General features: G+C 39.1%; 1 protein-coding gene across 1 annotated transcript; it reads left to right on the top strand.

Moving 5' to 3' along the window:
* Positions 1-48,360: 48,360 nt before the first annotated feature.
* Positions 48,361-124,874, top strand: BARD1 (BRCA1 associated RING domain 1; the record flags this gene model as incomplete). The annotated part of the gene is made up of 11 exons (XM_080669390.1): positions 48,361-48,503; positions 58,377-58,433; positions 61,132-61,280; positions 67,176-68,116; positions 85,803-85,883; positions 87,842-88,014; positions 104,192-104,300; positions 108,919-109,051; positions 109,558-109,650; positions 123,151-123,248; positions 124,542-124,874. The coding sequence occupies 11 exons, from the start codon at positions 48,361-48,363 to the stop codon at positions 124,872-124,874; spliced, it is 2,310 nt and encodes a 769-aa protein (XP_080525516.1).
* Positions 124,875-144,179: the final 19,305 nt, after the last annotated feature.

The following is a 144,179-nucleotide window of genomic DNA, read 5'->3' as shown; positions in this document are numbered from 1 at the left end:
AGTCCAGCCAGAAGAATTTAGTAGGGTAGAGGGAAATTTATTTTTCCTCCCCACAGTTACCTCTGTGACTTGTTCTCAAACATTTCTGATTGCTTACCTTTATATACTTAGTTATTACTGCAATCAGAAAAGGAAGTTTTAAATTGTCAAATTCATAGTCTCTAAACCAGCCGTGGGCAAACTATGGCCCGCGGGCTGGATCCGGCTGTTCTATCCGGTTCTCTTGCTCTCCCCTCCGCTCCTTTACTTTGAATTTATATTAGTTCACGCAAACACTCCATCCATGCTTTTGTTCCGGCCCTCTGGTCCAGTTTAAGAACCCATTGTGGCCCTCGAGTCAAAAAGTTTGCCCACCCCTGCTAGATGAAAGGTTAGTGGCATTCAAAAACTGGCATCAATTAGGTATCCAACACTGAGCCTTCACTCTGTAGTGAGATAGAGGTGATGTAAGGGAGAAAAAGACTACATATAAGATTTCATCCTGAATTAATATCCAGGAATAGCACAAACTACTTACACCAAGGGTTTTTCCAGCATGTGTATTACCACGATAAATTGTACCCTCCCTCCAGGCAAATGATAGCTTGGTAAATCAACCTGTCTTAGCACAATGGAGCTGAAATTAAATCAATGTCCTGAAAACATAAGTGACAATATGATATTCCAAGTTTCTGTAATATTCCTAAATGATGAAAAGAGGGGATTATAATAAATTGAAGAAACATTAAATACAATTAGGACTGAACCAGGATAAAACTGTGAACTATGGAAGTCTAGACCATCTTGGCAACTAATGTTTTGTTTTCTCTCATGGTAACATCTCATATTCCCAACACATCCTAGCTGTATGTGCTCTCTACTGCCACTCAATGGAAATGTTTCATTTCTTCTCTAAGGTACAATCGTCTGACAATCTACTAAAGCATTATTCACTTTATGGATACTTATATTGCAGTAGGAGTCAAAGCAGTAATCAAAGAAGGGTCATCAATATATATGTGACTACTTTTTCTCTTTGACCATGGCAGACACAAAAGATCACATTCTCTTCTCTCCCTCTGAGACCACTAAAGGTCACAGAATCATTCTCAGCATTGGTGTTCAGGGTAGCCACAAACAACTCAACAAAGTAAACAAGCACATAAAAACGTATTTATAATTCAGAGTCCATGTTACAAAATTCTAATGGTTATATTTTAAGTATCAGTCAAGATGTATGACTATGGAGAATGTTTGAACTCTATGGAAGGATAAAAGGATTGGGGCTGGGGGATGATAGTCCCCATTATTATAAATATAGTCCTATTAGATATAATATTGAAGGACAGTGTTAGAGAAATCAATAGTTAATGACAGAACTCATGGTAAGAGTATCATAAACCCAAATATCCAAAAATTACTAAATGCAAAGAGGTTATACTCAGGGTCATAGGTATAGGTTGTTGAGCAAAGATTGAAACACTGTTTGAAACCTTTTATTTAAATTATTTTTGTAGTTGTTAGGGAATGGATGGCTATTATTCTCTGCACACTGCTATATAATGTCTCTAGTCTTCAAACAACAAAGCAGAAATTGCAGATCTAAATTGTTATATCTCATTTCAAAGTAGCTACCCTGACAGATGTACATTTATTCCAGCCATACTACCATTGCTTAAGCAGTTTTAGAACTCCTTTTGAAATTGCTTTCAGAGCCTGAAGCTTTTTTTTTTTACTATCCTCAATAGTGGCAAATCTTCATATTTTGACAGGAGATTTGATTTTTCAGAGATTGCCAAAAGTCATGACTAGTCAATAAAGTAGTTGGTTAAATTGCATTATACTGTTTGGGGTTTCAAAAATAAGGTGAGCTAAAGTTATGAGCCTAGTAGTCTCATGTAGCTCATAAAACACTTTAAAGGGCAAATGCAAAGGGGAATTTTTAGAAGAAGATTTTTAGTTCTCTCTTTTTATAAAATGAGTGGATTCCACTAGCTGATGATTCTGTGATTTAGTTATTCATTTATTTAAACATCTGGAAAGATTCAGTGCTATTTTAAAGAAATATAAAACAAATCTAAATGTGATTGAAAATTTTTTATCCTAAAAAATATGTTAAAATAACATGTTTTATGTTTTTAATTACACTGCGATTTATTTTCCTTTGCTGTAAAATGAAGGAGTGTCTTGGGTAGATGGCCCTCCAACTGCATAATGATATACAATTGTATTAGTTATATGTTGTTTTATAACAAACTAGAGGCCCGGTGCACGAATTCATGCATGGGTGGGGTCCCTCAGCCTGGCCGGAGATTGGGACCAATCAGGATTGGCCAGGGAGAGGGGCCATGGGATGTTGGCTGGCCAGCGGGAGGGGTCACAGGAGGTTCCAATTGGGGCCATCAGGGCTGGCCAGCTGTGGGGAGGGGCCACAGGAGGTTGGCTGGCTGTGGGAGGTTGGCTGTGGGAATGCACTGACCACCAGGGGGCAGCTCCTGCTTTGAGCGTCTGCCCCCTGGTGGTCAATGAGTGTCATAGCAAACAGTTGACATTTGGTCACTTTGGTTTTTATATATATAGACTAGAGGCCTGGTGCACAAAATTCGCGCATGGGGGGGGGTGGTTTGTCCCTCAGCCCAGCCTACACCCTCTCCAATCTGGGACCCCTTGAGGGATGTCCGACTGCCCGTTTAGGCCCAATCCCTAAACGGGCAGTCAGACATCCCTCTCACAATCTAGAACTGCTGACTTCCAACCGCTCGCCTGCCTGCCTGCCTGCCTGATTGCCCCTAACCACTATCCTGCCAGCCTGATCGATGCCTAACTGCTCCCCTGCCAGCCCAATTGCCCCTAACTGTCCTCCCCTGCAGGCATGGTCACCCCTATCTGCCCTCCCCTACAGGCCTGATCACCCCCAACTGCCCTCCCTTGCAGGCCTGGTCCCTCCCAACTGCCCTCTCCTGCTGGCCTGATTGCCCACAACTGCCCTCCCCTGCTGGCCATCTTGTGGTGACTATCTTGTGTCCACATGGTGGTGGCCATCTTTGACCACCTGGGGATGGCCATCTTGTGTGTTGGAGTGATGGTCAATTTGCATATTACCTCTTTATTATATAAGATTATTCCAAAATTTAGTGGCTTAAAACAACATCTATTATCTCACAGTGCCTGAGTGCATGGTTTATCTGTGTCCTCTGCTTCAGAATTTCTCGCAGGCTACAATCAAGTTGTCATCATCTGGATTGCAGTCATCCACAGGGCCAACTCGGGAAAGGTTTGCTTCCAAGCTCACTCATGTAATTATTGGCACTGTTCAACTCTTCATGGGCCTCAGTCTCTTTTGGCCGTTGGTTAAAGGCTAACCTCAGTGTCTTTCCACATGAGCGTCTTTATAAAGCATCTCATAGCATGACAAGTTGCTTTATCAAAATAAGCAAGCAATAAGAATCACACAAAGAGAGTGTATGAACAAGATAGATGTCATAGCCTTTATAACCTAATCTCAGAAGTGAAAGCCATCACTTTTGCTATATTCTTTTCTATAGAAGTGATTATTTAAGTCCAGTCAAGTGATTAATTAATTAAGGAGTATGGATTACATTATGGAGAGAATACCAGAAGGTGGGGATAACAGGGAACCATATTACAAGCAGCCTTTTACTCTGTTTCCCCTGGAACCCAATCATCCTATCCATTCCACTTGAAAAAATATGCTCAGTATCTCTCAGGTCCCTGTAAAACTCAACCCATTACAGCATCATGTCAAAGTCTAGTATCACCTCATCTAAATCATGTTCAAGTCTGGCTGAGTCTCCTTGAGTGTGATTCCTTAAGTATACAGCTCCAAGAGTACAGTTCTTTTATAGCTGTGAACTTGTGAAACCAGGAAGATGAATTAACTGCCCCTCCATGTATCCAATGAACCACAGTGAGACATAGGATAACAGATAAAGATATTCCTGTTCACAAAGGGAAAAAATCAGGGACATGTACATTGTGTACTGTTCTGTCCATTTCAGGCCATGCTGGCAATGTTTTGGCTGATATAGTTTTCTCAAAAACTTTCTGGGTTTTTGGTGTTTTTCTTTTGAGACAAAATTCACACCCATAAATCTCTTTGAGAAAAGCTCTTTTCTTGGACTTCTACTGAGATGGCTGAAGAGCGAAGCCCTTGAACTTCCTGGAGTCCCTATGGTGTAATTAAAAAGATCTATAAGGCACACTCAATCTCTTTAAAGAGTACATTGTGCAACTGAATAAAACTCTGACCCTCTGGTCTTTCTAAGTGTTTTAAAAATGTTTTACAGTCACATCACTATACATCTATTTTAAGTGTCCCATGGCCAGGCATTCCATACCTACCAGTGCCAGTAGCACACCAAAAGACATTTTTTTAAAATATGTATAATTCTCCAATTTTAAAAATATGTATAAATAATTTAAAAAGATGTATAATTTGGCCTGCCCATACTCTAGAACCATAGGAGCTCTGGAATTGTGATTCTCCTATTGTCATTAATTTCACAACTAACTTACCACAGATACTTCTGTGCCACAGAGTCTGCTGCATCTGGACCTACTGTACAGATGTTACCTGCTCCAGGTTCCACTCAAAGCTGTCACAGCAATGTTCCAAGTGTGCAATAAAGCAACTTAAGAACCTCCCAAAGCTACCAGGCACTGTGGATGGAAAATGTGAAGACACAGAATTTATTCTTTTTGAAGGGAATGTTCTAGGATGCCTCAGACCAAGGAATCTCTAAAAATTTAACTAATGAGACAGGTCCTGCCCTAGCTGGTTTGGCTCAGTGGATAGAGCATCTTCCCATGGACTGAAAGGTCCCGATTTGATTCTGGTCAAGGGCACATACTTTGGTTGCAGGTTCTCAGGCCCTGGTCAGGGTGTGTGCAGGAGGCAACCGATTGATGTGTCTCTCTCACATCGATGTTTCTCTCTGTCTCTCCCTCTCCTTTCCACTCTTTCTAAAAATCAATAGAAAAAAACATCCTCATGTGAGGATTAACCAAAAATTAAAGCTGTCAGGCATGATTTTAAAAAAATGAGGCAGGTCCTTAAACCTTTATAGTTTCTATCTCTTAGTCTCTGAAACATGTGTTTTACGCATCTAATCCAATTACTATGATGTCATCAATAAAATGAATCAATGTGATATTATGTAGATGTTTGAACTGCCCAAGCCCTCCAGGCAATATCATGACATTGGGTTTGAGAGTTAACCTCATAATGGGGCAAGATCATAAATGTTTATCCTACATGAATCCTGATTGTTTCGGATTCTCTTTTCTGATAGAGATAAGGAAATATATATATTAATAACTGCATACCATGTACCTTAAGCTGTATTGATCTGCTGTAACAAAGATACTTCTAGAATAGCAACTGCAATTAGTGCTACTACTTGGTTGAGTCTGCAGTAACCAACTTTCATCTTTCAGGAATCATCTTGGTTGTTCAGGGGCCAAAATAATGAATTAAATGGAGACATAATGGGCCCATGACCTGTGATCTTTTATTCCCCCTGGAATGATGTATATATAATATAGACAGGGTGGGGCAAAACTAGGATTACAGTTGTTCATATGGAAAATAATACAATGATTAATAAATAATAATACAAGATTAAACTCTGTGTTTCACATACAACTGTAGACCTACTTTTTTGTGTTTAAGAATTATTTTTTATTTTTATTATTATTTTTTAATTCTTTATTGATTATGGTGTTACATATGTATCCTTATTCCCTCATTACCCCCCCCTACCCCCCCCATGCCCTCACCCCCTGTTGTCTGTGTCCATTGGTTAGGCTCATATGCATGCATACAAGTCCTTTGGTTGATCTCTCCCCCTTACCCCTACCCTCCCCTATCTTCCCTCTGAGGTTTAATGGTCTGATCGATGTTGCTCTGTCTCTGGATCTATTTTTTTGTTCATCAGTTTATGTTGTTCATTATATTCCACAAATGAGTGAGATCATGTGATATTTATCTTTCTCTGCCTGTCTTATTTCACTTAGCATAATGCTCTCCAGTTCCATCCATGCTGTTGCAAATGATAAGAACTCCTTTTTTTACCGCAGCGTAGTATTCCATTGTGTAGATGTACCACTGTTTTTTAATCCACTCATCTGCTGATGGGCACTTAGACTGTTTCCAAATCTTAGCTATTGTAAATTGTGCTGCTATGAACATAGGGGTGCATATGTCCTTTATGATTGGTGTTTCTAGTTTCTTGGGATATATTCCTAGAAGTGGGATCACTGGGTCAAATGGGAGTTCCATTTTTAGTTTTTTGAGGAAACTCCATACTGTTCTCCACAGTGGCTGCACCAGTCTGCATTCCCACCAGCAGTACACAAGGGTTCCCTTTTCTCCGCATCCTCTCCAGCACTTGTTGTTTGTTGATTTGATGATGATAGCCATTCTGACAGGTGTGAGATGGTACCTCATTGTCATTTTGATTTGCATCTCTCAGATGATTAGTGAGTTTGAGCATGTTTTCATATGCCTCTTGGCCTTCTTTCTGTCTTCTTTCCAAAAGTATCTATTTGCCCATTTTTTGATTGGGTTGTTTATCTTCCTTTTGTTAAGTTGTATGAGTTCCCTGTAGATGTTGGCGATTAAGCCCTTACCGGTGATAACATTGGCAAATATTTTCTCCCATACAGTGGGCTTTCTTGTTGTTTTGTTGATGGTTTCCTTTGCTGTGCAAAAGATTTTATTTTGATGTAGTCCCATTTGTTTATTTTCTCTTTAGTTTCCATTGCCCGAGGAGTAGTATCAGTGAAAAAATTGCTTCGGCATATGTCTGAGATTTTGCTGCCTATGGATTCCTCTAGTATTTTTATGGTTTCCCGTCTTATGTTTAAGTCCTTGATCCATTTTGAGTTTATTTTTGTGTATGGTGTAAGTTGGTGGTCTAGTTTCATTTTTTTGCATGTATCTGTCCAATTTTCCCAACACTATTTATTGAAGAGACTGTCTTGCCTCCATTGTATGTTCATGCCTCCTTTGTCAAATATTAATTGGGCATAGTGGTTTGGGTCGATTTCTGGGTTCCCTATTCTATTCCATTGACCTATATGTCTGTTCTTGTGCCAGTTTTGAGAACAGTGGCTTTGTAATACAGCTTGATACCTGGTATTGAGATCCCACCTACTTTGTTACCTACTTTTGCCCCATTCTGTATTATATATTTTACTTACTATGTTTTACAGGTGTGTGTGGGAGAGAGTAGGGTTAGAAGGGAGTTTTAGAAATTTCTACATGACCTTCCCACTGAATTAATTCTTATCCTGCAGTCTAATGAACCATTAATTACCAAGTATCTCCATTCCAATTATATCCTAGGACCAAAGAAATAGTCATTTTGTGCGTCAGTGAACCAACTACCATTAGCTGGACCTATGCCAGAATTCTGTTAATTATCTGGCCTTCATATGCCTTCACTTTAACAAAAGGACAGTGATGAGACTTTATGTCTGGTTATCAATGTTAACTCATAACTGACATCTAACAATTCTCAAAATGTTTGTATATTTCCTTTTCCCCACAATTTGGTTATGCAAGTAAATGACTGTCATTCCTGTTTGGGAATGACTTGCCATTGTGTTACAGGGTCCCTTCTTCTTCCACTGACAAGTGTAGGGTCAGAAACTGCCTCCAGTACACAAAGTAGATGTGAGTTTGTAATGTTTTACTAAGTTGTCTGTCTTCAGTTTCTTGATAATCTATCCTTGATTTATACCCAAAGAAGTGATGTTATTGCCTCTGTCCTTAAACCTATGCCTTATACTTTTTAAAAAATGTTGTTTTTCTTTATGCATGTACATACTTTAATTTTATATCTCTCCAAGGCAGTGGTTTAGCATAATATTAGTCATGTTATTTGTCATTCTTTGATCAGATTAATATAGATCCAGTGGATTACTTTCTATTTAAAGGTATAGGCACCAAATTCTCAGGCTCAGGACAATAAAAAGTAGCACAGTCTCTTTCGGACTCTACCCCGCAACTACCACTTTGAATCTGTTATGTAAGTAATATTTGGATACCCATATTCAATCCATATTACAGGCTCCAACCTTTGTAGGAAATAGAATATAAAAAGTATATTTTTCAGTCCATAAGATAATATAAGCTTATTCATAGTTTTGGTTTCAACGAAGACTGCATGCAGTCACTTTGGGTTCTGTAAATGAGCCTGTTGGTAGGCAGGAAATACCATCACATACCATGTGTGTTTTGATTCTTTTTTTCTGACAGATGATAGCATGTTTTTGAAAGCTTTGGTATAAAAATTAAGTTATCTGTGACCTTTCCTGGCTCTACTTAGGGCAATTATGTCTCAACTTCCACAAGAAAATTGATATAAAACAGAGTTCCTAATCTCATCAAGATCCCCTAATGTGCCTTAAAGCAATAATATATGACTTATATTCTTACTTTGGAAGCTTAAATGTAAATGACATATCATTACCCAAAAGATTATATTTTGAGTCTGACAGATATTACCTTTCTAAAATCTTACATGGCTTATATAAAGTTTTAATAAAAAATAGTAAAATTTCCCATGTAGAAGCTAATTCAGAGTTATTAGTTTGATCCATTTGAAATTGCCAGCTTTTGACTGTTTTTGACCTACAAAAATGGCAATTCCATATGATTCAGGCTAATAACTTTATACGTATCATGTTGTTGCATTTTTATTCATATACATAATGAAAATGTACAAGAAAAAATTGGTCATGTCTCCCTCAAACTCTACTTCTATGTTCCTTATCTAGATGAAGGCACTCACTATTGATTATCAGTTGTCCAAGCAAACCTGGAGGTTATAATTAAATCTTCCATCTTCCCTTCTTTTTATACCCTGTTGGTAATGAACTCTATATTTTCTTAAAATAGTCTACAATTTCTATGCAAGCTCCATTGCTACTTTTACTGCTTTGGCTCAATTTATAATCTGTCACAGATGGGGTTCCCCAGGAAGCAGAATGAGATAGAGATTCTATGCAAGACATTATTAGGGAGTGTTCTTGAGATTGCAACATGTCAGAGAGAAGAGCTGGTAGTGATTGTTAAGTGGGCTCTTCTGTTCCTAACTCAAGGGTCCCAGACCAACGTATTTCAATTACAGGAACATAGTACCCTCTAAAGTTCATCAATTTAAAGCAAGAGTTCTCAACCTTGGTATTATTGACAAATTGTACTTGGTAATTCCTTGTTGTGGGGGATGTCCTGTGTAATGCAAAATGTTTAGCAGTATTTCTGGTTTCCACCCACTAGATGCCAGAAGGAACCCTCCTATTTCCCTCCCAGTTGTAACAACCAAAAATATCTCTAGATTTTGCCATATGTCCTCCAGGGGGCAAAATTGCCCCTGATTGAGAAACATTGATTAAAGTATATCCTGGAGGATGGTACTCCATCATTGCAGGGTATTGCCCCGGGCCTGGTATTTCACCTGTGTCACCAGCTTTCTGGGTGGTTGTAGAACATGGCATGGCCAGTGGATGGATCAGATGGGTCCCTTAGTCTAGCACAATGTACGTAGGATGCCACATGAGTAGAGCAAACAATTATGCAAACCCTCAAATAGTGGGCTGGCTGAAGCCCTGTGAGCAAAAAAAAAAAAAAAAAAAGAATCAATAGTTGGAATATCTATCTCTTCCTGTCAAACAAACAAACAAAAAATATCTTCTTCTTATAAAGGGAGTGTAGTGTAATCAATTTACTACCAAATAGCTGATTGTTCTCTTTGAGGGATGATGCCATATTAAGGGCTAGTTTAGTATAGTTTCTTCTGCTGAAAGATTGGGCATTTGTTAGCAACAGTAGCTACATCAGTCTTTTTAAGTGAGAGTCCATGCAGTCGGGTTCATGCATAGCCTCTAACCTTGTCATCATGACCCTTTCTGTAAAAATATATGAGCACACACTCTTCCCGTAAATGTGTTTTCAGTTTATAAATACATATGTGAAGTGTTGTACTGAATGTTATGTAAGGACACCAAAATGTCAGATGGTATTTTATTACTGATCAAGCTTAATTTCTTCTGTATTTTTAAGATGTAAAATAAATATAAACATCCAATTTTTTGTTGTTATTATTCACCTCACTCTACAGACCAGTATTCTTGACACCAGATTTGGAAACAACCTAAAAATCCATTTGGGAAAACAGACCTGCCTGCTAGAAAGGCCCAGGCATAGCACAACATGCCCAGTCTTCTCCAAGGAGGTGTTTTGACCCCCCCCCCCCCACCTCCCCCCTTGTCAGGTATTAAGATGGGAAGGCTGCCTGAACACAAGATTGCTTGGGGATTTCTTTGTATGGTGATTGTTTACCCTGGTGACTGTGGATGGAATGCAAATAATTTTAAACCAGCAGAAGAGTTGCTGAGTCACCTTGATGGTATACACTTGCAAACCTATAGCAGTAACGAGGAGGGGCAAAAAGTTAAAGACTCTTAAAATTTCTAATTATAAAAATGCAAAATTGAATTTTAAATACTTAATTATAATGAATTATAAGTGAAAATGATTACTTGCTATTCTTGTGACTTATAATAATTAACAGGCAAAATTTATTAATACATGTTTATAGTACTAATATTTTCCAAAAGAGGACCCCCTCTATTTTTTTTAAACAGAAGATAAAGGCCTTTTTCATTTTAGTTTTATGGTGTTATCATTTGGGTTTCTCATTTCAGTAGCATAAAATAAACATGCAACCTTTACTTGAAGCATATTTAAATGATGTCAAAATCTAATAAAATTAATGGCCCAATTCTTTCCAATGTACTTCTTTTTCTTAAACCAAAATTCTGAGTAAAAATGTCATTCCTTTTAAAATGGTTTTACATAACAAAAATATGAAGTCTAGATTAAATTGATCTTTTTAGTATTGTTCATTGTGCTATATTCCCTTTACTAAATTGATGTTTCTTTTTCAGTTGTTTAATTTCAACTGAAATTGGAAGACCAAAGGAACTTAGGCTATATAATAATAAAATTACCTTACACTGGTACAGTCTCATAGATTTCATAGCACTTTCCCATTAGTGAATTTTGTCTCATGACAAATCTAGTTATTATTATTTCTCTTTTGATATCTGAGGAAAATAAGGCATCAGAAGATTAAGTGACTTGTTTTCAGTTACATCATTTAATGAGCAATAGAGCTGAGGCTGGCAATGAGTTTCTCTATGTCTATTCTAGAGTTCTTGTATTCTCTGATTATTCCACAAATCTTGATATTTTCATGGAACTGAGCCAGTAACGTACCCTCACCAGCAAGACTCTAAGTTCTTCAATGCAAAGTCCAAGAAGACTGTCAGTGCTTGGAACATTCTTCCAAATTCTTCAAAAGATTGTGGAAATGGTAATGATATCGTCAATCAAGTCTTTGGGGGAATGATGAAGGTTCAAGATTATACTTTTCCAACTGAGAATCAGATAAATGGAGCATCAAGTGAATGGGTCAAAGTTAAGTCCAAGGAACCACCTCACGAAATGATAGCCTAGAGAGTGATGGTAACTCGGTCTCCATGATGTTTTTAGAAAGAGGAGGTGGTCCTGGAGGAAGATCAGAGGTCTGAGGCAAAGTGAAACTGGCAAATTCAGAGCCTTGTCTAACCTTCAGCAGCTGGAATAAGACTCTGCAACAGCTACCAAATAAATGAAAGCTACATGTTACTAGAAAATATGAGCTTTTGAAGACACCCAGTGCTGGGGACTGAAGGAGAGGATTTGGGGATTAAAATAAGATTGTCAATGTCTGACATTCAGAATTATTCAAGGTTTCAAGGTCTCAAATGCCTCCAGCACTTCAAACAGGTACCTGGGAATATGGAGGGATTTGTCAGAGCAGGTGTATAGGTTCAGACCATAGAGTTACAGGGAGATGAGGCCTCAGCCGCCCATGTACTAGGACCAGAGAGACGGTGCCAAGTTGGACTCACAAAATGATCTGAGACAAAAAAAGAAATTATCCGTTGACTCTGGGTAGTTACAGGAACAATTCACAATAAGGTTTTTCTGAAGAAGTTCAGATAGCTTAAGAGACAGGGTCAAGGTGGGAAACAAATCTGCCAAAATGTCACTATTGATGCAAATAATTTAGAAGGAGAAAGAAAGGCTGCTTTCAGGTTATAAGAAAACCCAGAAGGGAGTTTGCAAAGGAAAGCACCAGTTGAAATTTGGGGGAATGAGAGTTACTTGTTATAATTCGGTTCTCCAGCTCCAATCTAATTCCCTACAGGAAGAATTCCCAGAGAGAGGAAAAACCAGACCCCACGGAAGGATGCAGAGAAACACGCCAGGCCCTGGTTTGACTTTACTCACTGACATACAGGTAGTGCAGGATGCCTGTTCACTGGGTAAGTGTGACCATCTGTGCACCAATCCCCTGGTATTCTGAGAAAAAAAGGGGGTGTTAGGGACTCTGTTGAGAGAAACAATCAGCTTTCCTTTCTATTATAGGGGGAATAGACATTTCGAAGCTGAGTACATTTGTGAGGAAACTCTACCCTGGTCTTCCAGAAATGGAGACAAGAAGGTATTCTAGCTTGTTAGGTATTCTAGCATGCTAGGCTCACCTATCTTCCCAACCCCTTTTCTTCTTACTGGAAACAGGGAACCCGAGGGAGGGCTGACATAGACCCAGTGCAGTCATGTGCCGCATACTAATGTTTCCATCATTGTATATTATAATGGAGCTGAAAAATTTCTATTGCCCAGTGATATCATAGCCATCATAATGCCATAAAGCAATACATTATTCGTATTTGTAGTGATGCTGGTATAAAAAAACCTACCACACCAGCAGTTATATAAAAGTATAGCACGTATAATTATGTACAGAACAAAATGCTTGATAATGGTGATAAATGACTATGTTATTGGCTTATGCATTTGCCTTTTATCATTATTTCAGAGTGTACTCTTTCAACTTAAAAAATGTTTGCTATAAAACAGAATGCCATGTTATGCCAGTGGCAGCCTCGTGTCTCATGTGTACTGTGGCAAATGCTCTGGATGTTCTGGTAAGTCATATGCAAACTGGAAATTAGATAAACCCTAGAAAAATTCATGATGCATCAGTGATATTTTTATGGTCCAAAGTCTTGAGGGATGCCAGGGCATTCCTTTAATGCAAAAGACACATAATTATACTTTCTATAACAAGGAAAGAGGCACAGTGCTTTAGCCCTCCTTGGGTTTGGAAGATATTCTATCAGTTGTGTTAATGATCGTATGCTCCTTGTTCCTTGCAGGCAAATTTCAGAGACATGTTCAACTTGGTCTCTCAAAGGATCCCCAGGTCTTAGCCCCAGTTGTCCGCAGTGGTGACCTACTCATTATTGGCTTTTCTCCTTACCCTGTTCTCTGTACCATGCCTGGCAATGCTCCCCAAGATTACCTCTTAAATAAAGTCCACCCAAATCATTGCTCCCCAAGATTACCTCTTAAATAAAGTCCACCCAAATCGTTGCTCAGGATCTGCTATTGAGAGCTAAACCAAGACAGTCCATAAGGGTAGAAACAGGGAAAGTTGTTATTATTGCAGTAATCCAAGAGATAATCACGGTGGGTGGTAATTGGATGTGACCAGGGTGGTTGAATTCTAGATGTATTTTGAAGTTAGATGTGTGAGTTGGGTGTAGGACACAAGGTAAGGAAAGACTCCAGAATGTCTCCAAAGGTTTTGCTTAGATTCACAGGAGTGATAGAGTTTTTTACAATGGAAATGGAAATGACTTCCGGAAAAGCAGATTTTCTGAGGAAAATATAGCATTCGATTTTGGTCATCTTAACTTTCAGATACCTGTTAAATATTTAAGAAGTTATCCGTTGACTCTGCCTCAAGTAGGCAGTTGGACACAGAGTTCAGAAGGAAGTTCAATAGGGGAGATATTATGGGAGTTGTTGATATGTAGATAATATTTCAAGCAATGAGATCACCAAGAGAATGAATATAGAGTGAAAGGGAACCAAGGCCAGAGGACTGGATCCCTCCAATATTAAAAGGCTAGAGAGGAGAGAAGGTAAAGGCAAAGGAGAAAAGAAGCTATCTTTAGCATAAGAAAACTCCAGGAAATGGGATGCCAGGGAGGCCCACAGGGCAAAAAATAAAAAATAAAAAAATAGTATATCAAGAAGGAGGGAGTGATCTGCTTATAAGTCAAGTCAAATAAAGACTGAGTATTTATTAGTGGATTTAGCAATGGAAAATCAGTTCAAGCCCAATGACAAATTTTGAGTATCCAAAATACTTCATGAGTCCAGAGTTTCAATGAATATCTGAGCATTCCTGGGGCTAAAAATAATCCAGGCTTTCTCCAGAAGATAGGGAGGGTACCCATGAAAAGAAGAAAGGATTCTTAAAATGAACTTTGGCTACCTTGGAATTTTGCCTTGGGTCAACCATGTCATTGACTATTAAACATTTGGGAATAATATAAATGCTAGGTGAACAAACTCCCTTGGTGCCCTGGGGGAAAAATACAATAACACCAGAATCTCTGGACAGTTAAGCCAGATTAATTTACTGACTGCTTTTGTGATAGATTTCACTATAAAATGAAATGGATAGTAGATTCTATTGAACAATAATAGTACCTATATTTTCAATTGCAGTGTTTGGCTTATTATAATCAATGGGAGGCCCCTACCAGCCATGAAAATAATGGATGATGCAGCCACCTTATAATAATGCTGGAATTCATCTGGCAGTAAGCCTTAATTGTTCAATAAGAACCCAAGTGAGATAATGCCAAAAAGCCTTACATACACAAACTAACTGACTCCCAGAAAGCAGGGGGCAAAATAAGCTCATGTAATCATTTTATCTATTCTCTATGTAGCAAAAAAGTTATTCTGTGCCTAGTTTTAACTTTGGTACAAATAATGATTTTTTTCCCCCTCTTATGATATCATTTGAATTTGGTCCAGGAATTACAGTACCTTTAGCTTACTTCATCAGTGCTCAATGTCATCTTCTCTCCTGCTGGAAAATGCGACCTATTTGGTGTTTATATTTCTTCACCCACCATCTTTCTCTTGGCAATAGTTGTACTTGGGATAAAAATAGTATCTACCTAATGGTTATTAAGAGGATGGTGTGATTTAATCTAGCTAAATCACTTAGAACAGTGCTTGGGAAAGAATTTGTGCTGTTTGTCTGAGTGTTACCTCTTATTTTTACCTTTATGTGGTAAAGGTCCCACCTTTGCATGGCTTCCATATAGATGGGTTTCTGTTCCTTGTGACCATGAGCATTGTAAGATATTGACTTATCAAATAATTGTGAGAATGAGTACTTCTAGTTTTAAATGTATGGAAATGTAGGGAATGGTGATCCTGAGACGTTCAGAAACCCTACAGTTTCTAGAGATAAAGGTAAGCATGAGTCGCTCATGCTCCAAAGGCCTGATAAGTCTTAAGATCTCTGAGTCTAAGATACTCAATTGACATACCCTAAATGAGTATTTATAGTAATTGCACACTTCCAGGAAAACTGAGACACATATTCCTCTGCCTCTCCACCCACCTTAGATTCAGCAGGTCTTATCTTTGGACCATATAGTTCACCGTTTATTGTTCAAGCCTGAATTTTCTTTGAAGGGAGGCTTTATTGGTATCATGAACACTGAGATCCTTGCAGAGACTGGGAGCTTTGGTGATGGGGTCCAGCCATTCTTCTTGGAGCTAACCCCTTCCTGGGATGCAGTGAGGAGGTGGAATGTAGGTTTGTTACTTCCACATCCCCTCATCACCAATCCTTTGGGGAGTCTCTTAGTGTTTGTCATGTCCAGTTCCTGATCTTAAAGTTTCAGAGCCCATCCCTTTTTTTCAGACTTACTTTTTATGAAACAAAATTTTCTTAATCTGCAATGCAAGCCCCACGTCTCAACCCAAAAGCCTTGCTGTGACTGAGAAGAGCATTGAGAGAGAGAAAAATAGTTTTTGTGTCTCTGATCCATCTACAGCTGTGCAAATAAGACACAAACTAGTTATCTCAAAGGATTATTCTGGCACATAGCATATAAATAAGCCACATCATCTCCTGCCTTTGACCTTCACACATGCTGCTTCCTTGGTTTGCAATGTGCTGCTTTCCCTTCACACTCTTCACACACTCTTCACATCTAGTTTAAAGATCACTTAGCGAATTTATACCATTTCTTTTTTAAAAATATATTTTTATTGATTTCAGAGAGGAAGGGAGAGAGAGATAGAAACATCAATGGTGAGAGAGTATCATTGATGGGCTGCCTCTTGCATGCCCCCTACTGGGGATCAAGCCCACAACCTAGGCATGTGCTCTTGACAGGAATCAAACCTGGGACCCTTCAGGCTGCAGGCTGATGCTCTATCCACTGTGCCAAACTGGCTATGACTATGCTATTCCTTTATTCATTATTTCAAACGATCAACACAGACTAAAAATTTCCAGAACATAACTATACTTTCATACCTGATATTCACTAGCATACCTTAAGGTGAGGATTGGGTGGCCTCAGAGGACCTGTGAATAGGCCAGCTTTCCCTTTAAAGACTCCTACTTCCTTCCTGCAATCTACTCCACCAAGGAAATACACCTTTTTAAAAGCTGTTGCACTCTGACCTTTTTCTTCCCAAAGTCTTCCCACAGAAAAGGATCTGTAATCTCTCATTGCATCTCAGTGGAAATGTAAATTCAGGTGTTAAGTCTCCGGGATCATTTGCAAGATAAACCTAGGTCCTTTCTGGAATAAAAGGGTTTGTGCCCAAGTGACATGAAGCTACAGGGAGGATTTTACTTATTTCAGTGCATAACTAAGTGACTCTGGGCCTGCCCTGACTCTCCCTGTCAGTAAAATCACACAATGTACTTCCATGTTCCTAAGGGATACTCTGAAAACCAAGTGAGATGCTCTATTAGAAAGTGTCCATAAACTATAAATTATTACAAATGTTGGTGCTATTATTGGTAAGTTTTACAAACTTCACATTCATTGGCATTCAAGGCAAATCCGGAGATTCCTTATTCATAATTCCCAGATCTCTCTCAAAGTTGCTGTATCCTGTTCTGCATTCAGTAGAGGTTGGAATTCCATATAGATTTCTGGGACAGGTTCTAAATATTTTTACAAAGCAAGAAGCATTTTTCTGTAAGAATAGAATGATATATGTGTCTTGCAATGATTTTTTAAAATCTTTTTGAATTTTCTCTTTTGCCTCAGTGGAAATCTTCCGAGTCTTTCTTACTTTTGCCCCAGAAGAGCATTTTATTTCTCTATATGATTTTGTTGTTGTGCCAGAGGACCAGGATGGATAGCTGTGTGAGTAAGGAATTTCAGGGACACCTACGAAGAAGGGTTTTAAGTAACAGTGGCAAGATTTATTAGAGTGAAAAGAGATAGTACAACCTCAGAGAGGCAGAGAGCAGAGAGCAGCCAGGCTATAGTAGCAGCTACACACTCTTCACATCTAGTTTAAAGATCACTTGGCGAATTTATACTATTTCTATTTAAAAAATATATTTTTATTGATTTTAGAGCAGAAGGGAGAGGAAGAGAGAGAGATAGAAACATCAATGATGAGAGAGAAACGTTGATCAGCTGCCTCCTGCGTGCCCCCTACTGGGAATCGAGCCCACAACCTGGGCATGTGCCCTGACCAGGAATTGGGTCACAGAGAAGGGCTTTTGTTCAGCTTCTATATATTTCCTTGGGTTTGGGGAAAGAGTAGGCTTTCTTTCAAACTACCCAATCTCTTTCCTGGCTTTTCCCAAAACTGTGCTGGTGCCATCCTACTATCCAATCCCTTTCCTGGATGTTCTGGGGTTTCATGCCCTTATCCTATCTGATCTTTTCCACGGATTTTCCCAGGCTAATCCTCACCCACTTGATGGTCACCGTTTTGGCTTGTGCTGCACCTGCCTCCTAGTTCTGCTTTGTCATTTGCCTTATGCTGTGCATGTGCATATCCCCCCCATCATTTTAGCTTCTACTGCACATGCACTCAGTGAAAGGAATTTCCCTTCCCATTTTCTCCCTCCTTGGTTAACACAGGGGATGGTTTGGGTGATCCCTCAGTGACTGAAAAGCCTCTTTCCTGCTTACTCAATGCCTGGAGTGATTGTGAAACTGCCCTTAGTTAATCGGTTTAATCACATGTGTGGCTCCCTTCTTTTGCATTAATATCTAACTGCCTACTGTAACAACTTGAAATATTAAATCTGAGCCAAGAGCTAAACTTTGATATTTATTAAAAAACTAATTTTGTCACTCTTAAAATGTTTGTATTGATTTCAGAGAGAGGAAGGGAGTGGGAGAGATAGAAACATCAATGATAAGAGAGAATCATTAATCAGCTATCTCCTGCACAGCCTGCATGTGCCCTGACTGGGAATCGAACCTTGGCTTCCTGGTTCATAGGTCGACCCTCAACCACAGAGCCACATTAGCTGGGCCATGATCTTGTTTTAAATGTTTGCTTATTGTCTACTTCTACCTGCTGAATCATAATCTCCATGAGAGCAGGGAATCATGTCACTCTTTATTTATCTGAACGCCTGCATCAGGCACTTGTTCACTAAATGGGTGCCTGGCACAATGGTGGACAAAAATATTTGTTGAATGAATGAGTGAATGAATAAATGAATAAAAAAATTGTAAAATATGATCAACACTCTTGGAGTCTAAATGTGCTGCCTCTAAATGTGTGATATGCTGACTTTCTGACACCCATAATGTAGGTAGTTGAATTTGAAGATGGACGGAAGGATATGTTTGTTTGTTTCTTTGTTTGTTGATTGCATTGGAGTGACTACATTAGTGTAAGAAAGGCTCAGTGGCTCATTTGGTTTTGGCTGAAAGGGCATTGCATCTGACTTAGCCACATAAGCAGTATATATCACTTTAACAGAATAGAAACTAACAGGTTTTTTAAATTTTGTTTTCCCAGGATAATTCACTGCCTGCTTTCTAAAACTATTATTTTAGTTGCCGTAAAAAAACAGATGCACAAAGACCACTAACAGGAACACTTAAATTGCTTGGAAATCTTTAAACAAACTTTAAAATGGGTAGACAATGATCATTTTTAATCATGCAAATTCATAACACTTCATCAAAGGAAAAATTATAGTCCCTTAGTGATATGCAGAAAATATGAAATACATGCCAATGTTTGGATTGCACATATTGGATATGACAGAAAAAAAAGTAGTTATTTTAAAAGGTAAGGCTCTGTGTAAGTAACTTGTAATAAATAAAATATATTTTTCTCAACCAGAAAGTAATGCAAGATCTAATTAATTTTTATTAAAAGTGAAGAAATGAGCCCAGCCAGTGTGGCTCAGTGATTGAGCATTGACCTATGAACCAGGAGGTCGTGTTTCAATTCCTGATCAGGACATATGCCTGGGTTTCAGGCTCGATCCCCAGTAAGGGGTGTGTAGGAGGCAGCCAATCAATGATTCTCTCTCATCATTGATGTTTCTCTCTCTTCCTTCTTCTCTGAAATCAATAAAAATATATTTAAAAAAATAAAACATAAAACAAGATTATGGAGCTGGGTAACGAGAGAGACTGATTGGCATAGTAAGGGAGGGTGACTCATTTCGCTTGGATGTCTAGGAAGTCCTCTCCAAAGACATGGAATTTATTATACATCTAAAAATAAGAGGGAGCCAAGTATACAACGAACTAAGGAAAGAATGTTCCTGGCTCAGGAAACAGAAATGCAAAGGTCCTAAAGCAGAGACAGGCTTGGCCTTGTCAGTATTTTTCTTTTGCAAGAAGCCAGAGTGGCTGCAGTTTAGTGAGCAGAGAGGAATGTGATGGGACATGAAGTTAGAGATGGAAGTAGGGGCCACATCACGAAGCTCATGAAGACCAAAGTCAGGGGTTTAAGTTTTATTTTGAGTGGAAGAAAAAGCCATAGGAGAGTTTTAAGCAGTGGAGTAGCAGAGTCTGATTACATTTAGAACACCACTCTGGCTGCAGTGTGGAGAATGAATTGTGGAATTGCAAGAGTAGAATTAGGAAAACTAACAGCTAAGCTATTTGTAGTGGACTACGTGAGAGATGGTGTGGACCAGGGTAAGAGCAGAGGAGATGGAGATAAAGTAATGGCTTTGTGATACATGTAAAGGTAAAGCCAAGAGTTAACAAAATACTAGATTAGATATTGAGGAGATTGAGTGAAAGGGAAATCAAGGGGATCTCTTAAATTTGTGAACTGAGGCACTGTGTCAATAGCTGTGCCATTTTCTCATATAGGAAAGCAAAGGAAGGTTAAGTTTCTAATGGAAAATAAAGAGTTCTAGGAAGAGTATGAAACCCAGGTAGGAAAAAGTAGCATACCAGAATAATATGTCTACCAAGCTGGAGAAAAAGATATATCAATCAGTATTGGCTGCACTGCAATTAGGGAGGAGAGAAACATGGTTCTTCTAAGGTTATCTTTCTTATGCATAGAAGACCAACAAATAGGCACAATGGTTCAGTAGGCAGTAGCTGGGGGAAGGCAGTGGTTGTGTGTAGGTGTGGACAACATGGATTCACAGCAGTTTTTATGAACATTATAAAACATCAATATATTAATTTCATCATATAAGTTAGGAAATAACTTACTACCAGGAATATGCATAAATTATAGTACTAGAAAAGTTCCTACTATATAGTACATATTCAAGAAATATTTGCCAAATCGATGCAAATATGTATAAAGTGCAAAATAATTATGAGTACATGTGCTCATGAAAAATGCAAGTGACTACTAGTAAAGCATCATAAACTAAACTATGTATAGATATGTTTATTGACATTTGCTTGTTAGACTAATGGTAGCAAAAACAAAGATGAATGCATACCAGCTGGGTTCCTGCAGGCATATAGTTTGAGAACCACTAGGATAGTAAACCCCATTCTTAATACTAGCCAGTTATCAGCTTCTGCACAAATTATTTAATTCGGGACTCTCAAATACAAACACCTACAGCAGCAAAAAAGGTAATAAGTGGAAAAAGGATCCAGAATTGTTGGAAGTGGTGAGTAAGGAATAAGCTAGAGAGGATACTTGCTTGGGTCCAAGGGGCAGCCATTTCTGAGCTTTAGTAGATAGTTACTATCATGCTGCAGTGCGAGTTCCATATTGCCAGACTTTTCAATTTTTTAATACCTTTAAACATTGGCAATTTCATTTTTTTAGAAAATGTTGTGTAAGACAAAATATAGCAGGCCAAATTTGGTTCTTGGACTCTTAAACTTGACCTTGAATTTAATGACATAATTTCTTCAATGGTTCTTAACATTTTAGGCCACAAACTCTTTTAAAAATCTGATTAAATTATGGATACTTTCCCCCAAAAAATCTCCATAAAATGATGTTTTGCATAAATTTTCAGGATGTGTGTGGGTCCCCTGTAGACTATTAAAGGTTCTATAGACCCTGTTTAAGAATTGTTCCTGAAAAGATGGTGGCTGGCAGGAGAGAGGCGAGGGAGAGGAAGTGAGTGAGTGAGGGTATGAAAGGAGAGTGTGTGGTGTGTGTGTGAGTGAGTAAGGGACGGTTAAATCTCACTGGAACAGCAGGGGCTGGCAGACCAGGCTCTCTTGGACAAGGAGAGACTATCACCACTGTGGGCACTCCCTGAACTGCAGGACTCGGGCACAGAGCCCACGCCATCTTGAAGGGGAGAACGACCTTTTTTAGGAACTCATCAGCACCACCACCCAGACAGGACTTTGATACTGCCCTCGACCCAGCAGCCACTCCAGCCCAAATCCTGCTACCCCAGCTGCAGACCAGCAGACCCTGGGACCTCCACCACCAAAGGTGCACCTTTCCTGCAACAGTAAGTGCATCTTTCCCCTCCCCAGCACCAGAGCTCTGGACACCGCTTTCTTTCATGCGTTTCCAGCCGCGCAGGCATCCAGGGCACACCACTCCGTAGGCAGCACCTGGGAGCCACTGGGAGCCCCCACTGGTGTGATTCTGTACAGACAAGGGTGCGCTGCCCCACAGTAGAAATTCTGAATTTCCTCTGCCTGAATAACTGCCCGCAGACACCCCAGCTGTGTAACTTCAGCACCAGGGCCCCTCAAAGTGCATCAGAGCTCTGCACAGGCAAACGCACCACCAGTCTGCATGCATTTCCAATGGGCAGGCACCCTGAACCCATCTACCCACAGGGTGCTTGTGGCAGCTGCTGTGAGTCCTTGCTGGGTGTGATCTTGGACAAACAGGGACGCACTCCCCCTGGCAGTAGAAATTCTGAATTCACTCATCCTAGATACCTGCACACAGATGCCTCAATTACTCAGCTTCAGTGCCAGGGCCCATCAGAGTACTTCAGTGCCCCTCGCTGGCAAACACACCGTGGGTGCCCCTGTGATCCTCCACTGGGAGCGTGCGCATATCCACCACAGGTGCAGCAGCAAAAGCTGAGTCTGCGCATCCCACAACTACAGAACTTTGGATACCACAGTCACGCATCTCCAGAATGCAGGCCTCCTGAGACTCATCACCCCAACAGATGATTCCTGGGTGCCACTGTGAGTCCCCACTGGGCACATGCGATTTCAATTAAGGGTGCAAGACAGCAAAAATTGGGACACCCCCCTCCATGGCTGCTGACTTCTAGACACCGCAGTTGTACCTTTCCAGCTCACAGGCCTACATCAAGAGAACCCAAATAGCTCAAGTAGGGAGCTACACTAGATCACCAAGCCCAGGAGACCTGAGAGATCACACCAGTAGCACCATCCCCAAAAGAACCTGAGTATCAAACTAATGGACCTACAATTAAAACGTTACAGCAAAACATGGGAAGACAAAAAAGCAATCCCCAAAGGAAGGAAAAAGAGGAATCACCAGAAAAGGAGTTAAATGAAATTGAGGCTAGCAGCATATCAGAGAAAGAATTCAGAGTAATGGTTATAAGGATGTTTAAACTGATGGATGACAAATACACACAACTCAATGACAAATACACACAACTCAATGAGAACTATAAGGAGCTGAATGAGAATGTCACCAACATGAAAAGGAACCAAGAGGAGATGAAGAATGACATAGCTGCAATAAAGAACACAATGGAAGGCTTAAACAGTAGACTAGAAGAGGCTGAGAACCACATCACTGAATTAGAAGACAAGGTAGGAAAAAGCACACAAATACAGCAGCAGCTGGAAAGAAGACTTAAAAAGCAAGAGGAGAGACTAAGGGAGCTTTGGGACAACACAAAACGAAAAATCATTTGCATAATAAGGGTACCAGAAGGAGAGGAAGAGAAACAAGGAATAGAAAACCTGTTTGAAGAAATGACAGAAAACTTCCTTGATATTGGCAAGAAAAAAACTATGCAAGTCCATAAAGTACATAGAGTCCCGAACAACTTGAACCCCAAAAGACCAACACCAAGACACATCATAATTAAATTGGTGAACACCAATGACAAAGTAAGAATCTTAAAGGCTGCCAGAGAGAGACAGAAAGTTACCTACAAGGGATCTCCTATTAGAATATGAGCTGATTTCTCAACAGAAACACACCAGGACAGAAGGGGATGAACTGAAATATACAAAGTGATGCAAAGCAAGGGACTGAACCCAAGAATACTATACCCAGCAAGGCTATCATTCAAAATTGAAGTGGAATCAGGAGCTTCACAGACAAAAAAGGACTAAGGGAGTTTATTACCACCAAGCCAGCAATGCAAGAAATGCTGAAGGGTCTGCTATAAAAAGAAGAAACAGGAAGTGAAGAAAGAACACAGGGGTAAAGAATAAAAATGGTGACAAACAAGGACCTATCAATAATAACTTTAAAAGTAAATGGATTAAATGCCCCAATAAAAGATATAAGGTAACTGAGTGGATAAGAAAACATGACCCATATATCTGCTGTATGCAGGAAACCCACCTCAGAAAAAAAGACGTACACAGACTGATGGTGAAGGGATGCAAAAAAGGTTTTTCAGGCGAATGGAAATGAAAAAAAAGCTGGGGTAGCAATACTTATATCTGACAAATTAGATCTCAAAGTGAAGGACATAAAAAGAGATAAGAAAGGCCACTTCATAATACTAAAGGGAGCAATCCAACAAGAAGAAATAACTCTGGTAAACATATACGTACCCAATACAGGAGCACCCAAATACATAAAAAAAACTCCTGGAGGAAATCAAGGGAGAGATTGACAGCAATACAATCATAGTAGGAGACTTTAATATCTCACTATCACCATCGGACAAATCCTCTAAACAAAAAATCAGCAAAGAAACATCCATCATAAATGACTGACTAGACCAGATGGAATTAATTGACATCTTCAGAACATTTCACCCCAAAGCCACAGAATATACATTCTTCTCAAGTGCACATGGGTCATTTTCAAAGATAGACCATATATTGGGTCACAGGCAAAGTCTCTTCAAATTTAAGAAGATAGAAATCATATAAAGCATCTTCTCAGTTCACAATGGCATAAAACTGAAAATCAACTACAATAAAAACAATCCAAGAAAATCAAACACATGGAGACTAAATAGCATTCTATTAAACAATGACTGGGTTACCAGAGAGATCAAAGAAGAAATAAAAAAACATCATGGCAACAAATGACAATGAAAACACAACAATAAAAAATCTATGGGACACAGCAAAGGCAGTCTTGAGAGGGAAGTTTATAGCTCTACAAGCCTACTGCAAAAAAAACCAAGAAACAATGGTAATAAATTAACTAACCCTACAACTCAAAGAGTTAGAAAGAGAGCAACAAGAGAAGCCCAGTGTAAGCAGAAGGAAGGAAATAATAAAGATCAGAGCGAAGATAAACGACATAGAGACCAAGAAAACAATCCAAAGATCAACAAAACCAAGAGCTGGTTCTTTGAAAGGATAAACGAGATTGATGAACCTCTAGCCAGGCTCACCAAGAAGCAAAGAGAGAGGACCCAAATAAACAAAATCAGAAATGAAAGAGAAGAAATAACAACAGACCCCACAGAAATACAAAGGATTGTTAAAAAATACTATGAACAACTCTATTCTAACAAACTACACAACCTGGAGGAAATGGACATATTCCTAGAAAAATACAACCTTCCAAAACTCAATCAGGAAGATTCTAAACATCTTAATAGGCCAATAACTATGGAAGAAATTGAAGCAGTCATCAAAAAGCTTCCAGCAAACAAAAGCCTGGGACCAGATAGCTTCACAGGGGAGTTTTACCAAACATTCAAGGAAGAACTTAAACCTATCCTCCTCAGACTGTTCCAAAAATTTCAAAAGGAAGGAACACTTCCAAGCTCCTTCTACCAAGCCAGCATCACCTTAATACCAAAACCAGATAAAGACAACACAATGAAAGAGAATTATAGGCCAATATCCCTCATTAACATAGATGCCAAAATCCTCAACAAAATTCTAGCAAATCGGATTCAGCAGTACATCAGAAAGATCATACACCATGACCAAGTGGGATTTATCCCAGGAATGCAAGGATGGTACAATATCCACAAGTCAATAAACATGATACATCACATAAACAAATTGAAAGATAAAAACCACAAAGTCATATCAATTGATGCAGAAAAAGAATTTTACAAAATCCAACACCCTTTCTTGATAAAAACTCTCAGCAAGGTGGGAATAGAAGGATCATACCTCAACATCATAAAAGCCATATATGATAAAACCCACAGCCAACATCATACTCAATGGGCAAAAACTAAAACCATTTCCCCTAAGAACAGGAACAAGACAGGGATGCCCACTCTCGCCACTCCTGTTTGACATAGTACTGGAAGTTTTAGCCATTGCAATTAGACAAGAAGAAGAAATAAATGGCATCCAAATTGGAAAATAAGAAGTAAAGCTGTCCTTATTTGCAGATGACATGATATTGTACATAAAAAAACCCGAAAGACTCCATCAAAAACTATTAGACTTAAGAAATGAATTCGGCAATGTAGCACGATACAAAATTAATACCAAGAAATCTATGGCATTTCTATACACCAATAGTGAACTTACAGAAAGAGAGACTAAAAAAGCAATCCCATTTACCATCGCACCGAAAAAATTAAGATACCTAGGAATAAACTTAACTAAGGAGGTAAAAGATCTATATGTGGAAAACTACAGGACACTGAAAAAAGAGATAGAAGAAGACGTAAACAGATGTAAGAACATACGATGTTTATGGATTGGGAGAATCAACATCATTAAAATGTCCATACTACCCAAAGCAATCTATAGATTCAATGCACTCCCCATTAAAATACCAACAGCATATTTCACAGACCTAGAAAGAACTCTCCAAAAATTCATCTGGAATAAAAAAAGACCCCGAATAGTCACAACAATCCTGAGAAAGAAGAACAAAGTAGGTGGGATCTCAATACCAGATTTCAAGCTATATTACAAGGCCACTGTTCTCAAAACAGCATGGTACTGGCACAAGAACAGACATATAGACCAATGGAATAGAATAGAGAATCCAAATATCGACCCAAACCACTATGCTCAATTAATATTCGACAAAGGAGGCATGTACATACAATAGAGTCAAGACAGTCTCTTCAATAAATAGTGTTGGGAAAATTGGACAGATACATGCAAAAAAATGAAACTAGACCACCAACTTACACCATACACAAAAATAAACTCAAAATGGATCAAGGACTTAAATATAAGACGAGAAACCATAAAAATACTAGAGGAATCTATAGGCAGCAAAATCTCAGACATATGCTAAAAGCAATTTCTTCACCTATACTGCTCCTAGGGCAATGGAAGCTAAAGAGAAAATAAACAAATGGGATTACATCAAGATAAAAAGCTTTTGCACAGCCAAAGAAACCATCAACAAAACAACAAGAAAGCCCACTGTATGGGAGAACATATTTGCAAATGTTATCACCGATAAGGGCTTAATCTCCAACATCTACAGGGAACTATAGAACTTAATAAAAGGAAGATAAATGATCCAATAAAAAAAATGGGCAATGGACCTAAATAGAATCTTTTCAAAAGAAGATAGAAGGAAGGCCAAGAGGCATATGAAAACATGCTCAAACTCACTAATTATCTGAGAGATGCAAGTCAAAACGACAATGAGGTACCATCTCACACCTGTCAGAAAGGCAATCATCAACAAATCAACAAACAAGTGCTGGTGAGGATGCAGAGAAAAAGGAACCCTTATGCACTGCTGGTGGGAATGCAGACTAGTGCAGCCACTGTGGAGAACAGTATGGAGTTTCCTCAAAAAACTAAAAATGGAACTCCCATTTGACCCAGTGATCCCACTTTTAGGAATATATCCCAAGAAACTAGAAACACCAATCAGAAAGGATATATGCACCCCTATGTTCATAGCAGCACAATTCACCATAACTAAGATTTGGAAACAGCCTAAATGCCCATCAGCAGATGAGTGGATTAGAAAACTATGGTACATCTACACAATGGAATACTACGCTGCTATAAAAAAAAAGGAATTGTTACCATTTGCAGCAGCATGGATGGACCTGGAGAGCATTATGTTACGTGAAATAAGCCACGCAGTGAAAGAAAATACCACATGATCTCACTCATTTAAGGAAAATAAAGAACATTATAACCTGATGAACAAAAAGATAGACACAGTAAAGCACTGAACAGACTGTCAAATTACAGCGGGAAGGCAGGGGAGTGTTGGGGAGGAGGGGAAAGAGATCATCCAAAGGACTTGTATGCATCCATATAAGCACAGCCAATGGACACAAAACACTGGGCGGTTGGGATGAGGGCATGTGACAGAGGTTAGGGGAGGCTGGGGGAGGGTCTATGGGGGGAAAAAAAGGAGATATATGTACTACTATACGTAATACTTTAAACAATAAAATAAAATTTAAAAAAAGAATTGTTCCTTACACAAATCCAAAAGATAAAATATTATAATGATATCTCTTTCTTCTTTAACCATGAGAAAGCTCAGACCCAGATCTGTGGCTCAAATATAATAATTGTGTAAATTCTTCTCATGTCTGCTTTTCTGTTTGATTTTTCTCCTTGATCCTGACCTTCTAAATTTTCTTCTATTTTTAAAAAATTTGGATTCTTTATGTTTTAATTTTAGTTTTCTATTTTATTGCCAGCATTTTTTTGCAATCTAACATTCTTTGGGAAATGATTTAATACCAACAGCAAATTATAATCTGAGTAATACTAATTTGCACATGGACTTCTGTATCAAGTAAAAAAGTAAGTCACCATGAGCTGGAGATGTGCTCAGACCTCTCTTTTTTTAAAATATATTTTTATTGATTTCAGAGTGGGAGAGAGAGAGAGAAACATCTATGATAGGAGCGAATCATCGATTGGCTGCCTCCTGCACACCCCCTACTGGGGACAAGTGCACACCCCTGGGCATGTGCACTTAACCAGAATTGAACTGGGGACCCTTCATTCTGCAGCCCAATGCTCTATCCACTGAGCCAAATCAACTAGGACTGACCTTTATTTTCTCCTCTTAATTTCTCCTTGTTGGTTATTCCTCTCTCTCTCTGTCCTGCCAACTGTGTTTATGCCACCCAGCTTGCTCAGAGTTCTCACAGCTGACCCTAACCAATATCTGTTGTCCATGGTAGAAATCTATGTCCTCAACCTGCTTTGGGTGGGCTCTCAGACCTGTTGATGTCTTTTTCTTTCAGCAGAACTTCAAAAGCACTTCCTAACTATATATCTCAACTTGGCAATCATACATGATTTTATAATGTTATTAAATATTTCATATGACTGTACTATATAGAGTTGCATAAAGTTTGGTGTTTTGTCCTTATTTTATAAGTCCCGCAGCATTTATCAAGATGGTGAGCATAGATAGAGCCTTACTAGAAACAGATGAAGTTTTGATTGTACTGCTGCTGAATTCAAAGGCCCCATTTTTCCACTTTTTTCAAATAGGACAAATCACTCAAGGAACATGTCATTTTAAAAATAAGCTTTCACTTGGTGATGAAATGAAACCTGGATCCACAGGGAAATGTGAGGATTTGGGCAGATGAAGGATATTCCTGTCTGGAAGCTGTAAGAACTAACACTGTAATTGATTTGCCTGTATTCTAGGGATGATTAAGTGCCCAAAGATCACTGAGAAATAGAAGATTAACTAGAGAACATGTTCTTTGCTATAAAGTAGTAAGCTTGGAGTTTATGGTTTTTGATAATGTCTTAATCCATTTTGCATTTTTATTAAACCCGTGTTATTAGAGTACAAGTTACCAGACTTTAGATATAGCCTGTTATTCATTGCAAAACATAGCCTTCAAGTAAATGCTAATATGGCTTCTAAAGGTTAATGTTGCCAGTGTCAGATTTTCCTAGGCAACAGTTTAAAAGGCTTGACATTTGCTGAGTAGCCCTTGAGAAAGATCCTCTTATTAAACTGCTCTTCCTCCAGGAACATAGCATTTGTAGGAGCTAGATTCATTCAACAAACATTGATTGAGTGCCCTCTATATACTAGGCATGCTGGTATGGTAGAAAAGGAGTCTCTGCTGATGAGACAGTAGAGATACAGAGGTTAAATAAAAACAAACACCTACCCCTGGCTTCACCCCACTGTTTAGTGGGGAACACAGCACAGCCAGGACAGGTACCCTGAGTATACAAAGGACCAGCACCATGCCCACTAGTGACTCCTGGTGCGGGAAGGGGTATAAAACTTTCCTGGAGGAAATAAAAGAGAAACTGAGTTTTCAGAGGTGGGTAAGATTAAGAAGTTTACATTTCTGACATTTATCACAACCATCTATTAACTGTCCATTATTTCTTACTTACTAACTTAATATTGTGTAAACTGTCATCTAAGGACCAATATCTTCCTAACTGAAATTTTGCATATTCAAACTTCAAGAGTTCTTACCAGAGTGGGTATGTTGTAAGTATTCTGAAAACTATGCTTAACTCGGTTGGTGAAGTCATTGTAAAGAGTTTAATTGCATCATTTCTTTAGAAAAAAAATGGAGAATGAATTCCATGATTTTATGAGCCTCTGGAATAATAAGGGCCTCTAAATAACTACAATTGAGGAGATATGATAAATTCAAGGGAGAATATCCAAATGCATAATTTTTTTTCATTATCAGTTACTGCTGTATACAGACTAAAAGGGTTGCTAAGCGCATGAGGTGAAGAGGAAAAGGGGTTGAACTTGAGAAAACTATCCATGAGTTGTTAATAAATCTTTATTAATTTTCTTGCATGAAGAAAGGTACTGTACAAAAAAGGAAGGAAAAAAATACTTTGGGTCTAGAAACGAATGTAAAAGCAAGTAAAAGTGAGAGATACACCCAGCAAAGAGCAATTTGTCTGACTAAAGAAGGCAAATTAAATTGAAGCAAAGCAGATGAAGAGATGCGACAGAAACTTAAATGAATGAGTATGTTGACTGCTCCAGTGAATGGAAACCTAGTTAAAATCCCCAGCATCCAGACTTATCATTCAGGATTCTTCTACCATAATTTAGTGTCTGTGATTTCTATTGTCCTGAATTTGGAAGCATCAGAGAGGTAGAGTAAAATAACAGATGGTATTTGCAGTTTCCATAGGAATTGTTTGAAAGACAACAGTCTCAGTGGTCCAACATCTTCATAATTCTTTTGTGTGCATCTCTCATAGTAATATATAATTTTTAAACCTCCTTGGGAAATTTTAAATCTTTAGGTAATTTTTATGTGCTACTAAATTCTAGGGATGTGTTATATTTTGATATGCATAAATTAAAATTGCTGTGTAATTCAGTTTATTGAGCAATTTAATTCAAAGCAAGACTAACAATAATTGAGAATCATCTTAAGACAACATTATTGCTTATGTTATTTCCATAATCTATCCATATACAATGACACTTCTTTGTCTCTATATATAGTTGAAAAGTGAGAGGAATAGAGTTTGTGAGACATAGAGTACTTTGACCTTGCCATAAACCAAGACCTGAGAAAAAATCTTAGAGCCATTGTTCTAAGGAATGTGGTTAGCCCCTTCTAATAATTGCTAGAGCATGTTTGTAGCTGAATAAGGGGAAAATGAAATCAACAAGCTCCTTCTCAGAAGTCATCCCCACTGTTCAAAGCAATAAGGTCCACAGAATTATAAATAAGGAAATGACTAAAAATGAATATTGGTTTCAAAAGGCCATGATGGACCAAATGACTAAAATAGAAAAGCACTAAAGATGGCAGAAGGGAAGCATATCTGTTCACTTACTGATTAGCGGTTGATCTAATGCAACCAAATGCAAAGCAATTTGGGCAATAAAGATGCTTCTTCCAAAAGCAAATATATTTTTGTAAAACCAAAGAAATGAATTTTATGATACATTATAATGATTTTTTTCTACACCTATAGTAAATATAGAATGTGAAGATTTAAAATTATAAATGGGCTTCTTTTAGATTGCCTATTCTTTTTTAAAAAGTATATCTTTATTGATTTCAGAGAGGAAGGGGAGAGAGAGAGAGAGAGAGAGAGAGAGAGAATCATCAATGATGAGAGAGAATCATTAAGTGACTGCCTCCTGCATGCCCCCTAGTGGGGACTGAGCCCGAAACCCAGGCATGTGTCCTGACTAGGAATTGAACCAGTGACCTCTTGGTTCATAGGTCCACACTCAACCACTGAGCGACTCTTAATTATTTTCTGAAAAGCATTGGATAGACTGACGTTTGATTTACCATTTTTATCAACTTAATTTATTATAGCAACATGATTTGAAAATTCAAATTAATCCAGGGAAACTTTCAAAATGAATCAAGACGTTCCTTTAGTAGGAAATTGCCAGAAATACTAATTAGTAGAGATAGCTTTATTTCATAGCAAGTTTCATACCAATGCTATGTTTTTCTGACTATGAATATGCATTGTATCATAAGATTATCTTGCATTTCAAATTTTCATAATTTATAGTTATCATTCCTACATATAGAAACAATAAAGATAAGTCAAATTGACTAAATAATTTTTACCAATTTGAACTATATGGAGAAAAGCAATTAAAATTGAGAATATTTTCTTTGTTTGTTGACAGCTCATCAGCCATACTTACACAATGAAAAAGCAATTGTTATTTTTCTGCTTTACTTTTTGTAGTTAAATTTTGAAATGAACAACTAACTTGCTAAAGACTAGGCTAGTGGTCGGCAAACTCATTAGTCAACAGAGCGGCAAATCGTGGCTCGCGAGCCGCATGTGGCTCGCGAGCCGCAGTTTGCCGACCACTGGACTAGGCCTATAGTCCCAAAATATATTATTATGACAGAAGAATAGCAAGACAAAATTTCTGAGGGTAAAATAAGAGCATTCTTCTTTTATATTTCCTTTTCATAAAATTTTAGTCACTTCTAGGATATTTAGAAAGATAAGCCATTCTTGATTATTCAAAGTTCAGAGAGGTCTTTCTTATGAGTTTTCATAATCAAATTATAGATTTATAGAAGATTGTACAGGAAAGCAAAATACAAAACATTTACAAATACATAGTACTAAACTCGCCATTCATAAAATTAGTCACCACTCAAATATTGCAGAATTCTCTATGCCTAACGCTAGCCTCTATACTCCCCATTCTTAAAGTATTTGGACAATAATGATATAAAGTACAATGCAAATCAAATTTCAAGTGAAAATGCAAATATTTCACAAGATGCAAACTTTCTTAAAGTTACTGTATGTGATCAAGGAGAACTGCTGGGATGACAGGCAAATGAGAATTAAACCTTTCAACCATGGGAGAAAAGAAAAGCAACAGGCATGATGACAAGATTGAAGCTTCAAGAGAGAATTATTTGAATATCAAAGAATTAAGAGAGGCCCTCAGGAAGATGTGGATCAGGGATATCAAGTCTTACTGTCAAAAGCATTTCTTTCCCATGTTATATTGCCAACCAATATATTTTTGGCTCATTTTGAAACTGAGGGTCCTTATGACTTTGAACAAAATTTAACTTTGAATCCTACCTCTAGATAGTATCTCTCTCTCACTCTCTACACCTTTTTCCCTGAATAATTAGCAAACCCTGAAGCAGCAGAGGGTAATAGCCTGGATCTGACTAACACCAAATGGTCTGGACATCTGGAAGGCTAAGGATAACTTCTTGATCAAAGTTACGTTTCAGCTCCTGAGCCCAAAAGTAGAACAACCCCCTGACTCCTTTTCCATGAAACAAGACCGAGGGATGCTAGAGCATACTTCAGAACTGTCCCAAAGATCTGATGAAATGATGTACTACCCTTACTTCACCTCCGACCAACCAGCTCCCAACATAAACCTGAACCCATAACCAATGATGTCTTGTGACTTTGCCCTGTATAATCTATAGCCTACACGCCACTGGGGAGTGGGGTCTTTAGAACATGAGCTTGCCCACAATCCAGATTGGCCAATTCAGAATTGTCCTATTCCAGTAAACTTCCCTTCCAGACTGCAAGCCAGAGTTCGTGCATTTCTTTTGACCAGTGTGCACAGGAAGACAGACTCAAATATTGGGGTTCATTAACAATCTTTTGTTCATTCTAAAAATGAACACATAATTATAACCTAAATGTTAAGTATAATCATTTATTTTCACAATTTAATTTCAATTTTCAAGTTAAATACCCATCGAATATCTTCCACCATTTTCTTCTTCCTTCGACTCCTCTTCTCTTTTATTTTCATTCTCTTTCTTCAGTGAATATTATGACACTTGGGCCCCAGGGTTAAGAGGATCCACTTTAAGTAGACTGTCCCCAGGACCAAATAGTGTCAGAGCATGAGAACCTTGTGGGGAACAGCTAAAAAAGGAATGAGCTTGAGCCATTTCAGTCTCAATATTCTGCAAAAGATGAAAGAACAGCCACCTTTGGGACAGAGGTAATAATGCCTGTTCTGGAATGTCATCCTCTTTGGGGGATTATGTATTCAAACTAGCAGCCCATCATGCGATATTGTGCACAGTAGGCTGCCCACCGCTTCCGCAGGAGCCTGCGGGAACCGCAGCGTGCCACCGGGAGCCGTGCTGCTTCTACGGGAGCCGCGCTGCATCCGTGGAAGGTGGGCCCGCTGTCTCCTCTCTGGGTCTGCGCTAGGCTGGGGGCCGGCCCCCCTGTCCCTCAGAGGCCCTCCACAGCCGGCGTCTCAGTGGCAACGAAGCAAGCATTCCACCAAGCCGCTCACACTGTCCGCTCTCAGCGGCAGCCCCCCCAGAATTGGGGGACTCCAGTGAAGCTGAGGGGACTGGGCACCACCATCTTGTGGCTATGGGCGCTGCCATCTTTGTGATGGAGTGATAGTTAATTTGAATATTACCCTTTTATTCGGCAGGATTCTATGGCTTTCCCCCAGTTCTTGACCCTTGACCAAGATCTCCTGGCACAGGAGGAGTCTTAAAAAGAAGAGTGTGATCAGTGATATTTTTCCATCTCTTCCCTCCTGAACCACCTTATTCATTTAGAATACCAAACTCTTCTTCAAAATAAGGTTTTTCAAGTTTAAGTAATATTCCTGCTATGCCTTTTTTCCTCCCTGTTAAGCATCTTGCTTCTCCTGCCTCCTAAATGTTCCCATTCTTTAGATTCTTTTCCCTCTTCCTCAATACTTTCTCTTTGAAGGCCTTGGAAATCAGGGATCATGTTTTTGAATTGCTTTATTTATCACCTGGTAAATGGGTACATTTTAAAGACCTTTCTAAGTACTTTTCTGACCTCCACAGAATTTTTTTTAAACATGAAAATCAAGTTTTAACAAATTAACAGGTGCAAAATGCAAAATCTCAAAAGGAGGACATTCTTGTATTACTATTTTGCAGTGTGTGGAAACATCCCTTTCATAATCTTCCCTTTTATTCTGGATTCTTCACTTCCATTCTCTCCCTGTTCAATGTATATTTTGTTTGTTTGTTAATTCCAGGTATCAGAGAATATCACCATGAAATAAAATTCTAATCTCTTCCCAGCTTGAGTAGTTTTGAAAAAGAGATATGACTGAACTGCCTTGTTCATTATGATTCAGCCATGACCATGTGTGAAAGTGAGAATTAAAAAATGATCAGCCTTGCCAGCATGGCTTAGTGGTTGAGGGTTGACCAATGAACCAGGAGGTCACAGTTCAATTCCTGGTCAGGGCACATGCCTGGGTTTTGGGCTCAGTCCCCCAGTGTGGGGCATGCAGGAGGCAGCCATCAATGATTCTCTCTCATCATTGATGTTTCTATCTCTCTCTCCCTCTCCCTTCCTCTCTGAAATTAATAAAAAAATATGTTTAAGAAAAAGAAATACTGATACTTACCCTCCCAGTACATCCTAATTAACTATAGGCAATTTGAACTTGATCTTTTGATCAACCCTAATTCTAGTATAGATGTATAATAGAAGTGAGTATTAGGCATAAATTTTAGGTTGAGTTTGATTAGGGGCTATATGTATTTGCAAATTATCTTTTGCAGATACACTACAATTTACCTTAATAGATTATTCTAAAGACATTTTAACCAGTGATGTAGCTACAAATATAATATGTAAAATGATGCCCTGTCAGGGTGACTCAGTTGGTTGGAGCATTGTCCTGTACACCTAAAGGTTGTGGATTTGATTCTGGATCAAGGCACATACCTGGGTTGAGGGTTCAATCCCCCGTGAGGGCTTATACGTAGGCAACCGATCTATGTTTCTCTATTCCTTCCTCTCTCCCTAAAACCAATAAAAACATATCCTTAGGTAAGGATTTAAAAATGTGAAATGATTATTTCCTACAAAAACATGCTTTATACAGAGTTTTATTATACTTCATTTAAATAGTTATTAAGTAAAATGTACTTCATGGATGGGATTATAGACTCATAACTTGTTTCATGATATCCTTGTTTATGCAGAATATTAGTAATATATTGTCAAAAGGAGCTGTTATCCCCTCTAAAATCATGTTGGAAAGCAACCAAAAAGGTTTATTGTTTTAAAAACAAATTCATAATTTTAAACTTGTTCTTCCTGTACTTCATTTAGGGAGTTAAAATATTGATTTTCACAAACATGAATATTTTTAACTTTTACTATACTAAAAACCATACCAAACCTTGTAAAATAGAGTCCTATATTTTTATTCAAAATTTCTTCTAAGCATTTTAATAAATAGACCTTTTGTACTGAGTAGTACATGAAGAAGAGGATGACATGGGAGGCTAGCATAAGACAGAGAGGCTGCAGTATGATCTCCAGGGGACAGAATTGTACCTCTCTTTGAAAAAGCATGGTGCCATTTTTCACTAAAGTTTTTCTTTTAAGAAGTGCATTGTCTGAAATTCATATTATTCTCTTAGCAAAGTTGGAGTCTTTGTTGCCTTGACAGGATATGGAGGTCTTGATTCATGTTTGCTTAGAGCTAAACTATCACAGTATATCATACCACTGCTAAAACCATTTTACTGGCTTTCTGTCACATTACAAATTGATTTTAAAATACATTTGCCTTATAAAGGCAACAATGGCATTGCCTGTGCTTAACCACTGCAGAGACCAAATTTAGTGATCTGTTCATTCTTCACGCTTGCATGAACCAAGTTGTTTGCACCTCAGAATGTCCAATTGTCTGTAGTAATTTACTGGAGAAAAACTCTGTCTTATATTTCCAGAATCTGTAACTCTTTAACCTTGTGAGTTTAAGAATAAGTCAGTTTACTCCTATATCCTAATACAATAATATATTTTATGTGTATACTATTACACTCATATACATTTTATCTTAATTGTAATATGTAGTAGTTCATCTATGCTCACTTGGGTGTAGATTTAAGTAAAGCACAATAGAGAAATCCACACTCATACTGATTTATGGATAAAGACTGCACACATATTTCAGTTTGTAGAAAAGAAGATGCTGTATTTTTCTATTTTATTGCCTTATGAGGTCTATATTGGTACCCATTGTTTTCAAAGGTTAATGGCAATTTTATTAGAAGACCAATGGATAAAAAACTGTTGAAAATTGGTATTACTACTGTTTAAAAAAAATAATAAACTTGTCAACAAGTAATACTTGCCATACAAGAAGTACTCACTTCAATTAATACTTAACAATTTTTGAATAATTATAAAATATTTAGCAGAGCTGAATTTGTCAAGATGGCTTGAACTGTAAACATGTTGGTTCTGTAATTTTATTTAAAGAGGTACAGTGTACAAATGAGAATAAGAGGAAATAGAGGGCTATGATTCTATTTGATTTGATATTAAATTTATTCTCCGAGTGAGCAGATTAGTTATTTGAATTCAATATTTTTAAAAATTATATTTAGGAATGGATTTTTTTATTGTGTTGTATAATAAAAAATATCTTAAGTCTGAGGATATCTCTACTTAAATTACAGAGTTGTGTGTCTTTTTTGTCTGTGGTTCAGGTACTTGAAGAGAATGAATTAGATTTTGTGATTCTTGCCCAATGCATCAAACCTTTATTCTGACACCCTATAATTTAAGGAGGGAAATTTAATTCCTACTTGGAAATGAAATGCAGAGGAGAAATTTCAAAACAAACCACATTGTCTATTGATCATAATGCGAGGTGCACAAAACCTTTATAGGTTATTTTAAAGGAGATATTTTCTTCTATAGAGGCAATTGTGCAATGGCAGTTCAAGTTAATAATTTTGTTTTAATTTTAACAAATGTGAGGTTGGCTGAGTTCCTCTTATTTTGAGTTTCGGCAAAGAGAAGTATAATAATACTCTCACATACATGGTTTACAAATTACTTTCACTTAAGATGTTTTTACTTGATCCTCACAGAAATACTATGGAAGGCAATTATTATTTTCCTCATTTTAAAGTTAATAAAAGATAAGCACAGATTGTAAACTCTCTGAGGAAAGGGTCAGTTGGCCTTATTCACCCCTGTATTTCCAGCACCTAAGATAGTGACTGGTATATAATAAGCTCTCAAAAACCATTTGAACCATGAGAATAACAAGAAGGCTGCATTAAATGGCTTAACTAGGGAAAAAAAACAAACAAAACTAGCAAATGGGAGGTCCAAGGTTTGAACATATATCTTATAGCTCCAAGAACACTGCCCTCTTTTCTTTTGGTTTGTTTGTTGTTTTTGCTTATTAATTATTAGTAGTTAGTCCATCCCCCTATTCCCCCACTCCATGATCCCTTCAAAAAGATAGATGCTAAAGAATTCTTTTTAAAATATGTATACATAGAAAGTATATTTCTCATAAATGGTGATGAAAAGAAACTTGACTTGGGTGGTGAACACACAATACAATATACAGATGATGTATTATAGAATTGTACCTCTGAAACCTATATAATTTAAATCAATGCCACGCCAATAAATTCAATACAAAAGAAATAAAGTATATTTCTCCTTTTAGGTTTAAATACTCTTACCCCTTAAAAATAGCTGGAAAACAAAAGCTATTTTTCTTTTCCCTGTCCTTTCTCAGTTTTAGTAATTACTGCTATGCCAGCATCCATGTTCACCTAAAGCAATAAGCCAGAAAGATGTGAAAATCTTTCACATCAAGTCACTGAGTGTGAAAATAGAACTCTATTGAGAAGATAATCTGATCAGTAAAAATTTCAGGTGATATATTTCACCCACAAGGACTGTCATTTCTTGCCTCTGGGAGGATAAGCCTATGTTTCACGGGCTATTTGTACAGTTTGAGGGTGAGACAATAGAAACCTGCCATACCTCTTTGCCCATCTTGTCTGGTAGCAAAAATATGTCTCCTTGGCACCAGAAAATACTTGTTATTAAAACAAAACCAAACCAGAAGCTTTTCTTACCCGGCCCTACTGAGGTCAGACAAAAGATTAGATTTCAAGCCAGACTTTCACCAATCTGAGCCCTTACCCTCTTTGCTAACAATTTCATATGTCCCTAATCATTTAAGGTCCTGGACTGGCAGCCCCACCTTACCTTTTTTTGACCACACACCACATAATGATGTACTCTGGCCCTGATCAATAAACAATAATGTGTGCAGCTGCTTCACTTGCACAGAAGAGACCTAACTGTTCAGACGTGAAAGAGCATCACCTTTACACTCAATTACATAGCTTTGGGGAATGGTGTGAGGAGGGGAATCTAAGCAGTACCCACCCAGGAAAAGAATTTAGTCATAGAAGACTTGTAAGGTGTAAATGATTTACAAATGTCCAGGAAAGTAACTTATTCTAAGTAAGGAGAATGTAGAGCAAGTTAGTCTAGAAATAATGTTCCCAGCATCAAAGGGCCAACATGATTCTGACTATATAGTATAATGCCTGTCACTTTGTCTTCATCCATTCACTCATTCATTTGAATGTCTACCACACCCCTGGTGCTATTCTAGGTGCTGGGGACATAGCAAAGAACAGACAAAAATCTTTGCTCTCTTGAAGCATGCATTCTATAAATATATCTAATAAATCTGATGAAAAATTAAATATATAATGTGTCAGCTAGTGATATCTGGTAGAAAAACATAAAGAAGGTAAAGTAGGATACACAGAGTTTCTCTAAACCAGTCCCTCATGGACTTGTGATGTGAATGTAAAAATCACAACAAAACCAGAAGTGTCAATTTCATACAACATTTCTGCAAGGTACTGAAGGCACTCAATTACTAGTTGATTAGATACAAATTTGGGGGAAAGGAGTTCTCCCTGTTTGAGTAGAGCAGTATTGATATGGAGTACCTTCTAACGGCAGCAGCTATACGCATCTTTGAATGGGAGAGGTTGTGGGGCCCAGAAGCAGTGCAGACTTCGAGTTTGGGGTATGCTGGCTTCTGAGCCTAGCCTGTAGGAAACACCGTGGGGCTCAGAATCAGAGCCTGAGAAGAGGGAAAATTTGGATGCCATGTTGCACTGAGTTTGTGAGTAAATGTGAAATACAGCCTGAAGATTTCCACCAGAGGGCAGGCAGTGGAGACACCTGATCTGACACAAGGAGTAGATGCAGTGATGGGCTGATAAATGTTGAGCAACTGGCTTTCTGACTGTAATTCCAATATATGTTGACTGATATTCACCTTAATGAGTAAGACAAAAGTGAAACTTGTCTATCAATGACATGAATGAATTGTCTGCTGAATTAGTTTTGAATACTGGAAGAATAAATCATCAACCTTTTTGTACTTATTCACAATACAAGAGCTACAGACATGGCATATTTATCTATGTTATTAATATCTAAGTCTGGAAAAAAAACAACCACAATAAAACAATCTATCAAGCCCTTACTTGTAGCTTTGGCCAATATCCATTGTGTAAACTCTTACTGGCTAATTTCAAGTTATCTAGGTGATGTTACTGAACATGGTTTGGAAAGATGTTCAAGAGTACATCATTGTAAACTATAGAAATTAAAAAAAAAGAATAAGTAAATCACATGAAGAGGATAGATGAGAAAATGTAGTAAAATATTTAGGAAGTGATGAGTTTTGAATATTAATTACCTTTGCTTTAATAAATAATTTATCTAATTCTAAAGTTTAAATAATATGGTTTCTAATAATGGCTACATTTAATAAACAGCTAATAAAATTCTTACAAATTTAATATTGGCTCTTGCAGTAGATGGCTTGTCCAGTGCCATGTGCCACACATCACTGGAAAATGCCAGAGCTAAATAAATATGTTGTTACTATTAATAATGTGACTTAGTTTTTATGCTCAGGCTCAAATTGCCCTGAAAAGAGCAAGTTAAAAAAAATATTTCAGTTCTTTAATTTTACTCAGTTTGATTCCTCTGGGGCTTTTCTTTGAATATTTAAGCAACTTATTTCCAAATCTCCTTTAGGGTGCGTAAATGAGCAGGTAATCATTTCAGCCATTATTTGTTGATTTCTGCTAGCTTCCCTGTCAGAAAGTGACTTTTCACTGATTCCTCCCCAAATTCTAGGAGTTTCTTAATGCATTCAGCTTTGTGCTATCTTAATCACTACTATCTAATATGTATCAGGTTGAGTCAGATGAGGTTGCTGTTATCCAGACACTTTCGACCTACAAAAGCAGTGATTTCAATCTAATATCTAATACCTTCAGTTCAGTGTCTTTGATCTAGTCAAAATGAATGTTGCCCATCTGAAGTAGTCTTCCTACCCCCTTCAAACCTCTTTATCTTCCAAGACTTTAACTTCCACTTTCACCTCTCCCACAGAGATATCCTTGATCACTCTATTTTTCATACACATTTTTAAGCATTCTCTCCCCTGGCTTTTGTGATAGTTATATATGCATCACACAATTGAATACTTGATTATAATTTGCCTTATATTATTTGTATTGTTTCTTGCATTAGTCTTATCTGTCACCAGACAGATAAATTCTCTGAGGGGAGAGACCTTAACTTAAATTTTTTTCTGTAATCTTACAATTCATAATTGTGCTGAAAAATGGTGTACTCTCTGGTATTGCAACTGATTTGGCCTTAAAGGATGTCCTTCGAAGTTACACTTACTTAAAACTGGTTTATGAAGGTGCTTAAAACTTGCATTTTGAAGTCAGACAGAACTGGATCTATTTCTTTGTTCTGCTCTTATAAGCTGTGTGTCCTTGGGATGGTTATTGAACAACATAGCGCCCATTTTCCTCTTCTGTCAAATGGAGAGACAAATGATTCTATATCATTTTTTATTAAAATTGTTTGACAAATCTGGATTTATAGACTGTTTTCTGGAAATTTAAAACCAATGGAATACATTTTTCTCATTGATTCCCCTATTGATACATATGGTATGTAAGGCATACTTAAATTCAGTCATGAACTGCTTCACAACGGGAACACGTTCTGAGAAGTGCATCGTTAGGCAGTTTTGTCCTAGTGTTAACATAGAGTGCCCTTACACAAACCTAGATGGTACTATACACTGAGGCTGTATAGGATAGCCTATTGCTCCTAGGCTACAAATCTACACAGTATGTTAATCTACTCGATACTGTGGGCAGTTGTAATATAATGGCAAATATTTGTATATCTAAACATGTGTACTACTAAGTACAGAAAAGGTACAGTAAAAATATGGTGTAAAAGATAAGAAATGATACACATGTAGAGGGCAATTACCATGAATGGAGCTTGCAGGACTGGAAATTTCTCTGGGTAACTCTGTGAGTGAGTGGTGAGTAAATGTGAAGGCCTACGACATTCCTGTGCACTCCTGCAGCCTTTATAGACACTGCACACTTAGGCTACACTACATTTATAAAACAATGTGAAGTTAAATCACGCATAAGAGATGCAATCAAGAGACACAGTAAACACAAGATGTATGAGGCTGTTGCCAGTGGAACACAGCATACTGTTTTACAGCACAATTTTTTTTATCTGTAGGAAAGTACACTCTAAAATAATGATAAAAAATATAGTAGAGTAAATACATAAAACAGTAACATGGTTGTTTATTGTCATTATTGAGTCTGATGTACTCCACATAATCGTATGAGACACACTTTTATATGACTGGCAGAGCCATAGGTTTAGCACCACCATCACCACCAATGAACTAGTAATGCATTGCACTATGATTTTACAACAGCTCCATCATCACTGGGCGATAGGAATGTTTCAGCTCCATTATAATCTTACTAAAGGCCCAGTGCATGATATTTGTGCACTTGTGGAGGGCGAGGGGGGCAGGGGGAGGGGGCCCTCAGCCTGGCCTGAGCCCTTTTCCCAGTTTGGGAGCCCTCAGGGGGTGTCCGACTGACAGGAGTGTAGGAGTGCACTGACCATCAGGGGACAGCTCCTGCATTGAGCGTCTGCCTCCTGGTGGTCAGTGCACATCATAGCGACCGGTTGTTCTGCCTTTCGGTCAATTTACATATTACCCTTTTATTATATAGGATGGGACCACCTTCATATACTAGTATATGGTCCATGCTTGACTGAATTGTCACTGTGGAGCACATGACTGTAGACTGGTTACCTTTCACTTATTCTTTGAAAGAAATTTAAATTATTGTATGGATTTTGATTAAAATGATTACAGAATTTTGAAACACAATGGAACTCAAACTAGGGCCAATGCTCATTTCCTAAATGAACATTTTATGTGCAAACAAACAGCTGCTGGAATTCAACAGAATTTAAAACAAGCTGTTTGTGGATTTTACTGACAGCTGTTTTTGGTGATTTTTGTCAACAGAATTTTCCTGCTTTGCATTGCAGCATTCTTTTATTGCAGCGTCCCCTCAAAGAATAACTCGCTTGCTTTAATCACGTTTACAGAGATTTATGACTTGATGCTTATTCAGTGGTAGAGCTTCTCAACATAAAATGTCAGCGAGCCTGTTATAAATTGCTTCTGGCATTCCTACTCTATCTTTTATTTGGCTGGGAGTATTTCCACCTGAAAGTGATAAATTCCTGCTATAACCACTTTATGTGCTTCAGTAATTACACTGTACAGAAAAGGGGGATTTCTACTGAGGTGCCTCCTTAAAAATAGCAAGCAATAAAAGGCAGCAGAATGGGCTGAACTCTGGATTCTACTGAACAAAAACAATGACCAGTGAAATCTCTGTGTCATACTGAATTTGATGAATGATCAGGAAATACAGAAGATACCAAAACCTTTAAAATCACTGTTGTAGGGACATAGTAATGCAACTATATTCTTAGACTGGCTACTTTTGGTCCTGTGACAGATATTTGGCAGGTACCCACAAGAATGGAGATAACCTTCTCAAAATACCTAGATGCTTCTAGAACCTAGGTAATTTTTCAGTAAATGCCTAGGTCTACATGGCATTGAGAGTATGCCTATATGTGCAAGTCAAAGGGATTGCAGTCTGTCAAAACATTCCAGCACAGTCCATTGCAGCCAATAACTTGATCAATACATATTTGCACAACTGTGCCCATCAAGGAGGGATCCATATTAATCATGGCATCCATGGGTACTGGGTACTAATTAGTTTTGGTTCTACTGTTTTGTTTGCTTCATATAAACTGTCTCTGGCAGACAGAACAAAATTACTGTTTTTAATTGCTGAGGTTATTTATTTATCTACTCTTAAAGGAGGAACAAAATGTAAATAAAAACTCCCCAAGTTAATTAAATAAGAACTATAAAGACTTCCATTATCAGGTCTTAATATTGTGCCAGAAATGGTATTAGAAACCCAGTGGATACTTTATTTCAGATGATACTAAAACAGATTACGGTCATTAAACAGAATTCAAGCTTCCCTTCAGTTACTGTGTCATATTTGCAAAGGAATCTATGCAGCAGGTATCTCTGCCTCCAATAGTCACAGAACAAGTGGCTCCTTCTTGCTCAGAGTATGTGCTCTTTCATACAAGAATTTTAAAGCAAATATAACTGGCTTGCTTAGTGCCCCTCAGTGCTAAAACCAATACTAAAGATGGAAAGGGCATTGAGTATTTATTGTGAATTAAGCTTTAATACATGGATTCAAGTTCACTACCGTCCACTGTGACGGGCTCCCCATTGGTTGTGCTGCATGACTTGGTTTAGGACAGTTTCATAATTTGCAATTGCTTTCACAGCAACCCTACAAGTATGAGGTCGGTTTACATTAACCCTAAATTTACAAAAGAAGAAACTAAGTTCCAAGACAGGTTAAACAATGGACCTATGACACCGTCCTAGGAAATCGCAAGGCTTGGTTTGTAACCCAGTTCTGCCTGACCCCAGAGCTCTATGCAAGTAATCATGACTCCACTCTGGACTCCAGGAAAAATAGCACAGTACTTATGACTTTAACTTTGGTTAATGGCCTTTTCACATAGGATGGCTAGCTCGGTCAACGTGGAGAGCAGACACCACACTCCTAGATACTGTGAGGTTTGTTCCACTCAATCAGTTATCACATTTGATTGCTCTTTGTCACTTATTCTCAAGCTGAATTTTTAAATTTTTTGTTTGGCATGGGTGGAGGGGGAAACTTTAGATTTCTTTCTATTTAAAATATATTCTTATTGATTTCAGAGAGGAAGAATAAGGGAGAGAGTCAAAAAGAGAGAGAGAAACATCAATGATGAGAATCATTGATTGGCTGCCTCCTGCACGTCCCCTACTAGGGATGGAGTCCACAACCTGGGCATGTGCCCTGACTGGGAATTGAACTGTGACCTCCTGGTTCATAGGTTGACACTCATCCACTGAGTCATGGTGGCCAAGCAAAACTCCAGGGTTCTTGAAAAAGATCCTTGCAAACAAAATTTATATCTGACAAAGAGAATGTGCTCAGGAGTCAAAGTGGTCAATCCTACTGTATCACACCATAATAAAATGCCAGAGAAGAATCAGTGTACATGTTGAATTTGTGAGAGAGCTTCACATTCCATGGAAGGAAAGAAAGTCTGAGTATTCTGTGTCCCGTTTTGCTTGTTTTATATGTTTATCCAAGTAAATATGAGGAAGATTTACTACTTTATGCAACACTTCACAACAGAAGACAAAAAAATTAGCATTTAGACTGTTTTCAACAAACCATTACATTGAGCCTGAAGATCAGGAAAGAGATCCAGGCCAGAGATGTCTTTGGAGTATTGTAATCAAAGCATGAGGTAGAGGGCATGGAGAGAGAAGGCTGTGTAAACAGGCTAATGCAAGCCAATTTGTCTGCTTCAAAATCCCCATGGGACTGGAGTGTTACACTGGGGTGGAATGAATAATGTTGAAAGAGTCTAAAGTACAGGGGAATACACTTAATTGGAGGAAGGAGGAGAATAGACTAGGAGTGAAATGGAGCAACAAAGTTAAACTTTGATGAACTCAGGAGGTCCTTACAGGGAAAGGAAAAGGCAAATAAGATACCATTACACTCCTTTTATTTTATTTTTATATATATTTTTACTGATTTCAGAGAGGAAGGGAGAGGTACAAGGAGATAGAAACATCAATGATGAGAGAGAATCATTGATAGGCTACCACCTGCCTACCCCCTACTAGGGATGGAGCCCACAACCCGGGCATGTGCCCTTGACCAGAATCCAACCCGGGACCCTTCTGTCTGTAGGCTGATGCTCTATCCACTGAGCCAAACCAGCTAGGGAAAGCCCTCTTTAAAGTGAAGAGAGGATATTGTTAATGCCCTAGGCCAAGGGTGGGCAAACTTTTTGACTTGAGGGCCACAATGGGTTCTTAAACTGGACCGGAGGGCCGGAACAAAAGCATGGATGGAGTGTTTGTGTGAACTAATATAAATTCAAAGTAAACATCATTACATAAAAGGGTACGGTCTTTTTTTTTTATTTCAATAGTTTTATTCATTTCAAACATTTTAACAAGAAGAATGTAAACACTAATTATTATAATTTGAAATTTCAAAAAATGGAGGAATCATAGCACAATAACATACCTTATATTGAAGAAGGCAAAGGCAAAATAAAATTGCCTAACAAAGGAAAGGTACAAAAGCCTTTCAAATTAAACTTAAATATAATAAAATAATTTAAAACTAAAACAAATAGAAAAGAACAAAATGTGTAAACAGTAAATTAAACATTTTCTTTAGTGCAACTTCCAAATTATGCCCGGGACGTAGATGTAGATGGCAATGTAGACTGGGTTGAAAGGTTTTTGGTCTTTAAAACATCAACTTCAGTGGGAACAGTGTTGTTGGTCTCCTTTTTAGCTAATGCTCTGATACTGTGCTCTCCAGGGGCGTGTCTCCCTACATCACCACGATAACGTGTCTACGCATTCCCAGGGTGATGTCGGGGGACGCGACTGCGGGCATTACAAGGAGCCTCTGGAAGATTGAGAGGTTGTTCCTTCTACTGAATGGGCAGATATAAATCCGCCCACTCAGAAGAAGGAGCTGCGGCCCTGTTTCCCGAAGTTGCCATGTTAACACTGCTGCTGGTGAAGGAGCGGAGGGGAGAGCAAGAGAACCCTCCGCTCTTTCGGCTCCGCGGGCCGGATAGAACAGCCGAACAGGCCGGATCCGGCCCGCAGGCCGTAGTTTGCCCACAGTTGCCCTAGGCCAAGGCTTTACCAAGACCCCATAGCTGGACTGGATTTCCCTGGGGAAGTTTTTCTCTGGGACCAGAGTTCTAGGACTTTACACATAATTGGTATGCCTCATCTTGGATAGGTTGCCCATCTTTTACCTGCACACATGTAGGGATATAGGAGAATGACATGGCTTTTCAAATTCAGGATTCAGGGCTGAGAGGAGAAGGTAATTCAAAAACACATATACCATCTCCATTAAAACCAAGCATCAATCCTTAAATCACACAATTATTTAGTGGAGGAAATGGGATTAGGAGTGGGACTCTCTGGCTCCTGAAGTCGCCAGTTTACTCCATTACACTCCATAGCCTCTCTCCAAGTTTATTTAACATTTTAAATTTTCTAGAGTTTGATATCTCTGAGGCTCTGCAAAACAATGGCTTAACAGGGTTTATAATAAAAGATTAACTTCTTGGCTACATCTGAGTTAAAAAAAAAAAGGTTAGTTTACAGTGCTATCATAGGTCAGTCAAAATACCCTATAAAATTTAATTTAGTTTGATTCATTCTTCTTGTATGAACCAAGTGCTTACTTGGAAATGTTTTAGATGGCTACAGTGTAGCCTGAAGCTTGAAGGAAATTTGGGTGGACACAGGGATACTAGCTAGAAGGCTATGTGAACAATCCAGGTGGGCATAATACAATTGGGCCTGTTGTAGAGTGAAGATGGAGAGAAGTGGGTAGATTTGAGAGTAAGTTAAGGGGAAATAATGCAAGGATTTTTGGTAGTGAATTGGATGCAGAAGCATAAGAAGAGCTCAACAGATTTATTTATAAATTATGGCGATCAATGAAAAATCCTCATGAGGATAGACACATTCTTTAACAGACAAGAAAAAAGTTATTTCTTCGGAGTAAAGGGAGTGGCACTTTCATTGTCACCAGCAAAGCTTTTCCAAGCTCAACAGTAATCGAAACATCACTCCTTATATGTAGGTAACACTCAACTAAACGCTTCTCGGTGTGTGATTTTTCATGGGTTAAGTTCAGAGGAGGGTGCCATCACTGTTCCAGGAAAGCAAGGACTTGCTTCATTCTGCATGTTGTTGTTTTTTTTTAACCTTAAATACCCCCGCCCCCCAAAGGGGCGGAGCGTTCCAGATCCCCGCCCCCTTCCGCACATAGACCCCGCCCACAGAACCTTCGGCGCGCATTCGCGGCCCCGCCCCCTGGTCCCGCGCGCGGGGATTTTGGCGGGTTTCACTGCCTGCCCCGCCCCCCCAGGCGTCCTGCCGCCCCAGACCCGGGAATCGCTGGGGCAGGGGTCGGCTCGCAGGCCAGCGGCGTCCGAATCGGTGTCCGGGTCCTCCCCGCCCCTCGGTCTCCGAGGAGCCTTTTACTGGAAGGCGGGGCGATGCCAGGGAACCGGGACCTGAGGGTCCGCTCCGGGAACCAGCCGCGTCCCGCGCCCGCCATGGAGCCGGCGGCTGGCGGCGCCTGGGCCCACAGCCGCGCTGCGCTCAACCGGCTGGAGACGCTGCTGCGCTGCTCGCGCTGGTAAAGATGATCGCTCGCGGGGCCGGGGGGGTGCCGCGGGGCCACGGCGGGGGCGAGGGTCGCCCAGTCTCGGGGGCGGGGGATCTTTTCCAACCTCCGGTGTCCTCCTTCCACGCCGATCCCGCAGCTGGCGGAGTTAGTACCTGCCCAGAGATCTGGTGTGAGTCATCCCCTCCCTGGCCCCATTCACATTTCTGGGTGGCTTTCTAGCTTTTTTTTCTCCCCCCCCCCCCCCCCCCGCAGCAAATCCAACTCAGGTGGTAGCTCTGGAACTTTAGCGGGCAGGAGAGTCGCCTGAAGGTGTGGTTAAAATGAATGCGGATCCTGGCCCCGCTTCCAGAGTTTGAATCTGTGGGGCACTTTTTGTGGGGCCCTTAAGGCAGGGGCACTTTTTGTGGGGCCCTTAAGGCAGGGACACTTTTTGTGGGGCCCTGGATCCTTGTGACAAGCTAATTCCAGAATCCTACCCAAGTTTGAAGCAGCTGTCACTCTTTGCTGAGCTGGTCTCTGACCTTTTCTCCATAGCAACTTTTTTGGGGGGAAGGAGAGCGTGTGGGAGGTTTCTTGGGTTTGGTCAAGGAAACGGGATTGGGGTTTCCTCTTTAGAGATGCTACTTTGTGTTTGTGTGTGTGTTTCTTTTTTATTTTAAGTATATTTTTATTGATTTCAGAGAGGAAGGGGGAGGGAGAGAGAGATAGAAACATCAATGATGAGAGAAAATCATTGATCTGCTGCCACCTGCACGCCCCCTCCTGGGGATGGAGCCCGCAACCCCCCCGCATGTGACCTGACCTAGATTGCTTATTTTCCTTCATGTTGTTACACCTTGTGAGTCCGCTGAGTCTAAAGTTTTCATCCCATCTAAAGACGTCATTTTTATGACTTGTACTCCTTGCTTCTTTTCTATTAGCTCTTCCTAGTATAGAAACCAAGATGGCTTATACAACCCAAGAAAGGCTTGTCTCACTTTTCCTTTCTTCTCAAGCATTTATTGAGCTCCTGTTCTGTGCACGGTTTAGGATTTCTGCATCACTCTCACTCTGTCAGGTTTTCTCTTTTTGTTGTTGTCCCGGCCATATTTCCTTTTTGGACTGTTTTAATTTTTTTCGCCTCTGATTTCCAACTTGCAGAACTTAGTTACACATAAAGTATAAAGGACTTCCACATAAAGGAAGCAGCTCTTCCTTTAAAAATGAAAAGGACTTGTCACAAGTTTTGCACTTAAATGTTGTTCACAAAAAATTTAAAACTTAAAAAGTGGCACTTTTGCTAGAATGAATGCCTGAAGACATTCTGAGTGCGTTCTGTGTGCTTTCTCATAGCACAGAGGCCATCCGAGAATCAGATTTAGAACTAGCTCTGCTAGTTGCTATGATAGGAGCAGTTGTAGACATGCCCGAATAGTCAGTTCAAGGAAAGTTAGATGTTCAGAAGGGACGTTTCTGTGTGGAAGGCACTGGGGCAGCCACATAGGGCTTCACTCGGACTGCACAGTCATGCTGCCTGATTTCAGGTTCCAGCTTTGACACTATTGAATTGCCCAAGTCATTCAACCTTCCTGTGCCTCAGTTTCTCCATCTAAGTGATGATAGTGCTCATTAATAATAATTTAAAAAATTACTGAGCACCTACAAAGTGTCAGACACTGTTCTAGGCATTTGGGATTCATTAATGAACAAAGTGAGGAAAAGAACTCCAACCCTTGTGAACGTAAAATTCTATGGGAGTGAAGAGCCTAAATGAAATTACACATGTAAAGAAAGTGCCAAGTGTGGTAGTTCTCATAGAGTATGTGATAATAGGTGTCTTATAAAAATATAAAAAAGCATAGTCTGCTTGCTGAATGGTTTGGGAGAAAGAAACAAAATAGGTGATTTATATGAATAATCTCTAGGTTGTCCCGAAATTTAATAAAGCCAGTTTCATTTTTTTCAAAAATATATTTTTATTGATTTTTTAGAGAGAGGAAGGGAGAGGTATAGAGAGTTAGAAACATTGATTAGCTGCTTCCTGCACACCGCCTACTGGGGATGTGCCTGCATCCAAGGTACATGCCCTTGACTGGAATCGAACCTGGGACCCTTCAGTCCGCAGGGCGATGCTCTACGCACTGAGCCAAACCGGTTAGGGCGCCAGTTTCATTTTTTTATCCCTTAGCAAATACTTTTCCAGTTTCTAACTGAGCACACAATTAAGAGCCGCATCACGGAGACATCAAGTAGCGAGGTCTGGACTTTTAGTACAAACTCCTCCTTGACTGGAGAATGATGTTGAACTCCAGTGATTAAAAAAAAAAAAAGTAACGTGAACCACTGATAGATTGTTAACTAAATCTCAACTGTTTCTTTGTGTGTTTTAACATAGGGCTCTGCAAACTTTTTCTGTAAAGGTCAAACAGTAAATACGCTAGGCCAGTGGTGGGCAAACTCATTAGTCAACAGAGCCAAATATCAACAGTACAACGGTTGAAATTTCTTTTGAGAGCCAAATTTTTTAAACTTCTTCTAACGCCACTTCTTCAAAATAGACTCGCCCAGGCCGTGGTATTTTGTGGAAGAGCCACACTCAAGGGGCCAAAGAGCCACATGTGGCTCGCGAGCCGCAGTTTGCCGACCACAGTGGTAGGCTTTGTTGGCCACAGTCTCATTATTTTTGTGCTTTTACAACTCTGAACCTAAAAAGCAACATTTGTAGCTCAAGAGCTATACAAAAACAGCCTTCTGACTTGATTTGGCACGTAGGCAATGGTTTGCCAAGCTCGGTTTAACAAGTAAAATGTCTTAAGTTTAAAAATCCCTTTTTGGTGTAAAATTTTATATCACACGGGTTTAGTATTAAGAAATGATTTTGCATTCCTCTCCTGGTGTCTGCATGTTTGGCACTGCCTGTCGTGAAGATGGCCAGGTGCTCCTCACCCATAGTGGGGCAAAACCTTCTTTTCACCTCTGCCTTTGCCTGGTAGCTGCCTGGCATCATTGCTTGAAAGGAGCAACTCAGGATGGTCTGCTTCTTGTTTTTGCTACCTACCATTCAAAGCGATGTCATGTTATTGGAAATTGCGTGTCGGTACGTATGTCCTTTTACAGAGTGTCAAAGCTCTACCCAGAGGGCTAGTGATTGCCCCATTACCCTCACATTCAGCGTGCAGCTGAATCTATTTTGCAGCAAGCATTACTTTCGGGTGGGGACAGATTGGCTACATTATAGGACATCCTTTTCTTGACCTTTAGCAAAAGTATGGCTGCAAGGTGAACTGATGAAATTGTTCAAGTGGCCAGATGTGACGTTTGTGTTAGGTCCAAGCCTCACAAACAGATAGAAGCTATTTAAAGATTTGGAAATATGACATAGGAAGACCATATCATTTGAGAGGCTGGCAGAAAGCATAGTAATAATGTGTTCCTAAAGAAAGCAGGAAATGATCATAGGTGCCGCAATGTGAAGCCCAGGTATCAGATGATACCATTTTGTGAGTTAAAACAATTAGATACCTCGACATTTTATTGGTGGGGGGGGAGCGTTGGTGTCCAAGAAAATTGTAACTTGAGTTCTAGCACCTTTTAAATCAACTTTTAGGAAACAAGTCAAAAAGTAATTTTGCAGTTTTCAGAATAGGCGATTTTATTTTTCTGAATTATCTCTTGTCATCTAACAGGCAATCAGGTGTTTTTTTTAAAAAATATATTTTATTGATTTTTTACAGAGAGGAAGGGATAGGGATAGAGAGTTAGAAACATTGATCAGCTGCCTCCTGCACACCTCCTACTGGGGTTGTGCCCACAACCAAGGTACATGCCCTTGACCGGAATCAAATCTGAGACCTTTTAGTCCACAGGCCGACGCTCTATCCACTGAGCCAAACCGGTTATGGCCAGGCGATCAGGTTATGAGACAGTATGCTCAGTGGTTAAGAGCATGGATTTTGGACCCTGGCTTCAAATCCTTACTCAGTGATTTTGGGCCAATTCATCTTTGTGTGCTTCATTTTTTTCATTGTAAAATGAATTAGTAGTAGTTTGTACTGTATAAGGTTGTGGGAATTAAATGAGTTAATATTTATGAGCTACTTAGAACAGTGCCAGTTAGGTTCTAAGTGCTACATGAGTGTTTGTAAAGTACAGGATAGATTTCCTGACTCCAGCAGTCAGCTCTTGCCTTTCTGGGGGAGTTTCCAATATTCAGAGGCATTCACAAAGGCCAGTGACTCTTAATTGAGATGAGTGCTCCTTTTGGTTGGCTCTGGCGTTGGTTATTCATTAGGGCAACAAGCAACCCCTGAGGCACTGTGTTGGTGGTGATATGGTGAGACATTTTCTACCCTTAAGGAGCATATGCTTAATTCTAAAGGATGAAATGTGTACACATGCAGGGTAAATTATGATAATTATGATGAAGGCCAAGGGGATGCTGAGAAGAGTACTTGGATGGAGCCAGTAGAGGAAAGCCCATGAAGCTTTTGAACGAGGCCTTGGGTAGATTTTATAAATGGAGCCAGGTGGGGGATCATTAGCAAATAATATGCTACAAATTATTGTAGAATAAAGGTAGAGTGAGTCAGGTTGGCAGAGAATTAAGGCAGGGTCAAATCATAGAGTGATTAGTAGCCTAACAGACTATTCAGTTGGTTCAGATGGAGGCATACCTGGCTTTATTGTGCTTCACAGATTTTTTTTTTTTTACAAATTAAAGGGAAGAACCCCCCCACCAGCAAAAGCTTAGGACTTGATTTATTGCGACACTCGGTTTATTGCAGTGGTCTGGAACTAAACCTACAATATCTCTGAGATATGCTTACAGTTACCTACTTCCAAGAAGAGCAATTCGTGTAGCTTTCCTGAGACTAGTGTCCTCATCGATAAAATGAGGAAAGTGGACCAATTGGTATTTCAGGCTCCCTCCAGTTTGCAGATTCCATAATTATTAGTGTCCATTGAATGCTATTTTAAACTTTTTATTGAAGTTTAACATACATACAGAAACGGGCACATATCATGGGTGTTCAGTATGTATCATACAGCCCTCCATATTGTGGATTTTATTTACTTATGTTGTATTTTAATTCTTTGATTGATGTCTGTCTTCAGTTATACTACACATTTCATAAGGACAGGTTCAGATTTGCAGCCACAGTGCTAGACACATAGTTTCTTAGTGTTTGTTAAATTAATGCATGAAAGCTTTGAGATTGGAAATACTAGAAGGACCTGGTTAATTCACTTGACTCATCATGAATGCTCCCCTAAATTCCTGGGGTTAATTACTCTTAGTAAACACGAATAAGGGCAGGGCAGGTATAGAAGGTACAGGTCTTTCCCCCTGGGATTGCGAGCTAGAACCACAACATGAACAGTCCTGTTACAGTCCTACACATACCTGGTGTTATATAGGGCTGTGACGACCAGACACTCCGAGCACCCTTTAATACGGTCCCCCATAGCATAGACTCTCTATTCCAATAATGACAGGCTGTTGTTGTTCCTTGTGATGAAGCCCCGCGGATTGTCTTACAAATGAAGTTATTGGTCAGCAGATCTGAAGCTCAGAGGAGAGCTTTTAGGCTGGAAGTACAGATCTGCATAGAGATGGCAATTGAAGGCATTCTTTTGGAAGTGAGCAGGGAAGAGAGTATAAAGATGATTGCCTAGGGCTGAGCCTCGAAACTCAACATTTGAACATCAGGTGGTAGGGGTGAAGACCAGCAGTTACTTAGCTACTGCTTTGCTTTGGAGAAAAGGGAATTGAAGAGAGAATAACCAAAATTATTTGAATTGGGTACATATAATCTCTGTGGCTTGTCTGTCTCATCTCACATGGTAGGTTCTATTATAATTAGTCATTAATAATAGAATTCTATTGTCCATTTGACTTTTGGGATATTTGACTCTGATTTATTCAGTAGTTATTGACACTAAACAATTAGATATGATTTCTTATTTTTCCCATGCGATTTGCTTGAATGTGGCATATAAAATAATGATGACAAAATATGATGCTTCCATGCCATTATCTATATTTCTTACTTGTTAACAGATTTGTTTATTCTTGTAAAGATGAATACTGCAAATTGTTTAATTGGCTTGGAGGCCTATGCATTTTGGTGTTAAATATGTTGTTCCACATTTAGAAATACCTTGCAGATTTTCTAAAATGTAAGAGTACTGTGGTAGCTATCTTGTCTAATATTAAATAGCAGTTGATATATTATGGAAGCTTTGGGAGCCATTCAGTTAAGAAATAGGTCTGCCTGATAATCTCAACTGAATTTACTACCTTTTTTTTTCTTTGCAAAGAAAATTTTATATCAATAGGACCTTTTTTTTAAAAAAAAATAGTTGGTTCTTACTAGTTAGTTCTCCTCTGAGTTATGATCCCCTGACGGCACCGATCTTCTAGATTTTTTCTTTCTAATATATATATGTATATTAAACAGAAAATAGGGGAAGGACCAAATAGATTTGTTACTATGCATTCATTTTTGTGTAGAGTCTTCCATTTGGTTCTTTCACTAAGGATTTATTGAAATCCTGTTCATATAGCACCATGTTGGTAGGTAATAGTGTGCTGGGGAAGCTCAGAAAAAAATTAAAGTCAAGATCTCTTGTCTGTAGGGCTACAATCTGTTTTGAAACAAACAAGAAAAATGAACAAACAAAAATCAGAATCAGGCAGATAAAACACAAAATATTTTGTTTTCAACTAGATACCATCTCTCTGGAACGTCGGAACTTTTTGTAATTCTCATAAGTCATATATATAGTAACTTGGCTTATAAAACTACCCAGCTTGATTCTAAGTGCCTTAGGAAAGAGTGTAACACATTCAACTTTGTGCCCACAAGGAGAAAATCCTGAGATGTCTTAAGTTAAATTACAACAGGTCCGAGAGTAGAAGGGAGAGACAAAAAGGGGTTCATCAGTTATCTGCAGTGCAAAACCGACAAAAGGCTGCTCACACTCCTTGGTGTATGTTGGAATCATCTAATTAATTTCCAGGTGGCTATATCCAAGATTATCCAAAAAGAGACTAGCTAGGACTCTGCTGGCCTATCCCAGAACTAGCCCTACTTCACCTTCTCACGTCTTCAGCTAAAGTAAATTCTTTCTCTTGCCTACTTAATGTATAAAAATACTTGTAATACTCTAGCCGGTGGACATATCTGTCTGCATGCCCTAAGACCTGTCTTTCTGCTTTTTTGCTAGCAATGGCCTAATAAACCCTTTCTTTTAAAAAGCCTTTTCAGCTGTGGAAGTTAAGATTTTTGTTTACGTGTGCTTTACATTTCTGGTGCCGGGTACAGATTTAGCATAAGTGATGGCATGGAAACTAATACTCAGGAATTCTTGGGCCGCTTTGTTTAGTGACATTTTTATCATCCTGGGCAGTATTTGGGTAACACAGAGGGCCTGAATAGTTTTGGGGGCGGAGGATGGGTATTCTAGGTAGGGGAGAACAGTCTGAGCAGTTATGGGCTTGGAGTTGGACACAGGTTATTTGAGAAATGTTACAGAGACTGGCCTCAGGAGAGCACAGAGTTTTTGGTGAGCAGAGATAGAAAAGGTTGTGCTGGGGACCAGAGTTTTGCCACCCTTAAATCTGTCCTTTGGGATATTGATTCAAGACTGGTTATTAAGAAACAAAGGACTCAGGAATTGCATACTTCCCCTTGGAGGTCCTAGACCCCTATCCCTTTCTTCTTTGTCCAAAATGGCACATAAACCTCAGCTGCTCAATGTCTTTTTTCCCGGATCTTATGTCAGTGGCACCGCTGCATGTACATCTGTAATAAACTTGGGACATCTTCTCCTGTAAATCTGTCTCATGTTAGTTTGATTATTAGCTAGAAGAGCTTAGAAGGGGGAGAAATATTATTTCTTGTGCCAGGATTAAGGCCACTGCCCAGAGGTTTTGTTCTGTGTTAAAGTGTAGACCAGTCCAGCATCTGGCTAGTTTAGCTTGTGTTCCCAGCCGCAGTCCTTTGCGTACAGGGTCCACATGTCCCTGGGTCATGTGGCTGTTTAAGGCCACATGGCCAGCAAGTGCAGGTCAAGCAAGGAGCAAGTGAGGGTAAGGGAGAAGCAGAAAGCAAGGGAGAGGAAACTCTTTGGGGATTTTTAACCTTCCAAGATTTTGCTCTCTTGCAGTGTGGCTTCACCCATCTAGACAATGGTCTTTTTCCCAAGCTGGATTGACACACAAGCACCTCTCCTTTGTCACACCGACTTCTCGGTGCATGTATGGGTCTCCCTCTTGGTGTAATTCCTTCCCCCAGTGATCTGCAGGGAATGGACTGGGGATTCCCTGGGGAGCATGGAGTTGTGGCTTCCTGGTGAAGCTGCCCAGATGACCCTGCTTACAGTGTCTGGCCTCCCCTTTGTTCTCTTTCTATTATTAATATTAATAAACTAGCTAATTATGACAATAATATATAGGTAAAGGGTTCACAGTCATCTTAGAAAGGAAATTTAAGGTTAGAAACAGAAGAATGAAGGCATCAAGTCAAATATTGTCAGAGAAAGCTATGGACTGTGGACTGCATCCTGGGGGTAGGCTTACATTCATAGATAGGAGAAGCAGCAGGTTGAGAAGTGCTGAAATAGGCAGGTAAATAAAAAAAATAAAGCTCAATGGAAGGAAAGCTTTCAGGAAAGAGGGTGATGTAAATGTTATTTCACAGAGAGGTCACAGAGAATGAGGACCAAAAATGCTTTGGAGAGCAGTTTCAGCAGTGGGAAGTTTGAGCTAGCAAGGTAAGGAGATGGATTAAGCTGGATAGAGCCCTTTAAAGCACTTGGGAAGGGGAGAGCTGGTCAAAAAGTAGAGTGGGAGGCACGATCTAAAGAAAGCATTTTTTTTTTCTTTTTTTTAGGTTGAAGGAGAGATGATCTGTGCATGTTTGTATGCAATGGGAGAAGGTGATGATGATGATGAGAATAGAATACTTTAGGAGCCAGAGAAAATGCGGGATCTAGGGACTAATATGGTAGCACATGTTAAGAAGGAAAATGACTGAAGGAGATATTTTCATCGGTGTGTGGAAGGGGAGGGTATGCTTATGGGTGAAGAGGTAGGAATGAGTAGGTGGTGAAAAGCTCACAGCATTTGGCTGCAGTAAGGTTAATGGGATTGAGGAGCATGGGTATTATTTGTTTACTCACATCTAATACATCATTTTGATAGCGGCACAAAGATAAAGAAGCTACCACATACATTTATAGAGATATATTTGTATGTCATTCTGTCTTTTTATGATGGTTACTCATAGCCTGAGAGTTGGCGAGGAAGCAGTGGATTGTGGGGCCTATCTGGCATTATAAATTTGTATGCCTGAGTGTCTAAGAGTGTTTAGAGATGCCTGAACAAAGTTACTCCTTTCTTTGACTTCCCAGTATATGTTATAAAAAAAGTTATAATTTGTACTGAATTTGGTAGTTGTTATTTGAATTCAGCAGGTATCCTATACAATAAAACCCTAATATGCAAATCGACCAAATGGGAGAACAACCGGTCGCTATGAGGTGCACTGACCACCAGGGGGCAGATGCTGAACACAGGAGCTGCCCCTGAGGCATTGCTAAGGAGCAGCAAGCCGGGGAGCGGGCCTAAGCCAGCAGTTGGACATCCCCCAAGGAGTCCCAGAATGTGAGAGGGTGCAGGCCAGGCTGAGGGGACCCCCTGTCCCCCAAAGTGCACAAATGTCATGCACCGGGCCTCTGATTAAAAATATTTAATCAGGATGACCACATCCTTAACATCTTCTGATTTGAGAAAAGAAAGAAATATAATAGTGTTGGGCCTTGGATTTATGAAATGTTGGGTATAAATTGTTTATTTATAAGTGACTAAGTCTTGATTGTTTTCCTTTCTTCAAACAGCACTAATATTCTGAGGGATCCTGTGTGTTTAGGAAGATGTGAGCACATATTCTGTAGGTAAGTAGTTATGGCTTGATATATTATATATTGTATATATCAGATATATAATTAATGCATACCTATGTAGCAACTATACTTTTTACAAGTAATAGTCATGTATTCATATTGATAATAATATTTTTTATCCCACCTTATACTGCAAGGTAAATTCTATATTATCTCATTTTGACCCTTACAAATATCTTAATTTACAAGAAAGAAATCAAAGCTCTAAGAGGATTACTTGATCAAAGTTAATAAAGTTTAATAAGCAGCTTTGCTAAATTTTGGGGAAAATTAATATCTATTATATAATTCAACTATGTCTTCTTTTTTTCTTCCAGTTAGTTTTGAATCTAGACTTTCCAAACTATTAAAGTCTAGTTCTTATAGTAATTGTGTTAGTTTCCTAGCGCTGCCATAACAAAGCACCAAAACTGGGTGGCTTAGAACAATAGAAATGTATTGTCTCTCCCTTCTGGAGGCCAGAAGTCCAAGAGCGAGGTGTCAGTAGGGTTGGTTCTTCGGAGGGCTGTGAGGGAGACTCTGTCACACCCTTCTTTCCTGTATTCTGGTGGAGAAACTTCAGCATCTGGCAGTCCTTGGCATTCCTTGGCTTGTGGATACATCACTGTGGTCTTAGCTTTCATGTTTACATGGTGGGCATGTTTGTCTCTTGTGTCCAAATCTCTCCTTTTTGTAAGTATACCTGTCATTGTATTAGGGCTCACCCTAGTGATCTCATCTTAACATGATTATCTGCAAAGACCCTATTTTCAAATAAGATCACATTCACATATACTGGAGGTAAAACTTTTTGGGGGACACAATTCAAGCTGTAATAGTTACTGTGAAATTATATCCATGTTATAATATGAAAGCCCTGGCTTATACAATACTGGATTTTCATCTCATCCTGTTTCTTATTCAGAAGAAATCACTTTAAGGACTAAATGTCTTTGTTTATATAGCCTCCTTTGAATCAATCTTTTAATTATTTCAAGTTATGACTATGGAACTATCTGGTCTAAGAAAACTGCAATGTGAAGTTTAAGCACATAGGAAAATAATTTGCTTTGTGACTTCAGTGGGCTGGGGATGTGTGGGAAGCAGCTGTGCCGGGGGTCCCGATTTTGTTGCTAGAAACATGGATCTGTTATGTGGGGTGTTTCTGGCAGGAGATGGGGTAGGAAGTAGTACCTATCACCTACCTAATATCTCCATTTGGAGGATGAAAGGGATTTCAAATTTGGTATTTTCAGAGCAGATCTGTAGACCATCATCCCCTTCAACCTGTTCCTGCCTTGGTGAACTTCATAGGAATAAGTGACACTACTGACTGCAAAGTTGCTTAAGGCAGAAACCATAAGTCATACCTGATTGCTCTTTTTCTTCCTTGTACCACATCATTAAGTTCTGTCAGTTTCATCTCAAAATGTGCTCTGAATCTTGAATTTTTTCACTTTTTTCTGTATTTACTACTGTTTACACTTTAGTCCAAGCCATCATCGTATTATTTCTCCACAAAGTTCATAAGTGGTCCCTTCCCCCACTTTCCTCATGCTTGTCAGTGCGCTTAAAGTGTAAACCACATCCATACTGCTACCTGCCTTAAATCTTTCAGTGGCTTCCGGTTACACTCAGAATGAAACCCAAACTTTGCACTAAGGTCTACAGACCATGGATGGGACCTAGTTTCTGCTCCCTTCTTGGACCACACTTCCCTTTGGCTTACCGAGTTACAGCCACCTCCTCTCAGTTCATGAAGCATCAATCTCACTCCTGGCCCAGGACTTTTGCACATGCTAGTTCTTTCACCTGGAACATATTTTTGCCAAATATGTGTGAGGTAACTTCATCAGTTACACTTCAGCTCAAATGTCACCTCTTCCAAAAGGCCTCCCATGATCCTATTATGAAACGATGCCCACTCCCTGTTTCTACTCTAGCAAGCAGATTTAATTTGTTTCACTGTGCATAATAGATTAGTGACAAACTGCTGAAACATAACAGACTCCATGAAATTATGTGTAAAGTGCATATATGCATGTGTGAGTGTGTGAGTGTGTGTGTGTATAAGAGAGAAGTAGAGAGCCACACGTACATTTAATTGGATTCTAAAGGGGTCTGTGACATAAAATGGCCAATGAAAGATTAAGAGAGGCATGAGAACATCTTAAAAGAAAATGTCATCTTTAAGTGACATAAACATAGGAAAGAAACAATTCAGAACAGTTTTGGTTCATTTGGATTCTATGGTGCCCAGAATTAGGGTAGCTGTTCCATTCTTTGCAGATTTGGAGTTGTGTAAGTGCTGATCAATGCCACAAATACCATGCACTTTTAAAAGAAGGTTTTGATACACAGACAATAGAGTGGTGAAGGCCTCGGAGTAATGGGTGCGGAGTGGAGGGGTCAATGGGAAAAAAACAAAAACAAAACAAAGGGGACATCTGTAATACTTACCACAATAAAGATAAATTAAAAAAAATAAAAATAGCAAATAAATAAAAGATGGTTTTGATATATCCCACCGACTTTTAACCAGTATACTGCAAGAATTTTAAAACATGCAATACCTGACTTTTAGTTAGGGGCACTGACCACTTTTCCCTTAGATTGTCAAATTAAAAAATTCAAACAGCCATTATTTATTGGAATTCAGATTCTGCTGAGTGCGTTGATAATTACATATATTTTTAAAATTCTTTTTCAGTAACTGTGTAAGTGACTGCCTTGGAACCGAATGTCCAGTGTGTAATACTCCAGCCTGGATACAAGATGTGAAGATAAACAGGCAGTTGGACAGCATGATCCAGCTTTGTAGTAAGCTTCGGAATTTGCTGCATGAGAATGAGCTTTCAGGTGAGCACTGGCACTGTCTCCCTTATTTAGGTCACCGATGAACTGTTGATCACATGAAGTGTGTAAAAGAGCTATCAGGAACTCTGAATGGTGTGTTTCAGATTTTCAGATTTATAGTGTTTGGAATTATTTTGAGTGACAGATACCTTGGAGGTAATTAAGTCTCACTCCTTTTTTATAGATGAGAAACCAAGGGCCACAGAGGTTAAATGATCTTGTCTAAAGTTACACATGTAGTTAGTACCAAAAGCAGGAGGAACAGTCCATTTCTTCTGATTGTCAGTCCAGACTTTCTTTTACTACTTCCACTGCCTGCTTTTTCAGTTATAATCATGTCTGTGTAATATGTGTAGAGTAGTGATTTTATCCTTAAATGCACTTAAATACACTTTTACAAGTTAGAATACAACCTCCTTCCATGGATCACATTTCTAGACTGAATTAATTAAATGAGCACATTTTTGAAGAGCAAAAATCTAATATTCCCTTTTTTTTCTATGTAAATGGGGGTTAATGTTTTTCAAATTGTTCTTAGACTCTGTGTATTAACTATGTATCTTCCCATTGTGCTTTCTGCTGAGAACTAATTAGCTGTGGAAAGAAAGTAGTGTTTTGAATCTTCTTAGATATGGGAATTGTCTTTTTATTGACCAGATCACTTCCTTTTAGCGTGTGTTCCTTTATAGGAGAACCTATTCTTGGCTGGCAGAATGCCACGATTGATAATGCACATATGAAAGGGCTGGATTTCTCTTTTAAAATCTTTTGATCTTCATTTTCCTACATGATGTGTCACTGTCAACTATTAATGGTGAAGTGATTTGGCAAAATAAATAAATGAGGCAAATACTGAGTCTTATTGACTAGGTCCATATTTTTAAGAATTAAAATCATAGTTAACTACAAAAAGTTTTCTTCATCTAGTTATCTGATTATTACTCTATTCTTTTATGATAAAATGTACTATAGTGATAACATTTTACTGACTTGGAGATGTAATTATACACATACACATTTTTAAAAGTACTTACCTTTTTGAAAAAAATGCTGTGTTATAAATCTCTTGAGCACAATGAGGAAAAGTTTTATTATTAAATTCGTCTGTATTCTTTTCCTTCTTATTCAGACAGTATTAATAGTGTTTATTTTCTGATTAGAGAGATTAGTGTTGATCTGGTACCCCCCTCCCCAACATTGATTAAAGCAGGAGTCCTTAATCAAGAGTCTGTGCATCTTTGGCAGTGATGGGGGTGGAGGGGAAGGATTAGTGAGCCTCTTGAGTTAATTATACAATGTGAAAAATGTTACTGTCTCTGTGAAAGTGGTTTTCATGAGATTCTTAAAGATGTGTGGTCTGTTAGGAATATTGGCCAAGATGGAAGTTTGGGGTGCTGCTGCGAGATTTGTGTCTGTCATGATGATTTGATTTGATTCTTCTCCAGTTGCTGTGTAGTGATTATTAGTGCTCCTATAGTGATACTAGCTTGCTGGGGCTGCCATAAGGAAGGAGCACACCGCACATGGGCCCGGGGGTTTGAAAGGACAGGAAGTCCTTATCTCCCAGGTCTGCAGGCTAGTCCAAAATCAAGATGTAGGTAAGATTGGTTCCTTCAGGGTCTGTGAGGGTAGGATGAGTTCCAGGCCTTTCTCCTTGGTTTGCAGATGGTGGTCTTCATATTCACATGTTGTTCTCGAAGTTTGGGTCAGATTTCCCCTTTTAAAAAGGACACCAGTCATACTGCATTCAAGTCCCACCCTGAGCATTATCGCTAATTACATGTGTAATGATCCTGTTTCCAAATAAGGTCACATCTGGAGGTGCTGTGGGTCGGATTTCTTTATATGAATTTTAGGAGGGACACAATTTAACCCATAACAGCTATGTGACATTTTTAATGGTGACAGAGTAACCCTTGAGGAGTGGTAAATTATGGAGCCTGGCATACCATGGGTGCAAAGAAAAGTAAGATAGAGGACTTCTCCAGAAATTTTACCTTGATTAGTGATGTTTGAATTATCAGTATGGTTTTCATCTTTTGTGGACCGTGATTGTGAAATGGCTTCATATTTCATCATTTAAAAAGATATTTAGGAAAATTATTGAGTTTAGAAACAAGTTTTTGTGTGGGATCTGAGGCCATTCAGAATGCCATCTTTCTCATCTGAGAGTAGAGGTGGAACTTGGGGAAAAAATTAGGGTGATTAGTTTTCTGAAGGCCATTTTGTGTTTGTTTTAATATATAATGAATAATTACTTCAGTCCTTACCAGACTTTAGTAGTGCTAGCTTTTACATTACTTACTTTATGATGAATTGAAATTTCATAGTTTGCGTAATATATAAGCAGAATTTTAGGAGCTAAGGTTATCTTTAATCCCTTTATTCTGTAGATAAGGAAATTAAGGACCTAGGTTAAGCCGGACAGTCAGATTGTAAGTTTCTTGCTGTTTGTTTTGTCCTTTAGCACATTGCTTTTGTTAGAAGTATAGGTGTTCATTAAGTTTGTTGAATTGGGTTGGAGAAAAATTGGCAGTGTTAAGACTTCACTCATATCCCAGACACTAAACTTAATCAAAACAAAACAATTTTAAAACAAATTCTTAGGTTGTGCTTTCAACAATTCAATTTATAGTCCTAACATTCTTCTTTGCTAGTTTTATAGAAGATGATAAATATAAATTCTATCTGAAATATAAATGCTATCTGAAATATACATTTCTAATCCAGTTCTCATTTCCATGATGAAGCTTTTTCTACTTATTGTAAATTAAATTGTCATCAACCTTTCCTATCGATGTCCCTTAAAACAAACTAGGCTTGAAAGGGCAATTGAGAGTGTTTATTTATAGTTTACCTATTCAATATATTTTATGTAGTACCTTTATGTTAGTTTAGCTAGCAAGTGCTTAAAGTGGTGGAAGGTGAGTGAGGTGAGTAGGTAGAGATAAATAATAGTTGGGTCAAATAATGAGGATATTGGAAATGATCTCCTCATAAAATAAGGGTATTAGATTAAATAATTCCTAAGGTCTAGCTCCAAAATCATATGGATAACTGGTCTAATGTTGAAGGTGAATTAGGTGGAATGGTTGGACTTCTTCCACATTTTCTCTATTTTTTTTAACCTGTGGTTCACAATTTATCTTCCAAATGAACCTTGTTATTTGCACTTACTATAAAATATATAATCACTGTAATTAAGGTGGATAATTAGGAAGAACCTGTCAAGTCAGGGACATAGTATATGGTATACACTGGAGATAAAGCAGCCTGATTTACAGTAATACTCTCTAAAATCAGCTTCTAAATAGTTGAATAAATTTTTCTCGGTTCAGTGTATTTTAAAGCGAAGAGACTGTCATAAATTTTTCTGACAAGCATTTATGGATAATTTTATCTTATTCTTTATAACATAATCTGCTTTCTACTAATGGAGTTAGGTTTAAAAATTTTTATTTTCTCTTGGCCCTGTCATATTAAATCAGACCTTGCAGGTGCTGGTCAGGTTCTGTGAAATATATGTTGGTGTTGGTGACATTAAAAAAAATTGTGATTATGCTTTCATAGGATCACAACTTTATTTTCTGGTTTCAGGAGAGAGGGTGGTCTCTCTGTGGCGAATTACATAGTGTTTCATATATGCTGTGACTTATAATAGATAAAGATGAGCATTTGAATAGCTGTGTTTTTATTTTTTAGGTAGAACTGAATACTTCTTAACTTACAAAATAATCATTCTTCATTGAAGGCGTTAATGTTGGACAGATGGTAGCAAAGTACTTTCCTTTGATTTTTAATAAGGGGCTAGTTTGTCAACGAGATTTCTCAACTTCTGTTGCGAAACCCACAATAGGATCATTTGAAAGGCACACAGTGTTCATCATTATAATCCTTTGATGTAGATTAATGATAGCTGAATCACATTTGCTAATTGCTTGCCTTTTCTATAGTTTATTATTAAATTTTAAGAATAAACTTGGCTGAGCAGCTCCTTGGCCACATGTGCATCTCTGTTCCTGGATAGTTAGGAGTACTCAGAAATGTTTAAATTCAGAGAATAGAATTCTTTTAAATGCCATCATTATGAGGTTTACTATGTAGAGGAAGGACTATGTGTTTTTCTTCATGAAATGAATATAATAATTTTTTATGCTTAGAAGCATTAACCCATATGAACTGTTGCAGCTGTCAATAGTGTGGTTGATGTTCTAGGAGTGGTGAGGGTTTTGCTTTTTATCGTTTTAACTGTTATATGCTGTGTAAAGCCCAGAATTTACAACGTACATGTTGTGGTCCTTGCTTAGGTAGGACAAGATACACAATTAAAATAATTCTGAGTAAATGTAGTACTACTGGATGACTAGTGAAATAGTGTGTCTATAAATTACATGAATATATGCTGTTTTCACTTATTGCTTTATAAGATAAGAAATACGTATACCTGAGTGAAATTTGTTGTCTTTTTAGATTTAGAATTTTTTAGTCAATTGGGTATGTTGCTACTACTTACAAGCCTTAATTTTTTATTAAATGTCTAATTCTACAGTAAGTTTTATAAGCATTGAGACTTCAGGATTTGACTTTTTAGTTGAAAATGTCATTATCTATGTTTAAAATAAATTTTAAAAAATTAAATACAAGATCTTACAGACTACCAGTGGATTAACCTCTATTTAGTCTTTGTAATCATGAGTCTTTCTTAAAAACTAATCCTGGTAACATTTCCTTTTGACCTTTCCTCTAGACGTGAGATTGTATCAGACGTGACTTAGTTTGAAATCTACTTATCACTGCAGAGGAAAGACCTTGTTGAATTTAGAAATTCAGTCTCTTTGTGAATGGATGTTTCATTCTTCTGTTTTGATTTCCAAGGTCCTGTTCTAATAACCCTTGGTGGACCAGGTGCTGTTCAGCTGGGTCCTAGCTGCTAGGACATTATAAGGATGTCAGAGGGTCTGCCCTTACTCACATACACATTCTTGCTTCAGCTGGGTTTATCAGTTAGTCTTTCCAGTGTAGTTCTGCCATTTTTCCACCAGGAGGAAGGGATGCTTCTTTGGAGTGGGGTAGAGTTTGATAGAACTCCTTTGCTAGGCAGGGATCATATCTCTGTAATTTCTACTGAGATATACACTATTTGTTTTTCATAATCCACCTTTTTTCTTTCTTTTTTATAAACTTGTTTTTGGCAGATCTGATTGTAAAGATAGTAGTTTTATACTCAAGAAACAGGTAAAAAATAGAAGAATTAATTTTGAATTAGATTTTAGTTTACTAATTTTATAATGTATTATTAATTTTGAACTGATAAACTAGTAAGTGTTCTGTGTGAAGAAAAAATGTCTAAAAGGAATTAAAATATTTCATAATTTCCTTTTTCTCGCTAATATTTTAAGACATGAGAAAGTTGTAAAGAAATCAAGAATAAGCACACTTGACAACTTTATGTAACACCTTAGTAATATGACATGTTTATTTCCTATACAGTGGATGTTACCAGTTCTTAGTAGTAAGTTATCATTGGCTTTCCTCTCTTTAGATTATTTATTTATTAAATATATCAATTATATATTTAATATATGGCTCTTATAACCACCAGCATACTGTATGCACTACTTATTTATTCATATTTTCTGGTCATCCCCAGTGGAATATAAGTTCCCTGTTTTCTTCTCCAGTCCCTAGAACACTGTCAGGACTAACGTAGGATTCTGTGAACATTTGTTTGAATGTCCAAATATCTCTGCTTACGGAGTTCATAGTCTAGGACAGGAGAAAGGGGTACATAAATTAAAGGTGATACACTTTAGGAAAACCATAAACAATATTCTGTGGGAGCTCAAGCTGAGAGAGATTAAGTTCATGTGACAGATTTCTTTTCTTTTTTTCTATCAGATTTAAAAGAAGAAACATCTAGGAAAAGTTTATTTAATCATGCAGAAAGTAAGAAGAATTCAATAAAAATGTGGTTTAGTCCTCGAAGTAAGAAGGTCAGATATGTTGTAAGTAAAGTTTCAGTACAAACTCAGCCTCAAGTGATAAATGATGAAAATGCTCAGCAGGCCTCGACGTATGAATATGTTTCTATGAGTCCTCCAGTAGACTCTTCTGCGAGGGCTAAAAAGGCTTCTACAAGGTCTGGAAAAAAACAGAAAAAGAAAACTTTAACTAAAATCAACCAAGTGTGGAATTTAGAGGCAGACAAAAAAGATGGTCAACTTAACTCCAAAGAGAAATTTAAGGAAAAGGTGGTATCTTTCTCTGTCCAACCATCTGCTAATGCTAGTCCTCAGAGAAATGGTGAAATAGACTTATTAGCAAGTGGCTCTGTGGCAGAAGATGAATGTTTTGGAAATTTAGCCGAAGTCTCTTTACCATTGGCTGAGCAAATAGAGTCTCCAGAAATTGAGAGCAGGAATGAAGTCATGATTCCTGAGAAGAATCTCTGTGAAAATGATCTTTCATCTAAGAATGGAAAACGTGGGCGTCACAGGAGACTTTCCAATCCCATTTCTAAGAGATGTAGAAGCAGCGTTCCAAGCACCAGGGAAAATTTTGATAAGCAAACAGGGCTCTCAGAAAACATCCCATTGCCTGGGTCTTCTTTGCAGCCTTCAAGCAAACTTAAAGTTGGAGACAGAGTAAGGAGGAAAACCAGAACGATATTAGATGAATCCATGAGCTCCTCACCAGGTACACCACCTTCTACACTGAATAGTACAAATTACGGGCGAATGCTGTCCAGCCCCTCAGCTATGAAACTGACACCCGGTAACCTTACGACTGTGAAAAGAAATCATAAGGGCGAGACTTTGCTCCATATTGCTTCAATTAAGGTACGAAACTTACTTTGAAATAACAATTTCAGAATGAGACCAAGTATAGAACAGTTTCTTTGGAGTTTGTGAAAAATGAGGAAAAATGACTAGAATGATTTAACTCCCACAGATGTGGTACTTAAAGGTTGAACCAGAGAAATAGACTTCCTAGGGACTAAAGCCCATCTCAGTTAGGTCCCCAGGCCTGAGGAACATGATCTTTAGGAAAAAGTCAATGTTTCAATATTTTAGCTTCTCTTTGGGCAGGTGCTTTTGTTTTTGTCTATTCCATAATAGTTTGTTCCATTTTCACCATTTTGTTTACCCATTCTTCTCATGCTTTATGAATAAAGGTAATTGCCAAGTTACTGGTGGCAACATGTCTTCCTAAGCAGTAGAGCTCGGGGCACTGTGAGAGGTGGCAAGCTCCTAGAGGGCACAGCTAGAATTTGGAAGGTTGAAAGATGTGATCTGTATGTTTCTCCAAAGATAGGAAATTCTACTGTGAGAGTGGCTCCCGTGGTTCTCCACAAAGGAGCTGTTCTGTGCCCTACTGCCAGCCATTCCTTTCAGTAGCCTGTTTGTTGAAGTTAATTCTCTTTATTTATTGCTTCAACACCTGGGGTGTGACAGTGTCTGTTTTGGAACCTGGCTGGTTTATGGAGCATGAGGTGGTTAATCTTTGAAATGGAAAATATGACATGGGAGAGCTTAACACTAAATTAAGATAGGTTTTAGGTTATTCCAATAAATTTTCTGGGAAATCCTTGGGTCCTTTGTATGGATAGAGAACTTTGGGAGATCTGGAAGGAACCCCTTCGTGAGGTTGGTGACATAAAACACCTGGGAAGAACATGGGGTAGATATTGAGTCCAGGGACCCCTGTATTTTTTGTGTGGAGAAAGGGAAAAGCACAAAAATGAGTCTTTTCCAATTGTTAGTGTTTTATTTTTTCCTAGCTTTATCTTCCTACTAGAGGCCCAGTGCATGAAATTCGTGCATGAGGGGGGTGTCCCTCAGCCCAGCCTACACCCTCTCCAATCTGGGACCCCTCGAGGGATGTCCAACTGCCCGTTTAAGCCTGATCTCGGTGGGATTGGGCCTAAACGGGCAGCCGGACATCCCTATCACAATCCAGGACTGCTGGCTCCCAACTGCTCACTTGCCTGCCTTCCTGATTGCCCCTATTGCCCTGATTGCTTCTGCCTGCCAGCCTGATAACCCCCTAACCACTCCCCTGCCAGCCTGATTGATGCCTAACTGCTCCCCTGCCAGCCTTTTTGCCCCTAACTGCCCTCCCCTGCAGGCCTGGTCACCCCTAACTGCCCTCCCCTGCAGGCCTGGTCACCCCTAACTGCCCTCCCCTGCAGCCCTGGTCACCCCTAACTGCCCTCCCCTGCAGGCCTGGTCCCCCCCCAACTGCTCTCCCCTGCAGGCCTGGGTCCCTCCCAACTGCCTTTCCCTGCCGGCTTGGTCACCCCTAACTGCCCTCCCCTGCAGGCTTGATTGCCCCCAACTGCCCTCCCTTGCTGGCCATCTTGTGGTGGCCATCTTGTGTCCTCATGGGGGAAGGATCTTTGACCACATGGGGGCAGCCATCTTGTGTGTTGGAGTGATGGTCAATCTGCATATTACTCTTTTATTAGATAGGATAGAGGCCTGGTGCATGGGTGGGGGCCAGCTGGTTTGCCCTGAAGGATGTCCCGGATCAGGGTGGGGGTTCCCTTGGGGCGTGGGGTGGTCTGGGCGAGGGGCCTGTGGTGGTTTGCAGGCCGGCCACGCCCCCTGGCAACCTAAGCAGAGGCCCTGGGATCTGGGGTTTATTTATCTTCTACAATTGAAACTTTGTAGCCTTGAGCGGAACCAAGCCTTCTGCTTGCTCCGTGGTGGCAGCTATTTCTGCTGGGATTTATGTATCTTCTATAATTGAAACTTTGTAGCCTTAAGCGAGGCCTGGGCCGGCCAGGGTGTCTGGAAAACTTGGCTTCCTCCATCACTGGGGGCAACCCTAGCCTCCTGCTCTTTCCAGCTCCGTGCTGCCGCCATTTCTGTTTGGATTTATGTATCTTCTGTCATTGAAACTTTGTAGCCTTGAGTGGAGGCCTAGGCAGGCAAGGGAAGGTGGAAAGCTTGGCTTCCTCCATTGCCAGGGAAACCCAAGCCTCCCTCCTGCTCTCTGTGGCCGTAGCCATCTTGGTTGGGTTTATTTGCATATTTGCTCCTGATTGGCTGGTGGGCGTGGCTTGTGGGTGTAGCAGAGTGATGGTTAATTTGCATATTACTTTTTTATTAGATAGGATATGTAATACAGGTTGGGAGGGAGAACCTGCAATATAACTACATACTCAGGATTACATATCCTTTGAACAATTTGAATTTTCAGAATTAGCTCTAGTTTGATTTGTGCAAAGCATAATTTTAAAAACCAGACTATTTTTTGTCTTCCTTGTTATATATAATGTATATACATATACACATAATACATATACACATAAAGCTATTATAAATCTTGACATAATATTATTAATGCTTCATAGACATAAGTAGCTAACATAATAATTATTTTTGTTCACTTTTCTGAATAGTACCTAAAAATGTGGCTACTTTAGTGTCTACATTTTGCTTTCTGGGAATTATTTTCAGACCACCAGGTCAGCATCCACCTATACTGGTAGATAGTTTTTCTTTTTCAAAATATATTTTTATTGATTTCAGAGATGAAGGGAGAGGGAGAGAGAGAGAGAAACATCAATGATGAGAGAGAATCATTGATCGGCTGCCTCTTGCACGTCCCACACTGGGGATCAAGCCCGCAACTGGGCATGTGCACTTGGCCGGAATTGAACCTGGGATCCTTCAGTCCGCAGGCCGACTTTCTATCCACTGAGCTAAACTGGCTAGGGTGATAATTTTTCTTTTTAACAAGAAGAATTATTTATCTTTATTAATGAGGATCTCTAGGACCTAGAATCTAGAGCATGGTTTGGTAAATGCTTTTTTAAAGGGCAGTTAGAGTAAATAATTTTAGCTTTGCATGTCAAATAGTTTCTATAACAACTATTTAACTCTGTCTTGGTAGTGCAAAAGCAGCCATAGACAATATGTAAGCCAATAAAACTTCACATGCACAAGCAGATAGGTATCTGGCCCACAGGCCATAGTATGCCAACCCTTGGCCTAGGCCCTGGGAAAAAGCCACAGTAGAATCTGCAGACAGGAAAACATGGTGGCATGAGCTGCCTTGTGAATTTTTTCCATTGAAGATTGTTTCACACTAGTTCTGTGAGATTGTCAGTTTACTGAGAGTCTTCCCAGCATTAGAGTTACCCATTTTGATTCTTTTGAACTTATCAAATATTGTTATTAGTTGGCAGGTTCTGATGCAGTACACTTGTGAAAAGCTAATTGATTTCTATTGTTTTTTTAAATCACTATTTAACAATAGTGTCTCTTTAAAAATGTTATTAAAATTAACTCCTACCCAGCTTGATTCTAATAGAACAAATACTTGAGAGAAACTTAGTGGATTTGTTTTGTGTGTGCATCTGTGTATTATTTTTAATTTTAGTTTTTTTACCCTAATTTTTTTCATTTGCAGCTGAAAATGAAATAATCTGTGTGCACTAGAAAACCAAATATTGCAATTCTGCTGTCTTAATTTGTGTTTTGTATCTACCTACTTGAGAAAAGGATTAGAGGAGGCTCCAAGTTAAAACTACTATAAAATGAACAAGACACAGAAAGGAGGAAAAGGCTTTCTGCTGCTGAATAATGAATATAGATTTGATGACCTTTCAGACAGTCAGAGCAAATAAGGGGAAGTACCAGGTTTTATGTGTCAAAAGATGCATTTCAGTCGTCGTCATTGTAGCTGTTATTTTTCCATAAAGTGTCTTGGTAGACTTGCATTTCCCATGTTTCCATTGCCCCTCAGGTTAGAAGAGCTGTGGTTGTGTGATGCATGCTTGGTGTATGCACTGAGGGCAGAGGACCCCTGGTAGTTTGAATGTTCTCGGCTGGCTAGCTTCCCTTGCTGCAGTGATGGCTTTACAGAATGATCTCTGAATTTGGTAACATTTTTAACAAAATTCTTTAATATCCTGCTCCAGACCTTCCTCTGGGCATCTCTGTTGACCATAACCTTTTTGTAGCTACCACCCTAGTGGAAGCTACTTGTCTTTTCTTGTTGCCCTGACCACTTGTGTTAGTTTCCTGTTGCTGTCACTGCAAATTCCTACAATTTTAGTGACTAAAAACAAGGCAGTTTTATTTTCTTAGGTCAGAAGTCTGGTGTGGCTCTCACCAGGCTAAAATCAACATGTCAGCTAAGTTACTCCAAGAGAGAACCCATTTCCTTGATTATTTGGGTTGTTTCAAGGAACTGCATGTTTCTTGTGGTTGTCAGACTGAGATCCTGTTTTCTTGCTGGCTGTGCAATAGAGGGTGGAGTCCTTGCATCACCTTTCTGACTTGGCCAGGAAGGCTCCCTTCCTTTAGACTTGCAGTGGTTCTCAACCTTTCTAATGCCACGACCCTTCAATACAGTTCCTCATGTTGTGGTGACCCCCAACCATAAAATTATTTTTGTTGCTACTTCATAACTGTAATTTTGCTACTGTTAATGAATCGTAATGTAAATATCTGTGTTTTCCGATGGTCTTAGGCTCTACAGCAGCGGTTCTCAACCTGTGGGTCATGACCCACAGGTTGAGAATCGCTAGCAGGGTCGCCTAAGACCATCGGAAAACACAGATATTTACATTACGATTCATAACAGTAGCAAAATTACTGTTGTGGAGATTAGGACACAGACAGTTTTTTGGGGGGTCAGTATTCCAAACACACCATGAAGTGGCGTCTCATTTCTTGCTCTGCTTTTCTGCATTCAGTTCTCTATATGACAGCTATAGTGATCTGACCTAAGTCAGAACTTGTTATTTCTCTGCTCCCCTACCAATAACTTCCTGGCCCACTTAAAACAAAATCCAAAGTCTTCCATGCCTACATAGCCCTGTGCGATCCCTTCTTCAGGCTTCTGCTCAAATGCCACCTCTTCAGAGAGACTTTTCCCAACTTCTCTAAAATAGCAGTTTTGGCCCTACCATTAGCTTGTATGTCTTTCTTCCTATTATTATAAGATAAACACTTATGTTGTTTATTCTTCTAAGTTAATGAAAAAAACACCTTAGTATTTGACATTTTTCTAGACATAAAGAAGATTTTGATTTGTTACTCTATTATGTCAGCTTTGCTGGAGGTGCTGGGAAAAACCTCCCCAAAATTCTCTAGTACCGATCTTTAAAATGGTAATGATTACTCACAATTCATGCCACGGCAGTGAATGGATTGTGAAATACAAGAATGGCTTGAAGTTGGCATGTCACATGATATATTTGTCATACAAACATAATAGATACTATTTTGAAGGCAACTTACAAGGCATGATGTGCTTAACATAAAAAAGGTGATGAGGATTTCTTGGGAAGAGAGAAGATCCCTGGTGAGAAGCCTCCTTCAGGCTTTGACTTTGTAATTCATGTTATACTGTGTGTAGAGTCACATTATTACACGATCCTTCTTACTAGCTTCTCTAGAAAGTAGCAAAGGACTCAAAAGTACACTGGCATCTGTGACATTTTAAGATTTTAATTTCTAGGACCCCTCTTGGAGTCCGTATTCATTTTCCCTCTGTCTGTCACCCACCACCTTTGTAATACCAGCAACTTATGTCGCAATGACTAGATTGTCAGAATCATCTATGAAATTATTTTATTCAAATAGTAAACTCTGGCTCAGCAGCCAGGGAAATGTTTAATATTTTTGAGAGCTCCATTCCAGATGGTTAGATTTTTTTTAATGACATCTGGTTGCCAAAGAAACTTTAGGTACTTGGTCAGTTCATATATGTGGAAAGCTTAACCATTTGGGGTAACTTGTGATTATTGCACTTAATCGTAATGTCCTGTACTATTTTTTTAAAAAAATTATTTATTGATTAAGGTATCACATATTTGTCCTCATTCCCCCATTCCCATCCCAAACCCCACCCCACGCATGCCCCCACCCCCCTGTTGTCCATGACCGCTGGTTAGGCTTATATGCATGCGCACAAGTCCTTTGGTTGATCTCTCTCCCTTACCCCCACCCTCCCCTACCTTCCCTCTGAGGTTTGACAGTCTGATCAATGCTTCCCTGTCTCCGGGTCTGTTTTTGTTTATCAGTTTATGTTGCTCATCATTTCCCCTAGATGAGCGAGATTATGTGATACTAGAAATACACTTAAAAAACCGAAAATGAGACAAGCAATAATGGTTATGCTGAGAGGCAAATGAATCAGTCTGTAGTGAGTTTCTTTCTGGGCCAACAGTTCTTTGAGTCCCAATTTCAATGTCAAACAGTTCCTTATGTGTACATGTCAGCAATGATATTTCAGTTCTGGATGGTGGACAAATGGTGGTAATGCAGGTCCGACCCTCTCTGGTTTGGTCCTGGGCAACCTGCAGCGACGCACAGCTGCTGACTGCTAGTATGGCAAGGCGTCGTCAGCGTCTTCCATCTCTGGACTGTTTCTCTTCTGTCTTCATGGCTGGAGCAGTCCTGTCAATTCCTCTCTGTTGCAGGAATCCACATGGTCTCAGAGTTGTTTTCTGAAAATATACAAACATATTCTCAACCAAAAGTTAATAAAGGAATCTTTTCTATAAATTTGACTTGGGAACCTTTTTCATTTTTTTGCTCAAACGATTTTCCTTTGGCTTGTTTTGACACCATGTGTGTTTTTTATGGGTGTCGTGCTATTAGCATTACAAATGAAAATTAATTTTCTAAAGTAAAAATTTTCTAGATGTAATTTACTTACAGGATATTTTTCCTTACATGATATTCTTCTACTATCCCCCCTTTTTTGATTTAAATATTAGGAGGCTTTTGGAAATTTTATAATGTAGTCTTGTTAGCTTTTAAATTTTAATTTTTTGCACTAAAATATGACTGTTTTAGGTTCATTACATGTTATGCAATTTTACCATGAGATGAACTACCAATAAAAATTTTAGTTAACACTTTAGGAACAGCTTTTTGTCCAGTACCATTAATTTTTCTAGAATATTCGCTTATTTCAATTAGCCAATTTAAATTAGTTTGAGAACTTGACTACTATTTTACTGTCAAATTTAATACTCTAATAACAATCTTATTTTACCCTGTAAATATTAGTGGAAAGGATTATTTGCCTTCTTGAGTAGGCCCTAAGCATTCCTGGTTCTAGGCTGGATTTAGATATCAAAAAAACCCACTTCCCCACACCATGGGTACAAGACAACTCAAACAAGTCTTCTTGCAGTGAGAGGGCAGCTGCTGTCGGCCAAGTCTCTGTCTGTTACCTGGGTCCCGATTTGAGCTGGGCATGGGAAGCGAAGTAGCCCTGGGGGCAGGAGACCTCCCTCAGAAGGGGTGAGGGTTCAGGCCCCTACATAGTTGGGGGGGTGAGGGTCTGTTGACCCCCAAGTTCTCTTCTGATGGCCCCTCTGCGACTGTGCCTTTCTTAGGTTGTTCCTTCCCTGAGGAATCTTACCCATCTCTGGCTAACCAGCCATCCTCCGGGGCCAAGCAGGGTGATGTGAGGTTCAGTTCTGTCTCCTTGGTAGCCTATGCCCAGCACTTGCCTTGGGATCCCCTCGCCTGCTGGCGGGGCCCTGGCACTGGTCACATATCTTGGGGAACCCAGGTTTCTTCTCCAGGGAGGGCCCAGCTCACCCCACTAGGCGAGAGACAGATCCATGGTACCAGCCACCACGAGGCTTCAACCTCAGCATGAATAGAAAGCTCAGGCAACAGCTGTGGGCAGTTGGATTGTGAGAAGAGGGTCCCTCTTGGCCAAAAGGGCAAGAGGGGCCAATATAGAATGCTCAGGTGCCTTCCCAGGGGGCCCTCTACACAGTGGAAGGGATTAAATCCTTTCATGTCCTTTTAAAATTACTGCCAGACATTCAAAGAATTAGTTTGTAAGTTTGTTTGGGATAATTGTACATTATGCTGTTGTGATTCTAAAATATCAAGAGATGTGTTACCTTTGTCTCCAAGCACCAAAAAGATGATTTTTTATTGATTCCCAAGGGTGCAAGGTACTATTATAGGTAATGGGGGTAATACAAATCTGGGAAAAATTATAATGACATTGTAGAATAATATCATGTAAGGATATTCTTTGCTCTAGGCCATGGCAATTCCATTTCAAACTGGCTGTCAATTTCTTTTTGTATAGACAAGGTCTTAGTTACATTTTCTGCACCTCTCCCAGGAGCAAGTAGTGATAGTCCCTTCCTTTGGTGTCCATGCAAGCCAGAAACTTCTCTTTAATTTTACACACAAAGGAGCAGTGGTTTGATTTTGTGTCATACAAAAGGGAAGCTGGGTGGCGATCCCTGTGTAATTATACTTCCTTGCCCTACCCATGGTCCTCCTGGATGACCAAGGTGTTTGGTATTATTGGTGACTACATTAGGTGGGGGATCAGCCCACGTGAGGGCTCTTACCCATGAAGGGTCAGGAACGTAAGTCCAAAATACTTCCCCATTTGCCCCAGGTAATATTACCATACAGCTGATGACTGCTAGCATGGCAAGAAAGAGGTACTCGGGCGTTTTTAGGGTTCTGGTTACCTCACAATTTCTTTTCTATTTTATTTTTTTATTGTTTTTATTATTTTTTTTACATATGTGTCCTTATTCCTCCATTACTCCCCACCCCCGACTCATGCCCCACCCCCCTGTTGTCTGCATCCATTGATTAGACTCATATGCATGCACACAAGTCCCTTGGTTGATCTCTCCCCCTTACTCCCACCAACCCCCTCCTTCCCTGAGGTTTGAGGTTCTGATCGATGTTTCTCAGTCTCTGGATCTGTTCTTGTTCATCACTGTATGCTGTTCATTATATTCCACAAATGAGTGAGATCATGTGATATTTATCTTTCTCTGCCTGGCTTATTTCACTTAGCATAATGCTCTCCATCTCCATCCATGTTGTTGCAAATGGTAGGAACTCCTTCTTTTTAACCTCAGCGTAGTATTCCATTGTGTAGATGTACCACAGTTTTTTAATCCACTCATCTGCTGATGGGCATTTAGGCTGTTTCCAAATCTTAGCTATGGTGAATTGTGCTGCTATGAACATAGGGGTGCATATGTCCTTTATGATTGGTGTTTCTAGTTTCTTGGGATATATTCCTAGAAGTGGAATCACTGGGTCAAATGGGAGTTCCATTTTTAGTTTTTTGAGGAAACTCCATACTGTTCTCCACAGTGGCTGCACCAGTCTGCATTCCAACCAGCAGTGCACGAGGGTTCCTTTTTCTCCGCATCCGCGCCAGCACTTGTCATTTGTTGATTTGTTGATGATAGCCCTTCTGACAGGTGTAAGATGGTACAGCATTGTTGTTTTGATTTGGATATCTCTGATGATTAGTGACTTTGAGCAGGTTTTCATATGTCTCTTGGCCTTCCTTGTGTCTTCTTTTGAAAAGTGTCTATTTAGATCAGTTGCCCATTTTTTGATTGGGTTGTTTATCTTCTTTTTGTTAAGTTGTATGAGTTCTCTGTAAATGTTGGAGATTAAACCCTTATCGTTGATATCATTGGCAAATATGTTCTTCCATGCAGTGGGCTTTCTTGTTTTATTGATGGTTTCCTTTGCTGTGAAAAAGCTTTTTATTTTGATGTAGTCCCATTTGTTTATTTTCTCTTTGGCTTCCATTGCCCTAGGGGCAGTATCAGTGAAGAAGTTCCTTCGGCATATGTCTGAGATTTTGCTGCCTGTGGATTCCTCTAGTATTTTTATGGTTTCCCGTCTTATGTTTAAGTCTTTTATCCATTTTGAGTTTATTTTTGTATATGGTGTAAGTTGGTGGTCTAGTTTCATTTTTTTTGCACGTATCTGTTAGTTTTCCCAACACCATTTGTTGAAGAGACTGTCTTGACTCCATTGTATGTTCATGCCTCCTTTATCAAATATTAATTGGGCATAGTGGTTTGGGTCGATTTCTGGATTCTCTATTCTATTTCATTGATCTATATGTCTGTTATTGTGCCAGTACCAGGCTGTTTTAAGAACAGTGGCTTTGTAATACAGCTTGATATCTGGTATTGAGATCCCCCCTACTTTGTTCTTCTTTCTCAGGATTGCTGTGGCTATTTGGGGTCTTTTTTTATTCCAGATGAATTTTTGGAGAGTTCTTTCTAGGTCTGTGAAATATGCCGTTGGTATTTTAATGGGAAGATTGAATTTATAGATTGCTTTGGGTAGTATGGACATTTTGATGATGTTGATTCTACCAATCCATGAACATGGTATGTTCTTCTATCTGTTTATGTCTTCCTCTATTTCTTTTTTCAGTGTCGTGTAGTTTTCTGCATATAGATCTTTTACCTCCTTAGTTAGTTTATTTGGTGCGATGGTAATGGGATTGCTTTTTTAGTCTCTCTTTCTGTAAGTTCATTATTGGTGTATAGAAATGCCATAGATTTCTTGGCATTAATTTGGTATCCTGCTACAATGCCAAATTCATTTATTAAGTCTAATAATTTTTTGATGGCGTCTTTAGGGTTTTCTATGTACAGTATCATGTCATCTGTGAATAAGGACAGTTTTACTTATTCTTTTCCAATTTGGATGCCTTTTATTTCTTCTTGTCTGATCGCAATGGCTAGTACTTCCAGCACTATGTTGAACAGGAGTGGTGAGAGTGGGCATCCCTGTCTTGTTCCTGTTCTTAGGGGAAATGGTTTTAGTTTTTTCCCATTGAGTATGATGTTGGCTGTGGGTTTGTCATATATGGCTTTTATGATGTTGAGGTATGATCCTTCTATTCCCACCTTGCTGAGAGTTTTTATCAGGAAAGGGTGTTGGATTTTGTCAAATGCTTTTTCTGCATCAATTGATATGACTATGTGATTTTTATTTCTCAATTTGTTTATGTGATGTATCATGTTTATTGATTTGCAGATATTGTACCATCCTTGCATCCTTGGGATAAACCCTACTTGGTCATGGTGTATGATCTTTTTGATGTACTGCTGGATTCGATTTGCTAGAATTTTGTTGAGGATTTTGGCATCTATGTTCATGAGGGATATTGGCCTGTAATTCTCTTTCTTTGTGTTATCTTTATCTGGTTTTGATATTAGGGTGATGCTGGCTTCATAGAAGGAGCTTGGAAGTGTTCCTTCCTCTTGAATTTTCTGGAACAGTCTGAGGAGGATAGGTATTAGTTCTTCCTTGAATGTTTGGTAAAACTCCCCTGTTGCTGGAAGCTTTTTGATGACTGCTTCAATTTCTTCCATAGTTATCAGCCTATTGAGATTTTTAGAATCTTCCTGATTAAGTTTTGGAAGGTTGTATTTTTCTAGGAATGTGTCCATTTCCTCCAGGTTGTGTAGTTTGTTAGAATAGAGTTGTTCATAGTATTTTTTAACAATCCTTTGTATTTCTGTGGGATCAGTTGTTATTTCACTTCTTTCATTTCTGATTTTATTTGGGTCCTCTCTCTTTGCTTCTTAATGAGCCTGGCTAGAGGTTCATCAATCTTGTTTATCCTTTCGAAGAACCAGCTCTTGGTTTTGTTGATCTTTTGTATTGTCTTTGGTCTCTATGTTGTTTATCTCCGCTCTGATCTTTATTATTTTCTTCCTTCTGCTCACTGTGGGCTTTTCTTGCTCTCTTTCTAATTCTTTGAGTTGTTGAGCTAGATGATTTATTACCATTTTTTCTTGATTTTTGAGGTAGGCCTGTAGAGCTATAAACTTTCCTCTCAGGACTGCTTTCATTGTGTCCCATAGGATTTGCAATGTTGTGTTTTTATTGTCATTAGTCTCCAGGATGTTTTTAGTTTCTTCTTTGATCTCATTGATAATCCAACCATTGTTTAGTAGCATGCTATTCAGCTTCCAAGTGTTTGAATTTTTTGGAATGTTTTTATTGTAGTTTATTTCTAATATTATGCCATTGTGGTCTGAGAAAATGCTTGATATGATTTCAATCTTTTTGAATTTGGGGAGACTTTGCTTGTGACCCAATATGTGGTCTATTTTTGAAAATGTCCCATGTGCACTTGAGAAGAACGTATATTCCGTGGCTTTGGGGTGAAATGCTCTGAAGATGTCAGTTAGGTCCATCTGATCTAGTGTGTCATTTAGAATTGCTGTTTCTTTGCTGATTTTTTGTCTAGAGGATTTATCCAGTGATGTCAGTGGTGTATTAAAGTCTCCTACTATGATGGTATTGTTGTCGATCTCTCCCTTGATAACTTCCAGGAGATTTTTTAGGTATTTGGGTGCTCCTGCATTGGGTGCTTATATTTTTACCAGAGTTATATCTTCTTGTTGAATTGCTCCCTTTAGTATTATGTAGTGGCCTTTCTTATCTCTTATTATGGCCATTACTTTGAGGTCTATTTTATCAGATATAAGTATCGAACCTCAACTTTTTTCTCATTTCCATTTGCCTGAAAAATGTTTTTCCATCCCTTTGCTCTCAGTCTGTGTGAATCCTTTGCTCTGAGGTGGGTCTCTTGCAGACAGCAAATATATGGGTCATGTTTTCTTATCCATTCAGCTACCCTGTCTTTTGATTGGTGCATTTAATCCATTTACGTTTAATGTTATTATTGACAAGTACATGTTTGTTGTCATATTTTTCCTTAGTGTTTGTGTTTCTTCTTCTCTTTTTCTTCTTTTTACAGCAGTCCCTTTAGCATTTCTTGCATTGCTGGCTTGGTAGTGATAAACTCTCTTAGTCCTTTTTTGTCTGTGAAGCTCCTGATTCCACCTTCAATTTTGAATGATAGTTTTGCTAGGTATAGTATTCTTGGATTCAGTCCCTTGCTTTGCATCATTTTGTATATTTCATTCCATTCCCTTCTGGCCAGGTGTGTTTCTGTTGAGCAATCAGTTGATATTCTGATAGGACACCCCTTGTAAGTAACTTTCTCTCTCTCTCTGGCAGCCTTTTAGATTCTTATTTTGTCATTGGTGTTCGTCAATCTAATTATGATGTGTCTTGGTGTCGGTCTTTTGGGGTTCAACTTATTTGGGCCTCTATGTACTTCTTGAACTTGCATAGTTTTTTTCTTGCCAATATCGGGGAAGTTTTCTGTCATTATTTCTTCAAACAGGTTTTCTATTCCTTGCTTCTCTTCCTCTCCTTCTGGTATCCCTATTAAGCGAATGTTGTTTCATTTTGTGTTGTCCCAAAGCTCCCTTAAGGCTCTCCTCTTGCTTTTTAAGTCTTCTTTCCAGTTGCTGCTGTGTTTGTGTGTTTTTTCCTACCTTGTCTTCTAATTCGCTGATGCGGTCCTCAGCCTCTTCTAGTCTACTGTTTAAGCCTTCCATTGTGTTCTTTATTGCAGCTATGTCATTCTTCATCTCCTATTGGTTTCTTTTCATGTTGGTGACATTCTCATTCAGCTCCTTATAGTTCTCATTGAGTTGTGTGTATTTGTCATCCATCCGTTTAAGCATCCTTATAACCATTACTCTGAATTCTATCTCTGATAAGCTGCTCATCTCGAATTCATTTAACTCCCTCTGGTGGTTCCTCTTTTTTTTTTTTAATATATTTTATTGATTTTTTACAGAGAGGAAGGGAGAGGGATAGAGTGTTAGAAACATCGATGAGAGAGAAACATCGATCAGCTGCCTCCCGCACACCCCCCACTGGGGACGTGCCCGCAACCAAGGTACATGCCCTTGACCGGAATCGAACCTGGAACCTTTCAGTCCGCAGGCTGACGCTCTATCCATTGAGCCAAACCGGTTTCTGCTGGTGGTTCCTCTTTTTCTTTCCTTTGGGGATTGCTTTTTTTGTCTTCCCATGTTTTCCTGTAATGTTTTAATTAGATCCAATTGCTTTGCTACCCACGTTCTTTCGGGGATGGTGCTACTGGCGTAATCTCTCAGTTCTCCTGGGCTTGTTAATCTAGTGTAGCTCCCTACTTGAGCTATTTGGGTTCTCTTGATGTAGGCCTGCGAGCTTGAGAGGCACAACTGTGGTGTCTAGAAATCAGCTGCTGTGGAGGGGAGTGTCCCAATTTTTGCTGTCTTGCACCCTTAATTGAAATCACGCGTGCCCAGCAGGACTCACAGTGGCACCCAGGAACCGTCTTTTAGGGTGATGGGGCTCAGGGGCCCTGCTCTCTGGAAAGGTGTGACTGTGGTGCCCAGAGTTCTGCAGTCGAGGGGTGCGCAGACCCAGCTTTTGATGTTGCATCTGTGGTGGATAGGCGTTTACTCCCAGAGGCGTCTCACAGGAGCACCCACTGTAAGTTTGCCAGCGAGGCACACTGAAGGACTCTGAAGGGCCCTGGCAGTGTAGCTGCACTATTGAGTCACCTGTGGGCCGGTATCCAGGATGAGTGAATTCAAAACTTCTACTGCTCGGGGGGAGTGCACCCCCGCTTGTTCAAGATCGCAACCAGGGAGAGCTCACAGTGGCTCCCACTAGCGCCCGGTGGGTAGATGGGCTCAGGGTGCCTGCCTGTTGGAACTTCCCCTCTTTGGAGGTGCGCTTGCTGGGCGCAGAGTTCTGATGCACTCTGAGGGGTCCTGGCACCTCGGTTGAGCCGCTGGGGTGAATATGGGCAGTTATCCAGGAAGAGGAATTCAGAATTTCTACTGCGGGGCTGCGCGCCCTTGTCTGTGCAGAGTCACACCCTCGGGGGCTCTCAGTGGCTCCCAAGCGCTGCCTAAGGAGTGGAGTGCCCTGGCTGCAGGCTGGAAACACGCGAATCTGGAGTTCTGCCGCTGGGGAGGGGGAGGTTGCACTTACTGCTGCTGAGCGGTGCACCTTTGGAGGTGGCGGTCCCAGGGTCCACGGGTCTGCAGCTGGGGTAGCAGGGTTTTGGCTGGAGTGGCTGCTGGGTCGCAGGGTAGTTCCAAGGCCTGTCCGCAGGGGTGGTAGTCTCTCCTTGTCAAGGAGAGCCTGTCTGCCAGCCCCTGCTGCTCCTGCGAGATTTTAACTTTCCCTCACTCACTCACACACACAACACGCACATCCACACACTCTCCTTTCATACCCTCACTCACTCACTTCCTCTCCCTCATCTCTGTCCTGCCAGCCACCATCTTTTTGACCTCTTTCTGTCCTGTACTATTTTTATAAAGATGTTTATTAACAGTATCTTGGAAGTGTAAACCTGTATATCAAGGAAAAAGTTCTGTTTGTTTGTGTGTTTGTTTTTGGAAAGTTAATTTATATTGTTAAAATATGCATGAATGTGTGAAGAGTCCTTTAAATGAAAGGTTAGCAATAAGAAAATTCAGTGTGGCATGCATGCTTCCTTATTTTCAGCCTTTAAGGTATTACTTCAAAATATCAAATCCATTTAAAAAATTTTTATAAGCCTTGGTAAATACTTTCCTCAGATGATTTTTTTTTTCTTGCTGTGGTTAATAAAAAAAGTCTCAATTATTTTTGTAAGTTGTGAGGAACCTAAAAGTGAGTGCTTATTACTCAGAAAATATTCTATTACAGAAGAAAGCAATTTAAAGAAATCAGAAGTAGAAATAATTTCTTGAAACTTCATATTGGTTCAAGCTTACCCAGTTATTATAGATCCTATCTAATTATCATAATTTTATTTATGTGCATTACATTAAATTTACATAAAGGAGAAGGATGAAAATATGACAAACTTTTAAGTACTTGGGGAGAGAAAGCAGGTTGGGTATTAAAACCAGGCAGTTTGCCAACAGTGGTGATGGTGGGGATAAGGGGTGGGTGGAGGTGAAAGAGGGTATAGGGGCTTAATCACAAGGAACAACAACAGCCTGTAATTATTGGAATCGAGAGTCTAGGTCAGTGGTCGGCAAAATCATTAGTCAACAGAGCGGCAAACCGCAGCTCGCGAGCCGCAGTTTGCCGACCACTGGTATAGGAGAATAAATGGTGATGGGAAAAATAAAATAAAGGAACAAAAATAAGCAGTTTGAAAATCAGCTATACAGTTCAGGGAAGTCTAGGGGTGCAATTGTAACAGAAGACATCTTTGATGATATGAAGAGGTGACATGAGCCGAAACCGGTTTGGCTCAGTGGATAGAGCGTCGGCCTGTGGACTGAAAGGTCCCGGGTTCGATTCCGGTCAAGGGCATGTACCTTGGTTGCGGGCACATCCTCAGTGGGAGGTGTGCAGGAGGCAGCTGATCGATGTTTCTCTCTCATCGATGTTTCTAGCTCTCTATCCCTCTCCCTTCCTCTCTGTGAAATATCAATAAAATATATTAAAAAAAAGAAGAAAAAAAAAGAGGTGACATGAAAGAAAAACACCACTGTCCAACAGGCTTACAGGAGATTCTGACTTTAGTCTCTAAATTGTCACTCCATTCCTTTGTGACTCCTCCATTCCACATTTGTGCTTATGTTATTTTACAGGCTTCTTTAGGTGAATATGGTTTTGTGATTACCATGCAGAGGTAGAATGAGGAAATTTTTGAGAAACTTTTTCATCTACTTCTTGTGTTTACTTTCATGTTGAAGGTTGGGAATGGGTGTGGTTGTGGCAATTCATCTGCCCCAAATTATTTTAGAAAATTCGTATATGTATTTTGTCAGATTTTCCTGAACTCATTTGGAACTGACTTGAATATAGAGCAACATTTGCTAAATAGATGTTATCTTGCATTAGAGATATAGAATGTATAGCCCTTAGGAACTATGGAAAAATATTTTTTATTTGAACTGGAGCATTTGATTTGAAACACATAGATAGCATGCTTATTTTTTAGGTACGTTGAATATTGAGGTCATTTTGTTAATTTAGGAACATAAAATATATATATGTTGCATGTGGATTTGCTTTTCAGAAAACTAAGTAAGTTACCATCTTAAGATATGATGCATTTGAATGGTGGCCCAAAACAATAAAATAAAAGCAAATGTTACTGTATTAAGGGGTCTTTATGACTTCTACGTTATCAACCTATAGAGGCTGAAAAGTTGTTTCAGAAGAGTATAGGGGATGGGAGTGGGAGGAGACAGATTTGTTCTCCCTAGAGAGGAGCTTCCCAAAACACAGAGTGTCATAAGTAACTTGTCAAATGTAAGTTTTAAATTTATATTTCAGAGAAAGCTCTGTTAGTTATTTTTGGAAAAAATTAGCCTTGCTTCTGCCTAGAAAAATATCTTTGAGCAAATAAGGTAAATATAAGCTAAGTTAATGTATTAAGGATAGAGTGACTGCCCGTAAGACAGTTTTTGGCAGTCTTAACATTGGTTTTACTGAGCAGTGCTCCTGGCTTTAATTTTGTTTTAAACAATACTCAGAGACCGTTTTTATGTGTGCTCAAATGAATGTTTTTCACAATTGAAATGACTTTAAAAACTTTATTATGATCAGATAAATGATCTGTGGCTAGTGTCCTTTATTTGGTATTTTGAAATGAATTTCAATATGGGTTGCTTATAGCAGAGATTTTGTACTCTGTATTTAAGGATGTACGTACCATATGAATTCCAGGACTTGGCACCTCAGATAGTTCAGAATATATACAAACCTTATTATTTATTAACTTGTGAGCAATATGCATAAGGGAAAATATGTTTCATTTTATCTTTAAAGATGCAGAATCTTTAAAAACATCACCAAAACTCAATATCTTATTTTTTTCCTTGATGAATTTTAATTTCTTTTTGTTTTCTTTGTCTTATACTAGGGCGACATACCTTCTGTTGCATACCTCTTACAAAACGGAAGCGACCCAAATGTTAAAGACCACGCTGGCTGGACACCATTGGTAGTTTCCTATTTGTTTGTTTTTTATTCCCATTCTGTTTGTTTTTCCTAGTTATTAATAGTTTATAGTTATGTAGTTGTTTCTGTATCATTCTCTGCCATATATACACCCTTTTTAAATCAGAAGACATATTTTCAACAAGAGAAAATGATTATTTGACATCTAGCTCTTCAATTGTGATAGGCACTAAATGAGCTACCTTTTGACTGACACTACCTTTAGATTTAAGAAACCAGTTATACCGTATTGCTGAACTTAGCAGCAAATGTGTGGAGAGCCAACATCAGGTTCCATTCTGCAGCTTTGCATGCAATTGGAAGCATTTTGTGGAGCAAAGAGAGACCAGAGGAAATGGGTGCTTTAGGAAGGTATCACTAGCAGTGATTCTTACTGAGGATCTACCTCAGCCTCACATATATACCCTACCCAATTCTAAATAAATAGAGGCAGTAAAACTTTGCTTCATTATCATTTTTAAAGTCTCTGCTAACTACTGTTAAAATGTAGTGTGAAGAGTAGTCTGGGAAAAGAATGGCACAAATACATGGAACAATTGCTATATGGGTTAATTATATTAGGACAGTAAGTATGTGATTTGAATGTAGCCATAGCTGTGTTAACAGATGAGGTGGATGGCCTTATCCTGGGAACTGGAGAGTCACAAAAATGGGGAAATTCTTATTAGGTTAGAATGTTATAATGGCTTCTCTTTGCCAAATTTAAGGTGGGAAGGTTTAGTCAGGATCAGAGTGCTTGTTGTTTCACTCTGTGGGTTTGTAGTAAAAGTTGGTGAGTGATTTTTAGAGGACCTGATGCCTAATTTGGATTCCTTTATCCTAGAAATAAACTATACCTACAGATGTTTAGTATGTACTACCTATTATGAATTGAATAGCACACTATGCCAGAAATTTATTAGATTACAACAGAGTGGCATTGTTAGCAGTTCGTGAGACATAAGGAAAGATTTGCATGTGAGGTACCTTTGAACATTCCATTGTTACCAGTTATGTCATTCATTTAGTAAGCTCTTTTTGAGCTTCTACTTCATGTCATTTCTGTTATCATTGATACTAGATGTATAGTCATCTGTAGCTTCAGCAAGTAAGAGAAGCTTGTCTTATGCTCATTCACTTTATTGGGTTGTTATATACACTGAGTGGCCAGATTATTATGATCTCTGAACGCATAATAATCTGGCCACTCAGTGTATATCCTATATAATAAAAGGCTAATATGCAAATTGTCCCCTCGACCAGGAGTTCGACCAGCAGGCAAGCCGGCCAACTGCCCATGTCCCCTCCCCCGGCCAGGCTGGCTGGACCCCACCCATGCATGTATTCATGCACTGGGCCTCTAATATATATATATATATATATATATATATATATATATATATACACACACACACACACACACACACACACACACACACACACACACACTGAGTGGCCAGATTATTATGCGTTCAGAGATCATAATAATCTGGCCACTCAGTGTATGTATGTGTGTGGGTACACCACTTAGCTTATGGCTAAGCATCTGATTTAATGAATTCTGTTCAGCCTTAGAGAATTTCAAATTTTATGCATGATTTGGTTGTTAAATACTTTCTAAGTTTTTTTTTTCTTGTTTTAAATTTCTTATTGTAGAATAATTTAGTAGCTATAATTGGTTTAAAGCTACATTTTCTTTTAAAATAAGAGCACTTGACTTCAGGCTTCTTTCATGAATTGCACAGATCTTGATCACCATGTATCTTATCACAAAGATTATGAATAGTGGCTTTTACTCTGTCAACAAATTATGGCCTGTTGTATGAGTGGCCTGTTGTATGAGTGTTTAGGTAAGAACCAGTTTGCTGACTGAGGTTCATATTTATTTTTCTGAAGTGTGGTTTTATATGGTATTGCTCTTCCTCATCACTCTTCTCACTCCTTTTCTTTTTTCAAAATCAGCATGAAGCCTGTAGTCATGGGCACCTGAAGGTAGTGGAATTGTTACTCCAGCACAAGGCTTTGGTGAACACCCCTGGGTATCAGAACGACTCACCACTCCACGATGCGGCCAAGAATGGGCACGTGGATATAGTCAAGCTGTTACTGTCCCATGGAGCTTCCAGGAACGCTGTGTAAGTAGTTCAATGTGCAGGCTTTTTTTCATTGACTTGTATTCCTAAATCAAGGTCTATCAGGAAGCAGACTTTTTTAATTCAGTTTATGGCTCTCTTCTCTTCCACAATTAGAGTTAGATGTGACCATTAATTTCTGTATTTAAAATCATCATTCATGCCCTTTTTCTTTATGAGACATATTTGATGGATATATGCTCTTTTAATTCAGAAATAGTTGTCCAATTTATTTTGGAAGCTGTGACTTCCTGTACAAATTCAATTGGTTTTTATATTCTTTGGATTGATTAATACTTATTATTAGGAAAAGAATTAGAAGCATAGGAATAACTATTATATGCTTACCAGTATTTTCAAATTGTTTTAAATATTCTATTCCTTTCCTGTTTTGTTTTGTTTTTTCTTTCTGTATATTTAATATAACAACAGTTAAGAATTCAGATGTTAGGCAAGGGCTGTCACACTATTTCTAAGATTTTTCACATCATTCAGATGAAGCTCTGGGTAATTTGTTTTGCAGGATCAGGGCAGAGATGTCTTAGTGAGTGCTGGCCGCTACATTTAGAATTGTCATTGTAAAGACTGTCAAGCAAATGCTGTGTGTGGATTTTATATCTTTAATCTATAACTTGGTTCATGTCTCCATATATATTCTTTCACTCTTTCCAGTTAATGAGGTAGTTGAAATGGAAATGTTTCTCTGTGTCCCCACTGCTTCTGTAAGTTTGAAAGGAACACACAAACGTCAGACTTACTCAGGTTACAGAGGCAAATAAGAATTACAAAATGCAGAGCTAATAGGTTATAATTTTTATAGGTAACTAAATGACACAGATTATTAATACAAGAGTACCTTGGCACTTTTAGTTTCAGTAAGTGTGTCTAATATCCTTTCTTTCCCATCATATGTGATAAAATACTTGGGGCAAACTCAGGGGATGAATATTCTTTCTTATTTTTTTGCTTTACACACACACATACACACATACTTTACGTTAGGTTCGTATATTGATATGAGATATGGACCCAATAGATATGACCCTCCTGTGGATGTAACAAGCCATTTGATAAAACAAATAGTTGCTTGGGTCAGGTGAAATAGAATAGTTTCTATCCTTGGCTTCTTAAATCAGCCATGACTACTTTAATGAATGGGGCACTGGTCGGGGCGTTAGGAAATCCAGGTTCTGTTTGTGACTCCATTATTGACTTTACAGCCTCAGGCAGGTTAATTTCTGTGCCTTGTGTCCTCACCTATAAAACATGGGTGATGCCTTTACTTTTCTATTTCTTCAGAGCAAAGTGAGGATTAATGAGCCCAAACACAGAGCCTGTCTTGTGGCTCATACACCACGAGTCTTCACTGCACTGGGAAGCTTATTAATATACAAGGTTTGGGCATGAGACAGTGAATGAATGTGTCTTCACAGGTGCCTTCTCAGGTAGACATTTACCTGGTAAAGTGGCAGATTTAGGTATATCTAAAGCCCAGCACTGTCAATAGACCATTTTGCTGTGCGGGAAATGCTCGATAGCTGTGCAGGGTACTCAGTAGCCACTAGCCATCTGTTGCTATTGAACATTTGAAATGTAGTTATTGCTACTGTGGAACAGTACATGCATTTTATTTTAATTAATTTAAATAGCCATATGTGCCAAATGGCCACCATATTGGACAGTTGGTTAATACAGTTAGGATAGTGGGGAAGGAGGGTTTATTTGGTAGGAGAGGTTGGGAATGATGTTGGATAAAGGGTAGTAAGACAATTATAGGGCAAATGCAGGGGTTGATTTAGTCTAGGGTTTAATAGTGTGGTAGCTGTTTCTAAATATTGTTGTTCCTTCTGTTCCAGACTGTTAGTCATCACACTTAAGTATTTTCTTCTTTCTGTTTTATTTCATAGTAGTTGTTGTTCACCTATTTGGCTTCACTATTTTCTGGTCTTTTTCTTTTCAGATTATTTTTTGTTTTACAGCCCAAGAGCTTTCAAAAAATAAAAGCTTGGCCAAATTACTTATTTGCTTAAAACACTTCACTGGCACCTCTTAATGTTTTTAAAATAAAAGTCAAACTTCACAACATGGTTTCCAAGTCCCTGGACGGTCTGACACTACTTACCTCTTCAGCCTTGTCTTTCTACACTTCCTCTTTCATACATTTTTTTGCAGTGACCTTTTAAAACTTTTTATTCCCTTAAAATGTGCTAGACCAGTGGTCGGCAAACTGTGGCTTGTGAGCCACATGCGGCTCGCGAGCCGCGGTTTGCCGCTCTGTTGACTAATGAGTTTGCTGACCACAGGGATAGGGGCTTAATCACAAGGAACAACAGCCTGTAATTATTGGAATCGAGAGACTAGGTCAGTGGTCAGCAAACTCATTAGTCAACAGAGTGGCAAACCGTGGCTCACGAGCCGCAGTTTGCCGACCACTGTGCTAGACTGTTTTGTCTTCTAGCCTTTAAATAGACTTTCCCTTTGTCTGGAATACTCATTTTTGGTGGCTAATTTCTCATCTCAGTTAGCATTTCCTTTTGCCTGCCTCTCTTGATTCCTTTGTCTATATATAGCGTTTCCTTCCAGTCATAGAACTTAAGTAGTAGTATCTTTGCTTCATATTATCTTCTTACTAGAGGCCCGGCCCACGAAATTTGTGAATAGGTAGGGTCCCTAGGCCTGGCCTGCGATCAGGGCTGATCTTCCCCGGCTGCCAGCAGCCAGCCCCACCCCCACCGCCCGTGTCCTCTGCCACCCACCCTTGGCTCTCCATTCCCCATCAGGTGATCGGAGCCTGCCGGCTCGGGGGAGGGACCAAGAGGTTGGCTGTTCCAGCCCGCTTGCCGGCCCTGCCCCCGGCCCTACCCCCCCCCCCCCCCCACCAGTCGCCCTCTGTGTGTGGGGCAATCGGAGCCCTGCTTGCTTGCACCCACCTTGGCCTGGTGCCACCCATGTCCGCCACCACCCACCCCCCGGTTTCTCGTTCTCCTTCGGGTGATCAGAGCCTGCTGGCCCGAGGGAGGGACTGAGAAGTTGGCCAGCTTCTGTGTTGAGCGTCTGCACCCTGGTGGTCAGTGCGTGTCATAGTGACTGGTCGTTCCGCCATTGGGTTGATTTGCATATTATGCTTTTATATATATATATATGTGTGTGTGTGTGTGTGTGTGTGTGTGTGTGTGTGTGTGTGTGTATTTGTTTGTACAGTCTCTGTCCGAGGTATCATGCCTGCTGTCCCAGGCCCTGCCTATTGCCTAACGTAGTCTGTACCCACATGTATTTGTGGAGTGAATTAGTATGTGTGTGAATGCATAAAAAGATGGTATATTTTGTCCTGTCTTTTATAAAGGGTCAGATAGATCAAAATAGGATTTGTCTTTTTCTTCTCCCAGTTTCACTGTAAATGTGAAGAGAATGTCTAAAACCAAGTTTCCATCGGCAGCACCTTTGCTAAGGTGGTAGAACTAGCTCCTGGTAGAAGTTAGAGTGAGTGATGTGTGTTCACTGGTAGAATCTTAGTCTCTCGCCCAATTGGGCTTCCATAGTGTGTTACCTCTAGTGGGATCATGGCTATCCAAGGTAATTCCTATAGTCTTGACACCTTTAAGGTCTACCTTTCTACCATTGTTCTTTATATTGTCTTTCATAAGTAAAGTACTGACAGGCTAGGGTAGATGAAATTTATTCCTGTACTTTCTTCCTTTTCTAAAGGGGAGCATACGAAGTGGGGGGCATGGGGAATATATGGAGTCCTTACTACTCTTTTTTTGCCTAAAGCTTTTATTTCTTTTAAGCCATTAATATCTTAGAATCTGGAATCTGATTGGACAAACATGTTTTCCCTCTGCTTATTACTCTTAATGGAACTCTTTTCTTAATAACCAGGAATAGACTCTTGACATGGCTTGCTTTATTCTCATTATTCTTATTGACTGTAAACCTACTGTTACTATTAAAATCAATCTATAATAATAAAAGCATAATATGCTAATTAGACCAGACGACCTTCCGGACGAAGCTGGGGCTGTGAGGGAAGCTCGGGTCCCAGGTGCCAGAGGGAAGCTGTTGCCGGCAGCCAGGGGAAGGAAGGCCTACTCTTGTACAAATTTTGTGCATCGGGCCTCTAGTATTAAAATAAAGATCTTTCTTCCAATTATATTATTATTTTATAAGAAGACTATTTTATTTTATTAAATAACTAGAGGCCCAATGCACGAAGATTATGCAAGAATGGGCCTTCCTTCCCCTGGCTGCCGGCACCATCTTAGCTCTGGGCAGAGCAGCCTTTCCGCTCCGGCCCGGAGCCACCTTTCTGCCTTCCCACGCTGCCCAGAGACCCGGAGTGGCTCGGGTTGTGTGGAATGCTTGCGTTGTCGCCATGGCGATGATGCAAGTGTCCCGCTCCCGCTCCCGCTCCCGCCCCCGGCCGCTCGGCACCTGCATATGCAAATTAACCTGCCATCTTTGTTGGGTTAATTTGCATACTCCTGATTGGCTGGTGGGCGTCATGAAGGTACCGTCAGTTAGCATGTTACTGTTTTATTAGGTAGATTCTCAGCTTATATTGAGACTAGAGGCCCGGTGTACGAAATTTGTGCACTGGGGAGGGTGTCCCTCAGCCCAGCCTGCAACCTCTCCAATCTGGGACCCCTTGGGGGATGTCCGACTACAGGTTTAGGCCCGATCCCACAGGAATCGGGCCTAAACCTGTAGTCGGACATCCCTCTCACAATCTGGGACCGCTGGCTCCTAACCACTCGCCTGCCTGCCTGATTGCCCCCTAACTGCTCCCTTGCTGGCCTGATTGACACCTAACTGCTCCTCTGCTGGCCTGATTGCCCCCAACTACCCTCCCCTGCTGGCCTGATCACCCCCAAGGCTTTTATTAGTATAGATATGACCCTTCACAGAAACTTTTACTAACCCTGCTTTACAATAAGGGCTTGGTGATTGAATCATTGGGACCAGACACCAAGATTTCCTTTCTTTGAATAGTGGAGGGAATAATTATCTTGTCTTTAAGTTGCCTTGAAATTAAAATGAGATAATGACTTAGAAAAGTATAAAAGCACCATATAAAGACAACTGTCTTTTTTATGTACTGAAAAGACAATAAAGTGGTAAAATGAAAACCACTATTTTTATTCTCCCCCTTCCTTCCTTTACAGTCTTTATTTAAACTTTGAAATTTATAAAAATTTCACTCCAATTTTCATTTCTTTACATTCAATATTATTTTGTATTGGTTTCAGGTTTTATATTAGTTACAGAATAGTAATAGTGGTTAGACAATCATATACTTTACAAAGTGTTCCCCGATATTTCCAGTACCCACCTGGCATCATACCATCATTACAACACTATTGACTATATTCCCTATTTAAGTGACAGTGGGTTTACAGGTTCCTTCCAGTCATGCTTTTGTGTTGTTCACCTTTCCTTTTCTTTCTCACTTCTTCCCTCATTTTTCTTATATAGTATCTCAGTTGGCCATCAAAGCTCAGTGAAGGCACTGGGACATGCAGTGGGAGCTTCTCTGAATCACGTCAGTCAGTCCGGTACCCTGCAGTGCGGACCCCTCCACTGAGGTGGCACCGCCCCTCAACCCCCTCCTCAGGGCTGCGGGTCCTTGCCCTTCTGTCTTGGGGCCACTGCAGAACCTCTCTCTCTGCAGGCGAGGCAGATCCCTGCCCGCCAGTCCCCTGCCCCAGCCCGAGCCCCCTCTGGTGCACCCCACCTCGCCAGGTTTTTGCCTTTGATCTATGGCATTGGTGACAGCACACTCCTAGCAAGCCTGGTACCCAGAGGGGCACAGGGTCAGTCTTTGCCCAGAATGCTAGAGGTTGCAGTAGCATTTGCAGATGTCACCCAGAGCCTGCTGGCAAAGGCAGCGCCTGTGTGGTGTGTCCTCATAGAGGGATGGTGAGGCGCTGCTCGGTGCCCCTTGGGACAACTGCCTCCTGGCCAGGCGCTTTGCCAAAGCTGTGGCACTGGCCCTGGAGCCGCCCCTCAGGCAGCCCCACAGTCGGGCCTCGCGACTTTTTTTCCACATTCGGCCTTCATCCATCCCTCTCTCCTGCAGTGCTTGGGCTCCAGGTCCGAAAGAAAAGAACCAAGACCAAGAAGGACAAAGCCCAAAGGAAGTGAATCTTGAACCCGCACATCCCATTCTCTGGATTTCCTCCCGCACCTCCTCTCTGTGTCACATCTTGAATGGGCACCCTGTGGCCCAGCCACATGGCCACCGGGCGGCCTGGTAGAGTCGGTCTCCGCAAAGCTGTGAATCTGGGGCCAGAGGCCCTGTCTGGGTCTCAGCAACCCCATGCCTGTGATGTTCCCTGGGCCCCATGGGAGTGGCTAAGCAGGCCAGTGATGCCTCCCCTGGGCTGCGATGTTCCCGGGGCCCCACGAGAGTGGCTAGGAGGGCCCACCATGCCTCCCCTGGGCTGTGACGTTCCCGGGGCCCCACGGGAGTGGCTAAGCAGGCCCAGCCGATCCTCCCTGGGGCAGCGATGTTCCCGGGGCCCTACGGGAGTGGCTAGGCGGGCTGGCCTTGCCTCCCCTGGGCTGTGATGTTCCCGGAGCCCCACGGGAGTGGCTAGGCGGGCTGGCCTTGCCTCCCCTGGGCTGTGATGTTCCTGGGGCCCCACAGGAGTGGCTAGGCGGGCTGGCCTTGCCTCCCCTGGGCTGTGATGTTCCCGGAGCCCCACGGGAGTGGCTAGGCGGGCTGGCCTTGCCTCCCCTGGGCTGTGATGTTCCCGGAGCCCCACGGGAGTGGCTAGGCGGGCTGGCCTTGCCTCCCCTGGGCTGTGATGTTCCTGGGGCCCCACAGGAGTGGCTAGGCGGGCTGGCCTTGCCTCCCCTGGGCTGTGATGTTCCTGGGGTCCCACGGGAGTGCCTAAGCATGCCCAGCCGCTCCTCCCCGGGGCAGCGATGTTCTCAGGGCCCTGCAGGCGTGTCTAGGCAGGCCGCTGCCCCTTCCGGGGCCTGTGATGGACCCAGATCCGCGGGTGGCCATCTGTTGCTGCCCACCCTGCCTCCCAGGGCCCAATGGACTGGTACCTTGCCAGCGGTGTCTGGCGCTGCCCGCCAGGCCTCCCCAGCCCGGATGGACCTAGACCCCCAGGGGCGGGTCATGGCACGGCCCAACCCGCTGGCCTATGCAAATTTACCCTCCATCTTTGATGAGTTAATTTGCATACTCACTCTGATTGGCTGGTGGGCGTGGCTTGGCCTAGCAGAGTGGTGGTTAATTTGCATGTTTCTCTTTTATTAGTGTAGAGATGATCTTAGCATTTTTGTCTTTTGATTTCATTGATAAAATTTTAAATATTAAACCTTGTTGCACTTCTGGGATAAACTTGATTTGCTATGCTGTGTTATTCTTTGAACCAGCACTTTACATTAGTTTGTTAGGGTTTTATTTAGACTTTTGCATCTGTAATTAGAGATAGAATGATTTGTGGTTTTATCTTTAATTTTTTGCCCTCATATTTTGATATGAAATTTATGCTCATAGCTTTTTTAAGATATTAGGATACTTTCCACCTTCTCTGGTAGAAGATAAATGGAGTATCTTAAAGAAATAAACTCCTACCCCCTACCTGGTACATCATTTACCTATATTGATAACTTGCATATTATATAATACTAGAGGCCTGATGCACAAAATTCGTGCAAAAGTAGGCCTTCCTTCCCTGGCTGCTGGCACTGGCTTCCCTCTGGCACCCAGGACCCGGGCTGGCTTCCCTTCGGCCCCGGCTTTGTCCAGATGGACGTCCGGTCTAATTAGCATATTACCCTTTTATTATTATAGATTTGGAGAGTGCTCCAGTTTTGTTACTAGTAGTTATTATCATTGTGAACTGCTAATATATTAATAGTAGACTACAGATACTAAAGACCAGGTGGTTTTTTTTTGTTATTCTTTAAATTTTTCCTTAAATGGTCCTTGTAGACTATAAAAACAAAATTTACCCATTTTGCAGTTTAACCTGAGGCTGTGTTTTTCAGGAGGATGCCCAGGAATTTCCTTTCACTGATGCTTAGCAGAGGGCACACCAGTGAGACAGGGTCTGCGAGGAAGCACTGTCCCTAGTCCAGTGGTCGGCAAACTGCGGCTCACGAGTTTGCCGACCACTGCCCTAGTCTATTTCCCACAGGTATATCAGCATTCAAGCCTTCCTATATATATTTTTTAGGCAAATGTTGTGATCGTTTCTGTGTGCTGAATGCTAAAAAGAACTTCATTTCTACATATTTCAGGGCTCTATGAGCTAATGTAGGCCTCTGGGCCAGCATTATGTCCATTGATTCTCACTGCACTATAGACACAAGGAAGTGATGGTTGATGGATTTCCTGTGAGAGCATGTTTGATAAAAGACCTATGTCCTCACACCAGCTGTGGATTCATTCTTCTTACTCAACACTGGGTATATTTTGATTGATTTTACACCTTTTCTGTTACTGTAGAATTTTATTTGAATTATTTTAATTGGGGATAAAGCAAACTTATAGAGAGGCGTAAAGATTTTTGTAGCTTAGCCTTGTGTGAGAAAAGAACAGCAAGACAAAATCCAATCTTAGAGTTTTTGTTTAATGTGTTTAGAAGAGAGAAAGGGCTAAAGGGCCTACATTAGAAAGTTCTGTATCTGTTATCTTTTGTTGTTAAATTGCATGAATGATGCTAACACCACATGACTTTAAATATTGGAGGAAGGCTCAAGAACTATCTTCTCAGTAGTAATTTATAAAATATAAAGATGACTGAGAGCCTTTTTGTGGCCCAGGAAGTGGGGAGAGTCAACTCAGTAATATACTGTAGTTAGGCAGTGAATGGTTATGGAAGGCCAGGCCCAGGGAAAGGAAGAATGGAACATTATCTACTGCAAAGCCAAGTGAATTGGAAAGCATCTTATTGAATACCAGTGGAGGGAAATCTTGAAACCTTATAAGGCAAGTCATGATATCTAGGAATTAACCATATACAGTGTTAATTTAAAATACCGACACTTTATTTGCCAACTTCATGATTTAATTGAAAAGATCTGGGACTTTCATAGGTTCACTAACTGTATTTTTCCATGGAGGCTATGATCTTCAACAATGAATTTTCCTACTGCAAGGTTTTTGGGCCTTAAATCATTATGATTATGGAGGAAATATGTATATAGTAGAAGGCCATATATCTACTTGAGACTTTACCTTTTTCTTTGATTTAATTTTAATATTCTAACACCTTACTGATTTTTCTTAAAGTTCCATTTTACTTAGAGTACTTTATTATGTGCTTTGAACTTTTGCTGTGCAAACTTTGGCATATTTTTAAGTGCATCTTAAATTTGAATTTACTTTTAATTTCTTTAACTCTGAACTTTCATTTTCATGACAGATTTACCTCTAGTGCGCTAAAATAAGAGTCCATTTTTCAAGAGGGAAGATGAATTCTATTTTAACCTCAGATAATGAGAAAAAGGTTCATATCTTCTGTACTTTGTTGCCTGAGAATATTTCTGTTGGTAACTGTTCAGAACTTCATTGACGGTCCTTCTTCCCCACTGCCTTCTTTACACTGTGTCCCTGGTGGGAGCCTAAGACAAGAGCTCGTCAGTCACATCAGAACCATTCTGAGTGCATGGAGAATATCAGATGCTTTTTTACAGAAATGTAGTTTAAGATTTGGAACTTGATCTGCCATTAGCGGAGTTTTCTTTGGAAGGGTGTAGAATTCTTAATTAGAAAATATTTTATGGACCATTGCTCCTTTCAATTGCCCTACCAAATTTTTTAAAACTTAATTTCCTACAACAGATAATTTATGTTTTATAGCTTTAAAAAACAACAACATGTTGCTCTTTTGAATTTCTATGCTTTTTCCCTGCTTCACAGCAAGCCAAGTGACTTGAAAAATTAAAACCTATGCGCTTGCAATTTCATGGTTTTTCATAACGATTTTATTCATGGACTATCTCCTGTCAGTTGTTATAGGTTTAGCATCAGTAAAAATGCCTTTTTGCTTACGTGTGTTTATGATTGAGTGACCTGTATGTGCCAAGTGCAAGTTTAAATGTGCCCATCTCTCCCTCCCCCCTTTTAATAGTGGTGTAGCTCATTACAGGTACAGTTGTAGGCAGGTGCCTAATATGTCATTCTTGAGGGGAAAGGACATTACAGGGTTATACTATGTTCTGAAAACCACTTTTTGGGTGAACCTTTAAACATTGTGGTTTAACCATTGGATAAGTATTTCTTTTTCATCAGTCTTAGTGATAAAAAAGAATACTAGTAGAGAAAAAGTATTTTCAGGGTAAACTAGTACATACTGTGTGTCTTTAGATTTGCACAGGAAAATGAGTATGTATTCCGATATTCATGTTATTAAGAAAACAGGCTACTCTACTTTTCCTCGGTAAACCTCCAACATATCATTACAAAGCACATATGAAGTGCATTATAATGTTGGGGAAAATGAAGATAAGGTTCCTGTCTTCATTCTGTATCTGTCTTCCAAAAAGACAAATATAATAATGTTAATAGCTAGCAATCATTGAGCTTTTACTATCTGCTAGGCACTGTTTTGTGTGCTTGGTGTATGGATTCATTTGGTTTTCACGACAATCCTATAAAGTGGTAGGTTGTATTATTGTTCCCATTTTACAGATGAGGAAATGGGCACAATAGGTTAAGTAATTCTAAAGTCACACAACTATTGAGTGGCAAAGCTAGAATCTAAATTCAGGCCATATGATTCTGCGACCCCAGCTCTATCTACCATACTCTATTGATGCCATCTCTTCTGCTTACAACCATTAAGAGAGCTGGCTATTCAGGGTTTCTTGGTGTCCTTAGGATAAAGTCCAACTCTAATACCACCCTTTTGTTCTTACTTAATCTGGCCACAGCTTACATTTCCAGAGCACCCCTTTCCCATGTGCATTCTCTTTATCTCTGTCTGTCTGTCTCTCTGTCTCTCTCTGTGTGCCTTACTCTCTTTATCCCTTTTCTTTTTCTGTCTTTTTGCTCTTCTCTTTCTTTTTTTGTTGTTCTAATTTGCTGCACTAGCTCTCTTCAATGCCTTTGCACACACTTTCCTCTCTCTTGGAATACTGGTATTCTACTTCTCTATCCCCTTCTTTTCCTTTTCCTTTCACGTCTGGGAAGTTTTACCAGTTTTGAGTTTTTCCTATTTGCTTCCCTCTGCTTTGTCCCACCAAGCTCTGTGTGGACAGAAGCTCACTGGTTCTTTAGTGATTGAAAGAGTTCTTAGAGTTTCTTGTTGAATGAATATTTGCCAAGCTGATTATCAAATGATATTCATAACTCCCATGTTTATATACATGTGCTCATTCTGTGTGTATTAAGTAAATAATGATTAAATGATTATTGCTAGTTCTGGTATATGTATGTTATGTGTATGTATATTCAATATACAGCCATTTTTACATTGAATCTAATAACTTATATCAGTAGCAATGATTCTCCAATATTTCTTAGTAGCCTTCGATGGGAAAAGCAATAACTTAGGAACACTTAGATTTCTGCGAAGACTTTAAAGTAAGTTTAAAATCTTCAATCAGTAAAAGCTTTATATGAAATATATTTTCAAGATTATGATGGAAAATAACAGCTAAAGGAATAGAGCAAGAATACATTAGAGGAAAAAAACTGGTAAAATTTTCCAATGTACTGTGTTGTGAAGGAACAGAAAAAAATATCAGAATCAAAGCGGTATCTTCTTTGGTTAGTGATTCTGTAATGTTTCAATAACCAGAAAAATACATTTTTAGGGTTTAATATAGATAAGCATATTATCTGTGTAATCATTTTAATCATTTGGAATTCACTGAATTCTGAGAGGCTTCCTTTGAAAGGGCATTAAGAGAACTGAACTGTAGAAGTGGTGCATATGACAGGTGTTAATAGACTATCATGCACTACATGTAAAATCAACAGTGAAGATGCTGACGTTTTTCCACATTCTGAGCACAGCCTTCATTATACCGGTGTTACATGGGCCCATAGACCATAACTAGTAGACACTTGTGCCTTTCCATTTTCACAGCTACGTGCTGTCTTTGTCTCCAATGTCCATTGCTTCATGCCTGATTATTTCGTCAATTTTCCGTATCGTATTTGGCTCCTACACCTGAGCGTGCAGTGATTAGACTCTTCAGCCTTGATGGAAGGCTTTCTTCCATTAATTCCATTCATTTCAACAGTCATGTTGCTTATTCCCTCCACAGGCCGTTCACATTCATCCATTAAATTCCAGTTTCTAGTCCTGGGTTTAAGGCCATTTTATTTGCTAATGTGTGTTCTTTACCTTCTTTGGAATGCATTTCATATTTCATCTCATTACTTGTGCTTTGGTTTATACTTTGTCAGTTGTATACTTATCTGTTGAATGAATATATCTCCTTTAAGATTACAGGCAAGGACAATATTTTTTTAAGTCTTATGTATCTCTCCAAAATACCTAGTTTACATATTAGGTTTTAGGTTAAAGTATGTCAGAAAATAGAAAATATGTTATATTTAAGAACATTTCGAAAAAATTCAGTCTGAAAGCTCCCTTAGGAACTCATTCTAATGAAATTATTGATGTTTAGCCTGAGTCCATGGTGTTGTGGCAGATCTAAAAAAAAAATATCTTCCCTATGTAGTAATGGAGAATAACAGATTTATCACGGTCTTCAATTAAAAAACAATCACATTGGTAGTCCCTGTGTGTGACATGTGACTTTTTTTCCTTGTGTTACCTATTTTTTAAAAAAGAATAAATTTAATTATGAACATTTTAAACTGATTTTTCACTCAAAATCTGTAAGCAAAGTGTTAGCTCATTCAAATATATCAATATGGAGGAAAAAAGGTTTTATGACTTTTTTGTGCCCCTATAATAAAAAGGAGAAATTGTGCATATGTTCTGCCTTCTCTTGCTCTGGTTTATGAAGTTGCTATTTAAAATCTTGTGTCTAATTCCAAGTTACAGTGGTCCACAACATCATAGAAACATGAGGATTTAATAGGCTCCATCCCCCATAATGCAGAGGTTTAACCGATTACAGGTGTACCGGTTAATAATGCGTATGTTGTAATCAAAGAAAACACGATAATTTCAAGAGAAACATCAATAGTGCTTTATTCAAAGTAATGTCTATCGCTAGCTACACATTTCCTCCATCTTTCAGGTAATTTGTGGATACCGTCCCAATAGAACTTTTCTTGTTTTGAGGCAAACCATTCAGAGACCCAATTTTCCACTTCTTCGTATATTTTGAAGTGCTGCTTAGAAAGTGCATGTGCCATTGATCGGAACAAGTGATAATCTGAAGGAGCAAGGTCTGGTGAATATGGCGGGTGGGTTAATACTTCCCAGGCAAGATCATTTAACGTGTCTTTAACTGGTTTTGTAGTGAGTGATGGTGCGTCATCATGAAGCAAGATTACTTTGTCATGTCTTCTGGCACATTCTGGTCATTTCACGATGAAAGCATGGTTCAAATTGATTATTTATTGTCGGTAGCTGTCAGTATTAACGGTTTCACCTGGTTTTAGAGGCTCATAATACACCACACCTTCCTGATCCCACCAAACGCAGAGCATTGTCTTCTTTCCAAAGCGATTTGGCCTTGCAGTCGATATTGATGGTTGACCTGGATCAACCCATGATTTTGTGCATTTGGGATTCTCAAAATAAATCCACTTTTCATCACCAGTCAAAATTCGATGCAAAAAAGACTTTCTTTCGTGCCATTGAAGCAACATTTTACTGATGACTTTTCAGTTTTCCATTTGTCTTTCTTTCAGTTGATGTGGCACCCATTTTCCTTCCTTTAAAATCTTTCCCATTGCTTGTAAACGATTGGAAATTGTTTGCTGAGCAACGTTTAATCTTTCTGCAAGTTGTTTTTGAGTTTGACACACATCTTCAATAATGCTTGTAATTGTTGGTCTTCAAACTTTTTCGGTTGACCTGGATGTTCTTTGTGTTTCACATCGAAATCATCACTTTTAAAGCGTTTAAACCAGTGTTCACAAGTATCTTGAGATGGAGCATGTTCACCATAAGCTTCCCGAAGTATACAATAACTTTTTCTTCAAAATAAAATAATGAATTAAAACTTCCCGCAAATGCTCTTTTTTTGGCATGAAATGTGATATTTTTAAGCGAAAAAATATCTATGATGTTAACACCTTCAGCAAATTTGACATATGAAGTTTTGAAGCTTGTTGTCAATACAACAAAATAGCATACATATCAAATTGCATATATATCAACATATGTGTAACTCCATCTATTGAAAAAATCCGCATTATTAACTGGTACACCTGGTATCTCTCAAACTAGCATTTGTAATGTGCCATTCTCTAGTTCACTAACAATACAGGAAGGCTAAGGGGCTATTGAATTGTGTATAAGTAGAAACCAATCACAATCAAAGTAGAGTAACCACAGTGTTTAAAGACCAGATGAGATAGTAAGCTTTGTGTAAAGGACTGTAAACATAAATTAGACTCCTGCTAGTCATTAATGAAGCAGTTCTTCAGACAGTAAAAGCATCTTATGAGACCATTGTTTTATTTGTTAGTTTTTGGTTTAAAGTACTCATTAGCTGATGGTCAGGTACTTTGGGAAGTACTTTCATTAACATTTTTTTCCTGTTGTTGCTGTGGACTTGATTTGTATTCATGGAAAGTAAGTATGCTACAGTTATGCATTCAAGTGCACGTGATTGGGCTCTTACATTTTATTTCTTTGAAGTACAAATTCTACATTTGTCTTTGTTAAAACGTCTTTATGTGTGCAGTGATTTTTTTTTTTTTGATGGCATATACTGTGACTTTTTTTGTTTTTATTCATTTTTGTACTTCATGATTTAAGACCTGGAATGTTGGTTTTTGACCTCTGATTTCTATTTTTTTTATTATCATACTTACAGAGTATGTCTGTGAAGAGATAGTTGACATGTGGGCATAATAATTTAAGGAATGCAATGGAGAAGTATCACGTGTAGTGATGAGATCAGCTACTTTTGAAATAAGCTGAGATTGTCTGCTCTAACTACATGGGAATTTGTGAAGACCCAAATTCCAGGACAGAGTTGTGTGTCACTTTGTTGTAAATCAGAAAGCTGAAGTGCAATTGATAGTAGTATACCTCGTCTGGAAGAAGACTGTTGCCAGAGAGAGGTCACACATACCTAAACCTGGCCACAAAGAGGACTCTGAAAATACAAATCTATCAGTGTTTACCTGGCACTGTCTCAATAAGGAATAGTGACTAAACCCAATAGTCATGGATAGCAGTCATTAGAGAAACATTTTTTTCTTAATTCATTTTCTTTTTATCCCCTTCTGTGCCATCAAAACAACTTTCTCTAAGGTCTTTAATGACTTGTCCCTAAACCCAATAGATGCTCTGTCTCTTATCTGTGTGTTTCTCATCCAAGTGCTCTCCATTCAGTATCGGAGGTGACCCCCACCTCCTCCCTCTTCCCCTAATGTTTCACTGTTTCCTTCCAGGTCTTTTTCTACACATTCAATACAGTTGTAAAATCTGGTATTATACCGGGTTTATCATTTTATATCCTGTTTAATACATTGCCTTTTCACGTGAACTTTAGTGGCTATTATATGGATATACGATAATCTTAAAAACCATAAAAGATTATGCCCTGGCCAGTATGGCTCATTGGTGTCGTCCCATGCACCAGAAGGTTGCAGGTTTGATTCCTGGTCAGGGCACATGCCTGGGTTGTGGGCTTCATCCCCAATAGGGGTGTGCAGAAGGCAGCTGATCAATGTTCCTCTCTGACATTAATGTTTCTCTCCCCCTCCCTTTATCTCTCTCTAAAAATCAATAAAAATATTTTTAAAAAACTATAAAAGATTACAAGAGAAATGCTCATTGTGAAAAAAATTCATGTGTAAGTAACAATTTAGTCAACTAAAAATACCCCCGGTGATTGTCTGGTGTCAAATTGAAGTTTCACCTCTTTTTATCCGTTGAATTCAGCTGCTTGTGTATACTTGATCCTTATGCTTTATGTGAATTCTGAGTCATTTCCTTAGTAAAAATAATGTATTAAGGAAGTTGAAAAAATTATTTTGCTGGTGCATTCCTTTAGTTAAGAATCAAATCACATATTTTATGTACTTAACCACTTGTACTTATTTTACCAGTAACATATTTGGTCTGCGACCTGTGGATTATGCAGACAGGGAGACTATGAAATCTCTATTGCTGCTGCCAGAGAAGAATGAATCATCATCCAGTCGCCATTGCTCAGTAGTAAGTGTGGATTTAGCTTTGGGAAGTTTATATCTTTTACTGAAATTGGTTATAAAAGAAGCATAATTAAAAAATTTCCAACTAGCAAATTTCTTTCATTCACGAAACAATTATTGAACACTTCCTGTGTATTAGCTCTTGTGAATTTGAAGACATAATTGGAATAAATGTATCAACAAATATTTGTTGAAACTCCCCCCCCCCCTCTATATTTTAGGCAGCATTTATCCGTAGTGAATATGACTGATAGAACTCTTATTCTCAGGGAACTTACATTTTAGTGGGAGATAGGAAACATTATAACTGTGTAAGCTAATCTAAATAAAATAGTCTAAATAAAATAATCCACCAACATTGCCCACTGCAATCAGCTATACAAAGTGAGTGTGGCAGTCCCAGTAAAAGGAACCGCTGCTCCGAGACAAGGAAGCATAAAGACCTTGGAAATCTGAGAAATTAGAGTTTAGTGTGAGAGGACATAAGGTATATAAAAGAGGAACTGACAGTGAAGAGCTAGGTTGGGATCAGATTGTGAAAAGCCTTGAATTCCCTAAGGAGGAGTTTTGACTTTTATTTCCCTGGTTAGTGGGGCACCTTCAGTGTGTTTTTAATGGAGTGGGACTGCAGAGGGTGGGCGGGAGTGGGACAAGACTGGAGACTGGTGAGGAAGCTGTTGTGGTGGAGCCCAGGTGTGCAGTGGTCAGGACTGGAACTGCAGGTGGCGGTAGTGAGGTGGGATGGGGAGGAGAAGAGCGTTTTAGAGAGATGGATGGTGGACTCCCTATATTTAGCAACTGCTCAGATGGGGGAAATAAGAAAAAGGGCTATGTTGACATCTAGGACCATTAGAGAAGACTTCTTGTCTAGTAAGGGCAGTGGTAATGAACTGGAAGAGAACCTAGAAATCAGGTTAATTTCCTCATTTTAGGAATGAGAAAGTTGAGACCTAGAAAGGTTGTGATTTGCCCTGGGTTAATCAGCGGTAAAATTTTTTTTGAATGGATCCATTAGAACACAAATTATTAGGTCAGTACTCATTCAGTCTCAGCATACTTAACAACTATAAATTGGTGCTTATTTTATTCATTTGAACTTGAACTCTTCTGGCAGGACATAGCATAACTAAGTTGTCATTTGCCAACGTTCCTTTTATGTAAAAGCCAGAGAAATATTACTTTAAATGTGTCAAAAATAAAGATATCTTTATGAAATTCTTGGAGTCTGAGGATATTAATGCCCTTCAGAAAAAAGCAATGTGATTTTCCTCCTCTCAATTCAACTATCCAATTACTATTGTGTTTTTTCTTAAATGTAGGAATCCTATACTTTCTGCGTGTCACATGGACATGGCCAGTGAATATCATTACTTACTATCTTAATGGTAGATACTTGATAGTAATGGTAGATACCGTAACCAATGATAAGTTCTAAGTTGAAAGGGATTTTTCTTTATGTGCAATCTTAATAGCTAAGCTCTGGGATCTGCCTTCCTCCAATCATACCAGACTCCCTTCACTCATTCTTTTCCAGTCGCATGGGCTGTCTTGTAGTTTTTTGAATCCACCAAACATGCCCCATTTTAGGTCCTTGGCACTAGCTCTTATCTCTGCCAGGAACCAATGTGGTGCCAGAAGTCCAAATGGCTCCTTACTCTTTAGATTGGACTCCATTGTAGTCTCACCAAAGAGAGCTCCGCATTACAGTATATGAACTAGCACCCTGCCGGTGCTTCTTATCCCTGACCTGACACCCACCCCAGCCCTCCCAGCTAGAATAGAAGCTGTGTGAGGGCAGGCACTTGCTCTTTAGTTTACTTAGAACAGTGTCTGGCAGATAGCGGCTCTCTAAGTTTGTGTTGCCTGCATGAATGGCTTCTGGAGGGTTGGTTGTTCATGATATACACTTGCCCCTGAAACAAGCACAAGTGCTTCATTGTTGAGTCTCAAATCCTTCAAATCAGTGATTTCTAAACTCTGCGAGCTGCTTCAGGAAGCTTCATGAAGAAGAAGGGGTGCTGAGTGGGTGGGGGTTGAGTTTCTCTACTTCCCATTTACAAGCTTTATTAGTCTCAGGTAAAGGTTAATGGCTGTTGGAAAGCTTGTTTAAATTTGAGAAGCAGTCTGTAAACTTAAAGACTTAAAAAGCTGCTTTCCAGGTTCATATTGTGAAGTCTCTGCCCATGCTCCCTTTGAGCAACATCTTTGTCCTTTTCCTTCTTTTCATAGTTTTTAAACCATATTTTTTATAAACTCATTAATTAAGAATAAGTGATTTATCTAAGAAGACATTCCATATCCAATTATCCTTTAAATAAGAGTTTAATGACAGTGTACATAGTATCTAATCGCTATAAAATCAGGGTATTGAACCCCTTGGGGGTGCGTTGTTTTTTTAAAAATATATTTTTATTGATTTCAGAGAGGAAGGGAGAGGGAGAGAGAGAGGGAAACATCAGTGATGAGAGAGAATCATTAATTGGCTGCCTCCTGCACGTCCCACACTGGAGATTGAGCCCACAACCTGGGCATGTGCCCTGACTGAGAATCGAACCCTGACTTCCTGGTTCATAGGTCAACGCTCAACCACTGAGCCACGCCCGCTGGGATTGGGGTGTTTTTTGAATGTCTTTTGAACCTCAGGGTTCTCAGACCTCTGCTTATTCAAACCAAATGTCTCCTACCCCCTCCCTTCACCGCTGTCTCATATAGGCATGTGGTTTCAGCAGCTGTTTGCTTTATGTTTTGTTTTTAATAGAATTTCTTAACTATAAGAAATTATGGCCAGTTTCTTTTTAAAAAAAATTCAAATTTAGAAACTGTGTTAGGAAAAGGCTTGATCCATGTTGGTGCTTTCCTTGGGTTGGTAGAAATACTTGCATGTCCTGTATTTGGAGTTGATATCTTTTCACTCTTGTGTAGAGAATTAATTTAGCTGAAGTGAAGTTATATAAATTGAAAAGTAAAATGTTTTATTTAGAGCATCCTATGGCACCTATTTGTATAACTGACAAGAATTATTGAAAAACTGTTTTTTTTTAATATTACCATGGAATAGTAATTGAACAATCCATAGAGTACTCTGAACTATTTTCATGTTATGGAGTGTTTGCAGTATTTAGGGTAGACATGGTTACATCATGTTATAGTTTAGTGAGTAGGAAAGATACATGGGCAGGAATGTGATGTAAATGTGTGTATGATGTACATAGCATGTCCAGTAAAAGTACCTTTGCACTCAGCTGGTGTGGTTCAGTGGTTGAGCTTCAACCCATGAACCAGGAAGTCACTGTTTGATTCCTCGTCAGGGCACATGCCCCAGTTTCAGGCTCGATCCCCAGGAGGGGGCATGCAGGAGGCAATCTATCAATGATTCTCTCTCATCATTGATGTTTCTCTCTGTCTCCCTCTCCCTTCTTCTCTGGAATAAATAAAAATATATTTTTAAAAATGAATTATTGAGGTCTATTTATAGCTGTAGCCAACAATGTAGATGTAGTATTGTAGGGCATCAGACTGGATGAATGATCTCTGTGATAGGTGAAGTGCATGTATAAAGACCAGCTTTCTCTAATCTAGTTGCTGAATTGTGTTGGTGATCATACTGTCAGTGATTCACTCATATTCTTTGGAGCTTTGAGATGCCAGATATCCAGTACACATACAGACTCACACAGAAGAAAACCCTAGGTCTTGTATTTGAAAATTGCACTATTGTTTTTTTGCTTTATCCTTTAATACATTTGTGTTGGTTTGCCTTTTGTTTTCTTCATTGCTCAGTCATTGCTTTTTTTTTTAAATCAGATAGCTTTCAGCTAATTCTGATTCCAATTCCATTTATTAAATTTCTGTTGGCTACTGTTGAATACACTATCTGTCCCATTACTTTTTTTTTTTGAAGCTTTCAATTCTATTTCCTAATGCCATCCATTGGTGACTTCTCTTTATTTTTGTCTTTTTAAATCTCCTGTAATACAGTTCTAAGTCTTTATATAGCACTTTTTTCCTTTCCATGAGCTGCATTGACTTACTACTAAGGTGAATCTGGTCTAACTTTTATATTCTCTTATCTATTTTCATTTTCTTGGTTTTGAAAAGTAACTGTTCCAGTGATAAAAATATGTTTCTATCTTTGAGATTACTGCTGTTCTAGATGTCTTAGTGTTTTTATATTTTATTTTTCACATAATTTATTTTAAACTAAATAGACCAAGTTTGAGTTCAACTCTATTAGAATAAGTTAGTGGAGCGGAGACAGGGAATTGATCATTTTAAATGGGTATTTAGGGTTACTTTTTTTTTTTTAAAAAAAAAAGCTTATTGGTGACAGAATGAAGTTGTAAAACCCTAAAGAGATGCAATTTAGAATCAAGGAAACAAGATGCCCTGAGTGAAAAGAGCTATCCCATGTAACATTTTAAATGGGGAGGGAAGGAGGGGGGTTATTTAAATAAATTGAGCATTAAGGTTTTGAGTGATGAATGAAGGGAAATATTGGGAATTAGTAGATAGAGTAAGCTAAGTAATGAAATTCAAGCTTACATCAAGTGAAGGTCAACTTATTATCTTTCTCTAGTCCTTAAATGTTTTTAACACTGTGGCATCTCCTTTTTTATTCACAGGTGCATGCTGCTCAGCGTAGGGATGGACCTCTCGTACTCATAGGCAGTGGGCTTTCTTCAGAACAACAGAAAATGCTCAGTGAGCTTGCAGCAATTCTTAAGGCTAAAAAATGTGCTGAGTTTGACAGTACAGGTGAGGATTCTTTATTCACTTTTGGTAGAAAAAAATTTTATATAGGTGATTCCTTTGTGGAACTCCATTGGGTTATCACTATATACTTTTCATCTTGTAATAAATCTGAAATCTTCCTATAGTTGTAAACTACTTATAGGCTTAATTTGGTTAGGAAATGTAACGTTTGCTCTTAGTTTAGTACAGAACAATATATCAGAAAAGCAAACTTTTGAGTTTGCTAATGACAAATAAATTGTAGTGCATGTAATGCTTTAAATCCTCAGTTTTGACTTGAAAATAAAGGAAAAAATATGGTATATGCTAGTGTGACTTTAAGATATTTGCTTTATGAAATGATTTTTCATGTTTGGTGGCACAACTACAGAATGATAACCAAAGAAGGCTTCTAAATTTAAAAATTGTTGTTTTTGAAGAAAATTCAGATAGAAGTTTATTAAGGTGCAGACTGGTTAATTATTTTGGTTTATGTATCTGTTTCTCTTTTTGCTTTTTTTGTATTCTAGTGACTCATGTCATTATTTCTGGTGATACAGTTCAAAGTACCCTGAAATGTATGCTTGGGATTCTCAATGGATGCTGGATCCTGAAATTTGAATGTAAGTGTTAGATTTGAGAGAATTACAAAGTGAATTAAGTAGACTAATTTCATTTTTCATACTTTACTGTTGCCAATAATTATTTAAGAACTTATACTAATTTTCTTACCTCTGTTTATTATTGCATTTTACAAAAGGTTGTCATATTTATGGTATCATTTTGATGTTCTTGGTAAATGCCCATAGATATGTTCTGGTTTCAACGTATTTTTTTCTACAATACCAACTATTTTAATAATGTGTAAATGGATTGTATAGTAGACTTTTTAAAAAATTTATCTTTATTGCCCTAACCGGTTTGGCTCAGTGGATAGAGCGTCAGCCTGCAGACTCAAGGGTCCCAGGTTCGATTCCGGTCAGGGGCATGTGCCTTGGTTGCGGGCACATCCCCAGTAGGGAATGTGCGGGAGGCAGCTGATCGATGTTTCTCTCTCATCGATGTTTCTGGCTCTCTGTCCCTCTCCCTTCCTCTCTGTAAAAAATCAATAAAATATATTAAAAAAAAAAAATTTATCTTTATTGATTTCAGAGCGGAAGTGAGGGGGGAGAGATAGAAACATCAATGATGAGAGAGAATCATTGATCATCTGCCTGCTGCATGCCCCCCTACTGGGGATCGAGATCATAATCCGGGCATGTGCCCTTGACTGGAATAGAACTTGGGACCCTTCAGTCCACAGGCCTACGCTCTATCCACTTATCCAAACTGGCTAGGGCTGTAGAGTAGACTTTTTAAGCCCAAGCAATCCATATTACTATTAAGTGATCAATTTAACTTAATGAATGCATGTTTTAAATACACTGTTAGGAAATAAAAGTATTTTATTGCTTTTCCTCTATGATTCCTAAAAACTTATATGTAAACTCTCTTTTGCCTTTCTCAGCTAATCTGGTATATTTTAGGAAGCTGCTGGGAAATTTAGACTACCTTGTGTAACACCCAATTTGGGGCAATTATGTCAACTATTATCTAGACGTCGCTGCAAATGTATCCCCGTTACCCGCTTCTTGTTGGTAGTCAGATAGCACCATCATCAGAGCTGCCTTTCACCTTCCCTACTCTTGACTTACTTGCTTTTCTTAACCTTGGATTCACTTTGGACTTACAGACAAATAAAAAGAAAACTCACACAAGGTTATTTTCTACTTCTGAATAGCAAAATTATCTACTTTGGTTACAGTGGCTAAAATAGGTCAATAGATTGACCTTTTTTGTAGAAAAGAATAGTGGTGGTAAAGGGGTTAAAGAGGAGTCTTGTGATGATACAGTTGAGTATTTTGATGCTAGTGGGGGTTACCTTTCAAAGGCCACACAGGTAATTAAATTATAGATCTACAGACACACACATACCACACACACATAAGTGCATGTGTAACTGATGAGATCTGACTAAGCCAGCCGTGGGCAAACTACGGCCCGCGGGCCGGATCCGGCTGTTCTATCCGGTTCTCTTGCTCTCCCCTCCGCTCCTTTACTTTGAATTTATATTAGTTCACACAAACACTCCATCCATGCTTTTGTTCCGGCCCTCCGGTCCAGTTTAAGAACCCATTGTGGCCCTCTAGTCAAAAAGTTTGCCCACCCCTGGACTAAGCTATGGATTGTATCAATGTCAACTTCTGACTTTGGATATTGTGTTATAGTTGTGTAAGATGTTAACATTGGTCCCTGGAGGAAACCACATGGGACTTCCTATGAATCTAATTATTTCACATTAAACATTTAAAGAAACAAAGAATAATATATATATATTTTTATGAAACTTTCTTTTTAAGAAGCAAATAATGGGTCAGAATTAGTTTTTAAAAACTTTGTTTTATGGCTTTGTGCTTTGAAGTTTTTATGGTAGAAATGCTTGATTTATTAAGATCTTAATTTTATTATTAATTTAATCTATAGTTTGAAGTTGATTTGGTTTATAAAGCTGTTTCCTTTTAGCATTTTGTATTCATGTATTTAAAAAAAAGCTTTTTATTTATTGATTTTTAGAGAGAGGAGGAGAGAAAGAGAGAGATGGATTTGTTGTGCCACTTTATTCATTTACTAGAGGCCCGATGCACAAAGATGCATGCAAGAACGGGCCTTCCTTCCCCTGGCTGCTGGCACTGCCTTCACTCCGGCCGGAGCTAGCTTTCCGCCTTCCCATGCTGCCCAGAGGCCCGAAGCAGCTGGGGCCGTGCAGAACGCCTGCGTCCTGCCTGCCCCGCCCGCTCGGTGCCTGCATATGCAAATTAACCCACCATCTTTGTTGGGTTAATTTGCATATCCACTCCTGATTGGCTGGTGGGCGTTGCAAAGGTATGGTCAATTTGCATCTTACTCTTTTATTAGTGTAGATTGGTTGATTCTTGCCTATGCCCTGACCAGGGATTGAACCAGCAATCTTGGCCTATTAGAACGAATCTCTAACCAACTGTGTTACCTGGTCAGGGCAGTATTAATGTCCTTTTTATTTTTTATTTTTTTAAAATATATTTTATTGGTTTTTTACAGAGAGGAAGGGAGAGGGATAGAGAGTTAGAAACATTGATGAGAGAGAAACATCAATCAGCTGCCTTCTGCACATCCCCTACTGGGGATGTGCCCGCAACCCAGGTACATGCCCTTGACCCGAATCGAACCTGGGACCTCTCAGTCCGCAGGCCTACACTCTATCCACTGAGCCAAACCAGTTAGGGCTTAATGTCCTTTTTAAAGGCAGCTACCATTTGTCTTGTGATGCTGGTCTCCACTGATATGTTCCTGTCCAGCTAAGTGGATGTGACTGGCAATGGCACCCCTTCTGTCCTCATCATTCTGTTATTAGTCTCTCCTAATCATGACCAATTTAAAAAATATGGTAAGAAATTGGACTAACCATTTACATAGGAAAAAAAAGTTTTCCTTTTTGTCTCATTCCTATTTTTTTTGAAACTTCTTTTCCCTTTCAAGTTCATGGCAAGTCTTACTGGGCCTCAATGTTTAAAAAATTGATTTAAAATGGTTCCATGATTCTAGATGCTTTTGTACTGAATTTGTGTCAGAAATCTTGCCAGTGGTTACAGGAAGGACTAGATTTTCATAATAATAAGGTGTCAGTAATAAAGAAGCCATGTGAAATTTTGAATGTTACGGCATTTACCACTTAACTTGAGTATATGGTTCTTGTGAATGTGCTGAACTTGCGTTTGGTTACATACAGGCTACATGATTCATGTCCATAAAATCTGCCTTCTTTAAGAAATGGAAGTTTTTGTCAATTGAATGGCTTGTCAGTGTCATTTTTATAGAATCACTGATGTACTCTAGCTGACTTAATAGGGTGCTATTTGGTGATTCTCACAGTAGTGAATAACATGTACTAATGTCAGTGATTCTTTCAGTGTAAAGGACGGATGGAATCTCTTATTGACGTTCATAACCCTATACTTTCCAATACAGAGTCCAAAGAGAAATAGCTTTAGGGCTTGAGACAATTACTTTAAATAGTCACTGGGTTTGTAAAAAATAGGCAAGAATGCTCAAAATACCTCTTTTTCCTAATATGTATTTCTTGCAGTTTCTATATTCTTAGTCTTAGGCATCCAGTTTGATTTTAAAAAAAGTTCAGGGCTATTCAAAACTATCTGGAAACCATGTATATTAAACAAAGAAAATATGGAGCAGAGCTTTCAAAGTTAATTGTAAAGTTTTGTGACTCATTAAAACTAGATATTGCATTTGAGGTTATTCATTAGCTTGTTGGAGACAAAATCTTTACTGGCTTAACTATGTAGAAACTTTAATATAATCTATTTTAATGGGCTTTTCCATAAACTATGGAGATTCAAGGGGAAACTAAATGTTCTCTGTAGATAATTGATTTATTTAATAAATTAAACAAATTAACAAAAAGAAAAACTGTTCAATTTATTGGAAGTTTTCTGTTTAAACATGTTTTGTCTTTGTTGGTTAATAACCCTTATTTTTCCACGTTGTATATGGAGAGTGTATTAGAATGTTTCACTTAATGGATTTAGCATGAGGTTCGGAAAATCAGCCATAATTTTTCTATTGCACCATTCTATCTCATCATATGTATTTTTCAGATATTTTATAGAAATAGGAGCTAGAGATAGGAAAAGTTCCTTCTTCAAGATTAAATTTTTGGCTGAGATTCTATTTTAGTCCTAGTTTTAGTACTAACCTCCTCATAGGCAACTTATAACCAGCTCTGTGTAAGGGTGAGTTTTGGTAGGGAGGTGACTAGAATGAAACAATGGAAAATATATAAATGTCATTTCATTTATCCCTTAGAGTATAAATAAGGTAGAACTGCATCCTAAAGATGTAAATGAGCCGTCAGTGAGAAAATATCTTTTGACCTGCCCTTTCAGTACACTGCTTTCAAAATTTCCTGTAGTCTAACCTTAAAAAAATTTTTTTTTTAATTCTGCCTCTTCATTTTTCATCATTGTGAAGGGGAGAACAGATGGCTGTCATCTTTTCTTTAATAATCTCTCCCTCTTCCCCACTCTCATTTAAGTTTAAATATAATTGCTGCTGTAGAAGTTTTGAAAGTCCTCAGCACCTAAGGGAATTGCTGTGGGAATGTGCCAAACAGTTGACATTGGACTTGAGTCTGTGATGTTCGGAAGGGCCAAATAGGGTGGTTTTTCCTTTTTGTTTTAAGTTGAGGAAGATGGAACCTAAAAGACAATCATTATGTCATTTTATTATAAACCTCATAATCAGATTGATATGCTCTTACTTTTCTATTGAAATTTGTTTCTTCAAATGAATATTGAGAATGCTGTGGAATTTTAAAAATAAATGTAATTATTTTTTTATTCAAACTTTGCTAATTATCAAAAAATGAATATACCAAAGCATTTATATCAACTAAGATTGATTAGGCAACTTCATGCTTACAAAAATTCTTTACCAAAATTCTCTAAAAATAAAAATAAATAAACCTCCTCTGTTCTAATAATTTCCCTTCTGAGAATTTACCCTAATCAAGTAATGAAGATAAAAGAACAAAAAACAAAACTATTTATGTTATTATTTCTAACTAGAGGCCCGGTGCATGAAATTCATGCACTGCGGGGAGGGGGTGTCCCTCAGCCTGGCCTGCACTCTCTCGCAATCTGGGATTGCTGGCTCCTAATGGCTCACCTGCCTGCCTGCCTGATCGCCCCTAACCATTCTCCTGCTTGCCTGATTGCTCCTAACTGCTCGCCTGCCTGCCTGATCGCCCATAACCACCTCTGCCTGCCTGCCTGATCGCCCCTAACCACTCTACCTGCCTGCCTGATTGCCACTAACTGCCTCTGCCTCAGCCCGCACTGTGAGGCTTTATCTGGAATGACTTCCAGAAGGTCATTCAGCTGTCCAATCTAATTAGCATATTACGCTTTTATTATTATAGATAGCAAGAAGTTGGGGGAATAACCTAAATATGAAATAAGAAAATTCTGGAAGACTTCGCAACATTCTTTGAAAAGAATTATATTTTTATGTTTATTAACATTGGAGTATGAAAAACAGGATTGTTTCATTTTTAAAATGTTTTGTACAATTAATATCTCTACTTTCAACAATATATAAATGTGTGAATGCATACAGCAAAGAAATAATCAAAAGAAAACAGTAGTAGATTAGTAGGTAGGTACCTGTTTGTTTATAACCATTTTAAAAACATGTGTCTGTTCAGCAGAATTCAAGTTCTCTGGAAAGAAATTCTACTTCTCAAGTTGCAATAATAGTATCTTCTTTACAGTTTTTCCAAAGAACAATTGGATAGGTAAGGGCTTCAGTCTCAGTCAGGGAAATTATAACCTGTGTGTGTACACTTCTCCACTCTGATCCACCAGATCTTTTATACCTGTTAGGCAGACCTAGCAAATACAGTTTCATATGGTGATTGTTCTAATCAAAACAGGTATTCTTTTTTTAAGTGTTATTTTATTGTTTAAAGTATTACAAATAGTAGTACATATGTCTTCTTTTTTTCCCCATTGACCTTCCCCCGGCCTCCCCTACCCCCTTAGCACATGCCCACCCCCCCTACCCTCAGTGTCTTGCATCCATTGGTTATGCTTATATGCATGCATACAAGTCCTTCGGTTGATCTCTTACCTCTACCCCCAACCTCCCCTGAAAGGAAATAAATATTCTTACATAAATATGTGAACTTTAAATATATAGCTGAAAAAGAACACCAACTGTGAATTTTTAAATTATTTAATTAAGAAAAATTTTGGACTTTTGACTCCCACTTTGGTCATTTAACCACATCTATAAAGAGAAGAATTCTTTTGATATTATTACTCATAAAGTTTTAAAGTTATTATTTAAAATTTTGCCTATGAAAATTTTATAATGCAGTAATATGTTGTGATGGAATTTGACCTGTTTTCTTAATATGCATTAAGTAAAATAAATATAGCATGCTATCATATGAGAAAATGTTTTTATATGTAAAACTATAATAAACTATAATGAAGAAAGAAACATTCAAAACATAATCCTATCTAATAAAAGAGTAATATGCAAATTAACCATCACTCCCCTACACCCACCAGCCACGCCCACTAGCCACACCCACCAGCCAATCAGGAGCGAATATGCAAATAAGCCCAACCAAGATGGTTGCAGCCACAGAGAGCAGGAGGGAGGCTTGGGTTTCCCTGGCAATGGAGGAAGCCAAGCTTTCCCCACACCCTGGCTGGCCCAGGCCTCTGCTTAAGGCTACAAAGTTTCAATTATAGAAGATACATAAATCCAAAAAAAAATGGCTGCCGCCATGGAGCAAGGAGGAGGCTTGGCTCCGCTCCAGGCTACAAAGTTTCAATTGTAGAAGATAAATAAACCCCAGATACCAGGGCCTCCGCTTGGGTTGCCAGGGGGCATGGCCGGCCTGCAAACCACCACAGGCCCCTTGCCCAGGCCGCCCCACGCCCCAAGGGAACCCCCACCCTGATCCGGGATACCCTTCAGGGCAAACCAGCTGGCCACCACCCATGCACCAGGCCTCTATCCTATCTAATAAAAGAGTAATATGCAGATTGACCATCACTCCAACACACAAGATGGCTGCCCCCATGTGGTCAAAGATGGCTGCCCCCATATGGACACAAGATGGCCACCACAAGATGGCCAGCAGGGGAGGGCAGTTGGGGGCGATCAGGCCAGCAGGGGAGGGCAGTTGGGAGGGACCAGGCCTGCAAGGGAGGGCAGTTGGGGGCGATCAGGCCAGCAGGGGAGGGCAGTTAGGGGCAGACAGGCTGGCAGGGGAGCAGTTAGGCATCAATCAGGCTGGCAGGGGAGTGGTTAGGGGGTGATCAGGCTGGCAGGCAGAAGCGGTTAGGGGCAATCAGGAAGGCAAGCAGGTGAGTAGTTGGGAGCCAGCAGTCCTGGATTGTGAGAGGGATGTCAGACTGCCCGTTTAGGCCCGATCCCAGATCGGGTCTAAACAGGCAGTCGGACATCCCTCAAGAGGGTCCCAGATTGGAGAGGGTGCAGGCTGGGCTGAGGGACACCACCACCTCTCCCCTCCCCCCCCCCCCCCCCCGTGCACGATTTTCATGCACCAGGCCTCTAGTTAAATAATATTTATCTGGAATCACAAAAATCTAATGATTGGTGACAGTATTTTCTGTGATATTTCAAATCTAGAGGTTTATGCTGGCACAGGTGGAGTATTTAGCTTTTATTTTACTTTTTTTAACCTTTATTTAATTGTTCTTTTGCTCTTTACTGTGGATTTTAATAATATTGGCCTTATATTTTCTTGTCACCCAGTTTTTCAAAAATTGCTGTGTGTATGTTGTTGCTTTTCCATTTTTTGTCATTGGTTTTAAGAGTTTCCTCTTGTGAATTTCTTTTTTATCAAGTTTAGTGATAACATAGCCTAGTTTACTGAAAGGACTAATAGAAAAGCATTTAAAAAATGAATTATTTTGTTTTTACAATGTGAGTGTTATTTTTCTAATAGAATCAGAAGGGAAATTCTTCAAAAAATGTATTAATATGCTTTTGTCTTGAGTTACGTAAGTGCCTATTTTGGACATAATGACATATATATTTTTTAATTTTAATTGATTTTAGAGAGGAAGGGAGAGGGAGAGAGATAAAAACATCAATGATATGAGGGAATCATTGATTGAATGCCTCCTGCATGCCCCGGCTCCAGACATGCGCCTTGATTGGGAATGGAACCGTGGCCTCCTGGTTCATAGGTTGATGCTCAACCACTGAGTGACACTGGCTGGGCTCTAATGACATATTTATTAGGACTTTTGCTTTTGACAGAGTGATGTTTGATTCTGTATTTTAATTGTTTTTAGGACATTTGGTGTTAACTGAGAGTGATACTTAATTCTGAGTTTCAGTGCTACTAGTATTTCAGTTACAAATCTAGATGTTTATGACGGCATGTGTAGAGCATTTACTTTTCATTTTACTTTTACAGTAGCTCCAGAACAATTCTTTAAAATACGAATTTATTTATAGCTCTCGCTTTTGAAGAGACTAGGCAAATTCTGGGGCCTTCCATAGAGGGGTATTTTCCCCCTTTGGACATTTAGCAGATCTTCATATGGAAGCATTATTCTGTCTTGTATTCTGTAATCATGGGTGGGTAGCAGTGCATTCAGGAGCCCCCTTTTTCCTACCCCTTGCCATTTGTATGATTCTTTTTTCCTTCTAAAATGATGGAAATGACTAAGCTTAATATAGATCCATGGGTATCACTACTGGTTCACACAGCTAAAATAAAAATAAGCACCTATAGATGCATATACTTTTATGAAGTAGGAGGTAAGAGTGGCTACTAGAGATTTAGAATAAAGGAATACCTTTCTGTATAGGATAAACTTCTTTTTTGGAAAAAAGAATATTGTAGCCTGGAATTTATAAGCTGCTTTAGTATGCACAGATTCCAGGCATTGCTAAGGTGACCAGAGCTTCATTAGTGATTGTGAGTTAATAACTGAGTTAAGCAATACTTTGGGAATTGGGCTGCTTACCTATAAATAAAAACTGTAATACGATCAGGGCCAAAGGAAAACTTACCTGAAATGGTAGGCATGATCAGGAATACACCTGCGCTAAAAGATTCTCTTTGTTTTAATAAGATAAGAAATTCATTCCTGCATTTCTGCAAAATGATAGCTTCAGTTAAAATCTTAAAATATGGAAACATGTAAAACATAAAAAAATATATATAAAATTTATCTTTTGTCCAGCTGGTGAGACTCAGTGTTGATCATTGACCTGTGAGCCAGGAGGTCACAGTTCGATTCCCTTTCGGGGCACATGCCCAGGTTGTGGGCTCGACCCCTAGTGTGGGGCATGCAGGAGGCAGCTGATCAGTGATTCTTTCTCGTCATTGATGTTTCTGTCTCTCCCTCTCCCTTCCTCTCTGAAATGAATACATTTAAAAAAAAAATAAAACATACCTTTTTTATTTTTTATTTTCCCCCCATCAAAAAGCATATCTTTTATAACGACAGTGGCCTGACACATTTTACAGTATATATATATATATATATAATTTCGGCATATACAGAAATCTATGTTTGCATAAATGACATAGCTTATCCATGTTAAGTCATTTCAGTTTGGAAATTATTAGTGAGAAAGCTAACAGTTTGTCTTGCATATGCTTTTTTCTTCAAAAGAGAATAAGAGTTTATTTTTGTGCTAAACTATTTTAGTGGCAGATGATGGAATAATATGGAGTTTATTAACTACATATTACAACTATAAAATATATTGGTTAAATTTTTAAAAGTATTTTTAAATTGCTGAGCAATGGCCTATTTTGAAATTTTGATGTATGTTACAGTATATATCATATTTTCATTGAGTTTATGACTAGGAATGTTGGGAAAGTTCTGATATTTTGCTTAACATGGAAAACATGGAAAGTAGACTTAAGAATTCCTGTTGGAAATTAACTTTTTTAAAAATATATATTTTATTGATTTTTTACAGAGAGGAAGGGAGAGGGGTAGAGATTTAGAAACATCGATGAGAGAGAATCATCGATCAGCTGCCTTCTGCACACCCCCTACTGGGGATGTGCCCGCAACCAAGGTACATGCCCTTGACCGGAATCGAACCTGGGACCCTTCAGGCTGATGCTCTTCCACTGAGCCAAACTGGTTAGGGTTAGAAATTAACTTTTATTGAGTAAACAAAACCTTAAAACATCTTCTGTATTTAGGCTTGTTCATTAGATAATGCTTTGGCTGGGAGATGCTTCCATTTCCTCATTGATGTTATATATCACCATTGAAATTGCTGAAAGTTTATTTTAAAGTTTTTCATTCTTGTTTTTCTACTTGTTTAGTTACTCAGTACAGTTAATCTCAAAACAGGTTCACTAGGAAGTTGATATAAATGTGTAATTATCGTGTCTACTGTGCAGTACATCTTCATTCTGAAACTCCTAGGGTACAAATTAGAGTGGCGACTTTGGCAGTAGGTAAATTAAATAAACCCATTGAAGACAAAGCCAAATGCATTGTTCCCCCCACACCTCCTTCCCCAAGGTAGTCAGCAGTTTATGCCATTTCATATGCTCTTCGGCTAATCTCTTACAAATAAGGATCCTCCTATTATTCATTTAATAACTGGTTTTGTAAGAGAGGCACAATATAGTAAATCTAAGTAGAGAATGCCTGGCATTTCCTAAGATGCTTTAAAAGAAAAAGAATAAAGATTAAAGAAGAAGAAACATTTTTAAATTAATCTAGGAATTGGAGGCTATATGAGTTCTCATCTTAGTTGTGTCACAGGACTTAAGTCTCCTTATCTATGAAAGGAAGAGACTGATTAGATGCAGCATCAGGCCAAAGCAAGATACAATTTATGTGGTTGTGTCCAGCACACCCATTTAATTTTTGTGTCTTTGAGTATGATGTGTATTTTCCCATTCACTGCTGTCTCCACAACTTCCTGCTGATTAACACCAGGCTCCTCACAGCTGTTTGGAATCTGATTGGCCCTTGTAGACATTATAGTTAACAACCCTTGAACTAGATGTCACTCCCAGCTTTTAAGAAATTCTTGATGTTCCTTATGCTGTGACAGCAGTTGTAACAGAGCACTTTGTCACCATTCAAAATGTTGTTTCTTAGTTTTCAGGGGGGGAAACACACTATATTTTTCTTTAGTTGGAGCTTTATTAGGTAGCCTAGAACAGGGGTCCTCAAACTTTTTAAACAGGGGGCCAGTTCACTGTCCCTCAGACCGTTGGAGGGCCAGACTATAGTTAAAAAAAAACAAAACTATGAACAAATTCCTATGCGCACTGCGGGCCCGGGACGAGTCGGCTGCTAAGCAGGACAGGCAGCGGCACCCGGCGGGCCGGATAAATGTCCTTGGCGGGCCGCATGTGGCCCGCGGGCCGTAGTTTGAGGACGTCTGGTAGAGAGTTGACACATTGTTCCTTAGAATAAGAGAATATCAGAGGGATGTATTCATTCAGCTCAGTAATTAAATGTGGATATTTCTGCCTTACTTTACAGAAATTTACTGAACAACTGCCATAAAACTGAAAGGTTTATGACTTGAAGCATATTTACACTCTAAGGCACTAGCATCTTCCTGTGGAGGTGCCATGCTTCCCTGATGGTGTCTGCCATCTCATTTTCTTGATGCCAGCTTATCTCATTCTAGTATCTATTAAGGCTACATTCTGCTGAGTGACTAATGTCAGTACATTATCAGCATTGATAGATACTATTTTAATATGCTTTTTTGACAGTAAATAAAACCATAATGAATAAGCAACAAGTATAGTCATGGCCCATTTATTTATTTCTGTAATTAGACATTAGCCATCCACTTGTTATAGTAGATACATAGGAGCATTCAGGGTTAAGTCCTTGGCTTTATAGGTTGGTATATTCATTTATCTAAAGATTCTGTTATGAATGCTCTGCAAATATCATTAAGAAAGGAGATTTAGAAATGGGGCTCTGTGTTTGATAAAAAGTTGAAGTAATAGTTTACATGTAAAATAATGAGTGTGATGTAAGTCAGTGATATAGCTAGATTGCTAATGTTTTGGGGGTTTGGTGTTAAATATGGAAATAGTATATGATGTAATGTGAACACACTGGCAGTGTTTCTGGGATAATACTTTGACCTAGTCAGACATTTTGAGACTTATTTTTAATACACAGTAAAGTTACTATTTTAATATTAGCTTCATTAGAAAAAGTTTTTTACTCATTGAGTGATTATTAAAAAAATTATATTTGTAAAATACGAGTTTTACTACATGCAAAAACAATTTCTTTAGAACCATGATATTTATAATAAATTAGTGAGAAGAATAAGATTTAGACATTCAGTGTAGCAAACATGGCTAAATAGGATTCTTTTATTAAAAACATTGAGGGAACGTGACACCAAAGCACAGGCAAAACTAACAAATTAAGAATCCCAAGATAGGGAATTATAGATTGGCCAAGGTTTAGTGTTACATTTGAATATGCATGAGTAGCCCCAAGTCTAGAGAATATTTAGCCTCTTGACAAAGCTCTGCTTTTGGAGAGACGGAGTATTGAGTTGTTCAGTTTTCTGACTTTCATGTATTGAGCAGCATCTTGGAACATCTCAATTGAAGCAGCTCTGAGGCAGTGTTGCTCACCAAGTCATCTCTAGAGGGTGACTTTAGAGCAGGGGTGGGCAAACTTTTTGACTTGAGGGCCACAATGGGTTCTTAAACTGGACCGGAGGGCCGGAACAAAAGCATGGATGGAGTGTTTGTGTGAACTAATATAAATTCAAAGTAAAGGAGCGGAGGGGAGAGCAAGAGAACCGGATAGAACAGCCGGATCCGGCCCGCGGGCCGTAGTTTGCCCACGGCTGCTTTAGAGTGTACCTGTCGGATCCCAAACATGTTGCAGGCTCTGCTTGTTGGTGATTGTATCAAGCATGTGGAGCCCTGTAGTGTGGCCACCCGAGCACTTTCCTTCTTGTCAGATTGCTCATAGTCCAATATCAGAGGAGACATGACTGGGAGAAGCTGTTGTTGATTGTAACAAGCATGTGGAGCCCTGCAGTGTGGCCCCTGAGCCAGGTGCTGTGGACCAGAGCACTTTTGCTCATAGTCCAACAGGAGATGAGACATGATTGGGAGAATGAGCATGCGGATGATAGCATTCAAGTTCAGATTGCTGTGGGCTTAACTAAATGGGACTTTTTATTCACCTTCATTTTGATAACTTAGAGTTTTATTTGTGTATGAAGTAGTGTATTGATTTTGGTTTTTCAGAAAGGAAACAAATTTGTTAGTGTCAGTATGACTTCATTGCTCAGCCCTCTGAAGGAAAGTTTTATATTTTCTTTATATGGAAGGCCCATTTTATTGTACTTGTTTTAGCATAAGTAAAGTTTCTTTTTTATTTTGAAATAATACTTAACCATGAAGAAGAATCGCTTAGGTAACTTGCTTACTTTCAATGAGAAAGAAGCCATGCTCACTTGATAATTTATTTCTCGTTCTTGTTTTTTGTCAGGGGTGAAGGCATGTCTACAAAGCAAACAATGCGAACAGGAAGAGAAATATGAGATTCCTCAAGGTCCACAGAGAAGCAGGCTGAACCGAGAGCAGCTGGTATTTTCCTTTTGCTACTACTCTCATTGTTCTTATATCTAAATATTATTATCACATCAGGAGAAACTTCTCCTGCCCTTTCAACAAGTCCAGGTGACTGATTAAAATTTTAATTGTACTTATTTCAAGCACTTGATTCTAAGAGATGATCACGGAGAGCGGTAAAACCTAGAAGGTAATAATTTCACACTGTTAATGGGTTTTTGGCATCTTGAACGTTGCCATAAACCTTTCAGAATCTGAAGTGAAGTTGCAGATACAGGAAGGAACTTGAAAGAAGACATACAGCTGCTGCTCGGATTTAGTTACCATATGTCTTTATTGCCATATATTGCATTTTTAATGGATAATGTTCCATTATCCTGTTGATGTATATTAGAAATGATGAAGAAGAAAAATTTTCATACAAGGGAATTCTGAAACTTTTTTTTTTTTTCTTAAAGCACACAGAAGTGTGTTTCATAGCTAATTGGATCCTTGGCCATGGTTTCATAATTTATTGTGCTCCATGCAATACATCTCTAAACCCTGTAGCCGCACTCCCGAGCAGCTGCCCTAGAGCCTTAGGCTGTTAATATATAGGGACCTGAATATAGATGGGCAGAATTATAAAAGTCCATGGAAAAGATGGTATCCTTATAATTTAACTTGAGCCCGTATCCCTGAAGCATATTTCAGATACCCAGGAATCTTTGGGCTTTTCGGTCCCACCAAATAGGAATTAATTTTAGGATAAAAGAAATTTGATGAACAGTTTGTGCTTCCTTTTTTTGTGTGTGGTTGTTTTATACAAAACACATCTAAAATCTGATGAGAGTCAAAAGTACCTGAGATGGTGATTGAGTCTTAGGGAAAAAAGTATAACTAGGAAACCTATAAATGCGTACGTCGTTTATTATGACCCAGAGAGTTCACTTGAAATACACCACATCTTAGCACCTCCTTAAGTAACTGCTTAACTGCTCCTGACTGTATTTTTAATTCCCTCATTTATATGCAGTGTTTTAAAATATTTTGATCTGCTTTTAATAAGCTTTTTTCTTTTAAATATATTTTTAATTGATTTCAGAGAGGAAGGAAGAGATAGAAACATTAATGATGAGAGAGAATCATTGATCAGCTGCCTCCTGCATGCTTCCTACTGGGGATGGAGCCCACAACCTGGGCATGTGCCCTTGACCAGAATGTGCCCTTGACCAGAATTGAACCCAGGACCCTCCAGTCCATAGGTCGATGCTCTACCCACTGAGCCAAACCAGCTAGGGCACAAGCTTTTTTCTTTTGTTATTTCAGTTGCCAAAGCTGTTTGATGGATGCTACTTCTACTTTGGGGGAATCTTCAAACACCATCCCAAGGACAACCTTATCAAGCTCGTCACTGCAGCTGGGGGCCAGATCCTCAGAAGAAAGCCCAAGCCCGACAGTGATGTGACTCAGACCATCAACACAGTCGCCTACCACGCCAAACCCGATTCCGACCAGCGCTTCTGCACGCAGTACATCATCTACGAGGATGTGTCCAGTCACCGCCCAGAGAGGGTTCGTCAGGGCAAAGTCTGGATGGCTCCTTCCAGCTGGTTTATAGATTGTGTGATCTCCTTTGAGTTGCTCCCTCTTGACAGCTGAGTACTACGCCACAGGCACACTTGAGATTGAATGTAGACAGTGTGAGGACCCAGCCATTTCACTGTTTTGCTCATTCTCATTTTTATACATAGGTAGACTGATTCATATTTTTTTTCCCTTGAATTAAAAAACAATCTATGCCAGATTAGGAATTTATTCTGTGTTTACCATTTAGATGCTGAGATTGCATTGAAGGATTTTCTTTTTAAACCTGATATATGTTTTGATTCATCATGCCTTTGTACTCAAATTGTCAGCTATCAAAGATTAATGAGAGGGTATCAGAACTATTGGTTGATATAACAAATGGTGTCAGTAATGTCTCAGTCTTTTAATGTTTTTTTGATGAAATAATCTATGCCTGCCACCAGCAGAAATTGTCATTCTTTAGTAAACAAAACATTGTCAGATAATTTATTGTTATAAAAATACAGTACCTGGTAGGTGTTAACTTTTTCTCTATTCAGTTTATTCATTTTACATTGTTTCTTATAACTTAATTTCTTATAATTTTCTTGGATGTCTGTAGCTACATTTTTATCCCTTATTTTTATCTTGCCTCTTTATCAGGAAATCATGATTTGAACCTTAGCATTAACTGTTCTTTGGTGATGAAAGTCAGCATTGGCTCATGGCACATATTTTTATTGTATGCACTTGCTTATTGTTGCTGCTATATTTATCTCTATGAATACATACTTCAAGCATTTTCTCCAACATATTTTAGTATCAATATTTCTTAGAATGTCTCACCAGACTAGCAAATTGTCAATCAAATGTACACCTTGCTACCTATTGCTAAAATAATTTTTAAAGGTCTTAATTTCTTCCTTCATAAGGTTTTTTGTTATTGTTGTTCCTTCCTTCCTTCCTTCCTTCCTTCCTTCCTTCCTTCCTTCCTTCCTTCCTTCCTTCCTTCTCTCCTTCCCTCCTTCCCTCCTTCCTTCCTTTTTCTTTTTCTACGACTACTACTACTACTACTACTACTACTTCTTTTTAAATTTTTAGGTTGCTGTGGAGGCAGAAGTTGGGGATTACTTTATTTAGAACAGATTTTATCGAGATGGCACAAAAGGCCATAACAGTAAGTCTAGAGGTAGAAGTGGGAAGAACTTATTCATAATAGCAAAATAGTCAAGGCTGCGGAGTAGTGGACAGGAGGCCACCTGAGAATGGGGAGACCTGGGAGGTTACTCCAGTCTGAGTGTTCTCGTTTGTGGATGTGCAAGGTATATTAGGTCATTTAAAAACATGTTTTAAGAGGTCTTCCTAGAAATTAAATGTTCTTAAACTCTAAGGACATGGAAGGAAGATACTGTCACACCTGTCAGCTTGGTCACTCCTGGGCCAAAGGGACAGTTGGATGACCACTGGACTGGAATACTGAGAGCCTGAAGTTAATGGACATTTTAAGATTCATTTATTTTAAAGTTGAAGAGTCTACTGATTATTCAAAATAAATTTTACTTTAGTTTCTTCTTAGACATGTTACTTTTCGATATCAAGAGATATATTATGTGAATACAGTAATGTACTGCTAACCCTGACCTTCAAGGGTGAATTAGCTCTGAAACTCCAACCAGTAATGTGTTTGTCCTGCATTTCATTCTAATGGAGAATGATGAACACCACAGCACCAAACAAAGCTGAGGGTTAGATAATGTCTGGATGGAAGAATTTAAGATGCTTTGGGATTTGGGTTGTCATTTTTGATTTATAACTGACTTTTCATCATTTTCTATTAGCTCATTGGTCGCATTCCTGGACAGGTGTGTGTCTGTTCCTCTGATCTGAATCCCTGTTTGTAAAAACCCCTTTGGGGATGTTGCTCACTTTCTTTTATTCCTTTTCTTGGTCTGTCCTCCTCACTCTTCGTCGTATTTTTCCCCCCACTATTCAGCAGTTTTATTTTTGCTTTCTTTAAATACTTATTTTGATGGCAGTGGATTGATGTCAGACCCTTGAAACTTGTACTTTCTGCATAGATATACTTGTAATTATTTTTATTTCTAATCATAGATCCAAGCATCCTTTTATTTACCTTAAATTATTAAAGTTATTTGTGTTTCTGTATCTTCTTAGAGGTGGTTTATTCTGCTCCTGGAGAATGAGACTCAGTAAGACTTGTGAGGAAATCTTTCAGCTAATAAACACTTATCTTTTGAAACACTAATGCTTTTTAATAGATACCTGGAAGTTTCTATAAGAATGGCTCTGTGAGAGAAGTGGGAAAGGCACTACACTATTCACCTTTGACTTTTCTCCCCACCTATGAGTGAAGTTTCCCCATCAGTAGCTATCCTGTCCATTCAGCTATGATTTTGTTTGGAGGCACTTACTTTGGATACCAAGACTGCTTAGAAACCCACCTTAGAAAGGACTGACCAGCCTTCCATCAGCATTGTGTCACAAGCCTGGGTTGTGGGCTCAGTCACCTCAGCCCCTCTGCTGTATGACCTTGGGATAACCTTACTTGACATATTTCCTTAAAAAGGAGGCTGGTCTTTTCTACCTTTAATCTATAGTTTGTGAGACTCGTGTTCATTATTAATACTACAGATTTACCAAATCATTCCTATTTGCTTCATGGCTAAAATATTTTGCCATCAATGAAATATAAAGGTCTTTTCCTGAATTGTACCAATGTGGCTATCTTCAAGTTTCTAAATAACTGCTTACAGAAGTATTACATAATTACTGTAGAAAATTTGCGAAGTACAGAAACACAAGAAAGAAAATAAATCCCAAATTCAGGAATCATAAAGTGACTAATTGTTTTGTTTGGCCTTCATAGTGTTAACATTTTTCATTGAATGCTATTGAAAGGGCACGTGTGCTTCAGTTCCCCACAGTCCCCACTACTCCTTACTCTCTGTCCCCTTCCATTTTACTTATTTACTTGGGCCTTAGAAATATTGTCAACCCACAGCCCAAAATAACTATTAACATTCTTATCTTTTTTTTTTTAATTTAAGCATACACACACAGCTTTTATAAATAACTAAGGCATAAACCTTGAATATACTTTCACTCCATATTTTCCCATGTAATTAATATTCTTGTCCATAATTTTCAATAGTTGCATCCTATCTATCAACAACATATGTTATAGTTTATTTAACCAAATCCCTGCTGTTGAATATTTGGATTATTTCTATTCTAGATAAAGCTATATAAACATACTTATAATCCTATATAATAAAACCCTAATGCCCAAACTGACCAAATGGCAGAACCACTGGCAGAACAACCGGTCGCTATGAGGTACACTGACCAGCAGGGGGCAGATGCTCAATGCAGGAGCTGCCCCCTAGTGGTCAGTGTGCTACTACAGGGGGAGCACCGCTCAGCCAGAAGCCGGGCTCACGACTGGCGAGCGCAGTGGTGGTGGCGGTGGCGGGAGCCTTTCTCGCCTCTGCTGCAGCGCTAAGAACAGCAAGCCGAGAGGTAAGGAGCAGCAAGCGGGCAGGTGGTAAGGAGCAAGGGGTTCCGGACTGTGAGAGGGATCCTGAACTGTGAGAGGGGTGTCTGACTGCCAGTTTTGGCCTGACATCCCCCAAGGGGTCCTGGATTGTGAGAGGGACCCCTCTCCCCCGCCCCAATACACGAATTTTGTGCACCAGGCCTCTAGTATGTTTATAGTAATAAATTTTGGTCCTGGGGGGAGTGGGAGATTTTTTTAAAAATGTAATGCTGTCACCTTCTGTCATTACCATTTCTACAAAATGCAGTGCACACCATATACATTTAGTTTAAGATGTATAGTCATGCTTAAAATATAAAAATTATAAAATGAGCCTTAATTGATTGCTATGATTTTCATGAGTTGATGAGACTACATATAAGGTTGAAAACATTCCAGCTCTTAGGGGTTTGAAACTAAGCAGAAAAAAGGGGAATAAAGGAATCATAGCCTTTTGGTGGAGACAAAGACGGAGCGAGAATAAGATGGAGGGATATAATTTTTAAAAGTTCTCTAGGTGATTTTTATGCCCGCACTTCCCACAGTTGTAAGTCACTGCTCTGGTACCATTTATTTCTGATTTAGGTGCCCATTGCAATGCAGCGTGTGTGCGTGTTTGACTAAATGTAACCATGTATTATGTATGTTTTCTATCTGATTGCCCAAGACACACATTTCTAAAGCTAAGGTATTTGCTATAGAATATGGTGATTGATATGCCTTAAAGTCATCTGCTGAAGTCCAGAGACCGGCGGTAAATTCAGATTATTTTTCTGTGTGTGGAATGGTGATTAACAAATATAACGTTTAATTAATTTTAAAAGAGAATTCAGACGTTCTGAAACGTAAACCAAGTCTGGAGATTTCGATTGACCTTTCTTTTCCACGTATGTGACAGAATTGCTAAGCCTTCTTATGAAAAAGGCAATAGACTTTTCTAGGAAGTACCCTCTTATTTATAAAGGGCTACGCAAAGATTCACTAGCAATTAGACATAGGCATTTTACCCTCTTACTTTAAAAAATATGTATCTAGCTTTACATTTTCAAAAGAGGTTGAACAAGAGCCTGGTACTGATTCACTTACTGATTTGTACGTTGATTCATGAGATACTTACTGGGAAACCACTGGATGTCCTGCCTTGTTCACCTGGAGCAACTAAGGTGAGCAAGACGGCTACAGCCTTGGAGGGGCTGACACTGTATGAGCCACACCGGTAAGCCGGTGGTGGCACAGCTCTTGTTCTTGGCACGGCAGCCCCTGCAACTTGGTCAGGACACACTTGGAAGAGGCGACCTCGCCACACATGACTCGCTGGGCACAAGACCCAGTTAGTGTTGGCTCTGGACCTAATCAGGTTAGTTCTAAAAAGGTATCTACAACTCATTCTTAGGACCAGATGAATTACTATTTCCCATTATTCTCACTAACCATTTTCTGATTCCCCTTGAGTGATTTCAGTGTTTTGCAGAAAAGAATGACATTCCATCAATAGTTTCAATAGTTTATTAGAAGGCTGTTTTTTGTTTTTTTCTTTAATTAGGAATCCCAGTCAGAAATAGGAAATGCAGCCTGCTTAAGCCATGAATAGGAAATGAGTTTTTTGTTCTCAGTGTTGGATTTGCTAAATTAGCAAATTTGATCTCAAGAGAATTTAAACAGTAAAGATATCCAGATTTATTTTATCTACTGCATCTTTTAAATATGTAAGCAGTTTTTTGTTGTGTTTTTTATAAATTCAGGTGTAGTCATGAGAAGCCAGGTTTTTTTTTTTAAATATAATATGAGTGCATTCATGGTTAATTATTTTAGCAGGAAGCCTTTCTATCTAGTGTTTTCTGGGCAAGCACTTTTTTTTAGGTAGCACTATAGAGATTAAGAAACTGTGTAACCTAAAAGTAAAGGCAGTATTCACAGGAAATCTGCTAAAATGCAAATGAAAGTCACATAGGTGTAGGGAGGTGATGAGGGTTTTAAAAAGCCATCATTAAAGGAGTCATCAGCCTGGCTGGTGTTGCTCAGTGGTTGAACATCAATCTATGAACCAGGAAGTCACCTGTTTGATTCCTGGTCAGAGCACATGCCTGGGTTGTGGGCTCAATCCTAGTAGGGGGCATGCAGGAGGCAGCTGATCCATGATTCTCTTTCATCATTGATGTTTCTATCTCTCCCTCTTCCTCTCCCTCTGAAATCAATAAAAATATATTAAAAGAAGAAGAGGAAGGAGCCATCAATTGATGACACAAAAAGATAAGGGCAATGGATGGTGACCCGGAGGGAATTTTGGGGGTGGAACATCCAGTAGAAAGCCAGTCAATTTCCTGCAGCTGCGGAAATGGGGAGAAAGAATCAGCACATTGAAGTGTACGTTTGAAGTGTGTGTACATCTGATGAGTGTGTGAGAATTGCTTTATGTCTTTTTAAGTTACACAATAATTTCTTAAGAATTGGTAGGTAAGCCAAACCTCTTCACTGGAAGATGAGTTTGTAGGGTTTGTGGCTTTTCATTTATAAGAAAATAGTCATCCAGTTTTCTCTTTGTGCATTGAGGAAGTTGGGGCAATAAACCACAGAGCTTGCTTCGGGTAGTAAATAATCTCTAGAAATATATCCAGGTAGTTGCCGCTGGAGAATATGTTAGATATTACATAATAATTTTGGAAGGAAATGAATTCATGGAATAAAAAAGAGGAATTAAGAACTGAACATGTCCCTGATGGGCTCCTTCCTACTAAAATTGTCAGCATGAGCTGAGTGTCAGGAAATTGCGAATTAGAAACTTGAGCCTGAGCCATTTCCTTCTCTTGTTCTGAACCTTTTCCAAAACTTTATTCCTTCATAAATCATTTCCATTTGGAGGTGAGCATCAGGATCACTAAAAGCAGCTTACTGCTTGTTTAAAAAGGTTACGTCACACGTAAGCTGAAAGGCAGCAGAATTGGAGCTCAGAGCTTTCCCCTCCTGATTAGATTTCCCCATTTTCTCCACTTATACTTGGGTGTTTTCTTCTCGCCCTTTCCATCAGCAGATGTTGTCAATATTTTTCCTTAATGAGAGGCCTCTGCCTCATCTTTGTCCTGAGTCTTGAACAGAAGCCTGCTGGCATTGTCATTGGTGTACCTTTATTTTTCACTTCTGCTAAATCTCCGTTCACCTGGGTGTCACCATTCTCCTGCTTTGCTCTGTGTGTTTGCCCCTCGTTCACTGTTCAGTGGCATTCAGTTTCAAGTTCTGAGCTTAGAGGCTCTCCAGTTGTTTTCTAGCTTGTCATCCAAGAGGAAAAACACGGGGTTCTTGGATTCTCTCCAGGCCTTCAGGTCCTCGGTGCTGGGTTCTGAGTATTTAAGGGGCTTGACCAAAACTTCATTTTAGTTCTGCTGAGAGTGGAGCTCAGTCTGATTCAAGAGCCTGAACCTCAGCCTCCACAATCTCTCTGAGCCCAGAGACGACTCCAGAAAAGGCTTTGGTGTGAAGAACCAGCCCCCGAGCTGATTGCAGCAATATGTCTAAAGAGAATGAACTCTGAAAAGCAGTGTTAAACAGGCCACAGACCACAGTGGTGAGTAATGGACTAACTTTAAGGTATAAAAGTTAACTTGAATGATTGGGGCAGGTAACTCTGTGTCTGCCACTTTCTTTCCTTGTCTGTAAAACGGGGACAATAATGTATTGAGGGGTCATGAAGATTGAAATATAATGTGTTTGGCATAATCGAGTAATCAGTACAGAGGGCCATTCTGAGCAATAGATCAGCCACATGGATCTGAACAGCAGCGCAGATAGGGAATTGATGATATTTGTCTTATGTAACATGAAATCTAGGGCAAGTAGGTCCTAGTTCCCACCTTGCAGCATTGTTACAGGTGTTTCAGCTCTGGACACCATGTCTGCATTTTAAATGAAAAGAAGGAAAGAGTGCAAATGCCCAGATCTCTCAGCCACACCCCAAATCTGCTTATGTCTCGTTGGCCAGAAAGTCACAAGATCAGTCCATCTGCATGGTGTTGACTCTAACCACAACAAAAATGGAGCTGTTGGTGAGGAAGCAGGGGCTAGCCAGCATACTCTGTATGTGTGTGCATGCATGTGGGTTTGTACATGGTAATTACACGTGTATAGTATGTTCCAGAAGCAGTAGCAGAAATGAAAAACTGCCACAAAACTAGGGAGGAATTGGAGCAGCAGCTGTGGCCAGCAGCACACCAGCAGGGCAGCTGCTGAGGCTGGAGGGACTCAGTTGGGAGAGAATGAGATGTTCCTGCTACATGCATTAAGACAGGAAAAATAATGACATGCAAATATATATAAACATGCACACACAAACTCATATGTCTCCATGTTTATATATATTCCTGTTTAGGCCTTAAGAAGTTACCTTTATGGACTAGCCTAGGTAGAGTGATGACAAAAAGCCTCTATATATTGGGCTTGAACTCCATGAGGTTTAATTACCTGCTTCCTTATCCTCTGTCCTGGGCCAACCTCATAAATGATTGTTGTCCAGACAATAATTAATGTGAATTTTTCTCACCCTGTCCCCACTCCCAGAGGAAATGCAAACCAATACCATGGAACATTCACTTAAGAGAGAATGGGCTGATGGCGTTGTCTTTGCTCCTGAAGACAAGAGCTCCGTGATAAGCTGCCCAGGGTGCGTGTGGGCATTCTGGCCACCAAAAGGGACTTGTGTCTTGGTTTAACAGGATTTCAGATTCACTTGTTTATGACAGACAGTTGTAGCTGGAAGTAAAGCTGTTTTGAGATAAAAATGAAGTAGCAGCCATCCTTCCATGACAAGCAGTCAGCAGCCCAGCTGCTGAGGGGCCCCGCCAGGTCTTACTGATGAGAGCATGTGGAGAAGAAAGTGACAAGGAACATAGACTCTGAGTGAAGAGAGCTTGTGAGGACTGTTCAGGAGACTCCGTCTGGGGAAGGCACACTAGGCTGACCTACATAGTTCTCCAAAGATCCTGAGACTCGCTCCTGCTGTGGCCGAGGAGATGGTCGGCAGTGGTGCTAAGAAGGGCTCTGGTCCCTGAAGCGATGACCCTCAGAGCAGCCTCGCCTGTCCTTCAGCACAGGTGCCTCTGGTCCCCACCAATGCCCTCAAACAACAGGGACTTTTCGTTTTTGCTCTGGCAGCTGGAAGTCACCTCCCGGTTGGTTAAGCCACCTCTCCCGAGAAACCAAACTCATAAAAGATATATCTCCAATTAAATTTGGGCTTTATTTCTTTCATCTCCCCTGGCCTGCAACAATGGTGTGATTAATCTGTCACTTGTTTGGAGTACATTACTTCTTAATTGAGCTTATTAAGAGATGTTATCCTGTATGCTATGGGCTTCTAAAATTATAATTCCCACAGCAAACCTGTGTTAAATAAATGGCTGGCAGAGACAAAATCAACCTCTGAGTATAACTTTGCCACCTCCCCATACAAAGCAGGTCCATACTTCTTTTCAGCCATGTAACTAATGGGTAAAATAAAAGAATCTTCAAGAGTTCCAATGCAAAATGGACGAAACAGATAGAAATACAACCCACAAAGAATACTGTCTAAGTCAGCCGTGGGCAAACTACGGCCCGCGGGCCGAATCCAGCCCATTTGGCTGTTCTATCTGGCCTGCGGAGCCGAAAGAGCGGAGGGTTCTCTTGCTCTCCCCTCCGCTCCTTCACCAGCAGCAGTGTTAACATGGCAACGTCGGGAAACAGGGCCGCAGCTCCTTCTTCTGAGTGGGCGGATTTATATCCGCCCATTCAGTAGAAGGAACAACCTCTCAATCTTCCAGAGGCTCCTTGTAATGCCTGTGGCCACGTCTCCCGACATCACCCTGGGAATGCGTAGACACGTTATCGTGGTGATGTAGGGAGACACACCCCTGGAGAGCACAGTATCAGAGCATTAGCTAAAAAGGAGACCAACAACACTGTTCCCACTGAAGTTGATGTTTTAAAGACGAAAAATCTTTCAACCCAGTCTACATTGCCATCTACATCTACGTCCCGGGCATAATTTGGAAGTTGCACTAAAGAAAATGTTTAATTTACTGTTTACACACTTTGTTCTTTTCTATTTGTTTTAGTTTTAAATTATTTTATTATATTTAAGTTTAATTTGAAAGGCTTCTGTACCTTTCCTTTGTTAGGCAATTTTATTTTGCCATCTTCAACATAAGGTATGTTATTGTGCTATGATTCCTCCATTTTTTGAAGTTTCAAATTATAATAATTAGTGTTTACATTCTTCTTGTTAAAATGTTTGAAATGAATAAAACTATTGAAATAAAAAAAAAAAGACCGTACCCTTTTATGTAATGATGTTTACTTTGAATTTATATTAGTTCACACAAACACTCCATTCATGCTTTTGTTTCGGCCCTCCGGTCCAGTTTAAGAACCCATTGTGGCCCTCGAGTCAAAAAGTTTGCCCACCCCTGGTCTAAGTTCACTGCTAGTGGTGAATTTCTTATAATGCTAGAAAATGGCCCAGCTAAAGAAGATAACTATGATTTTCTCCTATCTGCCTTAACATATGAAGGTAATGCAATTTTAATATGCCCACATTTGAGAGAGGAGAGTGGCCTATATGAATTTTTTTTTTTGCCTTTGATCTGATAGAATTTATTTTTACCCTTTCATAAAATAGGCCACCTCAGAGAATATTCTTGCATTTTTAGGTAAAATGGACTAGTAACCAAAGAATGCAGAAAAGAGGCAAAATTGGTCCCATCTAGCACAAAAGGAACATTAAGATTTTGGAGATACATTTGGGTGCTGAACTGTCTTTGGGAACAACAGTGCAGGATTTTTAGATAGGCGCATTTGTGTCCCACAGTTATGAGTGGAGCTGGATTCATCCTGGCCTTGATGGAGTTTGCTGGCTTCCGCCACTGGGTTTTGCTCTTGTAATGATAAGAGCTGATGCAATGGGACCGGAGCGCCCGATATTTATGTAGATGTACTCTCTGTGGCTTGAAGGATTCTGCTTTACCTAACGAATTCCAAATCACTGCTAGGCATGATTAGGCCAGTACAAGGTTTCTCAATTTCTTGGAGCTTTGCTACATATTTCTGCCACATAAAAGTCAAGGCTTGATTAAATTGAATCACCATCTCCTGATAATAAGATCTGTGACTGCAAAGCAACTCTTAGATCAGAGCACCCACTCATATCCAAGCCTTAACATGTCAAGCATTTTCATCTCTATCAGAACAAATCCAAGGGTTTCTGAAATGATTCAAATATAACATTTTGTCAAATGATATTTTGTTTTATATATTAAGAACACAGCATTGAAACCATTTATTTTTCTTATATTTATTTATTTATTTTTAATTGACTTAGAGAGAGAGCGAGGAAAGGAGAGGGAGAGAGGAACATCAGTCGGCTACCTCCTGCATGCCCCCTCCTGGGCGTTGAGCTAGCAACCCCAGAATGTGCCTTGACCAGGAATCGAACTGATGACCTCCAGGTGCATGGGATGATGCTCAACCAACCGAGCTACAGTGATCAGGGCAGAAACCAGTCATTTTTTTTTTTTAAATAAAGTTTCCTTTGGTTTGTATACTATTGCCAATAATGGCAACTATGAAATCAGGATTTAGCAATAGTTTTGATTCATGAGGCAGAGTAGCTTGCGTTTTGCTCTTCTGTGGCAATATTGGATTTTCAGAAGAGGCGGTAGTAAAATATTTATTTTATCTGAGTAAACTAAGCAGATGGGAGTCAGAGGACATCAAAAAGGAAATATATGTTCTTCTGATACTGTTTTGCAGAGGCTCTTTTGGACAATAACCATACTTTATGTCCCTGTCCTTTACAATATTCTGAAATTTCTAGCGCAACATAAAATAAATTTACACTTTCCCTGTTAAGTCAGTGGTTGTAGGTACTTCAATAAATCCCTCAAGTTAAAACCGGTTGTGTGGTCTGGAGCAGCCTGATGTAGTAGCAAGCCCATGAGACAGGGAGTTGAAGTTCTGCTTTGCTTGGCTTCCACTGGACCATTTACCAACTGTCAACCTGGGCAAGGCCTTTCAGTGTCTTGTCTTCTTGCCTGAATCAAAAAGTAATAATCTTTGACTTTCCCGTGGGGTTGCTTTGAACATCAAGTAAGAAGGGATGTGTAAATTGTTAGGTCCTCCACTGATACAAGGAGTTATACTTTAGGAGGCGTAGGCCACCAAGCTAGCCTTTCTAAACTCAGGGCTTATTCCATCAAGGGGAAAAAATAGCCAATATATGTATTTGACCAAGGCAGATGAAGTGATTGGCTGTCAGAGAAATGGGAAGAGTTTTCGACATCAAATAGTAGGTCTGATATTTTAAATGGGCAACACCCCCCAGAGCTCTCTAGTTCCAAGATAAAGATTTGTAATAAATGAAATATTGTCAAAATATTAACCAATTTAAAATTTAAATATTTTATATGCCATGTAATCAAAGGTAAATAAAATCAATGATATCGTTACAAAATACCTTACACTCTTAAAATTATGTAATACCTTCATTGTACACCAAGATACAACTATTATGTAGTTTGGATAATACAGATTATTTATCATCCTCCATATTATTTTAAGGTAGCCAGTTATTTATTTAAAGAGGTTATTTATATTTTTAAGAAGATATTTTAGATGAAAATGTTTTATTCCTAAGACCTCTAATATTTTTAAAGCCATAGTATATAAAAAATATTTTCCTGAGCTATTCCTCATAATTACATTCAGTAGTGTAGGAGAATCATAAATTGCAATCAAGATTAATCTTTACATTAGATTCTCAGTCATGCATAGATTCAGTATCACCTTCAAGAATTAGAAAGGGGGACTTTAATGGCATAGACTATTAAATTCACAAAGTAACACATGAGAGGAATCTAAAAAATATATGTAGTCTGAGCTTGACAGGGAGTAAAAATATGTTAAATTGAAATTTGGCCCTGAACTTATAAACTTGCTAAGCTACATAATAGTACAGGAAATATTTTCTGAAAAGTATTAGAAATCAAAGGTCAATTCAATAGGACAATGAATTGACATTACCAGAAGTTAAGTGATTTTATGTTTTTCTTTTTTATTATTGAAGGAAAGCATCTTATCAGTAATGTCATTCTCCTTAAAGTGCTCAAAATAATTTCCAGAAGAAAAGTCTTACTGAGATTTTTACACTGCCTCCTGCACTACTCTCACTGGGGATCAAGCCCACAACCCAGGTATGTACCCTGACCTGGTTCATAGGTCGACACTCAACCACTTAGCCACATAGGCCGGGCTAAATTTTGGTCTTGAAAGCATTTTGTAAACTTGAAAGGGCCTGATTCCTCCTTGTAGGTCAAGCAGACAATCAATGGCCCTTCAGAGATGTGGGTTACTGGTAATGGAAGGGGTATGTCTTATAGCACTAAGAGGGACCACTTTCTCCTGTCTTTCCCTTTTCTTGTAACTTTGCATCTTCTCTAATAAGTATTCCTAAAGTCCTGTTCCTTTGCAAGGAGATTTTTGTTAGCATAAAGACTGTAAGATATTGGACCATGTCTGCTCAGCCTTGAGGTAAAATACAGGCTTTTATGTTTCTCCATAGGTATAACTTCATAGCATTTAAGAATAAAGGATGGGAGAAATGCTTTTGGGAAGAGTACTCATTAGCTTTTACGGTTTATCAAGTGACAATAATTCCAAATAGTAATAGCTTTCTTTAGCACATAACACTAAAGTCAAAATGATCTGAGGCGATTATAGAATTATAGTTGCCAGGGTCTGATCCTTGACCTTCTGAATCAGAATCTCTGAGTATGAGGTTATACAGATAAGTATTTTTTAAACTAGCAGCAGAAAATATTTTCTGTATTTGCCACAACCTTTTATGGCAGGATCTGAAGAAGGGGCTGACGCACAAATGAAAACACTAGACAAGAAATATGAATTTAGAGGGCAAGGGAGGCCAGGGGGAGACCTCTCTCTAAGAGAGGTACACTGAAACCTGGTCTTATCCACTTTTTATTCAATTTTAGATACATATCTTGCCCTCAGTAAAGCACTGCAAACAGGTAGCAGACACACCATCTCTAAGGTCAATAAAGATCAGTAAGGTTCAGGAAACATTTACTTTGAGGCTATTAGGTCATGAAATTGCTTCGAGCCACCGCTATCTCAACATAACAATGGTGCATGGTATTAGCCCTGCTAATCATCCAAGTTCCATCCGAAGGCCTTCCGAGTTCCTTGGCGCACTCTTATGTCAGTATCGGAAAAGTGGTGGCTTCCCGCACGTATTCTTTTTTATCGTCTTCTTGATATGCCTACCAGTCCAAGGTAGAACTTCTGGGTATATTCTTTATTTATTTTTTATTTTCCTGAAAATTTTTATACCTTTTAGTTTACCTTCTGGGAAATTTTCTTGCATTTCCAACTTATCTGTTGAAAACTTTATTTCAAAAACGTATTAAATTTTAGGTGTTCTTGTTTTCTATATAATATAAATATATGTTCTTAATTTTTTTCTTGATGTTATCTACAGTGGTATCAGATTTACTTAAAATTAACATGAAAATAGGTTTATCTAGATCTATGAGTATTTCTTAGAAGTTGTAGGATTTTTAAACTGATGATGAGAGAAAAATACATAAATTTGGAACCCTTGAGAATGTTTCTGACTTTATAATTTTAATAAAACATTTCCTTTCAGTTTTATTACTAAAAAGCTAATACTTAAAAGAATCATCATTCTAATTTTGTTCTTTTTTTCTATGCACTATTCCTTTGAATATCTTTGAGGACACAAAATAGCTTTTGATTCATCTGAGGGCGTTTATCTTGGTTTTTATCTCTAATGTTATAGATTTTTTCAACTTTTGGAAACTTCTGATATTGAAACGCATTCTAAAAAGGGGGAACTGATGGGTGGGAGCTCTATGTACATGGGCAGAGTTAGTAACACCAGGTTTGTTTGTTTTTTCCCAGAGTGAGTGTTGCGGGAGCAAGCTATTATTACCAGGTGTCAGAATCAGAAGGGCTATATACTCAAGGGCACACCGCACTGACTAGCTGTCCTATTCTAAGATCTAAAAAAATAAAAATAGAAATCTAGACATGATCTCTGCTTGGATATAAATGCTGGCTACCTAGACTCTACATGGAAGGGTGGGGATGTGGGGGCAGAGTGGGAAGCGAATCACCTTTTCTGTGGCATACACAGACCTATGATCAGTTATCCTAGTTTCTGCCTCCCCTCTCCCTCATGTCCTTTGTCTGACCTGCTCTTTGTATTAAGTCTGGAGACTTGATTAGTTCTCTACTACACCGACTCCTACTTTGTTTAAACTCTAGACTACAGCTTCCACAATTTCATCTCATTTACCAACACTCTTCCATCTATTTGTCTCTTGTAGAAATACTAGTATGTTGAAATAGCTCATGTGCTGAAGGCCTCCATCTAGTCTTTGTGGCCTTCACCCTGCACTGTCATTTGAATGGGGTTTAATAGAGAGAGAGAGACAAGGCACGTGCTCAGTCAGCCCATGGTCTTGGACAAGCCGATCTGGACGCACTTCAGCATCAGAGTGATTCCAAGTGTTGTTTTCCATCCCTCCCTGGGTTTAGCCATGAATTCAGGTCTGACACCTCTAAATCAGCTTGGCTGACTCCTCTAAATTAAATTGATTAATTCGCTTGATAATGTGATGCTCCAGAGACCCCTTTTATTCTTGAGATGCTCTTTTGATGGTAAGAGCTACAGCAGGTAGCATCTTGGTGTCTGCTTTCACTCTAACCCATGTGTAGGATATCTGCCAAATATTTTCTAGTTTCTGACATAGTTATACAATTTTTTCTTCTTTTGGTTATTTGAATAGAAGTCTGTGTGGAGTTAAGTACACACCTCAGTTGCTATTTAACTTGAAAGTCATTTTTTTTTAAAAATAAATCTTTAGTGTTGAAAGTATTACATATGCCCCCTTCCCCCTTCCCCTCCATTGACCCCTTCTAGCCCACCCCCACTGCCTGCCCCAGGCCTTCACCACTTCCATTGGTTATGTATATAAGCATATGAGTTCTTTGATCTCTTCCCACCCACCCTCCCTCCCTTTCCTTCCCTCTGAGGTTCAAGCCCTTCATTTACAAATAGGACTAAGGGAGAGATCTGAGAAGTGACAGGTGGGTTATGCTTAGGTCTTCTGACTGCCTTCCCAATGCTCTCTCCCACTACGCCACACCTGTCCTGGCACTGCCAGGCTCCTGGGTATGAATTATCCAGGGCAACTATGATTGTGGACCACAAGAGCATCAGAGTGTCTTGCATTCTGACTATTAAATTATTCTTATTTATGTGGAGCTAAAATGTGTAGCCCAGTAGCTAATACTAGTTGGTGCTAGTTCTTCCTTAGGGTCATAAAAGTCAGTTTCTTTTCCATGTAGTGACTCTTGGTTAACAGCTGGGCCCTCCTTCTCTATGCTGCCCATGCGTCTTTCTCTTTTTCTGATTAAACTATCTTGTTTTTTCCAGCACATTTTAAATTTGTAATTATGGTAAAATGCACATCACATAAAAGTTATCATCTTGATCCTTTTAAGTGGGTAGTTCACTTATGTTAAGTCCATTCACATTACTGTACAATCTCCAAAACTCTTTTCGTCTTGTAACACTGAAGCTCTGTACCAGGTAAACATCACCTTCTCATTCCCCTTCCCACAAGCCCCTCGCAAACTTTCTACTTTCTGTCTCGATGAGGTTGATACTCTTTAAGTCCCTCCTATAAGTGGAATCATACAATTTTTGTCTTTTTGTGCCTGGCTTATCTCACTTAGCATGAAGTCCCAAGCAGTTTTTTGTTGTTGTTGTTGTTTTTAACAAGAGGCTATCAGACCCCCCTCACCATCACAGTCACTCTGAATTCTCTCCCGTTTGTCCATGTCCCACTCAAGGTCAGGTCCAAACAGCCTGCGTCCATCCAGAGAGAGGCTGAGTGATGGAACAGAACTCATTCCAGATATTACATTTCTAATAATGAATGTGGGAGACTTTTTGATTGCCTCCTGCCACAGCTGACTTACACAAAGCTTTACTATCAACTTGAAGTCCTAAATCCTTTAAGCCATGTCTTACCTGCTGCTGCTCCCCCACCACTGAGTATCACCAGGCACAAAGAACAATAGAAATTGCATATTAAGATTATAATGAGATTTCTAAAATCTGCATAGGATCTGTGTGATGAATATGTTTTCTTATGCAGTTTCTTTTATAATAACATTTCATATTTTCATTAAACTGTGCTTCATAGGTAGAATGAATGCAGTGACTTTGGGAGACAGAAAATAATAAAAATTATTAATATGCTCTGACCCTGCTCTCCAAATTTGTGTTCTATAATGATCCAGAATTACTATGCTGAACACTTTTATTTTCCACTGAAGGAACAAACATATGAAATTGAATTTTTTTTCTTTGCAAACACACATTAGTTTGCATTTAGCAGGCTAGCAATTCTCAAAATGTCAAGCTACACTTATATATCTGTGGTAAAATGGTTTGTGAACCCAGGCATAGGTCATTTGTTATTAACATGAATACTAAAGTTTATAAATGAGCTAACTTTTGTTAAAAATTAAGGTTGACCCAAGGCTATCTCTCTCACCTACTTTCTGGTATGGGAGAAAAAGGGTTGAGTTGTTATTCATTAGCTGGGTGGAAATTGTACCTAATTCACAGCCTTGTCATTGGAATTCAATTGTTATTAATGTACTGATAATATGTGAACGATTATGAACCACTTAAATCCTAGTCAATTGCAATTCTAATTATTTTTAAAAATTTTTTACCAAAAGGTTAAATTTATAATAAGGAAGAGAGTAAGGAAAAAGAGTCTGTGAATGAAAATCTTAATTCTACATTATATCTGTGGGACTTTTTGCTTTAGGTCCTAGCTATTCTTTGTTTCATGAAAGTCTACATAACCATGGGAATGAGAACACATGAATAGTATCCATTACATATGTCAAAGCTGAAAAAATATTGAGAACCACTAATGTAGGTAATTAGGATAGTACATATCTGGAAATAGAAATATTTTTTTCCATTGCCTTTCAGAGAGACAGTGCAAGGGCAGGACGGAAGGAGAAAGAGACAGAGAAAGAAACACTGATGAGAGAAAGAGAGAGAGAGAGAGAGAGAGAGAGAGAGAGAGAGAGAGAGAGAGAGCTCCTGCATGCACCCTAACCTGGGGAAGGGAGTGAACCCTCAGCCAAGGTATGTGCCCTTGACTGGAAATTGAACCCGTGACCCTTAGGTGCATAGGCCGGCATTCTAACCACTGAGCAATGCTAGCCAAGGCTGACTTTGTGTTATAAAAAACCCTGACACATGTGTAAGACCCTGTTTATTGACATACCTGAAGCCTTGGTATTTAGGCAGGTAACTACCTTGTACCTTATACTGGTCAAATTCTCTAAGAATGCAATTCACTGACCCTCGTTAGAATAACATTTTTGTTAAATAGTCACTAAATAGATTGCATTTTAACCTGTGAAATCATATTAAGTATTAATAGTAATAAGTTTATCTTTGAAATTGGAAAATTGCTGTTATGGTTTGCTGATAGTTTCCCCCCACATACATGTAGCTTCTTAAAGCTGTATTGGACTCTCAAACAATAAAGCACTTTCTGACATATTACGCAGGTGTAATACATTGGCTAATAAAAATAATGTATGTATTCATTTTTCAATAAACGGGGACAGAGAATACTTCTTCCTTTTTCATTGAGAATCATGTAAAATAATGTAGTCAAATTGTGTTTCTAATAGAGTATTTCCTATTAGTTTATGGGACTGTAATTTTTATAGTTTATCTAGTGTTTTATTTTCTGATCTTTAGGTCAGACTTCAATGGAATCATGTTTTGTTGCTAAAAGTTTTTTTTTTCTAACTAAATTATTCTACTTACATTGCATGACAATTTCATTATTCTTTTCTAAGATGAATATTCTGTTGCTTCTGTCTTGGTCCCTTTGCTTTCTTTCAGACACCCTATTGTTTTACCCCACTGCTTTGTCCCAACTCATCATGCACCCTGTCCCCCTACAACCTCAGGTATTTCTAAGTTCGAGCTGATAGAATTTAGCTTGCTACTAACTGATTAGGAATTAACCTGCCCATTCACTAAGTGTCCCCAGATTTTGCTACTGTGTAGCAAGCAGGGTTTCAGTGTGACGCCACTTGAGGTTGTCTAGGCAGTTCTTGCAAATTTTCTTTAAAAAAAATTTTTGGTGTGTGTGTGTGTATGAATCATTTCTGAAAGTTTTTAAAAATGTGTGTGAAACAGCATATGAAAACTTACGTATACTTTAAAGAAATATAATAAAGCTACTATCATTTGTACTACCCAGACATGAAATAAAGTATCTTATTATTCTAACAACAACCACAAGATCATTTCCTTTTCACTAAACCCTCTCCAGATTTCCGGGCTGCCTGGATGGCGTGGTCCTAGCGATGCCCTCAGGCCTCCAAGTACCTGTGTCTTCTCCCTTCCCTGTGCTACTGTGCTCCGCATCTTCTGCCCCTGGATTATCTCTTCACGGAAGCTCTGCAGCCAGTTCTGATCTTAGCTGTTCCCTTGACACTTCACTGTGCTCATCTGTTCCCTGCTTTCTCGCTTTGCACGTTGCTCTTCCCACCGGTCTGGCTCTGGTGCTGAGAGGCCTGACTCCTGCTACCATTGCTCTGAAAGTCAGTGGATTTCCTTCCTTCTGGTTCTTGAACCAACCACATGTCACCCTTAGCAATGTTCCATGTTTGCCATATTGATATGGGGCATTTGGACTGGAACGTGCAATGTTCCCCTGGGC

The sequence above is a fragment of the Plecotus auritus genome, assembly GCF_963455305.1.
Source record: "Plecotus auritus genome assembly, chromosome: 5".
NCBI lineage: Eukaryota > Metazoa > Chordata > Mammalia > Chiroptera > Vespertilionidae > Plecotus > Plecotus auritus.
Note: the sequence above shows the minus strand (reverse complement) of the source record. Positions and strands in the feature narration are given on the sequence as shown.